The sequence below is a fragment of the Telopea speciosissima genome, chromosome 1, assembly GCF_018873765.1.
Source record: "Telopea speciosissima isolate NSW1024214 ecotype Mountain lineage chromosome 1, Tspe_v1, whole genome shotgun sequence".
Lineage (NCBI taxonomy): Eukaryota > Viridiplantae > Streptophyta > Magnoliopsida > Proteales > Proteaceae > Telopea > Telopea speciosissima.
Genome location: NC_057916.1, coordinates 75,656,467 through 75,760,684, shown reverse-complemented (window position 1 = coordinate 75,760,684; position 104,218 = coordinate 75,656,467). Strand labels below are relative to the sequence as shown.

Below are 104,218 nucleotides of genomic sequence, written 5' to 3'. Positions count from 1 at the left end.
ATTAGTGGCATCATTCCACACCTCAGAATGTTTAGAATTTGCTGCTCTAGTGGCAAGGGCATCAGCTGGCGCATTACCTTCTCTGTAGCAGTGGGTGATGCGCCACTGAATCGTAGTTAGGTAGTTTTGTACAGACCATCATTCTTGGAGGAACTGCCATGGAATATTAGAGGATAGGACGCTCGCGACAACTGCTGCCGAATCGCATTCGACCCACAGCTTTTCCACTTCAAGGGCTTTAGCCTCATGAATACCTTTGAAGAAGGCAGCCAGCTCTGCCTTAAATATCTTCCTACTCCTTGGAAGGTGGAGAAGCATCTCCTAGCAACTCCAATATGGTTCCTGAGAATTCCCCCTGAGCCTATGTAGCCTGGGTTCCCAAGAGAAGACCCATCTGCACAGTACGCCTTTACAACTAACAAATTAAAAACAAGAAAAGTATATTTTTTTCCCTAGATACTAGCATACTTTTGCATAAATCCACCACAAGAGAAAATTTTCTTCCAAGAGATTCATAACATTGTAAGAAACCATACAAATCTTGTAACTGTATCAAAACAAGCAAATACCTGGGCCCCCAAAGTAGAAAAAGTCCCACCACCCCATCACTCATTTTTCACCATTTATTATGTTATAACATTCAGCTTTACCTGAATGAGTATGAAAGCTATAAGCATCCAGATCAATATATCAGCAACTTTGGTCCTATTGAAGTAGAATGACCACTTAGCCTTGATTAGGAAAGAAACCGCTTCCCATTTGAGGACCGCTGTCCTTCTAATTGCCTGAAAACCACCGACGGATAGTATCCAACATGTCCATTTTCTCCAAATGTCAACCACCAATATCCAGTCTCTTGATCCTATCATGGAAAGAGGTGATACAAAACTGTAAAAATAGGTTACTGAAGAGAAAAAATACTAGCATTCTTACTCGTCCAACTCATTTGATTACACCCAAGAAACAGAGATTTGAAAAATAGTATAACATAACATGGAAGTTTTTTCACTTGTTCTCCCGGTAAACTGTCACTGTTTTTAATTAATCTTTTGACATTTTCCCTGCAAAGTAATGAAAAGACAAGTAGAGAAAGAAACTTAAATTCACCTGGTAAAATACTGAGTATCATTTCATATTGGGGCCCTCCAAGAGTAGAAATTGGTTGTAAAATGGTCCCAAGAGGTGCTTCAGTGCTGATTTGTATGAAACCTGGGGCACAACATATTGAAACAACCTATTGACAGAGAAAATACAGGAAGACAAATAATAGTAATCCAGTTGTGAGAAGTAGGCTCATCCACTAATAAGAAGATGAGAAATGTGAATTATGAAACTGCGGTCCATTACATAAATAATTGAGTGAAATTCTGATGTGAATATGGATTTATCTGAGAGACTGGAAGGAAAATAAATAAGAGTTACAATAACCAGTAGAAATGATTGAGGGTGAAGGTAGTGGCAGTGAATAGTAGAACTGCTGCACTCTGGAGTCCATACTTTAATATGTGCTTTTGATCCTTATTTTTACCCTCTTTGCAAGTAGTGCAAAGTACTACAAACTAGATAAGAGACATAATAAGTGGGAATAATTTCAAAGTAGAGATCCTTACACTTTGCTTGTCTTTCCTGAACCATAAGAGAACAGGAAAGGAAGGAAGAAAATTCTTAAAGCAAAATCTTTCTAACCTCTTTAGAACAGGTGAGCATGTTAAGGGCCTAAGACTTAATTCATTAAGGGGTTGTTTAGTTAGATGTAAAGTGAAGTGAAGTGATTTAAAGTTAAAAACAAAAACAAAATAGAAAGTTTGTGATTATTATGTAACTAAACAACATACAAATATGGTAATTAAATTTTACATGTCATTGAAAAAAATTTCAATGATATTATGGATGAGAAGTGAAGTACAATTTAACTATAATATTTAGATGTTACTGAGTTAATTACACCACTATTCCTCGTAATGATTTGCAAAACTTTCCATCATGATTTTGTTCTAATTTTACATCTCATGTAACCAAATGATCCCTAAACCTTTTACTATTAATTAAAAAGATCACTTTTAGCCTTATTCCAGCAACTTTGGTTCAGTTATATGAATTTGAGTATTTAACCTGATTTGTACTACAACAAATACAATCTTACTTATTGAAAAATGACATACATAGTGACCAATTGAGCTGTTTGTTGAGTTAAATGCAGGAATATTTGCAGAATATTTTCTGCCGAAAGATGATAGATTTGGCCATTATCAGATCTTCCTTTTTGAGTCCTCTAGATGGGAACAGTTCCAGGCTAGTTGATGTAGATCAAAGCATAAAGAAAATGGGGAAAATACTGTTCACAAAATTGCTGTTCAAAAGTTACTTGTTCATGTGAACAGTGATATGGGCCCCACCTGGACAGCTGACTTAGAGGAGTTGTTGTTAGGTTTTATTTTATTAAACTTTTATTTAGTTTCCTGTTTGAGTTGGAATCCTTATTGGGAATCCTAGTTGGGAATCCTAGTTAGACCCTAATTTCTATTTTTGTTGGAAATCCTAGTTGGGAATCCTAGTTAGAGTCTAGTTTTTATTTATTGTCTCAGCCATTAGGCTATATAAACATTTTAATCAGCTCTTGACAGTCCATGATTTAATGAACAAAGTTATGTTGCTGTTTGCAATGCGTTGTCCGTTGTCCTGACAGAGGATGAGAAGGGTAAGATGCCCAGGCTGAGATAGCCAAACCAAACCCCTCCTATCCCTATCTCCATTCTTATATGTTCTTCATCAATTTCTGATCCCTACTCTGATTTTATTTCCTGTGCACAACTGAGATCACCTGATCCCCAGAAGTGTTGTTGAGATCTTCTACTGAAGTTTATATTGAAGTCCCCCAAGTGCTGCTATCAAAGTTGCTGATCTGACAGTCAAATCACACCTGCAGTTGGGTTTTGTTTCTATTTTCTTGCTGCAACTTGTTGAAAGGCCTTGGTGATTTGAACCCCACGGAGCGATAATCTGCAAACAGGAAGCCATAATGATTCCAAACTTGAATTCAATAGTCTCGTATCCATGCTGCCCCAACTCCAAACTCAATGTTTGTTAACAAAGCGGGACACTCCCAAACTCTTTCTTATCAAACCTCCACTCAAGCCTCTAGAGCTTGGGATCATACCATTGGTTTCCATGAATATTTGGAGGACGAACTTCTATCAGCATCTTCTCCATTCGACCTCAATTCGAGTAAGATATGTTGGCTGGTTTGATCTATACACACTAAGCTTCTATTTTCATGTCTTAGTTTCTAATTTGGTGACCTATTGATATCTCCATATCCGACCATTAGTTTGGTCTATAATTTTTAGAGATTCATCCTCCCTATTGGACCCCTCTTTGGTGACAAAATTAGCCCATCCACTGGTTACATTCATTAATTCTGATCTGCTTGACTGTAACCTGGTTTTGGTTTCTACTATTGACTCTAAGTCTGAACTTAGAACATGTTGGGTATAATTATTGAGATCCTGCCCTTATTTTTTCTGGACAGAGGGATCTATTCTTTTTCCTTAGATTGGTTGGATTCTCTAGAGGAATATTTTGACTGGTACAACCCGATAGAGGAGTGGAAGCTTAGGTTTGTTTACTCCCAATTGACTGGTCATGCTAGATAATGGTGAAAACTCCATGAAGAGAGATTCATAGTTAGAAGACGTGAACCTAGGATTTGGAAGGAGATGAAGTACGAGTTGGAGAACAAGTACTTGCCGGAACATATGCGAACAAAGTTCTTCTTTCGACAAGATTACCCCCAAAAGGCACTTACACTTGAAGAGAACGTGGAGCAACTAACAGACCAAGTGGCCTCTTTTGAGCAAATGTTTAAAGCCACATTTGGCCTCTACCACCCTCCACCTCCCTCCACCTCCAATAGATGCTACCATGGCAGTCGTTGAAGTTTTGAAAATGAAAGAGCGACAAAAGAAGAAACCTCCAATCAATGAACTAGAACATGAAGTTGAGGTTAAAGTTTAAGACACTCTAGAAATTTCAGTCATCAAGGAAGAGTCAACCTCTAGTCATATGGCAAATTTTAGTCTTAAATTCGTGATGATGAAAACTTGAAGGGAAAGTGTGGTCCGAGAGCATGGCCTACGCTAGTGTTCCCTGTGTCTATCTCTCTCCTATCCCAGTAGAGGGCAAAGATATCATTTCATAGGAAAAAATAAAACTTTGTCCACAAAAAATAAATAAATAAATAAATAAACATGATAAGCTGTTAATCCATGATAAAGAAAAATTCTTTCTGGCTACCCACTTTCCTTCAAATGATGAGTGACATTCACATTCAAATGAATGGTAAGCATGCTAATTTTGATCCATGTCATTGATAACCTCACTTTAATATGAACTAATTAAATTATAAACATGAAAACAATGGAGGGAAGACAAGGGAAATTTCGTGATTTGGTTACTATGATTTTTGAGCAAGGGATGATCAAAACAACATTGTTTGTTGATATCAACACATTCATCAACAAATTGGCTAAAGAATTAGGAATAGCCACATAAGGACTCATGACAACAACAGTTTCAGGAGAAAATATCAAAACTTCTTTCTTGTCTCCCTCTTCCCCTTTACCCTTTTGGATGAAAAAATTACCAAATTATTTTATTTGTTTTTTTTTGAAATATTATATGTTGTATGAATTACTAATAGCAAAATTTCTCTCATATTTTGGTAGTCTGTTATTTATTTTATTATTGATATAAAATAACTGCTCTATGAGTGGATGACACGTGAACACAGATCAGTCAATGAAAGAAGTCAAAGTACGACTGAAATAAATAGTTGGGAACCGAACCCATAGATGTCATGGCCTTGGCAATACTTGGGCTCCACACAACCAACCCCCCTACACTACAAGACACATTCCCCAAGTCAAGGAAAGGCCAATCTCCACTTCGTCATGCTCACAGGGATATCCAATTGACACAAGGACTCCGTAACTACTCCTGCAATTGCCCCTCCTTATATCGTAAAGGAGGGACTCAGGTAAAATGTACAATTCACTTCACTTTTACTCAAACTTACTGCTCTCTCTATACTCCTTCTACAAACTTACTGTTGCGAGAGTCTGACTTAGGCATTGGGGAGTCCTCCTTTGGAGTCCGCTCTGGGTCTCTTCAGTGCTTTTCACTTTTTGCAGGTCATCTACGTCATTAATTCAGATTATGACGACAACAATTATTATTATTTTTTTCTTTTAGAAATTAAAAAAGAGAGTCAAATATTGGAACTGTAAAAGGCATAAAAAAATTAATGCACTCATCATAAAATAAGACTGTTCCTAACCTCTTTATCCTTGTTCTTTTAATGACAAGTTTTATAATTAGGGTTAGACATCGTCACTTCTCACTCTTTAGATAGAATGAATAAAGAAAAACAAACAAAGAAGCTAATGTACAGATGTCCTCTTTCACCTTAGCTGATTTTTCTTCATATTCAATTTGTTGGTTTTTAAAAATTTGAGTAGTGCTCATTACCAAATTACATGAAGGTGTTTATGAATATTTCTATGTAAAAAAAATGGGTTGGAAATCTAATTATTGAAATAGTGAAATACCCTTAGATACTACCTCTCATGAAATCGACTGGGTGGATCACTTGATGGTGAGGCAATCATTTTCTAATGGATTTTAGGATACAAGCTTTGATGTAATGGTTTTGTTGACTTTGGGCCTTAATCTACCCTGTAAATATAGAGAAGAATTTTTATTGACTTGAGGCATGTATTAACTTAAGAGAATGTTCTCTATGCCGCAGCGCAGCCTGCTCTCAGGCACATGAGCAGCTTGTGCAGGGGGAAGGTGGTCATTGCGCCCACCCCCATGTGTCTGGGCTTAGTCTGCACTGCGGCACAGAGAACAACACCCCTTAACTCAATTATGAACTTGAAATTTTAGTGTCTATTGTCCATATCAGCCTCTAATCATATGACAAATTTTAATCTAATGTTTACGATGTTGTAAACTAAAACTTTGGAAGAAGGTTGAAAAAATCAATAATTTTATAATAGTTGAGCCATTTGAAAATACAGAGGAAAAATTTTAATAGATGGTGAACAATATGATTGACTTAGATTACAAATATTCATAAAAATTGATACATCACTGGTCTTGACCATGATCTTTCAAACAAATAAACAAAAAAAAAAAAAAAGAGCAAAAATAGTTGTTAACATGGAAGAAAACCATGGCTTGTCCACAAACAAATTCATGGTCGTGTAAGAAAATTTCCAAATGATTTAGGATCGTTTATGTCATGTTTCCATTTGGCTCTATTTCTTCACCAAATTATGACCCTGAAACATAATCCTAGATTAAGATTGTGTTTGGTATACATTCTAGGTCGATTTCACATTCTCAGATAATAAAAATAGTAACAATGTATATTTTTCCCTGGTTTTGTCATTAATGAGGTGCACATCATGTAATGTTATACCTACCTAGCTAGTCTATATAAAATAAAAAACCTTCTACCAAAAATAAATAAATAAAATAGAAAACTTTTTTCCCTTAATTATGTTTTGTTTTGTTTTTTTTTGGGTCTATCCTACTCAAAGGCCCACAGGCCACAGGCCAACTACAAGCTAAGGGAGAAGGCTAAGACAATGCCACAATCTACACTAAGGGGGGGGGGGGGGGGTGCTTTTTTGGCACAAGATGCAATTCAGGAGAATCGATCGCTTGACCTCCCGGGGGGCATGCACTTAACTTGCAATGCCACCAACTAACCGAGCTAGCGGTTGTTTGGATAGGATTCTTTCTTGATTATTGAAGAGGATTAATTTAGTTAGAAGGCATGGTTTCCAAAAACAAATAAAAACTCTCCTAACCCTGGTTTTCATGCAGCGATAGAGAGAGGTGGATCGGCAAGAGATGGCATCGGAATCGGTCAAATCTGATCGTGATTTTCAAAACTTTGTATAACACCCTCCCTTTTTATTGATCTTGAAAATTTTATGATTAACCTTAATGCTTTTGCGTGGCCAAATGAGGGCAAGGTTTTAGGAATCGGATCGGGCAGAATTGGCCGAGGCTGATCTCTTTTCTTCTCGATTCAGCTCGGGCTGAGATGTCTCGGATATGCCGATCTAGGCTGATTCCGTGTTTTTTTAACATAAAGGGATTGTGTTTGACAAAGACTTAGGTGGGGTGGGAAAGTGCTGATATGACACTCTAAAATCCCACTCCAATCTTGTTTTGTTAACTTGGGATGGTGAACTTACAAACTCGAATTCGGCTCTCCTCCAGTCGTGGCGGGAGCTGGAGGATCTATTACCCAGCCAAAACATGGGTGTTTGGTCATTTTACAGGCGGGCCCCACCTATGAAAGGACCAACTCCCCCTATATTGGCTGGGCTAGATCCTCCAGCTCCTGGCTCCCGCCGCTACTGGAGGAAAACCAAGTCCCAAAAACTCAGGGAACAACATTAAATGTTTTGTTTGATGACGTGACACTTGAAAATCTCACCTTTATTTGTGAGACTTTGGTCACTGTTAAGGGGAAAAGTAAAAATTTACAAAAGCTGATCCAGACCGATCTAGGTTGATTCTGTGTTTTTTTTTTTTTTTTTAACATAAAGGGATTGCGTTTGATAGGGACTTAGATGGGCTAGGGAAGTGCTGACATGGCACTTCAAAATCCCACCCCAACCTTGTTTCGTTAACTTGGGATGGTGAACTTACAAAAAACTCGAATTCGACTCTCCTTCAATCGTGGCGAGAGCTGGAGGATCCAACCCAGCCAAAACAGGGGTGTTTGGGTTATTTCACAGGTGGGCTACCACGACTGGTAGAAATCTAGGTCCCAAAAACTCAGGGAACAACATTAGATGTTTTGTTTTTCTAACGTGACACTTGAAAATCGCACCTCTATTTGTGAGACTTTGCATACTGTTCGTGGGAGAAATAACACTTCCACCCCTCTTCCCCAACCTACTATACTGTGAGACCTAGTCCCACAATATTCTCACCCAATCCTCGCGGTCAAGCAACGGGAAAGCACTTTCTCTCAAGTCAAACTGAAGAACTGGAAAGCACGATTGGTTGATGACCTGTCTGAAAATTTTTATTCTATCTCAGGAAAACACAATTTAATATACATTAATCGCATAATTATATGTTTTGGAAAAGAAGGAAGGCCATTAACTACCAATCATCTGTGATAGATCTATTTTTAATACACACACACACACAAGCATGCTACTACGATCTAACATGTCTTCACTGTTTCTTAACATATCTCATGTCTTCTGTAAATTAATCTTTTGTGTCTTTGTTCTTGATTAGAACTCGCATCCTCGATTTAGTATAGAAGGACCACAACAAAAATAAACAAAATGGAAGAGAACTTGTAATGGGAATTGTTTAAAAAAAGGCTTTTCATGGTTATAATCTTCTGTTAAAATTTGTCATTCTGTGTCTCTATGAACTAGATCCATGGCCGAAGCTTGTGAGCTTGGAAATGGGTCTTTCACATTCCATCGTCAGAACTAAATCCAGTGATCAGAATATTAGCATTTGTGTTTTCTTTCAGGAATCTGTCATGAAAAGGGCTTCTGGAGAAAAGTTAGCGTAGCAGAAAAGGGAGATTTGCAGAGTAAGGGAGGGAACAGATTCAAACGATTGCCAGTACGAATTCAAATCTTAAGGAGAAAGGTAAGAGAAAGAAAGTTAGACCCTGGCTTTTCTTTTTGGAATAGTTGGTTCAAATTTTAAAGTATGTTCCCATCACCTTTTTGAGATTACTTTAGGCTGAAATTTTATCTGCAAGTTGAGTAATTTAGTTAAATTATGGAGATGAAAGGAAACCAATGAGAGCCTTTCATCTATAAGAAGAATCAATTTCAAATTGCAAGCTAAATTGTAGGTTCTTCTCAGTTTGAATTTTTCGTCGCTCGTCTTTTTCCCAAGAAAGCAAGCTTTTACAGTTTTGTCATTTTTATCAGCTTCAGATCCTTAAAATTTCCAATTTGATGTTGAATTAGTAATAGCAGGATTCATTGACATCTCTTAGAAACCTAAAATTTTAAGTCCTCCCACATTGAAAATCTGGCCTGTTAGGCTATCTTGCTGACCATTAGCTTATGAGCATTTTGCAGATCTTGATCAAACAAATAGAGGTCCAAACACTTTTAAATGGACAATTACTCGATTCGCAACGAAATTTATGATCTGTGTTACCTTCCATCTTGTTCCACGGATCAGAATGAGCAATCAACAACTGAAACACCTGAGTACTCTCTCACGAGAAGTGATTCGTTCACGTTTGGCCGGACCAACTCTGAAATCTCAACCTTCTCAGACCACTATTATGATGAGAACAACTTTTCTGAAGAAAGCTCGCCTTCACGCTGGCCCAGTTCGAAATCTCTAACCCGTAAAAGGGGTTTCCTCACCAGATCATCAATGAAGAAGAACTCTGGAGTGGAAGATGAGAATGATGATGATCAAGAAGTTACAGATGCAGGTTGGTTGGTTTGTAAGTTCTGTAATAATCCTTCTTTCTAGTCAATACATCCAATGTAACCTGAACACTTCATATAATTCCCCAGATATGGAAATGATGAAGGAAAGGTTTTCAAAGCTTTTGCTGGGGGAAGACATGTCCGGAAGTGGGAAGGGTGTCTGTACAGCAGTTGCAATCTCAAATGCCATGACAAACCTCTACGGTATGTTTCAGGTGGCCATCTCCAGGGACGAAATAGAAAGAGCAGTTCTACACATGGGTCTTTGTTTCAACCTCTTAACCATTAATTCTATGTTTAAATGCAGCTACTGTTTTTGGTCAGAACTTGAGATTAGAACCACTGCCACCTGAGAAGAAGTCCATGTGGAGAAGAGAGATGACCTGTCTTTTATCCATATGTGATTTCATACTTGAATTCCTACCTTCCACCGAAACCTATCCAGATGGGGAGGCTGAGGAGGTGAGAACTTGACAACCATAGCCCATGCTTAAGCACACTAATCAATTTCTCTTTCTTTTATTCGAAGATACTAAATTGTTATCTTTCAGTTGACGATTAATAGACCCAGATCTGATATTTCTATGAACCTTCCGGGACTACAAAAGCTCGACACAATGCTGATGGTAAGAAGATAATGTCATTCTGCCTTGATTTCCACAGTTACTATGCCACAGAAAACTTCTTTTCTTTTTGTAAATGTTAAACTCTGGTCTTTGGAGCAAAAATTATGTGAAGGGTTCTTTCCACAGGAAATCTTGGATAGTTTCACGGAACAGGAATTCAGGTATACAGAGCAGGGAAAGCTTTCTGCAAATGAACTTAATTCTGCATCATCCAGACGGATTATTCATCTGCAAGAGGATAAATGGTGGTTGCCGGTACCATGTATACCTTCAGGAGGCCTCTCTGATGAGTCCAGGAAGCAATTACAACACAAACGTGACAGCACATTTCAAATTCACAAGGCAGCCAAGGCTATCAACAATACCATTCTTGCTGACATGCAAGTCCCAGAAACATACTTGGAAACCCTTCCAAAGGTAAAGTCTCCCTGAATTCCACGGCCAGAAAAGAACAATCAGATTTTAAACCCCCAGTTCTTGTCCTTCTGAGTCTCCTAAGATTCATGTAAAATCAGTTAAATTCAGTTTTCAAATCCATCTTGGCTTACACTAATGTTGATTCTTGTTCCAGAGTGGGAAGAGCAGCGTTGGAGATGAAATTTACCGATATATGTACACCACAGATAAATTCTCCCCTGACTATCTTCTTGATTGCCTGAAAATATCTTCAGAACATGAAGCTCTTGAGATTGCAGACCGGGTGGAAGCTTCAATGTACACATGGAGACGCAAAGCATGCATGAGTCACTCAAAACCCTACTTGGATATGTTCAAAGATTTAAGGGCTGATGGGGATAAGAACTACACACTTGCTACTAGAGCAGAGAGTCTGTTGTTATGCTTAAAGCAGAGGTTCCCAGAACTATCACAGACAACCTTGGATACAAGTAAAATCCATTACAATAGGGTAAGTGTGTACAATCTAGCTCCCTGTCTCTGTGGTCTCTAATTATGTTAAACATGTCAAAGGGCTTCAATGGAGATCATTTCTTGCAGGATGTTGGGCAAGCAATCTTAGAGAGCTACTCAAGAGTATTGGAAGGTCTAGCATTCAATATAGTAACTTGGATAGAGGACGTGATCTCTGCAGACAGGTTAATGAAAAACCAAGATCAGAGGAAACAATGAAGGACTTCAATTCTGAAGTTGAAGTCTGAGTTCAATCTCCAGCTTCAATAGTGTGTATTAAGAAATTTCTCTTCCTATAGGCGCAAAATGGAAAAAGGGAAACACAATTTTGAATGTATAACACTCTCTCCAATGTTAGATTTACGCTCAAATTGTACACTTAACACCCAATAGACAGAGCTCAGAGAATATCAAATAGATTTCAGAGCAAGATCAAGTTCGCAATTACGAGTAAAGTTAAAGTATAACTAGGGTTCCCACTCATAAGGGCAACCTTTTCAGTTTTCAAAGATTGGACATGGAACCAAGTCTGAGCTTGGGTGAGGGTTGATGTGTGGAATTTGGTTTCTTGATGAAACACGATGACCTGAAAGCTTCCAACTGCGTCTGGCATTTCAGGTGATCACCCTTGTTCCCCTCCAAACACTTCTTCAGAGCTTCGACATCGCATGGAGACATGACCTTCTTCGCACCATTTTTGTCCATTTTCTCGTCCATTGCTTCCCAACGCAGAAAATTGAAGAATTTCAACTCCGATAGATAAACCCTGATAGATTTAAAACCATCCACCCCAAATTGAAAACCAAATGAATCTTCATTCTCTAAAATTCGAGCAAATATCTCGCATCTAACAATGTTAAAAAGGAGAGGGGAAAAAACAAAAAATCAGAGATCGAGAATTGGGTGGGAAGAAATTCTTGGACTCACCGATTATCGGAGAGGGAAGGTCACAGAAATTCACGAACTGGTTCTACAAACCCTAGACCATAGGGTTCATAAACGCAGCCTGGATCACCACTGTTTCGCCATTCTGCAACATACATGTCCGGGAGGAAGTTGGTAAGGAATCGATTTCCTGTGGCTCCGTTTGGATGCAATGAAAATGTTAATTTTTAGTCTGAAAAATGAAGCATACAAGAAAATTTAGTACCCACCTGATAAATGAAACTGTGCTGAGAAATAGCAGAACAGTTTTCCCCGAAACTGTAATGAGAAACCGCTTTTGACTCGCTTGGTAAACCTGTTCTGCAAATATTTTCAGAAGACAATTGAAAGGGGATGTAAATCATGAAACTGAGAAGGTTCATGAAGAAAGTAACAACTCTTAAGGGTCCATTTTCACAAGTGTCTTAAGGGTACAATCTCAATAAAAAAAGCCATTGTAGATAATTTAACATAAGTCACCAAACACAGGTTAAGATTCGATTCATATGAGTTACATTTTATTCGGCTCGATTTAGTTCACACAAATGATTTTTAGTATAACATTGAACTGAATGAAATTTATTTTCAAAACAAAGATCGAATTGGAATTTTTCAATCGTTTTAAATAACCAATTTCGGTTCAATTTTCAATTCCAATTCTAAATTGACACCCCTATTTACATTGTCTCATGAGAAACACTATCCCTTTTCTTCTTTTTAATATTTGATCATAAGAAAAATACAAATATTTCCTTGAAAAATAAAATATATTTTGCAGTAAAGATACAAATATTTCTTTTCCCTTCTCTTTTTTTTTTTTTTTTCTGATGAAAAAAAGAAGCAGAATGACTTAAATGCCCATCAAAAACCTATGTAATCGCTTCCCTTGCAAGCAAACGGAACTACATATGCAGTTGTTGGCTTTTGGTTTAGCTGTGACGGTGACGCCAACCTCAGATTTGAGACACAAAATGACTTAAATGCCCATCGAAAACCTATTTAATTGTCGTCGTTTGTCCGCTCCTGAGACCTGAGAGAGCGCCAAAAGACAAGTTTGAAAAGCGGAAAACCCAAACGGCTACTGCCTACTACTTGCCTAAAATTGAATCCACAGAAGAGAGCGGAGAGAGCGTGAATGGGCGAGCGTATTCAAATTATCCATTACTGAGGAGTGAGTGAGGAATAAATCTGGTCGTTTTCCCCTAATTTTTCATTCCTTTCTTACAATTCATTCACAGATCTGATCGGTCCATGGCCTCCTCGACACCGGATTCAGTTCGATCCAAAGTAATTTCGGCCTCCAATTCAGATCAAAGAGTTCGAATCGTAGCAAAAATCAGACCCTTTACCAATCTGGAGATTGAATCCTCTAATGGGTCTCCAAATCCTTGTATTTTTGTTCAAACCCCCGAGCCAGAGTCGTCAGAAAGAGTGACAATCTCCTTCCATGACCAATTAACCAGGTAATCTTCTTCTTCTTCTTCTTCTGCTTCTTAATTACTAAGTTCGTTAAATTCTCCTGAGAGGACTTTGTACCTAGAGATAGGGCGTTAACCCTATTAGTTTCATTTTCTTCTTCTATTAATTGTTTTCACTTTGTGAAAGTGGCGACATAGGATTTCTTATCTAAGAAAAAAAAGCTCTTATTTGGGTCTGCAGTAAGAAAGAGTCCTTCAAATTAGATTACTGCTATGATCAAGATGAGGACGTTGGACAAATTTTCTCAAGAGAGGTAAGGCAGCTCGTTTCAGGGATTTTCCGTGGTTTGAACGCCTCTGTCCTTGTGTATGGCGCTAAGGGTAGTGGAAAGACATACACAATTCAGGTTTGATGTCATTCCTTTTGGAATTTTTCTCTTTATCTGAGGATTATCTTGTTGTCTTCTTTTTCCCTTATAGTTCTGCTGATTTTTGAAGGCACGTTAATATGCAGGGTTCCAATGAAAAACCAGGATTGGCACCAATGGCTTTGGCTGAAATTCTATCTGCATGTGAGGAAACTGGAAGCTCGGTTACAATATCCTGTTACGAGGTATGTCTGGACCATGTATACGATCTCTTGGAACCAAAGGAGGTATCAGTATTCGAAGATACTGGAGGGAGAATTGTGCTGAAGGGTCTGTCTCAGGCAAGTTCGTAATCCATTTTTTAAATATTTTGTTTTTCAAGAAACAACAGTTTGCAAGGATTTTATGGAGACTTCTTTTTATTATTTTTTCACATTGCTTTTGTTTCTGTTTTAAATATTGGTATCTTTTTTATTTTTCAGGTTCCTGTAAAGTCTATTACAGATTTTTACAAATTAAATTTTCATGGATGTACCTCTCGGAAGCCAGCACAGAAGCCCACAACTGATGTTCCATATAGGAGCCACAAGGGCTTGATCATTAGTCTTTTCTCTAATGATAAAAATCCCAATGCTTGCCGTCTGGGAAAGATAAATTTTGTGGATTTGGCAGGTTTGATCTCTTCCCCACAACTTAAGTTACAGCAAGATTTAATGAGTTAGTGTGCCTATAGTATGTTTTAATCTCATTTTTCTGTCACTTCTCATGGCATTATCAGCTCATGAGAGTACCAGGATGGACAAGTCACTGTATGCCCTGCAGAATGTTGTGTATGCTCTGAATGTCAATGAACGGGTTCCATACCGGGAAAGCAAACTCACCCGCATGTTGCAAGACTCTTTTGGGGAACCAAAGCAAAACTTGATTGTTACTTGTTTGGTGAGGCTCTTATTTTTGAGTTTACAAGCATAGTTATCAAGGCTTCGCCTAGGCAAGCGCCTTGCCGCCTTGCTTTTAGACACTCTCCAATGCCATGGTCGCATTGCCCCCTTGATAACTATGTTTACAAGTTGTCTTTTGTTCATCCTTGGATCTAGTTTATAACTTCATACACCTTGGAATGTAGTTCCTACTATTGTTATAAAGTAACTTACCTTTTCTTTTCTTTTTCCCCTGAATGGAGAACCCCTCTTTTTGCCAAGACACCATCAATACAATCAGTTGGGCTTCCAGATCATGCCTTGTTCTCAACCGTATCTGCCCGGATTCTACCAAGAAGACCAAGACTGTAGGAAAATCAATGGTCTTCTGCACTCCAAAATCTGGGAAAACCCAAAACCTTACTGCTTCTACAAAGAAACAGAATAGCTCCAAATTGGAATACTTCGGGAAGAATACCAATGGGGTATCATCAGCAACAAAGGGAAGGTCTGTGAAATTGAAACCCATGGCCTGCTTTTCAGGAAAGAATCATTTCATCTACTTATCCTAATGAAGCACTTTCTTTCTTATTTGTTTTTAGGAAATTGTTTGATAGAGCCAATACTACCTTCAACTCAGAGCAGATGGTGTCCAGCACTTCAGAAGCTGGGAAAACCCAAAACTTCACCGCTTCTACAAAGAAACAGAATAGCTCCAAATTGGAATTCTTCAGGAAGAATGCCAATGGAGTATCATCAGCAACAAAGGGAAGGTCTGTGAAATAGAATCCCATGGCCTGCTTTTCAGGAAAGAATCATTCCACCTACTTATCCTAATAAAGCATTTTATTCTGTATTTGTTTTTAGGAAATTGTTTGATAGAGCCAATCCTACCATCAACTCAGAGCAGGTACTGTCCCATGATATATGCTCATGATGTCTTGCTATGTGTTACAAGAAAGAGATGCACATAGAAAGTTTAAAATACATGATTTCATTATGTTTCTTATTGAAATTATGGATGGGAAAACTTTCCTGTCACTTGAATTGCTCCCACCTTTTGGTGAATTATCTTGACTTATTTTTATGCATGATATGTTTGCTCTATTGATATACCACCCATATTCCCCAAAATGGATTGCATCTTAGCTTAAGTTCATTTTCAATATTAACCAATTGAAGCAGATTCAGATGTTTCCTGATCGGATACATTTTGTAGTTTGTTTAGATTTTTGAATATATCAATCCCATCTTATACATTCCTTCATTGTGGGTATATTCTGTTTCTAACAAAGCTTTTTCCTGGGCATTTTAAACTCTTGTTATCATCATTATACAAAAAATGTTCCATTAGTATTCATGTGGACAACAAACAGTATATGCTCTCACGCGAGGATATATTTATAGCTTACATGGAATTTGAGGCAATTAAAATCCTATGCAGGAAATTTCATTGTCAAGTGTTCCTCATGCAATAGAACCTTTTAGAGTAAATGAGGTAATTTTTCTCATTGTGTGTGTGCAATTAATTTCTCTTCTGGACTTCAAAATCCTAACAAACACATCTAAAATAAATTTGCAATAGTGGGAGCAATCAAATTTACCATTTTCTTGCTCCTAAATGATTTTTACAGAGTGTTCGTAGTTTGCCTGAGGTTAGCATTGGAACTGAATGCGATACAAACGCATTGATTGTAGCAGAAGGTAAGAAGCATGTGGGTGCTTGAAGTTCATAAAATATATGATACATGGTTTCCTAAATTTTTTTTTTTTATATATCAATTATGTTAGAATAGTAGTAAGGGTATAAGAGTATACAGGAACTCCATGTGTTTGTGTCTTTAGCTGTGAAAACCAGCATTGTTAAGGGGGCATACTTGTAATGTTCTACTAGCATATATAAATAGTGATACTGTATGGGTCACTCCAGCACAATCTTTTCTCTCTTCCTTCTCCTCCTCCTTCCTCCTTCAATTGGAATCGGTTCTCCATCTTACTAGTTCTGGTCCTTCCCCAACAGATTAAGAGTAAACTCTTAATTAATTTTAACATTATAGCATAAAACCTTAAGTTTATTATATATGTGGTTCCTAAGTTGATATTGATCTTTCTTCTCTTTTTTTTTTCAATAATTAATTATATTTTCACATGTATCACAGAGAAGGGGAATGATATTATTGATGAAGTTAGCTCCAGCATATGTGTAACAAAAGGTAAGAGGAATCTAGTTCTAGAGATTGATTTGAAGTACATACCATGTGGTTATCATAAAATTCTTATTTTATGTCAATTATGTTAGAATAGTATTAAGGGTATAAGAGTATACATGGAACTTTATATGTTTGTGTCTTTAGTTGTAATATCCAGCATTGTAAAGAGGCATACTGGTAATGTTGAACTCACATACATATATAGTGATACTGTGTGGGTCACTCCAACACAAATCTATTTTCATGTATCTTCTTTTTCTTCTCTCTTTCTTCTCCTTCTTATTCCATCAACTGGAATTGGTTCTCCATCTTACCATTTCTTGTCATTCCCCAAGGTTAAACTCTTAACTAATTATAACATTACAACATGTAAAATAGAGAAAAAAACCGTAAGTTTGTTAAGATACGGGGTTCCTAAGTTGATATTGATCTTTCTTCTCTTTCTTTTCAAAGACAAATTATATTTTCACATGTATCACAGAGAAGGGGAATGATATTATTGATGATGTTGTTAGCTCCAGCATATGTGTAACAGAAGGTAAGAGGAATCTAGTTTCAGAAATTGATTTGAAGTACATGACATGTGGGTTGCTAAGTCTGGTTCTTTTTTCCACCTTCCCTCCCTTTGTTCATCTAATAATAATATTGCAACATGTGATGTAGATAAAGAAAACATAAGTACCAATGAAGATGGATCACCACCATTAAGTGCAAGAATAAGAGAACTGTCAAACTCTTTGAAGGCTCTCTCTTCTTCAACCCCATTGAACATAAAGATGCCATTAGAAGGTTGGAATTCACGCAATAATGAGGTCGGCAAAAATGTAGTGGAACCAAAAACTCCCAAAATCGAGCAAAGTGCGAGATCAAATGATAATTTGGAGATTGCAATAATTGGAACTCCTCGTGAAAAATTTAATTTGTGCAGTTCTGGGCTGAAGGTGATCTCTGCCATTTATTAATTATTCTTTATTTTTTTATTTCACTTATTCATCTATATGAACTTAACCAAGTTTATCTTTCTAATGCAGAACTCCCTCATCCAAGAATTTCTGAAGTTTTTAAATACTGCCAACAAGTAAGTAATACTCCCTGTGAAAGCAAATAGCTCTCAAACTAATGATGAGAATAATTGTGCCTGATTCACATATGCTCTTCCCTTTTCTAAGCTCTTGCAAGTTGCAATCTAATTGGTCACACCATTCAACAGGATAATTTCTATTGTCAGTTTTAAATCTAACGCCTTTAGGTAGCTTTGAAAACTTGGGTAACTGTAAACCCTATTAACACAATATGTAACCAAATTTTCATCATATACAATAAATTCAATACATTGCTCTGCCAGACTAGTTTGAATGGATTCTATTAGCATATGATGTTACATAGTAGCCTACTGTATGGTGGCTGATGTAATCTCAGAAGCTAGTCTACCTTACAAACCTCACAGACTACTGTGATATTACCCCTAAACTGTTTTGAGGTGTAATAGAAATGTTCAAAAAGAAATCTTTAGAATGCATGGGCATAGATAAAGCTACACTGAGCTGTATGAGCATAATATCTGAAGCCCTATGAAGGAGAAATGTATCATGTTTCTATAAGCATTTTTATCACCAGGTGGACTACTTTTCAGCAGTTTCCTTCAAATTTTCATAGAGGCAGCAACGGTAGTAACTTTCACACTGATTATGTCTCCCTCTACTTGGTTATGGTTGGTACTTGGTACCAAGTCCTTGCCACCACAGTGGAAGGTTTCAGTTATGTTTAAACTGTGTTAGATTAAAAAAAAAATGTTCAACATTACTTTGAGATGTTTCATTTATGTGGCAATTCTCCTTTTTGAGGAAACCAATAAATCAACAAGATGTTGCAAGCCATTCATAGGGGTATCAGTTTTTGGGACTAGTACATTGAGTATTAAAGATATGGGCAAGAGATCTCTACTTGGTGGTGTTTCCTACGCCGTCTCACAGGGCACCGTGAGATGATGCTTCTGCCCCTGGGTAGATACCCAGGCGTGCTCACCCATTGGATAGCGTAGGAACCACCAATTAGAGATCTTTTTCTTTTTTGGAATTGGGAGCTTTTATATATATCTTACTGTTTTAAGGGGGGGGGGGGAATAGGGAGGGGGAAAGGTACCAGCCAGGAGACTCGAACTCGAGGCCTCCTGGTGAGCATTAGAGATCTTTTTCCTTAAAGATATAATGAACTTTATGCCTCCCTCTGGAGGACATAATGAGATGAGTCTTATAGTTTCTCTCTTCCATCTGGGTTTAATTTCTTTGGCTATACTCCTAATTGGAATATAAAGCCATAGACACAATCATTGTTTTTTTAAAGTTTGAGCTCCATGTTGATTTAATGTGAACTCTCATTGTTTCTTATTGTTCTTGGCACAGGGAAGAATTAAAAGGAATGAAGGTAAAGTCCACTTTTAATGTTTTAGTTTTCATTTTCTACACTTTTTGCAATTTCTGATTCTTATGTGTTTATGTGATATTGCTTAGGGAATTGGAGAGAAAAGAGCTAATTATATACTTGAACTTCGTAACGAATCTCCAGAGCCCTTTAAAGATGTAACCAATTCTTTCTTTTTTTTAAAAACATAAGACTTCGTAGAACATTTCTTTTTATTCTTTGTCCTGTTTGAGATATTAAGATGAGATTTACAATGGTTTGCAGTTGAGTGATCTGAAAGACATTGGCCTTGCAATGAAGCAGGTAGACTCTCTCTCATGGTTTGCAGTTAATCAAGGATATGTTTTATATGGGGCGCTGTTCTCTGTGCAGCAGCGCAGCCTGCGCCCAGGCACATGGGGGTGGGCGCAATGACCACCCTGCCCCCCTGCCCCCCTGCACAGGCTGCTGCCTGGGCGTAGGCTGCACTGCCGCACAGAGAACATTCTATATTTTGTGGAGCAAATTGTTTCAACTATGGTAACCTTTATACAGATAAATGAGATGATGAGAAAGATCGCTGGTGGACTCTTCAATTAGCTTGATTTTGTGCAAGGAATCCCATCTACATGCTCGGATTTCTTATTATTTGGTACTTGAAGAATATGAAACATTGGCAACTTGGAGTTGCCTTTGTTCCCTGTTTTTTCTTTCCTGTGTTGGAGGTGTGTATGACTTTACAAGCTACCTGGAGCTTAGAAACTTTGCCATCAACCATACATGTATAAATGTGTTCTACCTTGAAATGGAGAGTGGTTTTCTTATTTTTCTCTTCATTACTGTGATCATGCTTTGGCTGTCATAAACCCTGCACACTGACCCCTTCACATGAAACTGAAGAAATGACATATGCAAGTATTTTGCTATTTAAAAGTTGGAAAAAAAAATCTCTACTTGGTCAAAAAATGGTGATGTTTTCGTACTCCCCCTCTCACAAGGCACCATGAGATGACGCCCCTACCCCCTGGGTAGATAGCCAGGCGTGCTCACCCATTGGCTCAGATGCTTGTATAGAGACCATGCGACCAAGTAGAGATCTCTTGCCCTTAAAAATTATAATGCCAACGGTGCTTTCTTTTAAAGAATTTCTGGTGATTACATCCTTTCAAGAATCGAGAATTGGATTGAGGAATCGGCTGCGGTCAATCCTGATTTTGGTCGATCTTATACGATTGATTTTAGGGTTCTTGGGATTGATTCCGCCTGATTCTTTAGGAATTGCCAAAATCAGATGAAATCTGCCTTAACCCTAGATTTGAAAGGGAATAAACTGAGCCAGATCAACTGAATGTGTGATCAAACATCAATGGGTTTCTAAACTTGGCTTCATCACCAACTTGCCAAGTGACCACCCCACTTTTGAGTCTTCTTAGCTCATCTTAGCATAATTATCACCTCCAATTCCTGTAATGGGGGGAGTGGAACCCACCTTGGGCAGTGGTTTCTGGCACTGGGTAGGGTGGTTATTTCCACCCCTCAATTGGAGGAATTGAAAAGGGCAGCGAATTGGAGGGGATAACGATTCCTCATCTTACTGCCCAAGTATCAACCCAAAACAAATAGGGACCAGGGGCCACTTTCTACTTTAAATCTAAGATGCAGGATGACATTGCCCACGAAGCAATTCACTTGCAAATTACACATACCACAAACAATTCACTTGCAAACAAATAGGGACTCCTAGAAACTGTATTTCCCTGAACTGGTTTCTTTACCTTCCCCATATAACATACCACATTACCTTGTTTTCTTTGAACTACCAAAGGGTGAATTGTTCTAGTCGTCCATTCCATCCAACTCAATCTAATACCTAAGGCCCTCCTTGATATGATTTCAAATTTAATTTGAGATTGATTTTATAAAATAAATCAACAAAAAAAAATAAAAATTTCTGTCAAGAAATTGAAATTGTTAATCTCTCACTCAATTCCCTAAGAATCTCAATCGTCTCATCAAGTGTTGAATCTCTGTCATGTATAATCTTCCTTGCTCTTCTCAGCTCTTCCAGAGCAGGCATTCTCTTCAGTGCTCTTTGCCCATACAGAATTGATGCGCTTGGCCCTTCACCTCCAACCTATTATAACTTTTTCACTTGCCGGCCTCTCTCAGGGCTTTCCTCACGGCCAAGACATCCCTGCAACTCTTAGCAGAAGCATTGATAGTAGCAAGACAAGGGCAGAGTCCTGCATTGTCAGATCAAAGCATACAAGTGCAGTGCTCCAACCTAGACTTCATTTCTACTTATTCACCATCAACTCAAAGAATTTAATTCCCTTGTTATTCAATCCTCGGTGACTACAAGCACAGAGTAAACTCCGAAAGGTATCATCATTTGGCTCTAATACTACCTTCTCCATCTGCTCGAACAACCAGATCGCTTTCAGGCCCTGGCCATGGAACCCAGAAGCTGCAATCTTTGAGCTCCATAAAACAACATCCACCTCTTCCCATTCCGAGAAGCCCTTAGAGAGTCTTCAAGCCATGCTGATGACCAAAGAAAGGAGCTGCTTGGCTAAGGAAAGTGTCTGCAAGATAATGTATCCTTGTAAGAGGTGAGAAAACAGAGAAGGGTCTGATGATCTCATCTCAGGAGTTGGCACGAATTATAGTAGCAACAGTTGTACAGTGAAGCTGAGAATAGTGTCGTAGAGACTACTATTAACAAGTAATGATAAACAAAAGTACCTTCAGAGAGGCCAACCCATGAATTTTTATCTGCTCCATTTCCTGCTTGATCCATTTCCCCAAGTTCCTCTAATAGAGGGGAGTGGACCTCACCCGGACAGTGTGTTTAACCAGGGGTAGGGTGGTCATTTCCACCCCCTCTATTAGAGGAACTTAGGGAGATGGACCTGCCCAGGAAATGGAGCAGATATAGGTCCGCTAACCCATCCATTTTTTTTTCTTTATGGAAAGGAAAATTATATTGAAGCCAGGAAGATTACAACCCATCCATTTGATTCCTCATTCTGCTTCCTTGATACTTCTGTTCCTCACAATCTCTGAGGCTTGTCATTCTGTTTACTCTGCACTTCCCTGGTTCTCGTTGTCTCTCCTGTCTGAATTAGAGAACTGGCATCAGATCAGGGAATTCTGCTCCCCAGTACTCTCCCTTCCACCCTTCCGTCCTGCCCCTCTCTGAATCGGAACATTAAAGGTGAAACAGCTGCCCCACTGCCCTGTCTTCCTTTGACTTCCCACCACCATCAAAGTTGAAATAACTCCTAAACTATTTCAAAATTTCTGTTCAAATTGATTTCAATTTTTCAGCAATAAGACGCAACAATCATACCAAAAAACAAATTTCCCCAAATTAAAATCATTCCCTGAAATAATTTTAGAAATCATACCAAAGAGAGCATAAGGCTGCGTTTGGTTGTGTAAATCGACCGAACATCATTTTGTTGGACCATGATTCTGAATTCTTTAAACCGTTTGGTATCCTAATTCCAACGGACGACAAGAATTACGTAATTCTACATTTTACACTATATTAGATCATTCATCTGAGTTCACCTTTATAGGAGAACTCAGATTTGGATTACAAATTACAGCCTAGGTATAAATAGGATAATCCAAGAGGATCATACCTATGTACCCTAAATCGAAAAACTTGGCTATCGTGACTTGCGCTCTCTCGCGACTGAGAAGAGAAGGGTGAACAGGAGTGTCTCGCGAAGGGAAGAAGAGAGCAAGATCAGATCTCACTCTCAAACTCTATACCTCCCTCTCTGCTACCGTTCGAAAGAACAGGAGTGTCTCGCGATTCTCTCGCTCCCTGGGTATGTCGTTCCTAGATCTCATTCTTCTTTTCATCTCTCTTTGTCGGATTCTGTCGCTCCCTCTCTGATATTTCATACCCATTTTGCATCTGTGCTCTCTCTTTCTCTCTCGCTCTCTGTCCTAGAACATGGAGTTTGCAGTTTGTATTTTTTGTTTTTTAGGGTTTTAGTTCTAATTTGGGTGTTCTTCTTTCAGGTGTAAACCGAAGATTTGTCTAGGGTTCCTGTCCAGGTGAGTTTTTACACCTGGAATTTTTATTTAGTCTTTAATTCGTTTCTACCTTTGTACATCCAATCTTAAGTGGCAGTCTACAACAGTTTGAACCAAAATATGCTAAAAATTCAAAAAACATGTGATTTTTTCCCCTTCGGCTATCATACCTGCCATTCAATGCTTTCACAACCAACAAACAACTCCTTCATGAGATGGATGTGCTCTCCTTCATTCAAACGTACATGTTCCCATTGACGAAAAATAGATTGTAGTTTATCAATCTGAACAAGAAAAATGCAGAACAGTTAGACACATTCAAAAAAATAATTAAAAAAACAAAACAAACAGTAGGACCACCTTCCCCTAAACACACGCCAACAACACAAACAGAGAGAGGGAGAATGACCTCCATTGAGCCAAATGACCAAATGTTTGGATTCTGGGAGATGAACAGCTTCAGTGAGCCAATAGAAGAGAGCTCTGCCAGAGACTTTATTAACAGAGACATAGGCAGAGTACTCTATTTTACACATACCCATGCCCATGGCCATAGAAGTCCAAGACTCCCAAGTAGTATTAGTAGAAAAAGACCAGACGAAGAAGCAAAAGTGAGTGATGGGTATACACCACCAACCAGCCCAGATGCAAACTAGTAGTAGCCGAGTCTGTCTTAGTGTAAAATGCTCTATTTTCGATTAAATAAATAGCACATAGGGAGAGAGAGAGTTTGGGGTATTTTCAAATTTTTTTTTTAAATTATAAATAGAATTTCTCTTTATTTCTTTTAATGGTGAAAAGGGTCACATGGTCTCCCCACCCCACGCCCTTGTTTCAGTCCTTGAATCCTCCATTAATTCCTCTTATATTTATTTGCTTGTGGATTTGACTACCTTGCCCCTGGCTATCTAAGGGAACTAATCTCTCTCTCTCTCTCTCTCTCTCTCTCTCTCTCTCTCTCTCTCTTTGTACTGTTTTAGTTCACCTGAGTTGTATTCTGTAATTGCATAGATTGATGCTTCGGTACCCATGCCCTCATGCTTCTGTAACTTCCAGTCCAAGTGGTTATTGTAGGCATAAATCTGTCAAAATCAGGTCCAAATACTTGTCCATTTAGTGTTTATTCAGTATTTTTTCCTGACTTTTTTTTAGGGTACTTGGAATGCTTTTACCGGAGTTGCTAAAATTGCAAGCGAATTAGAAATTTATTAGATTTGAGTTTCGGGTCGAAAATTAGAAAGCAAGTCTTTTAGTAACTTTCTTGGATTCAGTTACTTTCTATATTCTTTTCTTCTACCTCATCTCCCCCCCCCCCCCTCCCATACACACACAAAAAAAAAGTGTCATTGGGAGGAGGTTACTAAATCCAAAAACTTTGAAAGCCAATTCGAAGGGGAGTGAGGGGACAAAGGGATGATAGTGTATTGAGATAACTGTTAAGGAGTTGAAGTGGAGTTGATCCTTCTCTTTTGCTGCTTGTGGTTGCTGGATCAATAGTTGTAACTTCTTTACACTGTGAGGCCCTGCATTGGGTTGCTGGATCAATAGTTGTAACTCATAACTTACTACTGTCATATTGCTAGTGTTTTTTGCTCTTTAAATGATTTCTATTCCATAGGTCTAAGTTGTTGGAGACCCAAACATATTTGAGGAGAAACATAATTGCAGAATCACTTAATCCCCCACATAATATTGTCTATTTATTTTATTTTTTCAATTACTTATCTTTGAATGAAATTTCTCCATGAAAATTAGAAGAAACAAGTAAACAAAGGGAAAAAAAGTGCTTGAACTTGAGTAATCCAGGAAGGAATAGGAAAATATTCTTCATGTAGATTAATGGGCATTCTCATTTTCCTCTCTTAAACTTCTGTTTCCAGTGATATTTCTTGTATGGCTGTATTGCTCTGGATTTCAGAACCTCAAATGTACATTGATTGTCTAACAAAAAAAATGTACATCGATTGGGAAACAAGTAGCCATTTCATGATTGAATCTGTGAATTGGAAATTCAGAAAGTAAATTCTAATGCAATGAAACAGTTTTCCTTGGGGATGGGCATCTGTAAAATTATTTGATTCGGACAGTTTTCCCAAACTATTTAACCATTGTCTTAGATGTACTCCAGCTTGTTTTCTTTCAGCTATTACTTTTATGATTGAGATGTAGTATCGTTATTGGAAGTTCTAGAAATATCTATATTTGGTTTTATCTGCAATCAATGTAGTTTAGGCATGGATTCTTTTTATAAAAACCTTAGTTATTGGAACATTTAGAAAGTGAGGAATGCTAGACTTTTTTCAGTTTGTGGTAGATCCATCCATAATGTGATAAAGAAGATTTTCATCAAGTTACTTTGATGGCTAGATTCCTCTAAAATTCTGAGTCCCAATTGATTCCACCTTGAGAGGCTTATAGGAAGCCATTATTATTATGTATAATAATAATGGGAGAATCTTAGGAAACTCTAGTTAATAGCATAAGGGATAGATCTCCAAGTATAGGATACCTCTTCTAAAACTCAGATTGAGAGTTCAACCAATCTAATTAGATAAATAGGGGAGAGGCCACAATCTTGACAAATTTTGTCAAAGAGGCAGGCTGGCCTGCTTTTATTAGATATAGCAATCAATTTTATGAAGATTGTTTTTTACTTATTTCTTCTTTTGTATATTTTTCTTGTTACATCAAGTATGCACATTGCTTTTTATTAACGATTTTGTTTTTTTTTTTTTTTTGTAATTCAAGAATATTTAAGAGATAGGTGAAAGAGAGTAATCATCTTAGCTTATAAATGGATTATGATCGAGATACTGATGATGACATGAAAATAGAGAGTGATAGTGACGGTGAGATTGACAAGAAAACCATCCAGACAGTAATCATCTTGGCGGCTACTGCTATTGCAATAGCAGTGGAGAAGTATTCAAAAATGTTCCTTCATAAAGAGCCTTACCGTATTCAGAGACTCCGTGGCATTACTGAGACACAACTAATTATTGATGGTTCAGAGAGGACGTGTCGAAACTTGATAAGATTGAGCAAGAGGGCTTTTTATAGCTTATGTGACATGCTGCAACAAAGGGGTTTACTGTATGACAACAAATTAGTGCAAGTAGAGGAACAAGTGGTGATATTTTTACACACAGTTGGCCATAATGTTAAAAACCGAGTAGTTTCACATATGTTTGGCCATTCTGGGGAGACTATAAGTCGATACTTTAACAAGGTATTGGATGGAATAATGAAATTGTACCCACTACAGCTCAAGCCTCCAAGTACAACAACGCATCAGCGAATCACAAGTAACGATAGTAGATTCTATCCATACTTCAAGGACTGCGTTGGAGCCATAGATGGTTCACATATCCCAGCATGGGTTCAAGTAGAACAACATCGTTCAATTCATGATAGGCATGGATGTATATCCCAAAACATCCGCGCTGCATGCGATTTTGACAAGAAGTTTACATATATACTTGCTGGCTGGGCAGGATCGGCATCAGATTCTCGAATATTGGATAATGCCATACACAGGGTAGGAGAAGGAAGGTTAGTGGTACCTGAAGGCAAATTCTATCTTGTTGATGCTGGGTTTCCTAATCAGAAAGGATTCTTGAGACCATTGCGTTTTTTTTAATCATGTGAAAGAGTGGAAAAACTCTAATTTGGGGCCGCAAGATATGAAGGAGTTGTTTAATTTACGACATGCCTCTTTGAGTAATTGCATTGAATGTGCGTTTGGTCTCTTGAAGAAAAGATTTAAGATATTGAAAAATCAGGCTGAATATCCTTTTAAGACACAAGTCAAGATTGTGAATGCCTGTGTTCTTCTTCATAATTTGTGTTTGACTATAAATAGTTATGAGGAAGATGAGTCAATTTTCGAAGCTGAGGAAGAAGAAGAATCTACTTCCAACAGTGCTAGCATAACAGAAGAAACAGATGTGGAATCTGAGGATGATGACAATGTTGTTCAAGATACTGGTAATGTGGAATGGGATAAATTTCGAGAAGGCATGGCTGACAACATGTGGGGCAGCTGGATGGGAGGCGGTGTAGATGATGATGATATGTATAATGACCTCAATGGTTTTGATGATGTGAATGATTCAGATTGAGTTATCTCAATTTCTTTGGAACTCAAATGTTTGAATATGTTTGTAATTTGCTTTTGCGTAGTCTACTTTGAACAAGTTTGAATATGGACATTTTGTATGATGTGGATGTGTTTAGATTGAGTTATCTCAATCTTTTTAGAAACAATATGTTTTGATGTACAATGCCCATTATTTTGTGCTTGTGCTACGCATATGCGTATTTTACATTAAACTAGTTTGAACAAGTTTTGTTTGGTTATTGTGATTACCATATTGTTTTGTATGTCAATATGGTATGTTGCACTTGTATGCATTATTAATTTACACTTTTTAGTATTTCTCTTATATGTACAATAGTTTTTTCATCAGTCAAGCACAACAGATTTAATGGCTACAGAGGAAGATTCCAAGAAGTCATGTGATATTGCAACATGGTCCAGTGAAGTCTCTTACTTCATGATGGAACGTCTCATAGAACAGCATAAAAGTGGAAAAACTGGAGACAATGGTTTGAGGAGGGAACAGTGGTAGGAGATAGCAAATGCCATAAAAATTAAGCATGGCATGGTATATGACTGAGAACAAACTCGGAATCATTATAGAGTTTGGAAAGCAAGGGTGAAATCTTTGTGTGACTTACAAAAAAATAGTGGGATGGGCTGGAATCCAGTGGAGCTGAGGTTCGAAGCACCACAACACGTGTGGAATGAGTTCAAAGTAATAATCTTTCTCTTTCAAGAATGTATTTACAACTATTATATGACAATACATATATTACAATATATTTTAATTGATTGTGACAGAAAAAGGAACAGAAGTATTGGCAGTCATGTAAAGTGCTTCCCATCCATATGGCCCTTGCGATTTGGTTAGGAAATGAGATAGCAACAGGAGAAGATGCTATGCACCCAGCTGACTATGTTCACAATGACCATATGGTTCAGTCTCCAAGTATGGATGACAATGTGGTTGACACTTCCTTTCCATATGAAGATGTTCATTCCACTCCCATTGCCAGTGGCAGTCGTGATCGTGGGAGTGGCAGTCGTACCTGTGGGCGGCCGCATGCAGATGTCACAACTGGTAAAGAGAAGAAAAAGAAAGGTGGTGCTGAAAAAATTGCAAGTCCTTTGAAAAGAATAGCTGCTGCCATAGAAAACCTAGTCAACAAAAACATCACACGGACCGAACTTGCACAAAGTGTAGCTGATGCAGTTGATAAGGTTGATGGCATTGATGGCTTACTGAAAGTTCAAGCAAAAATAGCTTTAATGAAAGACAAGGGCGTGGCTAGTCTTTTCTTGACTGCAAGTGACGAAGACAAGCCAAAATTCATACAACATATTTGTCAAGTGAACCAGAACAGTTGAAGATGTGGTTAGATCCTTAGTTTTAAGCATGAACTAATTGAATGGATGTTTTTATGTTTATGTTTTGTTGGATAGATATTTGGTTTAGCTTTGGAGCCATAGATGTTTGTTTGGTTTAGCTTTGTTTTGGATGGTTTACTTAGTTTTAAACAGTTGAAGATGTTTATGTTTTGTTGGATAGATCCATTTCATCTTATATTTGCTGGCCTTTGCATTTAGACTAATTTCACCTCATACTTATGGATGCAAGTTTGTTGTTTTAATTATATTTTCTGTGAATTTTGTTATAAGATATAGCTTCTATGGTTTAATGGGCATTCCATTAAATTGTGGTAATTTATAGCTCACTAAGTTTGGATGCATTGGAACTTGGTATATGTTGAGTTTTTGGTCCATGTTAGTTCGTCTACCCACACTTTTCTGTATTAAGAAGGGTCATAGACAAGCCTAACCCACATTTTTCTGTATTAAAGATGTGTTTTAGAATATTTCTCTGCAGGTATGGATTTTCGATGATCTGTCTCTAGTGACATTGCTAGAATTGTTTTTCAAATACTTTGGAGTTTCTATGCATACTATATTAATTTTTAACTTTTTGGGATGAGTTTGAAGGTTCTATTTTCATGGATCCAATCTCTTCAAAATAGAATCTAAACATTAATGGAGATTTCTTCAACAGATAGTAGGAATTAATGAGTCATTGAAACCTTGTCTCCTATTTCCCCATTTTACTTACTCTATGATTTTGAGGTGGAGCCCAACTGTATGGTCACTCTGTGTCCTTCTCTCTTTTCTCTCTTTTTTGGGTTTCTTGGGCAACTCATGCCGTGCTTTGTACATGTGGGTTGTTGTGTTTCAAAATGAATACTCATATGGAAGTAGACGACCAAATGTGAAGACTAGGGAAGACAGATACTCTTCTCTCCTTCCATGTACTTTCACTATAATTTACCAAACTTTAACGGCACATCATTTTATAGTCATCTGTAATCCATTAACTCATTACATTTCCCAAAAAATGCCCATTTTTTTAATTGTTACAATCTCATGCACTGATTCTAGCGTCGAAGGCCATCAAGATCTAGTGGGATATTGATCAACTGGCTAGATGGACATTGTGGCTAGATGTGACATTTGTGGTGAGCAATGTATAATATTAATTTCCAAAACCAAAACTAATCCGGGCAGAAGTTTCTACAAGTGCCCTATCCACCAATCATTTTTTATGTGGGCCAACCACTTTCGAATCTGTGACTGTGGCAAAGGGCAGTGTAAGGTTAGAAGATGCACTAGAGGCCCTTCTGAGGGACGAGATTTCTGGTGTTGCCCACGTTCCACCTCGGTATGGTGTCTCATCATTTATTTTCTTAATTTTCATTTGTAACACAGTTGGTCTCCGTATATTTACAAATATCATTTTTTTTTGTATATAGGGAAAAACTAATGGTTGTGGGTTGTTTAAATTCATAGATGAGGGAGAATCTTCATCTTCAAATCAGGTACTAAGGAATAATGTCATGGATGCACCAACCATCTCACCAACACCATGTCAATCCAAGGACTATCTGATGGGATACCTCACAGCAAAAATTAAAGATGCCGAACAACATACTAAGACATGGGAGGAGCTACTTGATGCTGTCAAAACACTTAATCTTAACAAGTGAAATAGTATGGGAGGGGGTTGAGAGGGGGTGTATGTCCAAAACATGTGACTCATGTAATTAAATTAAAATTTGTGAACCAATGTATCTCTATATTTGTAACCCTAGATTGAATGGGTCTAACCGAATAGAGGATGGATGGGTGGTATTTTGATGGTCTTTTATGTTAATTGTTTTGTGTAATCGTGGCAACTTAATGGGCATTTAATTGCATGCATATTTATCTAGTACGTATTTGATTCAATTGCAAACTCAGGAATTTAACTCATCAACTATGGGAAGTTAGAAGAAATTATCTCATTTTTCTTTAGGACCTTAGCATGAAAGACCAGACCATTAGGCTGTAGTTGAAGTGGTGTAGGTGGAACAATGAAGCAAAAGTGCATCTCTCCCCTGTTAATATAGGAGCTTTTTTTCCTTTTTTTTTTCTCTCCAAAGTATCAAGTGATTTTAGATTTCTCTTGGCCACTGGTTTTCCATCTATGCTCATTTCGTTTCTATTTTTCTTAGTCTAGGCATTTTAATTTTAAATTTACAAAGGTAAGAAAAGAGGGCCATGTATTAAAATCAACAAAATAAAAAATATAAAAAAAAAAACATAAGTCCAACTGACATAGTGAGGGTAACCAAACAGTATTTCAGATAGATTTAAATTGACTCTAACTCACAGACTCAGGATAACCAAACAATATTTCAGATAGATTTAGGGTGAATCCAAGTGACAGACTCAGGGTAACCAAACAGTTTATCCAAAAGAATCATGTCACAGAATCATAGTAACCAAACAGTTCATTTTCTGGAATTACGATTCATTTGATGGTAACTCAAATAGATGACAATCTCCAATCAGACAACATCCAAAGGATCTACGCAACCAAACGCAGCCTAAGACTCCACTTGCATCTATTTCCAAGGCCTTAAATAAGGAAACAGTATTGATTTTGTACAAGGCATGACACTTTGTTTTTGCTTAAAGGCATGGATATCTGATTCATGGAAAGTCACTAATTTCTGACTAGCTAGTATTTTTTTTTTCCTTGGGGGTGGGGTTAGGGAACATCAAATAAATTGAGGACCTCCAAAAACATCTACAAATCATTCTTGAGATATTTACTCCTTCCCTCCTCTCAATGGGGGAAAAAAAATCTCTATATATACAACAGCTCCCAGTCCACACCTGCTACGGCACAGCATGAAGGGGGCCATCAAAGGGTTAGTAGCCTAACAGGTGTTGGGACCAAGAGCCAGAGTGATTGTCAGGAAGACATCTCCCCTCACAATTTCCCTTGCTCTGAAGATGTCCTGACAGTTTTCACCGACATGGGAGGCAAAAGGGCCTGCAAAGCAAGGAGAAGCAATCTCCATGCCAGTGATGCAAAAGATGAACATGGCATAACCTATTTTGGGAGAAGTCCCAACCTGGCCAAACAATTATAGCAATGAAAAATCAGCTGTCATCATCCACAGCCCCAATGTAAGTAAGGTTGGTTCTTCTTACTCTCACGGCCCCTTTAAGCCAATTGCAAGCCTTCAGATTAGCTGGGTCACCACCAACACCAACATTACTGTTGCTAGAAGAGGGGCCTGAACCCATCCCATCTTCCAATAGGGTCCAAGGGTCAACTTCCATGTCTTGGTCCTGTGATGGCAATAACTTGGATTTTCCTGGCAAATTTGTGGCAGCTCGTGCCAGAGAAACTGGGGTCCTTGGCGGTGCATTTGAAGTCCCCTGTTGGAAGCTAGGAACCGAGATGCTGGATTGAAGCACAGAAAGAGATATAGTTGAGACTGCTGGTGGCAGACAAGAATTGGAGCATGGCAAGGAAGGGGGAAGCATCGGCATTGCAGTTTGGAGGCGCCACCATACAGTCTCTGGCAGTTGCATGTGATCCAAATCATTCTGCAAGAGTGGAAGACATAAGACAAATAGAACAGGGGAATAATTTCAAAGCAGATACTCCCCTAGCAACTTAGGTGAGAATTTGCCCATCACGAACAGCCAAGAATTGAAACAGAAATGTCAACCAGATCGAACCTGTAAACTCTCTGCCACCTCACGATCAAACACAGAAAAATCTCTAGGAGATTTTACGGTCGATTTAGAGGCAGAGTTGGGCTTCAGCCAACTTGGCTTGCAACTGCTCAGTAACCCATGCAATATAGACAAAAAGCGGTCGAAGAGGCTATCTCCGGAAAGATCCAATGGGGAAGCACTTGATACTTCCATTGGTGAGTCCACCTCCCTTTTGTTTGAACTTCTCTGCACAGGATAAAAGGAAAGATCCGCATCCTCATGCACCACTCGACTTCCAAGGAGACGAAGTATGACCGGGGCAAGCATGTGTCTCATGTCCCTGCCAGATGGCTCCCTAAATGTCCAGTAGATGTGACTCAGGTCAACAAGAATGGATGACATATTTCTATTTTTTGTTAGTTTCTTCTCATCATCATATACAAGCAATCTAATTATAGAAAAACATGCAAACATGAAGACAATCCTCGATTTAATCACTCAAACCTTTCCACCACAAACATGGAATACAATTTATAATCACTCCAAAACTGCAAAAGCAATAAATTCATAAGAACACTCGTAGAAGGATAAACAATACAAACTAAGAGATTGCAAAAATGACCAACAGATAAATTTCAGTTTCAGAATTCCCAATTTCAGAAACTGGGTGAAGCCTCCCAAAGTCAAAACCAGCATCAAAGAAAATTCAAGGGACTCTAAAAAATCAATTAGTCCAACACTAATACCACGATTACGTGCCATCATGGCAAGAAAGATACATTCATCACACATTTGTCTTCACTATGTTTATATAAGAGCTTCATCAATTTCACCTAGCTATCAACACAACTAAAAGCTGCCAAAATTAATCTTGTCAAATTAGGATCCTTGTTCTTCAAATGTGCTGATTTGGAAATCCTTTTTCCTTTTTTTGTTTTCTTTTTTTTTTTTTTTTTGGGAGGGGGGGGGGGGGGGTTGGGAGGAAGTGGGAAAGAAGGGTAAATAGTAACATTAATATTGCATAAGGGAAGGAATGGGGTAAGGGAGTAACAGGATCTATCAAATCAAATATTATATTCAGGGAAGGAATAAAGGAGGGGAGAGTAAGAAGGTCAAAAAAAGAGAAAAAAAAAAAAGCTGAATAAAAATATAAACACTCCACTTCCCTAATTATATTGACTAATTTTTCCAAAAACCTGAGAGAATATGTGGAACCTCCAGGCTCCATCATTAGTTTGAAATCATTAATATTTTTATATTTCATCGGGGCCTTAGGCCAAAAAGAAGCAGACATGAAGATGCAAGGATGTCAGATTTAATTAGTGAAACTACCCACATAAATGTAAATCTCTTTCAAGTTGCACTATCTTGCCTAATTTTCCTGGGCCCCATAACTTACCCAGGTAGATTTCCCACAAGCAGCAGGCTAAGGAATTTTTAGGGTCCGTTTTCTCTCTCACAATCTAAGTAACTGCTTGAAAAACTAACTACTCATCCTGCACAATGATTCCAGAAATTTTGTTTGCATTCTACAGGCTTCCAAACCACAAGTACCTTAAACCTTTGAAATCGATTAGGTTGTTCCAATATTTTTCATACTAATTAGGTTGTTACAATATTATTCTTTTTTTGGCTCAATCGGTTCAGCATATGTTAGCAAATTAGTGCATAGGCACACCCAAACACACACAGAGCAAGAGTGGACCCGGGGGTGGGGGGGAGGGGTGAAGATGAGGGTCCTGAGCTAAAACATCAAAGCATGTAATTACCTATCTCCATAAATGATTGGAAGCAACCTTAGGAGGAACTGCAAACGCAACCACATTGAAGCTCGCAGTGCCGCTGAAGAGGGTGGTGCAGAATCAACTGCTCCTGTTGTTCGTCTACCCAACCCAGGACTGCCACCCTTTGGCACCTTGCGGCTGTTGCCTTTGTTTGTAGCAGATTCTATCCCAGAGGGAGCTATTCCAGCTTGCTTACCAGCACCATGAGTAACTGTATTAATTTGTTGCTCAATACTTATCATCTGCTTGATTAAATCATTTGCAAATGCATTGCGTGAGTCATTAGAGCTCCTATCTATGCAAGGAAGAACTAGATCAACAAGAGCTCTCTCAGTTACAAACTGTTGACTGGAATTTAAGCCTTCAGCATTAAATGACAGTGAGGCCACTCTTCCCAACCTTTTAATGTCCATGCCATCTTCTACAACCTCCCCTTCTTCAAGAGAGCTTGCTTCATACTTTCTCTTTTCTCCTCTGCCTGCTGATAGATCAGCAGTAAAGTTTGACCAGCCCCAAGGCTTCCAAAATTTGACCTTAGTTGAAAGACCTCTAAGCTGAGCAACACTAAGAAGTCGCTGTCGGATGGACTTACGTCCAAAAAGAACACCATGTCCTGCTAAGAACCATTTAGCATGCATCAACAGAGACTCCTCTAAGGATCTCCCAAGTAGATGAACTACTTCTGAATAAAGAGGAGCGGCATCAGGTCTGACCAGTAATCTTGTGAGGACAATCTCGGTGAAATTGCTCTCATTGTCAGAAAGAGAAAAATTGTCAGCATTAGGAGAAAGAGACCGAATAGCCTCCACTAGGGACATATTATGGGTCTCAATTTTTTCAATGAGTGCCTGTTCATTCAGAAGAAGCCGAAGTTCAACCCACTGCCAATGAAATTTTGCTGGCTGAAGGCTATCCAAAATGTGTACAAGCTGGTCCTGAAGCTTCATCTCATGTTCTGCATGCTGCACTTTTGACTCTCTGCCCCAAGTTCCCTCATCCTGTGGAGGTGCAGACTGTGGCATTTTACAATCAAGGACTGCATTTAGGAAAAGCCTCGCACGAAGGGGAACAAATGCCTTGGTTTTCAAGTGCTTGTCAGGACCATGCATTTCAAGCATTGCAGCAAACTCAGTATCACCAACATCAGAAGCTAGGAGATCATAGAGAGCACGAGTATCTCGTAGACATACATCCCGGAAAGGCTGGTGCTTGATTGCGTCAGCAATTGCCAAAGCTAGTGATTGGTAAAATTGAACATCTTCACGAATTAAGATATTATTGTTGAGAATGTACGTCCTCCAAATCACCAATGCAAAGATTGAATAGGCAGGAGGGAAGACCAAGCTAAGAGGTAGCATTCGCTGCATCCTTGAAAGAGCTAAGATATATGGTTCACCAAGGAGCTCCACAACTAGTCCATCACAAACCGTCCTGCAATTCCCAATAAGCAACCTAAACCAGTGCACGTAGACTTCAATGGAATTGTCTACTTTATATCGAGAAATCCCATTTGAACTAGATCTTGCACTCCTTATAAACTGAAGAATATCCAAACCTTCTTTTAATCTTAACACAGATACCATTCTTTCTAGGCTAGTAATTCCACGAACAATTACCCCACCAACAAGTGCTGATACAGCAGCCACAATCTTTCCTGCCCTCCCAAGAAGCAATTTTGCAGAATTGTTCAACATTTCAATTGGCAGGTTCATATTGGACTCTTGGGCTTCAGGGGACACCTGAAACTGACTGCGAGGAGCCTTTCCAGGTGCAAAGGCTCCTGCAATAGCAGAAGAAACTTCTGTTGCGAAAGCTATCTCAAATAGACGGCTCTGACGCTCTCCAAGAGCTTCCTTAAGTAAGCAGAGGGAGGTAATGTGAATTTGTGTGAGACGTCGAGCATAATTCAGTGAGCTTATTGTCGAGGGGATGTTCTGATAATTACTGCCTGGCGTGAAATCTGGCAATTTTGCTAAAGCTGGGCCAACATTACCAACAATAGCAGAAATGGCAGAAGCCACAGCAGATGGATCCCCCTCTTCAGCCGAAACACCATTCTGCTTAATGCAGTCCATTAGTCCCAGAACAATCTGTTGAGCTACTTGATATCCATCATCCAATTTCTCCATGTTAGGACTTTTTGGAGTACCCACTGCATATAATTTCCTTTCCTTGCCATAGAAATAATGCACAGCTTCCTCAATATGTCTTTGCACTACCTCTTTCATGCTAGGGCCCAATCGGGATAACCTCACACTAATCTTTTGACGGAAGAAATCATCAAGATCTTCTACACCTGCTGGAACTCCAAGAGAAATTCTAAATTCACCATCAACTGATCGTGTAGATTCAAGTTCAGCAAGAAGCTTTTTATCACATGTTACCTTGAAATTCTTTTCCCATTTCATCACACTTCCCACATTTCCATATTTCTTCAACAAATTTCTAGCATAAATGAAGGCTGCGGAACAAGATGGTCTTCCATTGGAGGCCATGACAGCCATAGATCGATGCATTGCAGCAGAGAGTGATTCAGGAATAAGATCGGTTGATACAAGTATGTTCTCATACCTGAATCCACACAATAGCTAATTATATTGGATGAAATGCAGATGAAAAAGATTCATAAGAACTTAAGCAGCCAGTGTTCCAAGCCCGATATTATGACAAAATCAAAGATACAATAGTACTGTGCATACACAAAAATTCACTAATAATGCTGGTTCATGAAATTGCTTAAAAAATAGCATAAAATCATAGACCCCAATAAATAGGCCAGTGCCACCCAGTTGGCAGTTGGTACATCATGACACTAAGATCTCATCCACCTAAAATCAGACGTACATCAGGGGTAGGAAAAGCATAATTATTGACCCAGAGAAAAGGCAGTGCATGAAAATCTTAAAGATCACACAACAAAATTGAATCAAGCTATAAGACAGATCTGTAATGCCATTGCCACATACAAATCATTTTGTCAAATTCATATTCATTAGAAGTTCTTCAAATTATATGATTGGCATTTAAGTACCAGCATAACAAACCACCAGATCCAAACCAAACCCAACTGCAAGACCACAATTATAATAAATCTGATGACTTAAGATCATAGGAGCAAACATAACGCCACTACCATCTTCACAGACTCACAGTGCAATGCAAAGAAAATGAACACCACTAAGCATCAGCACTTTGCGAAGATAATGGTTCTAGCATAACCATATCAACTAGGAATAGATCACTGACGAGAAACTGCTATAAAAGGAAGTATCACAAATCGTAGAAACGAAACCACTTCAACCCAAGCATGTACAGTGGCAAACAAAAAAATGAATATGCACATTGAGTCCAACCATGAATTCAACTAGGAAGCCATACCTCTGGATACATGACAATAGAAATCCCTCCCCAACTTCACATCCATGACTCTCCGTGTTCTTAGGCAGCATCAGAATGCTTCTCCCACCATGAATTGTAGAATTTGGACTGGCAAGAGCTTTTTGTAACAACCACAGCAGAAACTTGATGGCTGAAACTAAATCAGAAGAAACATCCATCAAATACAGTACAGATGATAACTCATCTTCACCAAGCTTCCATCGTACAGAATTTCTGTCATCAATAGGTGGGAAAGCTCCAGAACCTTGGCCAATCTTTGCTGGAGTCTTTTCAGACCCTTCAACAAGCTGCCTGACTAAAGTAATTAACCAGACAGAGATAGCCCTCTTCTCAACCAACCTCTGCTGCTTCAAAGCCTTTCCAATTGAAAAAATATCACCTAGATGACCAGTTTTGATCCCATCCACTGATTTAGGAACTTCTCCAATTGTACCAGTTCTATGGTGAGGACAGCTTATTCTATTATCACATATGTGGCTTGTTGATGCTCCCTGACTGCCCTCAATCCTGGCAGCAGCTGCTAACTGGGAAAGACTTTGTGTTTTACGAACAATTTTTTGACGTCCTCTGGAAGCATGTTTAGTCGATTTAAGAGGTGGTTCAACCTTGAGCTCTACAGATTTAAGTCCCTTCCTCATCCACCAGGTATCTTCATCATCTGATGGGTTTAGTGAAAACCCTTGAGCATAAGGGCTCCGTTCTTCCCTTGACTTTTGTCTTTTTGCTCTCCTACATTCTTCACAGCCAGTTGTTCCTTCTGTTGCATCAAACTTGCTGCCAATTGACCCAATGGATCTCTTGAGACTCCCTTGAGATTCATCAGATCGGGTATCAGAAGGTGCAGGACAAGAGTTTGGAAAATGCAGCAATTTGGAAATGGCACTCTTTAGTTCTGTAACTTTAGCATTGGTCTTGGCATTCTGAACAGACAAAGGACTGGATGCTGACTTAAGGTTCCTCCGGTGTTCAAGTGAAATGGGGGAAGGGCTATCCTTTCCTGAAGTAGCAATATCCATTTCTTTCTGGGAGACAAGATTTGCATCGTTTCTGTTTGTAGGGGGTTTAAAATGACCACTAAGAAGTCCATGAAGTAGCAAGCGACGTTCATTTGAGTAAACATGCAGCACCTCCACTAGTAATGGAACTTCAGCAATTCGTGCTTCTTCCAAAGCATCAAGCATGTAGGGACCTGGGAAATGTTTCAATAACCGATGATGTCTCTTCCTTCTTTCCAGATCAACTGGAGTTTCATTCCTGTCCATAATTCCACTAACTATCAACTGCCTAACATAGGCCTGAGGATAAAAGATGCCAGAACGTATGAGCTCCATGATAAGTAATTGAAGGCGATTGAAACCTTCACCTTTGCCCGCATCATGTTGATCTATCCAACAAACCACAATATCATGTAAAGGGCCTGGACTTTGAAAAATACCTGATGTACCTATACTTCCATCTGAACTCTTTGATTTCTTTCTAGGTACAGAAATATTTTCCGCAACTGTACCACCTAAAGAACTTTCATGGTGACTGGCAGTTTTAAAATAGCTATTCTCTCCCAAAGGACTACCATTTTTTCTCTGTACTGAGCTCCGCATATCTTCCATCTTCAGCTTCAAAAGCATTACTGCACAATACACTTGTGAAAAATCTTTTCTACCGGTAAATTTCACATCTCGAGGCAGGGAAGTCCGACAATCTCTAAAATCGCACGTTGCCCACTCACAAAGGAAAAATACAGCACAAACAAATGATAGGCTGACAGTCCCAATCCACTTCAAGGATGACCATAGGCATGGGCTGACCTCTGAAATCCAAACTTCTTGAACACCTCCATCACAAAGATCTTCAAAGAGAAAACTGTAAGCCGCTTTCAGATCCCCCAGTAACAGAGCTTTATCTAAAGCCTGCACAGCGGTAGACAAGCAATGACCTTGAAGTCCAGGGCTCACAGCCTTTGCAAGAGTATCAGCACGTTTCTGTATGGATGAAACAACATGGTCAAAGGACAAGAGCCAGTGATAAGCCTCCTTCCTTTTGTCACTGAACATGGTAGCCATTTCATTTTGATGATATTGATTTTCCCCTGCATCCTGATGTACCTTTGTTATATTTCCTGCAACTGATAGAACGGAGGGTGGCAAAGGAAAGCAATCCAAGGCAATAAAAGTATCAGGTACAGCTACTATCAAATACCGAAGCATCTCAACCACGGCAGAAACAGTATAGGCCCTTCGAGAATGATCCACTACATCAGAACCACCAGGAGTGGATTCCTGTATGCAATGAACAGCTACTTCCACAAGATTGCGCACATACATCTGTGATAGAATAATGGTTTCTATCATACCAAATATTATAGGCAATAATAGCTCTAAAGTTTCAAGTGATCCCTTTTCCTGAAGATCAACAAAAAATGAATATTAAAAATCTACACTAAGTCCACATGAACCAATTGCTACAAAAGCACAAATGAGATATGAACTATAACCGAAAATACTATAAATATTCACAGACAAGACATAGCGAGAAATAACCTGTAGTTGACTGAGAACCCAATCAATGACATACGTAGGAAGAAGCAACCCTTCTGCATGATTCCACTGTAGGATATGCACCATATACCACCATTTAAAATGTAGTGAAGGCTCCTCATCCCCATCAGGAATGGCCGGAGCTGAATTGCCTTTCTGAACAAAACTAGCCAAAAGCATCTGTGATGATTGATCCCTTCGGTGAGGAGTAGATAGAGAACCATCCTTTGACAAAAATTCTTCCAGTAGGATCTGCAGGTAATCGATAACATCCTTTGTCCACTGCTGAGTTCGGCCTGATTGTGGTTTATCTGATGGCCCAGAAGAAATATTTGCAGAGGTAGGCCGACCCTGAAAAGTGCAAAAACGATTAGCGAATATTGCGATATTTAGAAAACCATACATTACTGCGTTAGGAAAGAGGAACTAAGTAGGTTACAAAGCTTCAAAACAATCTCTAACCTGATTGAGATAAGTTACTTTTATAAACCAAGTTGCTCTCAAAAATGGAACATTATGCTTAATGAGAACTTCAAAAAGAGCTCTTCTCCTATAACCATGAGGGACATGATCAGCCAGAGCACACAATCGTTTATGGTGCTGCGATAGACTCTGCCCAAAGGAATGTAAAAGTTCAGCTCACTATACTTATCCTATTAACTTAAAAGAAGAAATAATAAATTTAATTTAAGAGGAAACAAGTAAGGCCCAGATTTTCAACAATCAACAAATATAGGAGATATGCTACAAAGAGTTAGAATCAGAAAGTCAGGAGGGTATATTATAAACCAGGTGGGTGTAGACTCCAACTCAAACAAACAATCGGGGGGAAAAATGGGGGGTGTTGGACATAGTTCTAAAATGCGTCTCGACTCGGCGAGATCTCGGCTTTCGTCTCGGTTTCTCAGGAAACCGAGACGAGATGGCATATGGTACATAAAAGTGCAATATCTCGCCGAGATCTTGGCGAGATCTCGGGTTGACCCATGGAAATGACCCTTCTAATATGTATTTACTTACCTAACTCGACAGAACTCGACATATCTCGGCGAGATCTTGGGTTGACCCATGGAAATGACCCATCTACTATGTACTTACTTACCTAACTGGACAGAACTCTTATATGCTTGTTGTGGAGCACTATATGCAACATTACAGCAACACTATGTCATGGGAAGACTATGTGACACTAGAGGGGACTGAATACTTGATTCAAAGTCATTTTATGTGATGATAGTTGTAACACTGTTAAACAGTTTGATGTATCACTTTAACATTTCTAATTCTTATTTAAGTTGTTTAGGTATTAATTGAATGTTTTGCTTGCTTTCTATCACTAAACTATGTGTAGAGTAGGGTATTTTAGTACATCATCGTTTACCAACCTATGGGCCGAATTGAAACTCAGATTTGGACTTTGTTTTTGCAAAATCTGATAGTGTCATTGTGTTTAAATGACCTAAAATAGGCTGAATACCAAGTTTCAGACCCAAACTAGGTCTAAAACCCACTGAGTTGAGGCTTCAAGTCGGAAAAAAAATGCACCAACTCGGCGAGATCTCAACTCGACTCGGTTTTTCCAAGGGCCGAGTTGGTACCGAGACCCGAGTTTTAGTACCTTGGTGTTGGACAGGAAGCAAGAAGCGAAACTTCTGATGTCATTGTATGTCAATTAGAAGAGACACAGTCAGAAAGCAGGCAGTTCATAACATACAACAATTAATAAACTTCTGTACTATAGTAAGTTTAATTACAAAGAAAAAAGTGAAAACAATATAAGCAAAAGAAAGTCATCAGTCCATGGAGTACTGGTAACATGGATCGTAATCTCAGTATTGGGATCGGATAGGTTGTCCTGGATCAGTATTGCCAGGATCAGGCCAAATATGACGCATTTGCCCCTTTTCTTTCTTTTTTTAAAACCTTTTTACCCTTTTTCGTACAGGTGTATCAGATCAGTCTCAGCCGATACCGATCCAATCCGGCCAATTCACCCAATCCTATCCGAGATTACAAACCATGACTGGTACACTTAAGTCATCAGTCTATGGACTACTGGTACACATATAATACAAAGCTGACAGACAACATGCAGCATAGGTTGACCAATTTGACCTACAATCCAAACTGATACAAACAGAAAATAATAACTTGAAAGGAGATGAAAGCATAAATTAACCACATTTACCAGAACAGATGGTCCAGATCTTGTCATGGGTTATCCAAAATGGGCTTGATTGCTACCAGTGAAGCAAATGAAAAAGACCCAATAAGATGGAAAGACCAAGCTAATTTTCTGCTGCCCATTCAACCTTGGATATTGCTAGGGAGGAATTTCAAGAACATTGTTCATCAACCATACCATATTCTAGGGATCAGGCATGATTTTAGTGCTTCCAATTTTCTTTTTATTTCTCTGGTCTGTTCTTGTTTAATTTTGTCTATTGTACTTCAACTCATACTATCAGTAAATTTGGTTACTCATGTGCAAGTGTTTCGGGCAACAAATTGCCAGCTTAGTGATATAAGAAACACAAAGGTAATAGAAGCAAAGCTACAACAGCCACATCAGCAGAAGCTTCCATCAAGTATCAAAGATCCAAAAAACAAACTCAACTATTCACAAATATTGCAGGACACAAGGAAGCAAGAAATAACAAGTACTTGTGCCCCACCTCCACACAAACTTTGAATATTCTAAACTTCTTATTGGAAAGAAATGCATACCTCAATCCATTTCTTTCTGAAATCATCACCACAAGGTGTTTGTTCAGGAAATACACCAGGTTTGAGTAACAAATTTCCAGAAAGAGGCACTCCATAAACTTGGCCAGCCTGTCATATAGTTGAACCCACCCCACCCCCAAAAAAGATCCCACGTTCAATATTCATTTTGAAACTCCATACCTTTAGGGAACCATGTAAGAGAGAAAATTAACTTACTAAAATTCAATTGTCCACAAAATGCACAAGAATGCATACGTAAACATGCAAGAACGTGGACATCGCATAAAATGTGGAACAGTGAACCGGTAAAATATTAACTAAAAAAGAATGTTTACATATATTACCTTACGCTTTTGAGCACGAGACTCATTGATAGCTCTAAGGCGTTTTCGGATTGCCTGAGAAAACCAAAAATAAAATCAGTCACATATCATGGAAAATGACATAGGAAGCACAAGTAGATAAGTAAAATTCCCAAAATCCCAAATGAGAGTAATTGATTCCAAATGGTTTCTTTTTATACACCCACTGTGTATAACCATGTCAGAGGAAGGGCTGGATATGGTATAAGATTGGATGTACACGCTTGTTTATATATTAAGCTTTTCTTAAGATAAAAGGCTATCATGGGCATGTTTCTAGACTTGGCAAGACATGTAGCCTGATATGAACCGCATAGAAGGTTCCTTTGAATAGAGCTAATTTACACTAGGCTATTGACCATGCAACAAATATGATGGGCCATATCAATCATATGGCTAGCCAAGTATTAGACCGCTTGCCTTGTATAGTAATTTTCTTTTCTTCTTTTTTTTTTTGGAGGGGGGTGGTATGGAGGAGGGGATCCACATAATATAAAAAGATGTGCAAGTTTACGTAAAAGTCCCAACAGATCCGGAAGAATTGACAATGTGGCTATATGATATACTGATGCACTATAATCACATGTACATCCGAGTGGAAATTGAGTATGATGTTCCTTGTTAGCAGGAAATATTAATGTGTTATTAAAGATTTGAGGTTGCTGCTCTTACAGATTTTACAAAAAAAAAAAGGGGGGGGGGGGTGTCCCACCTCAAAGAGAAGCATCTTCCATGAAGTAGGATAAAAGGTTTTCTCCGACAAATATAAAATCTTTGGAAACTTGCTCCTTTTGTGTTCTTTTAATCTTTATGCAGAATTTCTGACGCATCATGCACATAAAGTGATGCATTGTTCGAACAGTGCATAGAGGGACCGTTCCATATACTAGAGGCTATAAGTAGGCATCCTAACTATTTACTGCTTCGGGAGTGTTCACACATGTATTACATGTGCATTTAGTCTGACGGTCGCCAAAGTGAAAATCCAACCCCCTCCAGTAGATGAAAACTATATAAGTTATGCTTGGAAGCATGCAACTATATTGAAAGCATAAATCCAAGATGATATATATATATATAGGATCACCCAAAAAGGTGTGTGAAATAAAAACATTAAACAAAGGTAATATAATATAGTCTGAAGCATCAAGCCATCAAAGCATGCATATTGAATCAAAATATGACATAAATATCAGAACTCGACAGACATCAATCTTTAACCAAAAAAGCATGGCAACTCTTCAGCTTAAAATAAGTACCTCTTTGCATTTTAGAACAACAGGCTTTGTAAAACTTCCAAGTTGAGATAATAATATCTCCCTAGCTTCCTGGCGCACTCAGCAAGTGATACCAAGTAAACTGTGAGAGTCACTATCAATGTAGATAACAGAAAGGTTGAAAGGAACAAGTAACATGCATGAATGCATACATAGTAACCAAAGTTTATGCAGCATGAGTAGTTCCATTGGATACATATATATCAAAAACAGTGCCTAAATAGCAACATGCATACACAAATAAACTTGAAATGGTTCAAGATGAATTCATTTTAAGAGGAATGTGCATCCATAACATGCATGTGCAACTTCACCAATCATTGAAGAGATAAATCGTATGACAAGCTAGAATTCTAAGTCTTACTAAAATATGTGAGGAGGATTAAACAAACCAAAGCAAACATATAACATAACAAATAAATAAATAAGCCTAGAAAAGAGAGCATAGAAAAACCAAGATCAGGAAAGTATGAAAAGAGCATGTAGAGAATTAACACATGGAATTATCAAGTGGAGTCAGCTACAGCACCAAATAAGGTATTACTGCAAATCTGATCTTTCTACTTATGGTAAGTTAAAAATAATATTATTACAGCAATCCAACTTTACTATCAAAATAGAAGTTTACTCAATGGGGGAATTAAGCTTCGAGTTCTAGATTAAGGTGCATAGGAGGTTTAAGTCTTCAGAAGTTGGGAGACCAACTATGAGCCCTAGTTGGGTTTTGAGTGTTCTACCTTTCTCCTCTTCTCCTTTCTCCTCCTCCTCCTTTCTTTCTCAAAAGTTACTATATCGGCGGTGTTCACAGTCCCATAACAGAATCAAATTTCGTATTCTTTCACATTTTCCTCTATTCCATAAATCCTACTACATTCTCCCTAAATCCTAAATCTTCTCTAAAGTTGTAGTTTACCTCGTACAAGTCTTCCCTTCTTACTGAACCCTTAACATATCAAAACAAGAATCTCTTACTATCTCTCTCTCCCCCCCCCCCTCTCCTAGAAAGCCTTTCCCACTACCATTCCATTGTAGTTCAGCCTTAGAATTAAAAGCCCTCGGTAGTCCTACATCACTTGATCTAGACTAGAGCTTCCTCCTAAGATTAACCAAACTATCACAAACCCTTTCACCAAAAGTTACTCAAAACTCAAAACAGAGAATCCAAGCCTCTTGACTCCTCCCAGAGAATACCACAAACTTCCACCTCTCCATCTTTGAGGTTTCTTGAGAGTTGAGAACTTAGATTAGTAAGCACCTTTCCATTGACAAACTCTAAGCAATTCTGGGGAAGACCACTTTCATTTCCTTTCTTTAAGTAGGCAGCAGCATCAACTGAATTTAATACAATTTAAGGCGGATATCACAGAGTCCAAAAACAACCAAGAAAGCCCAAAGACAATATAAGAAAGAAAGAACAGAAAGGAGAAAAAATGGTCGAAACACTAAACAGTGATGGGGCTTAAGGGCATGGTTCAAAATCTCGCTATATATCGCCGATATTTCGGTATATTTCGGATATCTTGACACTGCCAAGACGAGATAACCATACGAAATGAAAAAGTCCAAATTTCGGTATATTTCGTGAAATTTCGTCGAAATTTCGTGTAATTTCGGTATATTACTTAAACAAGGTGTATTTAACTATTTATACATCTGGGTCTGACCGCATATTGTCAATCAAGGGTGCAAACCCAAAACACCACTTTGAGTTCATTTTTTTTGCAATATGAAGGTTTAAATGTGTTTATTTAGGTTAAATAAGGGTGTACATGAAGTATCAGGCCTTAATATGGCAAAAAACCCACCGAGATGGACTGCCAAAATATGGCAGAAAAACTATCATATTTCGGCGAAATTTCGGTCAATTTCGAATATTTCGGAAATCTCGACCTGCCCGAAATGGCAAGATGAGACAAGATCTTGAACTATGCACAAAAACTCGTGAAATCTCGGTCAAGATCTCGAGAATTTCGAGTATCTCGACCACAACGAAATGAAATGATACTTCGATATGAAAAAATACTAAATCTCAATCGAGATTTCGATAATCTCGTGATATCTCGAGATATTGTTACATCTCGCGAGGTATCGAGATTCCCCTTTCAAATCACTTAATACAAAAGACAGAAACTTGTTAGCGGGACCACCGGAGTTGGGGAAGAGAGACCAGGACTTCCCTTGCTATTAACTCCAACAACGATTACCTTCAGCATGTTGATGATGCAATTTACATGGCAACTGTGGATGACTACACTCGTTTCTTCTCCCAGACTATGACATGGCAGTCATATGTCCTTAGTCCGAGAACAATGCGTCAGCTCCATCGGACTATGAGCAGGGTCGATCCTGGATGGCGGAGTAATTATTATTAGAATATTTGTAAATATTTGAGTCACTTGATAACTACTTAACTAGTATTGGGAATTTGGGATATTGATATCATCTTGTTAAGTTGTTATTGTTATTGACTTATTGTACTTAATATTATGACTTAAGTTATGACTTATGTGTATGTGTAATTAACTAAGTTATACATTAGGATTCGATCGTATACTGTCAATTAATTGTGCAAATCCAAAACAACATTTTGGGTGACTATTTTTGCAATTTGGACATTAACATGTGTTTATATAGCCTAAAATAGGGTTTCTATGAAGTTTTAGGCCTTAACTTGGCCTAAAACCTACCGAAATGACCTACCGAAACCTTGCTGAAAAAGTACAATATTTCGATCAGCCCAAAATACCGAAACCAAACAAGTTTTATAACTATGATTACAACTGATGGCCCCTTTATATAGATTGGCCAGGCTTCTCAACAATAGAAAGTTGAGATTTAAAAAGTTAAGAAAATAGGAACTTACAATCAAAAAGGAAAGAGCACAAATTTAGAAAGTACTCAAAATAGGAAACTACTTGTCCAACAAAGACTTTCTAAAACTAACTTGCTTGCTTGCTGAACAAATAACATAGGAAATAGAAACAGATCAGTCTTCTAGAAGCCTTCCCACAAAAGCAGTATGGCTGTGACACTGTTCAGTGTTCATGTGAACAGTGTTTTGGTCTTCAACTTGGGTCTTCTAGAAAGGCTGGGCTGGACCAGCCTAAACCAGGCTCGGTTGGGCTAGCTGCTGATCCTGCTGGTCCTTTTTTCTCCTGCGGTATTGTAGTCTAGTGAAGGGATCATCAGGCAGTCAGTCGCCTAGGTCCTGGAAAACCTCTGGCAACTTGGCATCGCCTTAACAACTATGCTTACTCATTCAGATTAATTATGAATGGGGTCAAAATTATCAACCTAAACACTAGAGTAAGGCAAGGAAACCCAGAGAGTAAGTTTACCAAAAAAAGAAAAAAAAACACAGAGAGTAAGGTTGAGCTTGCATATGCATTACCACCCAGTTTAGGATTCTTTTTTTTTTTTGGGAAGTTGATAAAACAATATCTCGAAAATGGAGGAGGCCTTTGGCATGAGAAATAATGTCTTTATTAGGATTCAGGCAGGAGTGAAAAATAGGTCCACAGAATGTTCCGCTCCCCTTCACTCAATATTTATAAATGACATTTGGAGTAAATCAGGTCACCCATGTTCTTGCTTCTTTTGACACTAGCCAGAAACACCAATAATAATACTTAGACTCAGAAACTTCCATTCAGCCCATTGGAACATGCATAATTATTGTAAGTGCTTCTTTGCCAGGGTGAAAAAATAAAAACTGCACGGATTTGTGAATGCAGAGTCAATTATTGCCAGTAACAACTAATGACATTAAGGAAACTACCTTACTCAGACATACAACCTCATCATATTTTCACAACCAGTAAATCAAAAACAACTGCCAGAACATATTAGAGATGAGGCTATAAAACATAGTTGATGAGTAAAATCACAACCAGAAAATGCAAAAAGGAACTCCAAAGCTTACATCATCTGTAGAACATACTGAATGAACTGTTAACATATCAGCTAGGCTGCTAAATTATTTATAGGAGAGGAACTGTGTTCCTTTCGGCCGGAAAGGAAACAATAATATCAAATCTGGTTCCATCTTACATACTAGCTCTAGAAAGCTTAATAAGTGCTTAGGCTTTTATGACAAAGTTGACCAAATTATTAAATTTGAGCAACAGAAGCAGAGAGCCTGCTAAAACTAGACGAAAATATGACCTTCTTTCCTAAAAAATGTCAATTGAATTGATTCCTTAAATCTCGACGACTGAATATGAATAGGCTATTATTATTTCAAACAAGCCGTCATGGAATATTTATAGCATCGCTTTCATATGGGCCTGTTTATTCATCTTTCCAGAAATTCAAATTAATTGATTTAATTGTGAATCAATTATAGATTGGTCATATACAATTGGTCATAAAATCGAGGGTATATAGATTTTTGTTAACTAACAACTTTCATTAGGGGTATAAAGGGATTAGCAGAATTAATTTATTTTTTTTAAAGATGAGTAATGGATGGAATTACGAATGGTGCTGGTGTTACAAGTTTCTTTCTAGGAGAAGGGGTTAAATATAGGTAATGGGCAAATTTTGTAGGATGCAGTACTAGTCTGATAGAGCATCTCGGTTTAAGTCAGAGTGACGGCATCTTCTAAAAGATTGGAAAAAAATTTAATAATTATAAGAAATTCAATTCCTGATTCATTGAAGGGTCTTTTTTAGTTTTAGGATTTTTTTTATCCTAATTTGGTGGCACAAAATATCAAATGCTTAAACAATGAGTTCAAGCTTAGTAGAAAGCTCATAAAGGAGAGGCCCATGCAACAGATAAAAATAAAAATAAAAAGTTTATAAAGGACAAAAAACCGGATTACTATTTCATTATATAAGAAAATTAGCAAATAAAATGAAAGAGACCAAAAGATACAGAATAGGTGGTACCACATACAAAACATGCAGTAACTGAAATCTTACATCACATCAGAAGTTTACCTCAAGTCCATCAATGGTCTCCTTGTATCCAGATTGTATGTTCTCCCTGGTTAATGTCTCCTCGGGACAGTTAGGAGCTGGAGGGCAAAAATCAGGTGGTCCGATTCTTGGGGAAAAAAAGGAAGTGAGTTTATGAGATATATAATTTCCAACCAAATAAACTAGGCAGATTAAACTAAAATATATATTAAAAAAAGGCAGAACAACCACAGAGGCCTTGAATGCAATCTTTTATGCAACTCTAATCAAACAGCAACAACAGGGAATAGAGAAAGAGAGACTGACATACAAAGAAAACAAAACCCCTTCTACTTTTTAGAACTCTAACCATCTTTGAAGTATCCAGGGAAAATAAACCCAAAATAACTGCTGCCACCTAAATACCTGCAGTTTAGAGGTTCTTTGTCGCACTTCAGCTTGTATGGAATTATTGGTAATGGCCGCCTGCAAGATCAAAAGTCTTAAGACTTGATGCCCAAAATAACCTGAGATGGTGAGCGCTGAGAAGACACAACAGAACAATCTAATAGGAATAAAATCATGATTTTAGAAATGGATATGATTAACAGAAAAGAAATAAGTTAAAAATGAATTAAATGGATCTCACAAGATAAAAAAATTCCTTGGAAATTGGTTCATTTGATAAGGAGGGCTAGGAATTTATGCAAACACAGGAATATCTCATTCTCTTGGAAACCAAGGACAGCCAACTCTTAAGCAGATTCATTAGCAATGTGTGGGGTGAGACAGATTTCGAACATATGGCAGGATCCAACTGTATGAAGTGAGCACAGCCTTTCGTTTTTATTTTCGATTGGTGTGTGTACATGAACCCACTTTAGGGAAAGGGTTGTAAGAATCTCTTCTATACACATACACTTCTTGTATACACTTTTAGCCTAATAAATCTGTTATTCTATTGGGAAAAAAATTAATTGATATAGTTTAATTGTCCTTACCTATAAGCCAAAGAAAATGCATGGAACCGACACTTAACATTTGAAAGAGAGTATCAGAAGGTCAGAGATATATGCCTCAAAAATAGTAAGTTATTAATTAGAAAGAATTATCTTGGAGCATTACTTCTCCAAAACAAAATGTTTTGGAATACGGTACGGTTCACATAAATGTAGACTAAATTGGGAGGAGATGAACGAATGGATCATTGGATGTACAATTACTCAGAAAATAGTCAACAAAAAGATCGGGAAGAAGCTTAATCAGAAGAAGGAAAATCATCAGAAAATGTAAAACAAAGCAAACTGCAAGGGAATGACTTATGATACAAGAGGGAAAAAATTAATGTGCATACACTAGACGAATCAGACCCAATAAATCTAAAATAAGCATGAGAAAGCAGAGAAAAGTCACAGATTTATGAGTAGCATAGTTGTCACGGCGTCACGGCGATCCAAGTCGTGGAAGGGTGTCACGTCGATATATCGACATGTCGCCCGCCATGGCGTTGCCATGGCGAGCATGTCGACCATGTTTAATTTTTTATTTTCTGTATTTTTAATGTCATTTAGTATGCTATAATATATGTCCTATAACATCAAAAATCAACATGAAAGTGTACTACACTACTACTAATATACTATGCCACTATGGTTTAATTCATGAAAGTGTAACTAATATCCATTAGTGTATATGAAAGTATGAAAATTGAAAATATAGATTAACCTATCAAATAATTGAAAGCAATAGTAAAAATCAAATGATAGGCTAACCTATTTATCAAGCTTGATAGCAATAGTCTTTCTTTAGTGTATGTGATTTGGAGCAAAGCATCTAAGCTATTAAATGGTTTAAAAAAAAAATTTTAATCTAACTTTTATATGTACAAATATCGACCGATATGCCAACATATCGTGGTATGGCGTCCATGGCGACGCCATGGCGTCGCCATGGAAGCCATATCGAACGATATATTGACATCCACCATGGCGTAGCTCGATATGCCCCTCTCCCAACGCCAGACGCCATGGCGGCGCCATGGCGACGCCATGACAACTATGATGAGTAGAACATATTCTTTTACTCTTCCTCACTCTTTTGACGTTCTTAGGAAAATAAAAATATTAGATAAAGCATATACAACTCCTGAGCTTAAAAAACCTTTGGATGCAATTAGTTTATAAAGTCGCTTACTCGACGATGCATGATACATATGGGATGGTATATAGAGTGAGAATGAGCTAGTCTGTTATGTGAAAGTCTCATAATAAAATCACTGCTTGATAACTTGTTGATGCAACCACAGGTTCCAAAACCCCAGTTCAGGGGCACTACGGGCCCACCCCGAGTAACATAAACTCAATTAATAGGGGATAGTGGCATTATCGTAATTTTTTAGTAAGCTCAAGACCCGTTTGCATGAAGCACACGAAGGCTAGGACTGAATAGGTATTAAATTTGAGAGAGGACGTGTCTGGACTTTAGGCACAGGTAGGGATAAGACAAGAAAATAAGGATAATAGGACTTTGTGTAACAACTGAAGGGCGTATTGGTACAGAAACCAGCCCCCTTTCTTCAACCTTTCGACAGGAGGAGGAGGGAAACGGAGAACCAGTTGGACCTCGAGTGGAAGAACTCAATTGAATCAGTCTCTTTCAAGTTGAGATTCCAGGCATAAGCTATTAACTCTTGGATTTACTAAACGCAAATAATAATCAAGCCAGAAGATCCAGCATAAATAAGAAATAAACCACTGAAATTACAACTGGCAGACGAGGGAAAACCTGGTATCTTGCTGTACCCAGAATTACCGCCAGAACAGAGTATCGATAGCAAGCGGAAAATAGCACGAAGGAAAAAGAAGAAAGGAAGGAAAAGAATAGGAAAGAAGAAACAACAGTGGAGAGAGATGAAGTGTAGTATCTGATAAAGGAGGAGGATGGGATCGAGGGGAAGGGAAGAGAAAGGCAACATGGCCAGCGATGGCACCACAGCCACAGTAACACAAACCCAAATTCTTGTTCAACTGTCTTCATCATAGGTTACATGCAACTATATAAAATATTTTTATTTAAAATAAGAAGAAGACTCCAAATAGAAACTACTAAAACAATTCTTCTCGAGATAGGAAACTAACAACTCAATCTAATCTCCTATGTAATCTACCAATCCTATCTAAAGCTCCCCAATATAAAAGATTACAAGATAATTCCATATAATTAAATAAATCTATATCCTACTGAACCACAACCAAACTTGGACCAGGTTCTCGGTTTGTGCCTCCAATCGGATTCAAGCCGGCGCACCAAGCGTTACTGCATCACTTCTCTTCATTTAAAACTTTCCTTCATATGTCGTTGCAATTCAAATGGTACCAAATTAAATGAGCACATAGGGAGCCAATATTAGATTAAATGAGCATACGGTAAGCCAGAAATACTAAACTTTATTTTTTATTTCCAATTTTCCTCAGTAGTATTCAAAAATACGGAAACATCTTATTTATAGACCTGACACCAAAATGGAGTACCGTTTCACATAATCATTCATATCACAGTACCAGGGGCACAAAAATTAGGTATTATACTTCTTAAGGGGGAAAAAGAGAATCATGGTAAACGTTATGTATCAGAAAGACCATGATAAAAGAACGAGATAACACTCGTACCATGTATTCAGGGGGAAAAAGGGGATCATAGTAAAAATTATGTATCAGAAAGATCATAATAAAAGAACAAGATAACACTCGTACCTTGTATTCAGAGAGAGGTTAGATGATGGGAATGGTGAATCAGCTCTGGCCGTATCCCTCGCAGATGTCCCACCAACTGCACTGTTACTAACTCCACCACCACAGCTGGTAGCAGAATACCTTTGCATTTCTCCTCACAATCACCGGCATACTGCCTCAAGCATCCCAACCACTATTAGAAGCTATTCAAGCTGCGCTCGATTGCAAAATGCTCCAAAAATATATCCGACTTTTAAAGTTCTGAGCCAACCCCCCCCCCCCCCCCAACAGAAGCAACAAAAGAAAATAAGCTCCAGGGATTGAAATGAAATGAAGTCCCTTGTTTAAATGTCACTGGGGTAGATGCAGATCTTCCGTGATTGATACCAAGCATGAGGAAAGGAAAAGTTCCCTGGCCTTCCCCCTTACAAAATTTTAAGTGCAGTAGAAAGCACAGCTTCCCAAGTCCCAACTGAAATTGTGCCAAGTAAACTCGAGCATAAGAAGAAGAAAAAATCTAGTACTACCAAGCACACTGTATAACAAAAATACAATGGCCAAACAGAATCCAGGGAGTAAAAGTGAGCCTTTTGCAGTAAGAGCCCTTCAATCCAAAATGCAAATTAACATGGAATTAAGGTGTAACGGTTATTGACATCTGTGCAGATGTAATCCTTTGAACACGGATGAAATGATTCCGTGATAGTTTTTAAATGTTACTGCTCGAATTTCATATATAAACAGTAACAATATCATTCGCCAGACAAAGCACGAAGAAATATAACAAACAGTAACAACTTGTTGTGATCTGCCAACAAAGTTAAACTGCTAAGGGACTGAATGGTTAAGACAATAAAATCAAAATCCTATTAATATACCCCAAATATGAAAATTTATCAGTTCAAATCACCAATTTAAACAAATAGCTCAAATCTTTACGTTTTTCTTTCCATTTTTCCAATATCAATTCAAATCCCAGGCCAAGCTCAAACACACCAGGAGCGGCATGGAAAATCAATCTCTCTAAAAATAATTAAGAAAACAACTAAACGAGTCACAATTTAACTGGAAGCGAAGCAAGCTCACTTTCTCACCAAAAGAGAATAAGCAGAGAGAAAATGTCCAAATCAACAATGAAAACGACCTATTTCGCGGCATAAATTAGATTCAAAAATCAAATCTTGAAACACTTAAGTACCTGAAGTTTTAGCATATCAAATTCTGGAAAATAGAGAAAACATAAGATTCTGATCACTGTATAGATAAACTATGGTTTTTAAGGGGTTCAAAACATGGTCCGTGAAGACACAGTGAAGCTAGGGTTTGTAGAATAGACGAATTCGTTAAACCCTGCAGCTAAAGAGATCATGGAAATGAGAAGAGGAATGTCGTACCTTCGAGAGATGCAGCTAATGAATCGCAGAGAAGATAAAAACAAAGACAAAGAAGAATATAGAGGAGGGAGAAATAGAAATAGAGACAGAAACGCAAAGCTTCGGTTCTAGTCTTTGACTCTTGCTTTGCTGACGACGACGACGACGCCGACGACGACGCTCTTATGTTGCTTCCGGTGCTACAAAATGAAGAAGCGAATGGGAGGTTTGTTATAAATATTTTTTTATTTTTATGTATCCTTTTCTCAGTTTACCTTGCACTTCTTCTTTTAGCTTTCTAATATTATTTTACTTTTACCTTCCGTCCCAAAGGGAACGGGACACGACTTTAAAACCCGTTTGGTGACACTTTTGTTTTTCTACCCAAAAAAAAACCCACTTCTGTTTCTTGATTTTGGTATTTTTCTATCATTTTTGTTTTTTTGTTTCTTTGTTTTTTTTTTTTTTTTTTTAAGTGTATGAAAAAATTAAAAAATAAAAAACTTAATTAACAATTAGCATTAGCCATTAGGTATAGATTCACGCTTACTATTAGAATCTTCAATATTATACATAATCAGAAATAACTCTCATGGCTTAAGAAAGATATTTTTGTTGTTGAGCCAAAAGACTGTTTTTTGAGAATCTATCTAAATTTCTATGTTGCTTTCTCTCATATCTAAGGTTAGCTTCATTTCTTGTTTGGTCCCTCTTGTCTCAGATTTTTCTGCACTCATTGTAAAGCCGCATTTAAATCAAGTGTTTATAATAGTATTGTGATAGATGATTATAGATGTTCATCATGTGTCTTTAGTATCCTTACAGAGGTTATTGTCAGGGGTAAGGATTAGATGATTAACAAACAGTATTACAATTGTTTGAGTGATGGATCCACCTGAGTATAATGTTTGTAAGGTTGATATTGATAATGTAAGCATAATTCTTGTGATAGATGATTATAGATGTTCATCATGTGTCTTTAGTATCCTTACAGAAGCTATCATCAAGGAAAAGGATTAGATGATTAGCAAACAGTATTGCAATTGTTTGAATGATGGATCCACCTGAGTATAATGCTCGTAAGGTTGATATTGATAATGTAAGCATAATTATTGTGATAGATGATTATAGATGTTCATCATGTGTCTTTAGTATCCTTACAGAAGCTATCGTCTAGGGTAAGGATTAGATGATTAGCAAACAGTATTGCAATTGTTTGAGTGATGGATCCACCTGAATATAATGCTCGTAAGGTTGATATGATAATGTAAACATAATTCTTGTTTACATTTATAGATATTCTTAATGGTTGTTGATTTGTTGTGAGAAGGGGCATCAATATAAAGATTGTCTTGTTGGACTGACTCAAGTTACTATTTGCTCAGATTGTCACGTGTTAGTAAGTGTCTTTCTCCTTCCAATTTACAGCCTCCAATTATTATATTCACTATAGTTAAGGATAGCAAGAGGCTTCAAATTGAACTGGGGCTCCAACAACCTATTTTTTGCATGTCAATAGGTTTGCCAATGTATTGGCTCAATCTATATCAAAATGGGCTATTACCTACCCTCGTCAAGGGCCTTGGGGAGTCCTCCCTTTCAAAGAAGCTTCTCAAGATTGTAAAGCACATGTGTTGGTGACAAAATTTTTATTTTTTTATTTTTTAATCTTTTGGACTTTGGAGTAAGGGATCGATGAGAACCATAATTTATTTATTTATTTATTTATTTTGGTAGAAACCATAATTTAATGGAATGGTAAAATGATGGAATCTGCTCTAACATTCTTGTTCTAAGTCCCCAAGTACCTGATATCCAAATCCTCTCAGTAAATATGCAAGAGAATAATAGATGTCATGTAGTTTTAGGTTCTTGATGACAAAAAGGGGATGTTGTATTTATCCAGAAGAAAATAGCAGCTCAGCATTACTTTTGTTGGAATAATTCCTTTTAAAATTTTATAGGTTATTAGAGTGACTTTAGAGGGGGGGATTGGATTTTCCCAAAAAAAAAAATGTCATTGTGCTTTCGGAGGAAGTGCAATGTAGTTATTATAATGGCCACTTCAGAGGTTTAGTATTTTGCTTTTGTGTTACATAATGCATTGGGAAAAAGAGTTTGTCCAAGATGTGGCTCTTGTGCTTAGACGCAGCCCCCTACAAAATGATCGTCATGCCCATATGAAAAGTTGAAATCCCACCCCTATTACTAGGGGTGTAAATGAATAGCCGAAATCCGTTTTCGTATCTGTGTTCGTATCAGTTTAGCACTATCCGAATCCGTCTGAAAGCTAAACGGATGCGGATACGGATAGGCTATAGCTATCCGAAAAGCTATATTTACATGTAAACGGATAAAATATCCGATCCGTATCCGTTTAGCACTATCCGAATCCGTCCGATAGCTAATCGGATGCGGATGCGGATATAGCACTATCCGAGCCGAATCCAATCCGTTTACAGCCCTACCTATTACTGCTTTCATGTGGGCTCCCATTGGTCCCCGTGCTGGTGTAGAAGCTGCACTTCCGGACAGAAGACTATCCCCTGATGTTTTTATCGACTCTTGTTTTCCATAATTATACTACTAAAATGTTTAAGGGGCTCTTGCATTCATTTGTTGAATTAATTAATAGGGCAAAAGATTGCTGCCAAGTTGTGTAGCCCCTACGCAACGCGAGGCAAATGAGAGTGCGTATAGGCAACAATGGGGGTGGGATTTTTTTTTTTTTAATGTTAGGGGGTGGGGTGGTTATTTCGTGTGGTCCTATGTCTGAGTGCAAGCTACATGCAGACTGACATGGATCTTTTTTCATAATTAATAATAATTTGTAAAATTTTATGTCACACAAAGGTCTATAAATTGCAATCAACTTTTAATGCATGTTAACAACTTTTTTTTTTCTTTAAACATGAATATGCTTGTAACCTGTGTGTATATTTTTGAGGATCGAGTTTTCTTTTACCTATAATAGAAAGATAATCTTTTCAGCCACAAGACTTAACCCACTGATTCGATCGAGGAATAGTACTTCAAACCTTCATCAACGCGGATCGGGAATTAATGATGTGACTCACTATTTGAGAAGTCTAATCCTAGTATCAAATCACTATGATTGACAAGATTTTCTATTCACCCTGAGTAATGAAAAAAAATTGCATCCTTTTTACTACTCTTTTAAGGCAATTAGGATGATACCATCATAAAGACCCTAGGAGAACCTAAACAGGTGAAGGAGGAAAAAGAAAATGAGAAGAGTGGAATGAAATAAGGGTTTCAATTGGTATCACCACATTTGTAACATTTAACCATGTATCGTTTCCACTATACAACAATCCAGAAGGAGCTGAAATTTTGTAGATGAGAAGACCTATGGTCCCCAATTCACATGTAAATTCTCAACCCAACTATTTGTCCATATTGCATAATAGACCATTAAACATTTTAAGACTATAAAAGAGGGTGCACAGACATACATGAAAGGTATGTCATTACATGGAAAGGGGAATGGTTGAATTTGAAGCTAAAACTTAACATGTGGCTAATTCATAACATTTCCTAGGGATCAAATGGTTAGATTTGGCACATCACTCTTCCACATCGTAGAATGATAGCCACGGTTACAATGCATTTGTCACAGCGTGTATGGTAACAATAAGATTTTCCCTACGATTTATATAGCTTGCTTGATCTTGATTGGCATATAAAACACTAAGATAAAGATCCATTTCGGGCGCCCAGACATAGGGCCACTCGGATGACTGCCCCACCCCCCTTAAATGAAAAAGTCCCACCCCATTGATGCCCCTGCGCACACTCTCATTGCCTCCCACGCTTGTGTAGGGGCCATGTAGCCTAGTAGTGATCTTCTGCCCAACTTATTACTTGAACGATAATAGTTTTAAGTGTCATCTTCCTTTTGTGCCTTCTCCCCCTCTTTGAGTTATAGAGCTTGATTTGTCTTGAATGACATATAAAACACTAGGATACAAACTTATTATTTGGGTGCCCTTGAACAAAACTGTTTAGGCATCTTCTCCTTTTGTGCTTTCTCTTCCTCTTTCATAGTTCATCTCACCAAGCACATGCCCCAAATACAAACTTGCTTGTATATAAAACTACATTTACATCATATTCATGCCCCCATTGACTTTTTCCTGTAATAAATTTGATTAAAAGGATGCAAAATCAAGGAAGTTCTTAGTTTGTTTTTTTTTTTTGTTCCTCAACTTGTATTTTGGAAGTTATTATTTAGCTAAGTTGCTCATTTTGTTTTGGTAATTTTTTTTCACCACTTGTATGGACTATTGACCATTTGACCTTTTCATAAGTAACTAGCAATATTTTATTTTACTTAAATAGCTTTTTCAAGAGGCTTGAGTTTTTTATTTTAGTAGATATCAAATTAAAGTAAAGGAAAAGGTTCTCTAAGCAAGTGGCATAGAAGAGCACACTAATTATTTGGTGTGATGGAATGGTTTTGTACATAAAAGGACAACAATGTCATTTAATGGGAGGAAGAGAGAGATACAGAAAGACAGAGAGTGCTCGTGTACTCTCTCATGATGGCTCATAGAATATTTTTTCTTAAATAATTAGCAATCTATCTTCAAATATAAAATGACATAAAAAACGTATGTCATGTCGAGGTACTGTAGAGGAAAAAACTGCAAAATCTAATCCAATTTACCATATAATGCAATTAAGTCAACAAGTACGATATCTCCTTTAAACTCCTTATAAGTTCATAGTTATTTGTATCACCAATCTGGTGAACTTAGATAGTGTAACCCTTCAATTGTCCTTTGTTTCATTCCCAAAAGTTCTTTAAGTCGATGATAAAAAAAATATGGATTTAATCATTATGTCAAGTCCGTTGTCTTGCATAATTTTTCAAACATATGAAATAATAAGATTTTACCTTCATTAAAAAAAATAAATTGGGACGCTGTTCTCTGTGCCGTAGCGCAGCCTATGACTAGGCACATGGGTGTGGGTGCAATGACCACCCTACTCCCTGCACAGGCTGCCCATGTGCCTGGGCGCAGATTGTGCTGCGGCAGAGAGAACATTCTCCCAAAAAATTTATACTAAAAGAGCCAAAAGATAAGATTCACTTTCTTTGTTCTCAACTAAAGAAAATGACACGAGAGAGAGAGAGAGAGAGAGAGAGAGAGAGAGAGAGAGAGAGATATTTATTTTCGATAGGGTATGTGAAAATTGGCTTTTATGGTTTCCATGCTGATCTCTTGCCCCTTTGCACAATACAAACCATTTATGAGCGTGGGACTGGAATTGCAGTGCTCAATAAAAGGTTTGAAGTAGTAAATTCCTTGGTTGGTTAGAAGTTGGCCCCACACGAGAGGCACTTTCTAGTTTATAGTTTAAAACTGTGCTTATATTTCCATTTTCTTATATTTGAAGAGACAAAAAGCTCCATTGCTCGTGCTAGGCCTTGTGATTATTTTGGGAAGTTCCATGGTCTCACTCACTCAGGTTACTTGAATTTTGAACTTTCGTTCTTAGACTTTTTATAAAGAGTTCGGACCTTGAATTGACATCTTTTATTTCCATCTGCCCCTACTTTCGTGTGCACCTTACACACAATGAGACCCACAAAGACCGCCTAACCCCCGTTCGGACAAGGCACTCAGGCAGGGATAAGACGGTCTTTGCGCACCCCATTGTGTGTAGGGTGTATACGGAAGTAAGGGCAAGCGGAAGTAGAGGATCCGGACTCTTCAAATCTTCTTCACTATTTCTAGTATTCTTTCAATGGTACTACTACTCCTTTAAATATAGGAGTGGACCCACAACATGGTGATCAAGGATCTCAGTTGCAAGCCACATGTACAAATGAGGTAGGTCTTCCACACAAGTTTCATCAGATTGGAACATTTAATTTGGTTAATTAGTGACAAGGTATATGGATTTATTTATCTTAAACCAATCCCCCAAAAGTGTAGTAAAATTAATAATATGATGGGCAGTGTATAAGACTTATTTGGTAGTACACTTGTGAAAAAAGGCATCTTGGGCCCAACCTGGACTTCCTAAATGGGGTACTTTCATTTTGAACCCACAAGTCTATATATAAGTAGGGATGTAAACGGATCGGATTTGGCTCGGATAGTGCTATATCCGCATCCGCATCCTATTAGCTTTCGGACTGATTCGAATAGTGCTAAATGAATACGGATACGGACACGGATACAGATTGGATATTTTATCCGTTTACATATAAATATAGCTTTTCGGATAGGTATAGTCTATCCGTATCCGCATCCGTTTAACTTTCGAACGGATTCGAATAGTGCCAAATGGAAATGGACACGAATACGGAAATAGATTTCGGCTATTCATTTACATCCCTCCCTATATATAAGTAAGGATTTCTTTAGCTTAAAACATCTTTACATGCACAAACAAAAAGTAAAAAGAAAACAAGAAATTTTGAAATTAAAAAAAAAACCAATCAAGATAAGCTTCCCATAATGACTCATAAATTATTATTATTATTATTATAATTTTAAACCCTAATTTTTTATTATTTTTTTGGTTAATTGGGAGCTTTTACATATATAGTTGATAGAAGGGGGGGGGGATCGAACCGGGGAGGGGGGATAAGATACCAGCCAAGAGACTTGAACTCGAGACCTCTTGGTGAACATGGGCATGAAGCGCACCATGGCTCACCAACTGAGCTAAGCAGTTGTTGGTGACTCATAAAATTTTGCCATGTGATAAATGAAGTGGCAACTTTAACCTTAATCAACCTAGTCCGAACCGTTAAGATTGACCGAAAGTGACCAAAAAAACCTGAGATCGAATCGAACCGATCCTTATTGGATTGGTTTTGGATTGGGGTATGACGGGACCGGCTGAAAATCAGACCGCACTAGACCGATCGATAACAAACCAAAAACTGAACCGAATGAAACCAATACAAAAAAATGAGTACAAGGTTATGAATAATTGAATTGATTTCATTATTAGTGAGCAAATTTATGGTTGTAAAGGAAATTGTTATAAATCAATGAGTATTGGGTTATGAAAATAGGGAAATTAATTTGTAATAATGCTTCTTCCATTGATCTCCCTTTTAAATGTGGGGCTAATGGAATATTTTATGTAGTTGAAAAGAGAAAGAGAAGAAAATAGGCACAAACCGAACCCAACTTGTTTTAAAAAATCCGGTACCGAACCGAATCCAAACCATTATCATAAATCGAAACCGACACAAAATCGAAACTGAAAAGTCCTTATTGGTTCGGTTTCGATATCCCTAAAAACCACACCGAAATAAAAAAAAAACTCAGACCAAACCGACCGATTGACACCCCTACATTAGATAGTGGCCGGTCTAGATAGACCCATGTTTTATACTAAATTTTATTCATATACCATATGTGTATTAATATGCATCCCTAAGTATTCTTGGTTTGGATCCTATATGGAAACTAGGGTTTAGGGGTTTTTTAGCCGATTCCCACTCATGGTTTCAAAATATCAGTCGGTCAATCCGTATCAGCCTTTATCAAAACCGATACTTGGCCGATCCAGTACCAATGTGCGATTCGTAGGAAGAGTAAATTTGTCCAAAAAATCGAATTTTAATTAAAGTGAAGGCAAAACTGCCGATACATACCGATATCGGCCAAAATAGAAACCATTATTTAAAACCTCGTTCCTACTAATTCTGGACCAATTCTGATTCGAATCGGTTGGAACCGTTCTAGATCCGGATTCGAAGCCTGACACCTAATCATGCAATTGTACATCCTGTCCTTGTTAAAAAACAACGCCTAGAATGGCGATTTGTAGAAGAAAAACGAAAGTAGATAGAGCACACACAACGCACAACACAAAGATTTACGTGGTTCACATCCAAGATGGAAGTTGCATCCACAACCGAGCAGTAGAACAGATTTCACTATTCTCTGAAAGTGTTACAAACCCTCATAACCCTATCTCAAAGAGATAATAACATTATATAGAGAAGCCATAACCTCAAAAGTACACAAATGCCCCTAACCCAAAAAATTGCCGAAAAACCAGAGCCAGACCAAAACATAACACATGGCTCAAAAGTACTCATTCTAAAGATCTCGATGAGCCCAACATAACTCCACGCTTTTGGCGTAGAGCCCCGCCTCCGGCACGGAGCCCTGCCATTTTTCGGCATTTCGAGGTTGTTTCGAGGCCGAAATGGCCCTCCAAAGGTCTCAACCGCACTTTCTAGACCAAATCAGGCTTCACCAAGAACACTCCTTTCTTCTTTCAGTTCTGTATGGGCCTTTGAACGATTGTTCGATTCAGTTTGATGGTAATAAGCAGCCATCAAACTGTAATTTCCATGGAAAATTGGTAATTAGTTTTGTGAATCGATAGTTCTGTATATTGTTCTTAAGACAAACATTTCGACTTTCTTTCAAGTTTCCGATTCGGTGCGAGTGGAAGGTGGAATGAGCACAGAGGCCTCATCTACAGTTCGTCCACTTCAATTAGTAAGATTTTCTCTTCATTCAAGTTCTTTTAAGTTCTAACCTCCCTTTCTCCCTCTGAGTCCTTTGGGTGAGATACATAGATTCTCTGTTTGTTTGTTTGTTTATTAAAATGCATTAATAATTATTGATATTCTTTTCAATCAACGAGATGCTGGTAGCCCAAATTTTCCATATCTTAAAATTTAAGAATGGAAGAAAAAGAAAAGGAGGAGAAAATTTATGGAGGAAGATACTGGCAACAAAAATTTTCCATATCTTCAATTTTTTAGAATGGAAGAAAAAGGAAAGAAGGAGAGAATTCATGAAGGAATAACTGAAGCTTATAAAAAGGAACAAAGAGGCTTCACTTCTGATACAAAACCTTGAAGAAGAAATCATATGTTAATCCCCCAAAAAGAGTGCATTAGCTTCACAACCATTGCTAGGAGAGGGTAGGGCTGGGGGGAGAGAATAGGCTTCACTATTGTTGCATCAGTGAGGGGAAAAATAGGCTTCCTTTCGATACAAAACTCTTTAGATTTCAAGGAACTCAAATGTGCGTTGGAAGAATGAGGAAATACCCATATTGAGACTTAAATTACCTGTCAACAGTGCAACAGAAGCTTTCAACTAGGAGTCAAATGTGACGAAATTTGGTTCTACTTCTGATAAAAAAATTCCACAAGTAGAGAAGGATGGGGTGGGGGACCTCTCTCTTTATTTTATCACAATTCATTAAGATCTTCAAAATAGCGTGAGCAAAATTTTGCTAACGAAATACAAGTTCAAAGCTGAGAAAAACCTGTGAAACCATGTGAAGACATGCTAAACAGAAGAAGTGGTATTCTTGGCAAAATCTATCACTTTTTGCAATTGGTGTTAACACTGGAGCCACCAAAGCTTTCCCCTTTATTCTCTTTCACAGAGTCAGTAGCATTGCTGATGCCTCTCATGGAGAATATAAATTTAGTACATACGAGAGGATCCACAATGCCTTGTAATTGTGAAAAGGTCCTCGCTCCACTTAGCAAGCCAAAAAGAAGAAGAAAAAAAAAAACACATGTGGTGGCTTCTTTGTAGATTTCTAAGTTGATTTACCATTTTCATCCAGAAAAGTCCAAGAAATTAAAGGCAAAGGCCAAAAAAAGGGGGAAAATTGAAATGTTATAACTTCAAAAAGCAACCCTTTCCCCTCCCCCACCCCCCCCCACACACACCAAAAAAAAAAGAAAAAGAAATAGAAAATCCCTATAGCAAACAACTTTTAGGCATTTATTCTGATATTATTATTATATTATTATTATAGGAAAAGGAACCACACAACGCCAGCATGCAGATTCCTTTATATCGTGACTCACATTCCATCATGGGATCCACATTCTCTCTCTTCATTAAATATCCTCTCCCTAGTATTATTTTTTTTAAGACTGGCTTTTGTTATCAAGTGTTTCTTATGTAAAGAGAGTGAGATATTGGGAGAAGGGGGTGTTTATGGAAGAACATGCTCTCAGTGGCAGGGAAAGCAAATTTTAGTATGGTAGATAGAATAAAACATCATTTGTAAGGGGAAGTGAAAAAGAAAGAGTTGTTAGATGGTGGAATATCAAAATTTCAGTGATAAGCAATTAGTTCTTATGAATATATAGTTTTTTACAAGGAATGTATTGTTATTCTAGAAAGGAGGTTTATACTGATATAACTAATATAGATGGAAAAACCTTTACATTAGGTTGTGATCCTCCCAATTCTAGTTATTTAGACCACTACACAGGCTGTTTCCTAATAGTTCAAGGCTCTACTTGGTTCCCTTAGATTATACTGAGATATGAATTAAATGGTTACTTGAAGTTCAGGTCTTTACATGGGCTTGGAGTTGGACAAGATCCTTATTGTCATTCACTTGATTCCAGGATGGATTATTCTTAATGCTTGCATTTTATGCCTTAAAGATGCACTTTGTCTTCATATTCACTGTGATTATGTGATACAGATGGAATACAACAAGAGGAACAGAATGCACACATCAGCAGCAAAGCTACACAAGTGGAAGATGACATCAGTCCAAAAAGGAAGAGGAATAGACCTAGTTGGCTGAAAGGGTTCGAATTGTAATTGTGAATTAGTTAAGCTTGTTAGTATTGATTAGTAGTTGGGGGTTGTTGAAGTCTTGTAACTAATTGACAGCTAGGAGTACAAGTGGCTGCAAGTGTTGTTTCTAGTGTATAAGTAGGAAGTGTAAAACAGAGAGGAGGGATCGAAGATTAAAGAAGTTCCAATTAGTTTTTTTCCCTTCTGATTCTTTAGACTTTTCTTCTGTTTTCTTTAATTCTTAGAACCTGCTGCATCATTTGGTGCTTTTGTTGTTACTTCATGGCTGACGGGACTCGAGCTCGAGTTCAAGATACTGCGTTGGAGAAGATGGCATCTCAGATAGAGAAATTGGCGGAGCAAATGCAGAAGCTCGCTGCCGATGTGGACGCTCAAAGGCAGACTTCGTTTCATGATCGCAGTTCTCCTGGGTCGGATCCTACCCAGAGCTTGGTTCAATCTTCAATGTTTCGTGCACCTCGCTTGGATTTTCCACGATTCAGTGGCGGTGATCCTACCGAGTGGTTATTCAAGGTCGATCAATTTTTTTTGTTCCATCAAATCCCAGAGCATCAAAGATTATCCATGGTTTCTTTTCATTTGGATGGCGATGCATCGAGCTGGTTTCAGTGGCTATTTCATAATCGGTTGCTGCGCACTTGGGTGGAGTTTGAAGTTTCTATTAAATTGCGTTTTGGCCCTTCTGCATATGAAGATCCTTAGGGTACCTTAAGCAAACTTGTTCAAACCAGTACCGTTCTTGATTATCAAGCACAGTTTGAATCACTGTCTAGCAAGGTATTTGGCTTATCAGAACAATTTCTGCGTAGTTGCTTCATTGCTGGTTTAAAATCTGAGATCAAAAGAGAGGTGCTGGCACATCAGCCCATTTCTCTTCACCATGCGATTGGTTTGGCGAGGCTCCAAGAAGACAGATTAAATGACCTTAAACATTTTTCCAAACCATGGCAACAACGATCTGTTCCTACAGTGCCACAATCTATTTCTAAACCTTCTTTTCCTCAGCAAGATTCTCAATCCCGTTCCCAATTGCCTGTGCGGAAGCTTTCTTCTGCCCAGATTCAAGAAAGACGGGACAAAGGCTTATGTTTCACTTGTGATGAGAAATATCAATTTGGGCATAAATGCAAGAATAAGGCTTCGATGTTGTGGATGGAATTTCAGGACAATCTGGACGAAGTGACCCCTGTCACAGATGAATCTATGGCTGAAGGGGATGATCCTGCAATCACCTTACATGCCTTAATGGGGCAATGTAACCCTCAGACCTTGGGCTTACGAGGAGTAATTCAGAAAAAGGACATGCAGGTGTTAGTTGATGGGGGGAGCACTCATAATTTCATCCAAGGACGAGTGGCAAGAAATCTGGGTTTGGACATTATTCCTTCTCCACATTTCAAAATCTTGGTGGGAAATGGAGAGTATATCTCTTGTAGTGGCTTATGTGCCCAATTACAGATTGGATTGCAGCTTCAAACCTTTGTGACTGATTTCTTTGTTATTCCCTTACAAGGAGCAGATGTGATATTGGGGGTGCAGTGGTTACACTGTATGCCAAGCTGAGTAAATGCCAATTTGCTGTCTCTACTATCGCCTACCTTGGTCATATTATTTCAGGAAAGGGAGTAGAGGCTGATCAGTCAAAGATCAATGCTATGTTGACATGGCCAGTGCCTAAGAACCAAAAGCAGTTACGAGGATTTTTGGGTCTTACAGGCTATTACAGGAGATTTATTAGAGGTTATGCAACGATTGCCTCCCCTTTAACTGATTTGTTAAAGAACGAAGATGATTTTTTTATGGACCGATGCAGCTCAAGTTGCGTTTGACAGTCTTAAAACAACCATGACACAAGCACCTGTGCTGGCCCTTCCCGATTTTACTCAACCCTTCATATTGGAAACGGATGCTTCGGGTACTTCTATAGGTGCTGTTTTGCTTTAGTGTAGACACCCTATTGCTTTTTTTAGCAAGAAGATGTGTCCTCGAATGCAGGTGGCTTCCGCTTATATTAGAGAACTGTATGCAATTATTGCTGCAGTGGCCAAATGGAGATAGTATCTGTTGGGGACTACATTCACTATTTTTACAGATCACAAGAGTCTCAAGGAGTTGATGACGCAGGTAATTCAAACCCCAGAGCAACAACATTATTTGACTAAATTGTTGGGGTACAAATATGAGATCAAGTACAAACCTGACAAGGAAAATGGACCTGCTGATGGGTTATCTAGAATTCCCATATCTGACTTGCATCCATCTAGTTTTATGGCATTATCCCTTCCACAGTTTGATATATTAGAGCAGTTACGAGCGGAGCATCAGGCTGATCCTTTTATTATCAGTAAGGCTGCAGAAGTAACTTCCAAACCTCAGGATCATTTGTTATGGCAGTACAGGAATGGGCTGTTATTTTATAAGGAAAGTTGTTTGTTAGTCCGACTTCCTCTCTTAAACAAATTCTTCTCAAGGAGTTTCATGCTTCACCAGTGGGGGGTCATGCTGGAATTCTGCGAACCTTTCTCAGGCTCAGTGCAAATTTCAGTTGGAAGAACATGAAATCGGATTTGCAACAATTTATTCAACAATGTGTTATTTGCCAACGAGTCAAACCCAGAAATGCAGCTCCCTTGGGTCTTTTACAGCCCCTTCCAATACCTGAGCTGGTTTGGGAGGATTTAAGCATGGATTTTATTACACATTTACCCCCTTCTCATGGGTATACTGTAATATTAGTCGTGGTGGACACACTTTCTAAGTCAGCTCATTTTGGAGCTTTACCTACTCACTATAATGCAGCCAAGGTGGCTACTCTTTTTATGGATTTGATTTGTAAACATCATGGTTTCCCTCGATCTATTGTAAGTGATCGAGATGCTGTATTTTTGAGCAGATTTTGGAAGGAACTCTTTCGATTGCACAACACTGCATTAAAGATGAGTTCTTCTTATCATCCCCAGACTGATGGCCAAACTGAGGTGGTTAACAGGGGCCTTGAACAATATCTGCGTGCTTTTACCTTAGATTCTCCTCAGTCTTGGTTCAAATTCTTAGGTTTGGCGGAGTTTCATTATAATACGGCTGTACACTCTTCTCTTGGCATGTCCCCATATCAAGCTGTGTTTGGCAGAGTTCCCCCTTTCATTCCTGTGTATAGTAGGGGCGAAACCAGTTTGGAAGTGTTGGATCACGACCTCAGTGAAAGGAGGGCGGTGATGGAACAGTTACAGCAACATTTATCTCACAGCCAAAACCAGATGAAGAGGAAGGCAGATAAACATAGGGTGGATATGGAATTTGCAGTGGGGGACTACGTGTTAGTTAGATTGCGGCCTTATAGGCAGACTACTGTGGAAAGTCGAATTTCTCATAAACTAAGTCCAAAGTACTTTGGCCCCTACAAGGTCTTGCAGCGGATTGGCAAGGTTGCTTACAGATTGGATCTTCCTCAGACTTCCAAGATTCATCCTGTTTTCCATATTTCAGTGCTTAAGCCCTACCATGGACCTGTGACTTCTCAAATTGCTCCTCTACCTTGTGACAGCCTCGGAAATGGACCTGTGTTGCAGCCTTTGGCTATTATTGGGAAGCGACGACTTGCAAAGGATGATCCAGCTTCTGAGCAATGGCTCATTCAGTGGCACTCCTTACCATTGGAGGAAGCTTCGTGGGAATATGCTACTGACTTTTCTGCTCTTTATCCTCACTTGCACCTTGAGGACAAGGTGTTTTCTGAAGAGGAAGGTATTGATACAGATGGAATACAACAAGAGGAACAGAATGCACACATCAGCAAAGCTACACAAGTGGAAGAGGACATCAGTCCAAAAAGGAAGAGGAATAGACCCAGTTGGCTGAAAGGGTTCGAATTGTAATTGTGAATTAGTTAAGCTTGTTAGTATTGATTAGTAGTTGGGGGTTGTTGAAGTCTTGTAACTAATTGACAGCTAGGAGTACAAGTGGCTGCAAGTGTTGTTTCTAGTGTATAAGTAGGAAGTGTAAAACAGAGAGGAGGGATCGAAGATTAAAGAAGTTCCAATTAGTTTTTTTCCCTTCTGATTCTTTAGACTTTTCTTCTGTTTTCTTTAATTCTTAGAACCTGCTGCATCATTATGCCTTGGAGGACCAGACTGACTTTGAGGGATATGTCTTGGCTAATACTAGAGGGGATTAAATAACCAACCGGCACAGAAATGCCTTTAATGCCAAGTGGAGTAGAACATGGAGACTTACTCCAGCTGCTGTATGGTCTATGGAGAGTGAAAGAAATCAAGAAACAATTGAAGGCTTAATAAACTATATAGTGGTGTACAAAGTAATGTAATACTGATTTGAACGTTAAAACCAGTACCAAAACAGAATCGAAAACAGAGAGACAAATTTCCAGTTTTAGGAGAAGAGTCATACATCAAAATCTAACCAATAGATTGGTCAGATATCCGGGTCAAGTTTTCTATATAGGTAGGGCAATCTTTGCTGAAACTTTCAATAAAATCCAGTGGCTAGATCAGAAGATAACAAGGAGTCTTATTGGGATAGAAGGGCAAATCTGTCAATTCATAGCTCAGAGTAAAGAACAGGTTGCACACTTTAATAACCCCAACAGAATATCATTAATTACTATTAGTTTCAGAACCAACAGAATAGATGTTAACAGATATTGATTTCAGTAATTAAGACTTTGGGTATTCAAATTTGGAAGTAGAAAGGCAGAACTGGGAGATCTTAATATCTCCAGATCAGCAACATGTCTTGGTTGAAGGTCTCCCCTAGGATGATGAAGAGCATCTCAAAAGATGAGAGTGATTTGATGGTTGGATCCTCTTATCAGTCAATATCATAGTTAACGAGACAAAAAACACTTGCATGTAAAAAAATTACAGAACAAGGTTTACCTACTTGATCAATGGAGGGGAAGAAGAAGGAAGAAGAACAAGAGTAAGGGTAAGAGTAGGGCACCCGGGCTTCCCGCCGCAAGTTGTTTGTATGGATTGAACACCAGCCAACCTTGATCGGACACAAGGGAAGAGCATACCATGATACAAAGCTTAAAATTAATTAAAATTCGTGTACAATGCTGCACCCCCTCACAAACTTATATAGAAGACTCAAAAAACAGACTTAAACACTACAAAGGGAAGGCCTAACCCAATCCTTAACTAATTAGGTATCCTAGATTGATTAGGATATGAAAATAATGAAGGAAATTGACTCGAAACAAGACTGCATTTATAGAACCACAAAAATCGCACTTCATTAGAACGCGATCAGGAGTGGAACGATCACCAATACCAAGAGAAAGGCCCTCTCGAGATGAACTTTGTGGACTAGAGAAAAGGGCTGATCGGTCTTGGGTAACTGGGTGAACCATAGCATTGCAACGGCTGTCCTCTGATTGCACCATGGCATAAGCCTGCTCAAGTGTAGGAAAGGGATCACGATTCAGGACATGAGCCCTAATCTGATCAAACTCAATAATGAGGCCAGCAAGGAAATCGAAGACACAGAGACCATCTTCCCATTTTTTAAAGGTAGTAGCATCAACATCACAGGTAGTGGTAAAGGGCCCATAAACATCCAACTATTGCCACATGCTACGTAGCTTGGAATAATACTGGGAAAGAGATAACTCTTGTTGCTTGGTAGCATGTATTTTTGGGCGGAGTTTATAATATTGGGCAACATTACTGACCTGTGAATAAGTGTCCTTGGCAGTCTTCCAAATTTTAGCAGCAGTATCGAGAAGAAGATAACCCCCGACAATTTTAGGATCCATGGAGTTAATGAGATATGACATCACAAGAAAGTTGGATGTCACCCATTTATCTTGAGGGGGATTAGCATCAATAGGCTTAATAGATGTCCCTGTAATGTAGCCGGAGAGACCACGAGAACCAATGGCAAGGAAACAAGGCCACGACCACATCAAATAATTGCTCCCATTCAATTTAATGGAGCTAGCAGGGAACAGAAGGAAGTCACGTTGATTAGCTCCTTCGTGTCCAGTAGATGCATTGGAGATCTCAGAGTCAGTCATAGTTGCTGGTTAGGGAATATCTCAAGAACTCAACAGAACATTACTACAGTGCAATGGATCCAACAAAGAACATAAAAAAAATCCCAATAGAAGAGGGATTTAAAACATGGTAGGGATACAGACCCTTGGTGGGAGATCACTCACCACTAAGGGTGAAGAAGAGGAGGCGGAGGCGATGGCGACGGTGGTGTCTGAGAGAGAGAGAGAGAGAGAGAGAGAGAGGCTAACGGTGCAAAAAATGAGAAAGGGAGGAGGGAGAGGAAGGTGATATAGGGTTTCGTGATGGTGGGCATTAGGGTTAGGATCCCAATGTAGATCCTAGCTCTGATACCATGTTGAGAATAGGAATAATGGCTTGTGTCTTTATAATCACAGCCTCTCTTTATTTATAATAGTATGGGGAGTATTATAGAATAGATACAAAGACTGAAATACCCCTATGAAAAAATATACCCTTGCACCCATATTACAATATTTTGAGATCCCGTTCTGAAATTCCAGGTAAATCTAAGTAATTAGAAAATTATATGAATTTCTAGGTGTAAATAGTACTTAGGGGGGCCATTACTATTTATAGACTTTCTAAAAATAAAAGTCCAAGGTTTGGTCAATGGGGGACTAAAATTTTCATTTGCCGTGGCGGCCCCATAATGGCACTCTCTGCGGCTCTGCAAGTGACTATCACGTGGCAATCATCTTGGTCCAAACTTAGGAAGACCATAACTTATATCCAGTGGTCTGGTTTTTGCAAACCAGGTGTCGTTGAAAGCTTATTCTGAGTACCATCTGACGGTATGAGAATCAGGCGCCTATTTGGTCGAGAACATGTTTGAAAGAGTGCCCTAGGGTGGGCTGCACCCAATAACTTTTTACATAAAATAATGGTCAAATCACACCTTTTTCGTGCCATATTCTAGTACAAGGGTTTTGATGACAAAACACGCCTATTTGCAAAGTTTGGGCTAGTTTTGAAATGGTCTGACAGGCCAACCCTAACTAGAGGCAATTCGGTCATTTTTCCAAAGTGGCATTTTTTGGAAAAAAATGGGAGATACGAAGGAGGTTCCACAAGATTCATCTCATCACTGTCGAGAAAGTCCCCACGATGGTGTCTACATTGAGCAATCAAAAACATGTGTTACTTAACTGTGATGTGTAAGCTACAAACAATGGATATAAAGTGGATATATAACACATGGGGTATATTAGAGATGTATATGGTGTGCATATCTGTAGCAAGTATTCTCTGGACAATTCTGTTACATAGGGAATGGAATTATGTGCCTTTTGTATTGATCTGCTTGGGAACTTAGTTAATTTTGCTTTTGTTGTAGATACAATTTAGTGGGGGAATGATTTCTGTCACACCTGTTCTTTGGAAGCTTTTCCATTACTTTGTACTTTACCACAGGGTATGATGATTTGACAATCTCAACCGTTTCCCACCCTGTATGGGGGCTTTCCTTTTGGTTATGCAATGAATCCTGTTTTCAATTCCCTTGGTTTTTCAACCATTTTTGTATTCTTTATAATGATCTGTGGAGATTTTAGATTGAACTGTAATTCTAGACATAGTCAGATGATTATCCGGACAATGTGATCACAGAATTTGAATGCTAACCCAAGTAACCAACTGCCACATAGCAGCTATTAAGGGTGGGATGGAAGGGGTTCTGTGCACAGGATGTTATAGGACTAAATCCAGTTTTCTGCTAACTATGGTTTTTAGTGTTTACTATTGCTGTTGTTGTTTTTGCCACCTCCCTCCCTCCCACCCCTCCCCCTGGAAAAAAAAAAGAAGTGAGCATTGCCGCCCCCAACTTCCCAGCCCCTTGCTGTTATAATGTTAAAATGTTTTCTTCTTTGCTTACACTGACTATGCAGGCTGACTCATGGGTTAATATTAATGATAATATGAGTGGATCAACCGTGGATGATTCAACTGAAGTAGCATTTGAGAGCCTTCCCTCCAGGTTGATCTGTTTTTCTTCTCTCTCTCTCTCTCTCTCCACCCCTACCTCTCTTCTCTCAAATTTTAGGTATCACGGTTGTCATGGTGTGACCAAAGGCCTTAGAGGGGCCCTAGATGCAAGGTGTCCTAGGCACCTGGACGCCTAAGCGACACCTTGACAACTATGCTGTATGTATTTTTTTTCCTCTGTGGGTGGTTGGGTGCATGTGCATGTTTGTATATGCTCGTCTTTGTCAGATTACTTGTTTTGTGTCTCAAGTCACTCCCAATCTTTGTGTAGGATAGGACTTGGAGAAAAAGTAACACATCGATCAAAATCTAGAGCTTCAACCAATCCTGTTGAAAGAAAATTACGTGCAAAGTTGGATGCTGAGCAAAGAAAAGCTGCAAAAAAATATAGAAGAATCCAATCCGCCTGATCAAAATGATAAACTTGGTGAGGATGATGGAAACAATGAAGATTCTGAGAGCAGAACCATTGTTTTTGCAAAGAAGAGATCAATCCTCCCAGCCCCTTTGCAGTCTAAAAAGAGACAAAAATAACATACATTACTTCCTCAGGTGCTTTACTTACATCTCCATTATGTTTTCTGGATTCTTAGTCTTCTTGGAACGAGTATAATCTTGCACAATAGGGTGTTTCTTCTAGGTGTCTGAGCTATCTTGCTTAGATTCTCTGAATTTGTGACATAGTACAATTTTGTAAGGATACAGTTTCCTTAACAGGACTTTTGTAACAAAGGAGTTCACATAAGTTGGGAATCTTACACGTAGAAGCATCGGTATTTACCTGAAAGAACCCCATGTTTTTGTGCCTAACCCCAACTTATGTCAATTCGCGATGAGTAGTGTCTCTGTGGTTGGAATGCTGTGTTTCTCTTGCTCCTGATTTGGAGAACTCTAAAAGTTCCAAGGCTGCTATTAGAGGGAGGCATGCAATACACAGTAGGTTATAGTAGTGCTGACTTCGATGAAGTCAGCACTATACACAATGGCCAATCCAAAAGATTTCATAATAGATCAGTGGTCTTGGTTAGCAATGCCATCCTCCATGAGGCTACATAGGATTTTGTGTACAGAGGAAACGTGAATATGTGATTAAACATGTATTTATATAGCCTCCATCTGGTTATTTATATAGTGTTAAAAAGTAATGGAAAATTGAGACCAACAAATGGAACTAATACCAACAATAATTGTGTGACTAACTCAAAATTTTCAAATAATTACCTAGATTGTGAAAAATTTTAAAGTATAGGAAAGGAAATATTTTACTTTACAACTGTTATCCAAATTTTATTATTCTCTTTGATGCTATTGGTCTTTTCTTGTTAAATGTTTACATTTTATTTATTGAAATTTGCATCCAACCAGATGGAACCATAGGAGAAATTTGTTCTGTTTTGAAATTGAAAAATATTCCCTTCAAATTGATATCTTCTGGCATTTGTGAGGATCTTACAACTTTCTGGTACTGCAATGATTGCAAATTGATGACTTTTTCGTGAGGCATCTTCCTGATAAGAGGCTTATTGTGCGTTCAAATTGATTTTGGAATATTCGATCTGCACTGAATCAACACTTAATTCGGGTGCTCTGCTTCTTTGTTCCTGACTTCATTTAAAAGTATTGGCTTTGCTACGTTTTAATGGTAAAGCCACCCCCCCTCCCCCAAAGATTTATTTTTTCTCAAATCATGTATTCAAAATCTGAGTTTGAATCTGCTGATTAAGCATGAGTGACTGAGTGTACAGATCCAATATCTAGTCCTCAATTGTGGCACAAAGATGGAGGTAACTGTTTATGTGTTTTGATCTTTGAACTTGTTGATTGTGAAATAAAGGTTGCAGTCTAAAGGGCTCTATCCACTTTCACCCTCCATTCTTCAAGGTAGAAACAGGGGAGGAACCCTTAGCCATCTCCAGTGGCGGGGGCTCCCACCACTCCTCTCTCTCTCTCTCTCAAATGTTTGGGACTAAAGAGGTGTTCCTGCCAACCACAGCTCCTATTTTGTTTGAGAGAGAGAGAGAGAGAGAGAGAGAGAGAATAATACATATGTGCCCGCACCCCTCACCCTCCCTGCTCTGCGGATATTTCAATTCTGTGGTAATATTCAACACTAGTATTATCCCGTTGAGATGGGGTTGGCTAATACAAGCTAAAGAAGCTCTAGTTACATGAGAGACGACAAGCTTTGGATACAAAATCTTCACTACAAAAAACTTTCTAATTACAATACAATATTCCCAAACTTGGGAGCTGAACAACAACCACCACCCAAAATATAAAATCAAACTGAATGAGAAGGAAACAATAACACTAAACAATCAGTAAAAACAAGTGATTAAAACCAATACTCCCAAACAGAAAAGTATACGCCACCTTGTCCTTACAATGATGAGGTTCAAAGTCAACAAGAATATTCCTTAGTAGTATAAGGGTTGATCAGGTCTGGACAACTGAGGAGGAAAAAAAACATGGAGAACTCTCCAGATGGAACCTCAGCTGTTTGATTTCTGTGATCATCCGATTACTTTCATTTCGACCAAGTCAGAGCCTTGTATGACCTAGTACAACCCATCTTGAGACAAGATGTAATATCCTCTTGTCTTGATGGGGTTCTGTGCATCCTAGCTCACCCGCATGCTATAGGTGCTATTTGACAGAACCCGAAACCAGTGTTTTTCAGAAGCTGAGCCACCATTTTTTTCCCAACCTGCTTGAAATGTGGAAAAACTAGAGGAAATATTACAACTTCACATACACAGCTCATATATTGTTTCTTCTGTTAGTTCTTCAAGAATGATATCCCTCATTTCATTACCAACAATATCAATGTCAAATCTTAGGTCCATCCATTTTCCTGCTTTAGCCATGTCCTTTTGTAGAATCCGGTCCAGTGTAAGTGGCTGATTTTGGGGAAGAAGATGGAAATCAATGCCTTCCCATACCTCACGGATGAGATTTTCCCCTACTGGAATTGGCCTGATGTTTGGTTTGGCAAATGATACCCAAGGGGAGCAACCAAAATAATGCTCATACATCTCCACAAGAACTTCATTGATGCAATCAAAGAGCAGCTTCTGATCCTTACGAAGTTGACCAGACAAGACCTCCACTTCATCAAACAAAGGAGCGTCAAGTAGCTGGTCTGAATATTTCCATATCTCCAAGAATTCATCCCAGTTTCTTAAGCCAGAGATTCTCAGTACTGCCTTTACATAGTCAAAGGTGGACTTTTTGTCTTCCATAACCATACAACTTACATAGGTTTCTGGATCTGAACTTGCTGACACCACAGCTGAAGAGTCATGTTCTCCAAGATGAAATTTTAGTGGTTGAATTGGTGGCTCAACTGCACACGTTTTGGTTGGATTAACGATGGATCAGGTTCAATGTAAAATATAAAGTGCAACTGCAGATGTGAGTGCCAGATTTCCTAGCACATAGCCTACCTGGCTGGGATACAGTGCTTCCAGGGCTGATAGAATCTTCCCGAATGAATGGATCAAGAACAGACACCGGACTTGGCTGTTCCAGTTTGTCATTGATGCCCTCTTGATCTTCAATTTTATGGTTAAGTACAGAGCTTGGTGAGGAGGGACCTGAAGCAGAAGATGATGACGGATTCTTTTGATACGAGTGATACGAGTCCTGGAGAAGAACAAAGTGTGGTTTTGACATGAAAGTTAATATGATACAACCACTGGGAACAACATTCATAAAAATACCAGTCAAATTTCAGGTGATCAAATAAAATCCTCATAAGAAACAGGTGTTTACCAGCTTCAAGCATTCATAAGTTTCTTCTTCCTCAAAAATATTGATTGTATCTGTACTTTGGTTTGTTGTGTCAATGGCTGTAACACAATTTGGCTCAGAGAGCATTTCCAAGGGGATATTCTCTTCTGGGAGCTTGATGTTAGTCACTTCAACAGCATTTACATCAACTGCAGAAATTTAAAGAAATGTTAAATCAAGTTGGAATTATAAATCTGGGATTTTTTTTTTCTAAATTTTTTTTAATGCATATTGGAGGGTGAATAGAGCTTTACCTTCTGGACTCAAATCCTTGTTAGCAGAACTAGTGCTTTCCTGTATTTTGCTATCAGGAGGAAGCTTCCGTGAGATATCTGAATCTGAGTCGGGGACTTGCAGCTTTCTGTCAGCTGTATCATCTTTATCACACAGTGGAGTCTCTATATTCTGCCTCAGTGAGCTTAGATTTCCAGGACCGTTGTCTTCTTTAAGCTGCCATACATTCTCACTGATCATTTGGGTATTGTCATGAAGCTGAACTTTCATCTGTGCAGTTACAGAGCCATGTTCCTTGTCCCTTCCAGGATGTAATCTAGGTGACACATTGTATTCAGGCAGTGAAAGGATCCTACCCAAGGTCTTTGGGATCTGTTCGCTTGACAAATCCACATCTTTTCCAATGCTTACCATATCGGCTAGATGTTTTATAGCCTCAATGTAGATATTAGTTTCTCTTTGTTTAGATTCTTCAACATTTTTCATGTTGGTGTTTTGGCCATCAACACTGGTTGGAGCATCTTCATGTCCGGTGATTGGTTCATAGTCTTTTGACTGACCCGGTAAGTGGTATTTTGGCTGTCTTACCTTGCCTCTTCCCTTGACATTCATAGGACTGGAGATTCTTTCAATATGGAGATTCCTTTCTGTAGGTGAACTCCTTTCCGTGACCTCTTCATTAATCCCTTTACTACCTTCTGATTCTGCACGTATGTAAGATATTCTGTGCAAAACCCCTTCCATAGGAGGCCAATGATGCTCCGTTCTTCTTTCTCCCATGACATGTTTCAGCTTCCTTCGAATATCTGTAAGAGAAAAATGGGAGGTGACTTTCACACTTTGTTCTTCATTTCTCAAGCTAGGACTGGTTTCAGTTCCAGAATTTCGCTCGCCTTCTGGTCTGGGTTTCAATAAGACTATTCTGTCCAAGGCCTGAGAATTGTCACTTCCCTTTGATGGGTTTATATTCTGAGATTTATTTTTTCTCCTGAAAAAAGTATGCACATTTTGCCTTTGTAACTTTTTATCACCGACATGCTTTTCACACTCCTTTGAATTGCTCTTCTCTTCTGGCAATGGTTTAGTTCGTCCAGCCACTGCTTGAGCATCACGTAGGTCTTGTATAGTTTTCACCAACAGAGAGTTTGGATCCTGTAGGAGTTTCAAAAACAGTTCTTTGTTTGAGTTCAACATCTCTAAAGCATCCATTAATAGTTTGGACTGGTGGCCTTTATTCTGCTGTTCGGCTTCAATGAACTTCTGATTTAGAAATGCCTCAGTTGCTTCACTCAGTTTTTCTGAAATGTTAGGACTCTGAATCAGCTGCATAATAAGCTTATCAAGATGGTTATGCTTCTCCAAACTATTACTTTCTTGTACATTACAAAACTTTCCTCCATTTTTATTGTGCGAATGTGCTTCTTGGGTATGATGGAACTGATTGCAGAACTGTTCCATTACTGAAGATAGGTTGATTTTATTTGAAGATGGCCCCTCTGAATTTGGATCACAAGGTGGTTGATATTCTAAGCTTGCAGAAGCTTTAGAATCATGGACGTGCATATCACAAGCTCTACTGCAGGACTTGGTTGACTGTTTATGGTTCTTCCCCAAGTGGTTTCTGTTTTTTGAATCAGATTGTGTCTCTTGCAGGGCAGCATTTCCAACCTTCTGCTTTGGGTGCTGCTCATTTGACATCTCTTCTTCAATGAGTTTCTTCACACTTGTCTTAGCCTTGTCAACTTTCTGTATTTTTCTGTCACCATCCTGAAACATTTTAAGTTCAAATTAGTGACTAACATGTAAGGATACTGAAAAGGCATATATTTTAGGAAATGATTCTAAGTAAGCTACATTCCAAGATGCAGAGAAAACATGCCTTAATATCTAGAACTTCAATTACCAGTGTTATGCAAACTTGCTTATAATAAAGAGAAAAAAAAGGAAGCAAACTTAGAAGACTACGTACATATTGTGGTAACTGTTCTAACTCGATTAAGAGATAGGCTACATCAGAGTTTTTTGCAGAGGGAGAGGTCATTAGGTAGGCTTTCTTGCAAACAAAAAGCCCATCAATTGAGTACCATGTTAGTATTTTTATTTCTCCCCCATCCCACCCCATCCTGGGGGGTTACTCAGACTCAGGAGGATCAATAAGAAAGGCAAAGGGAATCTTCGGAGCTGCTTAAAGAGAGGACCAACTTCTCTTCCGGTTAGAAAGGAAGCCAACAAGAAAAGAGGAGGAAGCCAAGCGTAAAGGGCTCCTCAAGAGGGTGATGTGAGTAGAAAAGTATTCCCAGAAAAGTTGGAATTATTTGGTTCTCCAAACAAGTCTACTTAGGAACAGAGAATAGTCTACAGCATAAAGAAGCACGTAACAGTTGGTGGCGGCTTAAAACTTAAAAGTCCCATGGGTTTTTTCACTACTTAGCTAGGTGACCCACACAGAAAATCATATTATGCAGGTTTTCCCATTTTCTTGAGCTGGCAATCTGATTACTTATGGAATTGCTTTTATGTTTCTCTTAGCGTAACTTTAACTGTTAAATTAAAAAACGAAAATGGCATATCTGAGAACCCGATTGCCTTCGCTTTTTTAAAATAAAGCTTTTAGAATTGAATGAGTTCCTTTTAAGTTAGGATCTGCCTTGTAGGATGGCAAATGGAAAGTTTTCTGATTTACCAACAATAATTGTAAGTAACACAAAAACTTACCTGACTAAGGCTGTGTTTGGTATGCATTCTTGGGATGTATTCTAGGTCGATTTCACATTCTAGGGCGATAAAAACAACTATTTTATCATCCAAGAATGCAAAATCGCCTTAGAATGCATTCCAAGAATGCATACCAAACACTGCCTAAATTTTACTTCATTTTTCAACCAAATTACTTAGATTTTAGTAGAAAAGTATGACAACAGAGAAATTTCAGATCCCTTTTTCTATTACTATCTAAAATGTAGCTATTTTCTGTTACGCTATTGCTCTTTTCTTCCTAAAAATATTGTACACTTCTTTTCAGCAGTTTATGTTCAACCAAATGGAGCTGTAATGACCAGTTTCAAGTGAATAGTGACTGATATTTTGCATTAACTAAGATCCTTAGTAGGGCTAATTTACTTACTAGTTCATTCAAGGGGAAGAAAGTAGAAGAGTAATTCTTTTGGCACTGAGAATGGTATTGAATCTATTACCTAGTTATGTCCTTGATAAAACAATGTTACTTGTCAAAGAGGAGGCACATTGCATGATATTCCTTCGGTGGATATAAAAAAAGAGTCAAAGTAAGCATGAAATTTATCAGGAGACTTACATCACCGCTAGAATATGTTTCATCCGAACTAGTAAGCAAATTACGTCTACTCTTTAAATATCCACCACCTGCAGAAGAAAAATCAACAGCTTCAACATTAGCGCTACAAGTTTTAAATGACACTAATAAATAAACCATTGGGGTGAGATAATAAAATGATACTGTTAGGAGTGCATTAGTTGTTAGTTATCTTTGATCTTTTACATTTTCAAGCTGTAATTCAATAACAACAACAAAATGTAATCAAATTTAGGTATTTAATATTTATTCTGCAATTCTTTCTTCTTCTTTTTTCCTATGCTGTACTGCTTACAGAGATTGGAAGAAACTATTTGCAGAAACAAAATCTGTATGTTACATGTTCAAATTCACCAGAAGACCAAAATTCCATCTGAAGGCATTTAGTCCATTTCAGCGGGTGGGAAAAGAATCTAGAAAATCATGCCAACAATATAATATATAAGCAAGAGTGAACACAATTTATTAATCTAAGATATACACAATTGAAAGGGGGTAAAAAAAAAGAATCTTACCGGCAGCGTGTCTGGTCCGACATTTTCTCTCTGAAAGTAGTTTCTGAGTGGTACGACCCTGGCGGAAGTCAAATAAACTAATGAAACCAGACATACAGCTTGACTGGTCCTTCTCACTGCGTAGGGGATGTCTCTTCGATTTCTTTGTCATAATGAATGATTATTCAACTCCAGAGTGTGGTATACTGATTAATCTTACTTTGCTCTGTCAGACCTACAAATGTGGGAATTGGAAAAAGGAAACAAAGATTGAACACAGTTTTTTTGAAAAGAAAAACTCATGATAATTTGTTTGTGAAGTAAAAACATTTAATAGAGAATCAGGTTTAGATAGTGGAATAAAGGAAACAGAGCCGGCTAGAGATATTGTCCCTGACCATAACACTCAAAAACAGCTACGAGAGATGCATACATAATTCATCATTTTTTTGGGCCATAGAAATTTAAAAATAAACATTAAATATTTAGAGACCAACCTCAGAATTATCATATATAAAAAAACAAAAAACAGAACAGGAATGCACCTTTACTCATCAATCGGTCATTTGATAACCTCTCAAGGAATAATTGAATCAGATAAAAAAGAATCTCATTATGATCTTTTGATTTGAATAAACCAACATCATTATCTTTTCTAAGAACACAAGGAAAGCCTACTCCCTAATATATAAGAGATTGAAACTTTATAGCATATGGGCACTATTTTCCAACAATGCAGCTGCTAATGAACTCATAAAATTGCAAATCCATAGGAGGGCTCTTGCATCTGAGCCAGGGTAGCGAAGCTAGCTCTTTGTTTTCGTTGTTGTATCATTCCAGTTTAGCCTAATTACGAATAAGAACAACTAGTTCCATACATAGCTCACTCGAACAACAGTTCCCCGTTCACTACTGGTGAAGAAACCTCTACATTTCTTGGATAAATCTTTTAAAACCTAAGATATGATAAGGGTATGGAACAATTGGACAGTGAAGTATGCAGGAAATACTGAATATGACAAAGATCACTTAACAATGAATGCATTATTGCAGTCACATACCAAGACACTATCTCTACCTTTCTCCTAACTATTTCTCTCCAATAAAGCAATTCTTCTTAATAGCTTAAAGGGGAAGGATGGGGGGAGGGAGAACAATAAAAAAGACATAACAAATCAGGATACATTTTGTTAATCTTTTGAAACAAGAAACTAGTCTTTTGCCTCAAGTTGAAGCAGATCCAGTTTGCCAGATTTAACAGTTCATTTAGAACGTACCTGAATCGAGTTGAGTACCCTGGGAGTTACAGAGTTGCAAAAAATTTGGCAGAGAGAAAGAATCATGGAATATAAATTTCCCTCTTCTGACATTTTTTTTCGTCTTCAGAGTGGTGGCTTCTAAGTATGGAAAACCACCGAAACTGGGAAAGATGAAGAAGAAGAGTAAAGAAGAAAACCTGACAATTATTAATATTGATGTCAAGAGAGGGAGGTTATCTTCGAAAGAAGCAGAGAACCAAATTCCAATTTCAAACTCCAAGCTTTCCAATGGGTAAAGCTAAGGATCCCTGCTACTTTAGCTGGAAAGGAATCAAAGCTTTTGCCAATCCACGTTTTCCGCCTTTAATTAAGCATCTTCCAGTTAAGAACTCGTGAAGCTTTTGCCAAACCGCAATCCCCCTCAGCTGAAACCCCAATTTAGCTAATTAAAGCTTCTATCAACTTCCAGGATCATTGATGAGGGAATTACTTTCTTCCAGCATCCAGGATCATTGACGGAAATTACTGAAGAGCTCGTCTCTGAAGATAATTGGATTATAAGCCTTCGACTTCAAGCTTGCTTTTTCACTACTGCTTCCTAATTTCAGCCATTATCAGAAAGATTCCACCAGAAAAACGCTTTTACTTTTAACCCAAATCCCCCCTCCTTCCTCTCATCTTCAAGATTCCAGTACAAGCAAACTGATAAAAGTGCTGATTGACAAGACTCAGTACTCCAAAAGCTTTCCCTTTGCTGGATCTACGATAAACAATCTTCTGAAGGCGCGGAATTCCAAGCTTTTCGTCCCACAATCGAAGAACCCAATTCAATCTTCAGAAAGCTAAGAAACCTCCAAAACAAAGTTTCCCCTCTCCTCCATCAATTTCCTCAAAAAGTCAGAGCATCTGCAAATCCACACTGGAAGAATCTCTCAAGATATCAAAAACACATTTCATCTTCTTTTTTTTTAATCTATATTTTTTTGTTAAATTGCTTCACCGACCAAAAAGGAGAAGCGTAATCATAAAACAAAGAATTTTTTTCCTCAGAGTGGGGGGTGGGGGTGGAAGTTCATGTGGCCGCCATTAAAGACAGACGAAAGTAGATGGACCAAGAAGAAGGAGGAAGAAGACGATTAAAAGCAGAAAATACAATGAGAAGAACAGAAAAAGGAGAGAAGGGAAAGTGAACTAAGAATGGTCTACGCATTATGACATGGCGTAGTGGAAGAACACGCAAAAACAGTTAAAAGGGGAAGGGCAGTATCGACATGGACGGGCCGAAGGCCCCCACCCTCCACCCTAACAAAGCTTCCATGTCAAGAAAAGTTGGGGTTTTTTTCTTCTGCAATTCCATGTTCAGCCATTATCATTGATTTCAAGAATAGAGAAACAGTGACAATGTGGCTGCGACTGAGGATGGAAAGGGCAAATCTGTAAATATGTGTTTTTTTTTTAATTATCGGGAAATTAACGAAAGAGCCGTTAATGTCTGTTTCCGGGTTCATCTTGTCGTGATCCGTACGAGAATGTTAGTGTGTTAACTATTGCAGTCGGGGGAAACTTCTACCTATATTGGACATATGTAAAGAATTTGTCTTGGGGTCCACATCATATGATCTGTAACCATCCAAACGGGATCCAATGAAAAGAATTCAAAAATAAAAGAGAAAATTACATGATTAGCTACTTTTGGGTTTTCATTTACAAAACTGTCCACCTTATGTTTGAGTTAACAAAAATAGACAAAAACAAGTTTAGTTTTACAAAACTAGACAAAACAGTGACTCGCCTTCCTTCCTCGGCAGTTCCCCTATGAAAAAATCTCTTTTTTTTTTCTCTGTTATTTGGGATAGCAGAGAATGGCGAGGGCTGGGACAAAGGTAGGGTTGCAGGGAATGGAGGATGCCTAGGTGAGAAGGCAATGACAGGGGTAAAAATGTCTAAAAAAGTAAGTGTAGGAGGGAGAGACTATTTTGTCCAGTTTTGTAAACCTTAACTTGTTTTTGTCTATTTTTGTTAACTCAAACATAGGATGGACAGTTTTGTAAATGAAAACCCAAAAGTAGCTAATCATGTAATTTTCTCAAAAATAAAACGGCAAAAGTTTTCATGCACGGCCGTGTATGTGCACGACCTGTGTTAAATGCAGTCAGATTGGCATAAATGCTAATCCGAAAAAACGTAAAAACCCTTGTCCCCTTTATTTGATGGAGTTGATAGGAGAATCTCCAATGCACAAATACCTTCCCCCCGCCCCAAAAAAAATATTAGATTAGGTTAGATACTGAGCGGATGGTCCTATGTAGTTGCACTAAGGTGGGCCGTGAGATTGTAGGATGGGATGCATGGACTTGGAGTATCAATCCGTCGGCTCGGTTCAGTTATGGGTGGAGTATCAAGCTGTTGTTATTTTTTTTTCTTTCTGTTCAAGCTCACACCTTTGGATGAAGCATCTTCCACATGTCAAGTTTGCAAATTCAAACTGCAAAGGCACCGCAAGATTGAGTGCAAAGGCTCCACTATGAAGCATTATTGAAGCTGGCCTCCTCTCGAGGTCGAGGATGCCATTTACTGTTGGCGATGGGTAAGGCTTGAGAGTGAGAGCCCTATTTTGGTTGGGCCCCTAAGACAAAGAAAAAGCAAGAGGGTAGTAGGCCCACAACCATTACCGACTCTGATGGTGATTCATTGTCTGATCAGATGACAAGGATTGGCCCATGGATCATACCACAGTATCTTTATGTCATCCAACTTTCTTTATTATAGGGATTGGGACTCTATGGTCCTTTTCAAACCTGAATTTTTTTTTGGGGGGTTGGGGGGGGGGGGGGGGGGTGTAAATTAGAGGTTTATTCATTTGAAGACCGGATATATACAAGCCAAGGCTTGGTTTTTGACAAAGTTGAAGGAGTCAAGGAGTGGAATGAGGCCAAATTTTCCTACACTGGATGGACAGGCCTTTCTTAGCTAAGGTGTCGACAATGCCGTTCATAGGAATGTGTATGAAGTGGCATGGAATGGGGCAGCATAGAGATATCTAATATCACCAACAATCGGAGAGATTTCCAAGGGTGGATTGCTTGCTAGATTAAAGAAGTTGTTCAACAAAAATTTTGGGTAAAAAGGTTTTATGCATGGTCATGTATGTATACGATCTTATTTTACCACATTGGCAGATTATGCGGTTGTTTTGATGGTTAGGTAGAGGGGTTGGTCTCGATGAATAATGCTTTAAAAAAAGATAAGGCTTGTCCCCTGCGGTGGGGCTTTAGTATGTCCCACATTGTGTGCATGGGGTGTGTGAATTTGTGTTTATTTGCACTTCGTGGCTTGAAAGGTTGGTTAACCCTTTTGAGCTGGCGTGTGTGTTTGACAAAAAAAATAGGGCTCATGTTCTTTGTGCCGCAGCGTAGGCTGCACCCAGACACATGGGCCTACCACCCAGAGGGACAGGGTGGTTATTGCACCTACCCCCATGTGTCTGGGTGCAGCCTGCGCCCCCGGCACAGAGAACATTCCCCCATAGATACTCTACCAGAGATGCCTGGAAACTAAATGCACATCAGGGTTTAAAAACACGGAAATCTAGATCCAAATTACATTGGATCAGATCGGATCAATCTGGATTGGTTTGAATTGGCCCTAGAATTGGTGTTTTAATGCCCTAACTCTAGTTTCCATATAAGGATTGGACAAGTCAAATCGGCCGATCCAACTTTATCGGAACACGATTCTTGAAACCCTACTAGAGATGATATTCATTCTCGTGGTTGCATGAACATTGAATAAAATTTTGGAAAAAAAGTTGTCTAGGCCATCCGTGGAGGATACATAAACACCCTCTCTATCTCTCTCCTTCTCACATGAAATGATGACCTCTTTATCCCCTATGTGTGAACCCTGTTTGTCGTTCCTTTTTGGTTCGCTCCCTATGCCACTTGCTCAAAGAACCCTTTCCCTAAAATTATTTTCAATTAAATATGCCGAGTGTACAACTTAAGTTAATGAAGATGGGGATAAGTTAGGCTGCTAATTGTTGTCTTTTCTCGAATTCGAATAGATGGGTTAAGCAGTAGGTGCTTGTATGCATCAGCTCACGTTAACCTGTGTTTGAAAAGACTAGTGAGAATGATTAGAAGATGATTAGTCTCCAACTAATCCAACTATGTACAACAGATGACAAAAGCATATAATTACCAACTACTCCTCAATCCCTTTACTTTTCTCCTTGGATTCTTATACATTCTACAAAGCTCAAAGGATTAAAATTTTGGAATTGAGATCTGGATCGGTCCTGTTGATTTTGATTACGATTCGGATCAGATAAGAATCAGTTTGGATCAGCGAAGAATCAGTTGGAATTAATCCCAATAAGCCATAATTCAACTTTTTGTATAAGGATCGGCCGGTTAGGATCAATCAAAATTGGGATTGGCCTCCAATTCTGATTCAATCCCAATTTTTAGAACATTGATAAAGCTGCTCGATCTTGAATCCGAATCGGTATAGAATCTGTTGGATAGGCTGATTTGTATATCGTACTGGTCAATCTGTATCAATGGATCGATATGGAACAAGAGTAAAAATGTCAAAAAAAAAACCCCAAAATTTTGGAACAATACAAGGGTAAATCGATCTGTTCGATCTAGACCGATACAGACCAATCCAAATCGATATCGATTGAAACCGATACCTTTACCGATTACTAAAACCTTGCTTTTGAGAGAGAGAGAGATTGCATGCCTTGCCTATCCTTTAAAGTATTCAAAAAACTAAACAAAACAAAAGGTGGTGGTGGGAAGCATAAGCTGGACCACAGGAGGCACTCATTCGAACATAATAATCTAATTCCCACTTTCCATCCAATATGGAGGAACGGTAGCCTCGTGGTCTATTCATCTCACCCTTCCTTTATCAAATACTTGTCTCTAAAGGAATAGCATTTCAGACAACTACAACCACCTCATAGAAAGCCTACCAAACCATCACTAAATGGAAATTTTACGTAAAATCAAAATCAATGAGGATAGACTATCAGCCCTGTTTGGTTATATATATTCATTGTGATTTGGTACAAGGTTAGATTCATAAATAAGCTTAATAAAAATAATTACTGATGCATTAGGGTTATGATTATTGAAACTGGGGTTGTTGGCCCTGATCACTGTTAGCAAAAAATGCGTTTAAAACTCCGTTTTATATGTTTTCAAGTTTTTTATCGCTTTAAACACATTTTGTCGTATGTTTCTCAAATATACGGAAAAAAAAGGAAAACAACGAGCATTCTTGTTTTAAACGTATTTAAAACACGTTTTCACTTTTTTTTGGGGGACGTGTTTTAAGACCTTAGACTTGTTAAACAATGATTTACTTAATTGGCCATTTCTCTCTCTCTCTCTCTCACTTTGGTCGACCTGATTCTTTCACCGACATAAAGATGACTCGATGTACTACTTTCCTCATTATATCATCTTCAAGGTCAATGCACGGACCCCGGAATTGAGTTACAAACTGATGCATCTACTGAAAAGGGTTTTCTAAAGTGATGACTCCCAACTCCAGGTAAATATGCATCACTCCATGTGTGTGTTGGCTGTGTTGACAACAATGAGCAACACCATAGCCAAACCACATTGCTTTAACCTTCGACATTATAGTGTATGAATTGGGAATTGATATTGGATGACATGTCTTGGAACATACAATGGGTTGTGAAACGTATAGGGATTAATTTTGGATGTTAAAGTAGTTTAATATTAGAAGCATGTATTTCAAATAAAAATTTCTCAATTTATATAAGAATAGTGCTATTTTATTTGGTTCCGTTTTAAAAAAAATTATAAACGTTTAAAACTTGTGCCATTCATTTTCCGTTTTTTTACCATTCTCTGTCTTTTTTACCGTTGGTTTGCAGTTTTTTACTGTTTAAAATTCGTACTGTCTGTTTCCATTTTTTTTTTTTTTGTTTATGTTTTTGCTAACTATACTCCTAATAAGACGAGATTAGGTAATTAGACAATGATGTTATCTTTAATCACTAAACTTTGGTGGTTAAGATGTGAGAGCCACAAAAGAAAACAAATTTGGTGTTTGTTTTCTTTTGTATTAGGCAATGTTTGATTGGCAAGAAAAGGTAAGGAAAAAAAATTAAAATTAAAAAAAAAAAAAAAATCACATAACTGGTTTCATCATTATTTTTATCTTATTATATATTTTTTTATTCTATCAATTTCTTTTCAACCAAACACACCTTTATAGATTTTAGTTTTAAAGGAAAGAGATGACGTGTATTGAAGATTCACATAACTCAAAGATTATATGTTTAGATCAAACATAACTTATCACGGCGTGGCCCTGAAGCTTTATTATCTCATCAACTGATGGTCGGTCGATGGTCAGTGGACCATTATATCCAAGTTGGCAAAGACAAGGCTTTCTCAATTTTCTTTTCCTTATTCCATCTTCTTCTTTTGCTTTTTTTGCAGCATTGGATGCTCCCTCTTTTGTTTATCCTAAAAGTTACTTGACTTGAAACCCATACTTGAGAAAGAAATGAAAATCTCTTTAAACCCAATTAAGTGCATTAAAGTTAATGAAGATTATGTGGGAAATCTACCTTCATGTAGTAGTGAAATCATGAGTTATTTCATAATTAGATCATGGGTTTTGCATTATGAAACCATTAAGTGAAGTCAAAGATTCAGGCAATATAGTATGGAAACATATAATTGAAAATCAAGATAGATTAGTGATTGGATGTTTTATTAATCTCTTTAGTAAGACAAGAAAGCTATCACTAAAGAAGATTCAAATAAGTCATTGGACAATTCTAATTGTCTGCTTAATAGGTTGGTCATCATAAGAAAGATACAGTAATTATATGATAAGACTTTAAGAACTCCATAGCAGTCTTACTAAAGGGCTGAATGGGCCCAATTTCTTGAACTTGTTTTGAGGTGACAAACTCTAACACACACTTGTTCTAGAGGAAAAGCAAGGAAAGTATATCAGAAAGTAGCCGAGTTCGGTTCCTCTGCACGTTCATGTGAGAGGCAACCACTTGTCTTATTTTTGTCATTTAAAAAGGGAAGAGGGGTATTTATGAAAACAAAAATAAACATGTGATTGGCTTTGAGGTGTACGTTCACCTGCATGTACATGTAGATGATCCATGTTAAAAGTTAAACACAAACACTCAAAGCTAACACGAGGGTTAGTGACTGGAAAAAAAGAGGGGAAAGAAACATAGGGAGTGGAAATAAATAGCCCATTTGATTGTTAAATAAAGTTGCATCGAGTTTCCCTCCACCCATTCACCGTGGGGCAAGGGAGGGCGGGGATGGGTATCGAGAGGATATTTTGTAACATACCAAAATCTTAGGAGGGGTTTGTGAACCCTAGGATGGTGGGTGAACCGTCCTCTTTGAGTGGAAGAAAACTTTGTCTTGTAAAGTTTACTGAACTCTTTCAACCAATTTATTGTTAGGACCCAATTTCTCTTTACCCACAGTGAAGAGAGAATCTCTTCTCCACTCTATTTGACCCTCTTGTTCGACAAGAGAAGGATTTTTCAGACCATGAACAATAAGAAGTGAGTGAGACTTCATGAAAAATCTAGAGTCCAATCATGGTGTCACATGTCACTTCATCGTTGGTAAAAAGATTCTCCCTTCACCTCGGCAAAGGAAAACTTAATCCTTTATTATTGATATATTGATGCATCCAGTGTCTGTTTTGATATTTAAGGCTTGCCTTTTAGACCACATGGAAATAAATCCTTCCATTTTCGTTTTGCAACCAATTTTCTGAATGTGTACATGTATGTAGGGATGTAAACGGATCGGATTCGGCTCGGATAGTGCTATATCCGCATTCATCCGCATCCAATTAGCTTTCGGACGGATTCAGATAGTGCTAAAAGGATACTGACATGGATTGGATATTTTATCTGTTTACATGCAAATATAGCTTTTCGGATAGCTATAGCCTATCCGTATCCGCATTTGTTTAGTTTTCGGAGGGATTCGGATAGTGCTAAACGGATATGGACACAGATTCAGAAACGGATTTCGGCTATTCATTTACACCCCTACATGTATGGTCTGATACAAGGATTCAGTAATCAGTATCAAATATGGTATCTGTCTCGGTCAATATAATGCCGATCCGGATCAGCCTGTATCAGTCTAGATCGGACAGATTTGACCCTGATATTTAATAAAAAAAGTATTTTTATTTACCTTTTTACCCTTGGTTCATATCGATGGATGGTATGAACCGATCTGATACCGATTCCTAGAACCATGGTCTGGTATGGAGCCACAACATCCGCAATTACAATTAAAGTGTTCATTGTAGAAGGTAGAAACCAATGAAGCTCTTGAAACCCTAGATTCCTAGAATGACCTCAACCTCATTTCTTTTGAACAAAAGAAAGAAGGGAAAGGGGGTGGTTGCAGGTTTTGAGGAATTGGGAACTAATCGTCAGAATCGGCCAGCCGAACGGTATGGATGCCATTCTGACTTGTGCCTGATTTTAGAGTTTATGTAACTGGTTCAACCAGATTCTAACCGATCAAGAACAGAATCAAATCAAAATCAACCGCGAACGAATCAAATCATGAATCTGAACTCTTGGTGGTTGGGGGAGGAAGACCCTAATTTCTATTAATGGATTATCGCAATGCATAAGCACATACAAACATTGAAACTAGGGATGTAAATGGATAACCGAAATCCGAATCCGAATTCGCATCCGTATTCGCTTAGGGGCATCCGTATTCGCTTAGAGATATCCGGAAAATAATCCGAATACTCGATTAAAATCCGTCCGAAAAAATCCGAATACTTAATAATAAAAAATTAAGTAAATAATGATTTCAAGGGTTTTTGAAGATTAAATAAGTTCTAGAATATGATGAAAAGAGAATCATGATCTAAGAGATATGGATTGAGAGTGAATTGTATCCGCTAGGGGAGGAAGGTCCGGTTACACAAGGCGAGATGTAAACGGATGGTCCGAAAATCCGAATCCGATCCGCATCCGAATCCGTTTAGAGGTATCCGTATTCGACCAGGGAATATCCGGCTCCGATCACATCTGATCCGTATCCGATCCGAATCCGATCCGTTTACATCCCTAATTGAAACACACCCACGACCCACCCACCCACCCACCCATGCATGCATGGATGCAAGCACACATATTCATTTCTGGGGTACATAGAGCAGGGGATGAGAGAGAGAGAGAGAGAGGGTGACGGCAGGACTCGATCCCACGTCTTGACAATGACAACTAAGGCTACAATAGAGTCAGGTTGGGCCGAGTTTTTTAAAATCCCAATCCAACCCTAAGTTCTTTTAGCTAGCCTAGACCCAGCCCAACCTTGACTCATAGTCAAAAAAATCCAACCTGACGGGAAGGGTAGGGGAAGACAGGGTCGGGCTTAGCTCGAGGCCTCAACCTTGACTCGGCCTGACCCTGACTCAAGGCCAAAAATTCCCAACCCTGACCCGCCCTCAAGGCTAGGGTATCTCAGTCCAAGCCCTGTTTGGGTTCGGGCCATCAGGGCCAAACATGCACCCCTAATGACAACTCTAAGACCTTATCAACTGAGCTACTTGGTTCTACCAAAAAAAAAAAAAAAAAAACACTGTGCTAGTTGCCCATTCAACTGTTCTCATGAACTTGAAACCTTCAATACATTTAGACAAAAATGACAAATTAAAAAGGAAAAATGCAAATCAAAAGTTGGGAAACTTTGGTGTATCTCTAATAATGATCCTACAACCATATTAGGAAGGGAAAAGTTTCTCCAGTATGGACTCTGGACAGTCTAGAACTGAATAAATTTATTGCTAAATTACTTATAAGAATTCAAATAGCTAAGTAACTAACAAGAATAGTGTACATCACTTGTTTCCCTGCTATACTTGGGTACAAAGAATGAGAACTATATATGGTATAGATAAAAGCACTTGAGATGTCTGTAAACCATGATGGATATAACCTACAATGACTGAGAAATACTGAATGCATAGAAGGAAAAAACAGAGTTAAATGCTGAAATTGACCTTTGGCATTAATCCCATATAGAGGCCTATGAGCAAGCTTAGGAATTGAAGCTCATAAGGTGCTTATGGAATTTCAATGAGCTGAAATTGACCTTTGGGTAGTTATTTTATAGGTTGGATCTTCTATTCTTTCGAGTTTCATTGCAATGGGCCTAATTTATAAGTCCATAAATGGATAAAGTTAGTTACATTAGTAGTTAAGTTGAGTATTTGAATTAGATTAGAATACATAATAGCTAGATAGAGTTTTGTTTGAGTTCATTTACACTTTATTGAGTATGTGAGTGGTGATTAGGAGTTCTTTTATGAAACAAACTAGGAATTTTAGAAGATCTATATATATGTAATACACCAACAACATCAATCAGAGATATTTTGAGTAAAAATAATGAGTTCAAAGCAAACCTGCCTATGGATTCCTTTGTGTTCAAGGTTAGAGTTTGTTTACCCAATAGAAAATTAAGCTTCCTATTTTATTCATTGATGACTAATAAAGTGACAAATTCGTCTCATGGTTTGTGGTGGATATGTTATCAAAGACCAACGAAATTATCATTGAATATGAAGATGATGTTTTTGTTGAATTTTATTTTCTTCGTATTTTCATGGTGCTCAAAGCGAGGTGTTTGATCCTTCGAAACATATCATTAGAGTTAGTCGCCAATGGTTGGAAGATAGACAGGGTGTTTTCAATCCTGAAGCAAATGCATGTATGTCAAAGCTCTCTCATCTAAAATGTCATTTTGTTTTGAAAGGGTTTCAATGTGATAACTCCTTACAACTGGTCGAAGTGGCAACAACAATGCAACCATAGGAAGAGCCCAAAAGGGTCCATAAAAGAGGAAGAACGTTGGGACAACAAGTAATAGTCAAGGTAGACAAGACGGTTATTGTAAGTGAGACAACAACTGACTTTGCTGCAACAACGGGTGTTCATATTAAGTTTGTTTTTTTCCTATATCTTTTAGGCACAGATGCACCATTGAAGCTTCATATTTTGGTAGGTAAACATCCCTTCCCTTCACTTATTTTCCCTCGCTAGATGTTGATCATACATACTCGTGTTGTCTTCTAATTTTCATGTTTTTTTGTTGTTCTTTGTTGTTCATTCCTTGTCCCCTGTAGACTAAGATTTCCCTTATTTTCCCTTGTTTTATGTATTTACTGTACTTTTCATGTGATTGTATGTCTCATATCTTTTGGCATCATGCACACTTTTATCTTAGGATTTTCATGTCTCTCCTACCATGATGTTTTGGGGATGGCTAATGCATTTCTAACGCGTTTACTTGTTAATGTTTTATCTTCTCCATGTCTTCACTTTTGCATGCATGCAGGTAGACTAGGTCTTTGTCCCTCTCTCTCTCTTACACCCCTACCGTTCTTTGTATTTCTACCTTATTCATTATTGTCCCTTCGCATCTGATTTTGTCCTATTATCTATATCCTCCATGTTCATTATCCATATCACATGATTATCATATGTTCAACTTTCTTTTTTATTTTTTTCTAATTTCATGTATACTGATCCATACCATGCAGCCAAGCTTCCAGGTATGTTTCCTTACCTTTCCTTGTATTTTAGACTTCACCTTCCTTTAATTTCTACCTAAAAGCATGTTATATCATTACCCAACCAAGTAATAGAAAGACCGGTTTGACTAGGTAGACTGGGGTGTCTAATACCTTCTCCGGACCGTAACTTGACCCGTACCCAAACCAATGACCAATGGACCGATTACTCCCCAAATGGGCATTGCATGAGAGACATTTACATTTCGGGTCCTAACCCCACCCTCCTCTCGGTGCGACTCCTACAATACAATCTCACCTCTCTCTTCTCCCTAAAGAGGGATGAGGTAGAGGTCACGTGGCGATCCCCCGCCTTGTCATTTGTCCTGAATATAACACAGCCAAGTAATCCCAGAGCTCCTTAACGGTATTAATATATGTCACAAGATCAACAATATTGCCGCTATCCAAGAAGTTCAGCATCTGACCTAAAATATGGGCATCAACAATCTCCCATGTAGTCTCATCTGTTCCTTCAGGTTTCATCCGTGTCAAGTGATGTTTATCACCTCTTCCTGTGAGAACCTATGACACACTCTTCTGTCATTGCTGAAAATCTTGATTGCATTCCAACTTCTTCGAAGTAAGAAAACTGGATGAAGAGGATACCACCTTAGTCTCCAATTTCACATCCTTCTGTGTCTCACCCATCAAAACCAGCAAGAAAGTAGAACCAAACAACATAAGATATAGACCAGAAAAACTCCCGAATAGCACTCAAAAATCAGCAGCAGACAAACTCGAATGGAAGCAACATCAAACAGCAATAGGTCAAATAAACACCAATCTGCCCTCCAAAATCGATTAAAATCAATTTGAAAAATGAACTCCCCTAGTACCGAGTTCAAACCAGCAAGCCAAAAAAAGAATCGATTTCCACATTAATCTTCACAAATTCCAGCAGTATCGACAATAAGTGTCAATCTAATCACAACCAATGTGTAACAAAAACAACCAAAAAGACATTGAACCTGATTAGTATGAAATCTCGATGTCTTCAAGCCATCAAAAGCACCTTCACGACTTCAAAAGAGGGATGAGAACACCCCCTGCTGTAGAAAAGAAGCCGAGAGTCGTCAAGAATTGGTCAGTCTGTCCCCTTGCTTTCGTTAGTTGTAGAGACAATGTAGGACCGAGAGAAAAAGAGTGAAGTGTGTATCTATTGATCAGATTGCTCTGATACCATGCAAATAAAGAGAAATATGCAGAGAAGAGAGAAAGGAGGAGAAGAGAGAGGGCCAGAGTAGAGATATAATTATATAGATGTAGGGTAAAGTACAGGGGCAGAAAAGAAAAGAGGGGAGCCCATCTCGGGATTAGTGCTATTCCCTGATGCTAATCTCGAGAGGGATATTCTCCCACTCTAACACTTTTATTACTTCATTTTGAATATCTAAAGTATTGACTTCACATAATTTGATGATTTAAAGATTGTTTGTTTCCAATCTCAGGAGAAACCATATTTCTTTTGGTCAAGATTAGTGATGAATTGGGCAGATGGCGTAGAAATTTTTTATTTTTTTTTCCTTCTCTAATATGTTACTGCAAAAAAAGAGTGCAAGAGTTGGTAGATACCCTAGATATTCCATTACTGTAGTAGTGACCTTGTCTCCAAATTTTGCAGAGCCAAGGTACATTCGAGAAGCGGAGAAAAATCTGCAACTAAGTAAAAGCTGACGCACCCTTGCTGAAGCAGTGGCTGAACCCTATAACTTGAATGCAAGCATCAGTGTGAAATTGGGGAAAGAAACATGAAAAGGTTACTATTTGCACATAATAATATTTGCACTATTGTTGTGTACACACTACATCTTGTTTCATTGACATTGGTTTTTTAGTTCAGTTTGCGCTCTCATTAGATGTGTCTCAAGGTGATTTGGGGGTTGTACAGTTGGTTTGTTGTTGCTGGGGATTCTCTGGCCTTTTATTTGTGTAAACGAAAGTACCTCGATCTGAAAAATAAAATAAAATTGTCAGATCTGAATAGATATCCAACTAATAATAAAAAAATTAAATAACTAATTATCTCGAGGACTTTTAAAGATTCAACAAGTTCTAAGGAATTAGGAAATGAGAATCATGAGACGACAACTGAGAGACATGGATTGAGAGTGAAATTGTATTTGCCGGGGTGAGGAAAGTTTAGGTTACATAAGTTTTGGATGTAAATGGATAGTCGAAAATCCGTATTCGCATCTTATGAAATTTTTGGATTTGATCCGATTCGTATCTGATCCGTATTCAATCTGTCTACATCTTTGCCCGCTGGACTGTCATGTTTATGATCGTTCCTTTTGGCTAAGAATAATTTCTGAACAGAACCATATCTTATAAAGATTTGCCATAGAATACAAATGGCAAAAACTAGTATTGCACCCCGTTGATGAAGATATCATCTCCCCTCGTGAGAATTTAACCTTGAATTACTTGCTCGGGCATGTTTTACCCTTTTGAATGGTTATTACTGTAGTGATAGAGTCTCAACTTGTCATATCTCGATGATCATGCTTTGAGCTTTTCACATATGTATCCATAATGAAATTAAAAAAAAAAATCCAGTTGTATACCACAATTTAGTTTATTAAAACTCTTAAGGCTATGTTTGGTATGCATTCTTGGAATGCATTTTATGTCTATTTCGTATTATCGGAACAATAAAAACAACTATTTTTATCATCCGAGAATGCAAAATCAAATAGAATGCATACCAACTACTGCTTTAATTTACACTATTTGTTCCTTCCATTGGCTAAATATCCTTCTCCACTAGTGTTGTCACCATGTGATTGGACTCTTCTATCATCAGTAACTCCCACTTCCTATTGTATAGGGTCAAGAATACCCTCACCCATACGATCATATCAATCTAGGGGGTTCAAATGACAGACTGAGTATACATCATCGCAAACAAAACAGAATTTACGATAGTTTTTTTTGTTATGAATATTAGTCATTCCCCTATAAAGACATCCTTAGTAATTTGAGGGGAGTCTCTTTTGTTAGTCTAGGTAAATCTAGAACCTTTTGAAGGAACATCAACAAAACCATTAGGGTCCAACAAATTAAACAGCTTTAGAGTAGGATGACCATCCCCCATTTCTCGATAGGGTTTAAGAGTCGTATATCACCCATTAGGATAATAGGAGCATAATTAGAAGAGAGGAAACCAAAAATCTCATGTGTCTCTCTCTCTCTCCTCAAAACTAGGGGGCATAGGTGTCTTTTTATATAGGGAGGAGAGAGATAGACTCATGAGAATATTCGCGTAGACTACACTCCCGGACAAAGTTCTTTTTCCCCATATTATATTTAAACTCCACCGTGGTGAGCAAAAGAATCAATCCCATGACCTTTAAAACCCTGCTACTACTGGGAGTGCTAACCCAATATGTAGGTTAGATGATGCACAACAAGAATATCGACGGGGTAGTTGCATAATAGAGAGACGTGTGTCATCCAGCATAACATCATATTGGTATTTATTTTTTTGCTTATTTTATATAAAGATTCCATCTAAGAAAACTCTTATGTAATGACAGGTAATTTATAGTCGAAAATAGTAATAGCTATTTCTTTAATTGAAAAAAAAAAATAAAAAATGAAGTGAAATAAAAATAAGTAAAAAAAAAAAAGTTTTTTTTAACTGAGAGTTTGGAGCTTTGATATGTGACATGGCATAAAGGAAGTGTAGTGGGAAAATTATCCTCTCCAATTCCCTATAGCTCGACAGTGCTAGTGTGGATGTTTGACATGTGACAGCTCGGACATCCAATGGTCCAAGCTCATTGACTATTTTGAGCTCAGGCTGTTGGATGTCTGAGCTGCCACATGTCAGACATCCATACTAGCACTGCTGCACTGTCGAACTACAGGGAATTGGAGAGGATAATAATCCAGTGTAATGTGTCTTTTTCGCCATTGACAGGATAAGACATGTGGATCTACCAAAATAAATTGAGATCCAACATTCCTACCCATAGTTAGCAAAAATGCATTTACAATGATGTTCTCATTTTTAACCTTTTAAAAGCGTTTTGTTGTTTGATTCCTAACCTACCAACATTTCCATTTTAAAACACATTCCCTTTTTTTGGCACCTTTTAAGACCTTGGACTTATTGAACACAATGACTTACTTAACTGGCCATAACTTTTTCTCCCGAACTCCAATCGACATGATTTTTTTGTTGCCGTAAAGCCTACTTGAAGGATTACATTTTTCATGAATCACCTTCAGGCTTCAACTAAAGTTCAACGCGCGGACCCCAAAATTGAACTACAAACTGATGATTCTGCTAAAAAAGTTTCTAAAGTGATGACACCCAACTCCAACTAAACATGAATCACTCCAGGAATGTGATGGTTATATTGACAACAATGAACAACACCATTGCCCAGCCACATTCCTCAATAGGACTTTGGAGAATGCGATGACATATATTGTTTGGATATTATTGGTGGAAGGGAGGGCAAGAGCGACAATATTGACGATGTTCATGTTCACATGTAGAGGGATAATGGAGTACTCGATGCAACTCACTGTTGAAGGGGTGAATGTTCACGTACGTGAGTGTATGTGAACGACTCACAACCGTTTAGATGGAACATTCCCACAAAATAAATTCCATCTGAATGACTGAGTTGTTCACGTACGTGAGCCATTGTGATGCAATGCCTCATATTGCTTCCCACCGGGAATCACTCAATTTGACTGGAGGAGACCAGCTGCCCATATGTAGCCATGCCCCACATCTCCGAACTCTGCCCTACCTGCCCGCAACCTCTACATTTCTCCCATCCCTCCCCCATCCCCTGCAACCTCTCGAGTCTTGCCCTCTTTGGCTCTCCCGTGGCACCCACAGTCCTCCTGCAGCTTCCACAGTCTCTGCCATCCCGCAACTGTATAGAGATGCCACACCCCCTACAATTCCCCTCCCTCTCTAGTGTTCCCTTCCTCTCTCTTGGTTCTTCTCAAAGATTCACTTTCGCATATTTTTTGTGTGAAAATCATCACATGGTGACATGTGTTTGTCATGGATGTAGGAGATGACACGTGTTCACATGCAATGTTATAAGAGAATCGAGGAATGATGGTGGAGCGGCTGATTCTGGTCCAATGCAATGCCCTATTCAATCCATTATCTAAAGTAGGGGTGTCAACCAGTTGCAACTGGTCAGTTTCAGTTGGGTCTAATTGATCCCCACGAATTTAAGGCCCTGTATCGTTTCCACCCATTTAGGTAATCGGGCCTCGTAGGCGAGGTCATAGACACATTTCTATTCGATTGCTCAGTTAAACTGATTGGTAATTGTGCTAAAGTAATCAAGCTATAATCAGTTTTTTAATGGGATAACTGACTAATCAGGCCATAAATGACCCATAGACGGGCTAAACTGACCTAAATGAATTAATCGGGTTATAAATGATCGGTTATCAGTCTTTCATAATATACAGTCAGACCCAATGGGGAGACCATCAGGCCATTGTCTTGCACTGAAAAACCGATTACCAATCGGTTGGTGCTCGAGTCTGACACATTTAACAATTAATCAGGCCAGTCTCAGGCTTCAAGTGGTCGATTCAAGTCGGGCCTACTGATGCAGGCCAACTTTGACACACCTATTGTGAAGCATGAATCAGTATGAACTCTGAACTGCGAATCAAATCCAACCAATTCTGATCCCATTCAACCATAATACATGACCCGACTCCAGTCATTATAAGTATTTGGGAAAAAGAAGTCTGCTTTGCAACATGGCACTTACGCCCACCGGCACAAGGGCCACGCTGCCAGACAGAATCCACTCTCTTATACTAATAAGTATTTGGGAAAAAAGAACTCTACCCATAGTAAGTTTGGGAACGACAATAAAACAAGTACGACTACGTACGACAATTAAACGGATTAGACGATAACAATACTTTTCAAAAATCAAACTCAATTAATCACATACATCAATGATACAATACGTGTTCAGTATGGCTCCTCTAAAACAAAAAAATTGGACATATATTTAGCATAAAGTATTTGAAATTTGACCTTAATGATCATGCATACACAGAAATATTACATGGGTGATGTTTTAGGATGGCATCTTGACAATCAATCATCTCTTGGTTTAAGTTTGTATTTAGTTACAATCATCCATAGGATACCCCAAAATGTCAATTCAAATAGGTGCCTCGTTATTTTATACTAGGGCAAATTACACAAACCTTCCCTGAGTTTTGCCTTAAATACAAATCCTTCCATTGTGTGAAGAAAAAATACACGAATCTCCTCTGAAAAGTCGGTTGAGGAAGTAGGGTAAACCTTCCAAGACGTGGCTACCCTTCGCACTAGCAGTACCCTTGCACGCGCCCTTGTTTTCTCTGCTTCCAAGAATCCCAACAGATTCTTCTTTGCAGCAGCAAGCTTTTGGGAAATTGTAGTATGCGCAATTGAGAAGAAAGAGAGAAGCAGAATTTGATGAATATAAAAAGCGTAAATGAAGTGTAACCTTTCAATTCTGGCCCAGCGTAGAGAGAAGCAGATAGTAACCTTTCATGTTTCTTCCCCAATTTCAAACGGTTGTAAGGTTCAGCCACTGCTTTGGCAGGGGTTTGTCAGCTTTCACCTAGTTGCAAATTTTTCCTCTTCTTCTCAAATGTATCATGGCTCTGCAAAATTTTGAGAAAAGGTCACTACTATGGTAATGGAATATCTAGGGTATTTACAAACTCTTGCACACTTTGTTGCAATCCCATATTAAAGAAGGAATAAAATAATATTCCATTCCATCTGCCCAATTCATCACTAATCAACAAAAATAGTGAACCCAAATAAGATTGCATCATATGCAGACTGAGGAATTCTCTAAATCAATAAATAAAAACCCACCATTTATCCCACTAAGAATGGTGCTAGCAGTACAGAAAAAAGATACCCCATGTAAACCCCTATTAAGACTGGACAGAAAAAGGCAACAAATAAAATGTCAGACGAAACAAGGACCACGCAGATGACCATTGAGATCTGTACACTCACCTCATCGGGAGTTTGCAAACCTTCCAATTTAGAACACCATTCATTTGGAATCTATCGAAAAATAATTCCAAAACAAATAAAATGTCAGACGAAACATGGACCAAGCAGATGACCATTGAGATTTGTACACTGACTTGCGAAAATGGGAATTCTGTTAGACGGTAAATCGATTCGTCAGAATACCAGTTATTTGGAATCTGTCGAAAAATAATTCCAAAACAAATAAAATGTCAGACGAAACAAGGACCATGCAGATGACCATTGAGATCCGTACACTCACCTCATACTTTACTGGAGTTTGCAAACCTTCCAATTCTGGCTGAGAGACATCCAATTCTTTATAAAACCAGGTATCTGGAATCTGTCGAAAATAATTCCAATTGAGAATTGAGCCATTCAAAGGATACCAAAAATGAAAGGACATTAAAACAGGAAAGGAGTCGGGTTCCACATTAATGGCCTACATGATCGCCGTTCACAACACATGGCTGTTGATTTCTTTCATAACTTGGGAACCTAATTTTGGATGGATCACCCAAACCAAGTTTGTCGGCAATTTTCTTGACAATAACATCATGTGTGTCATGTCTTGATCTAGGAATTTCACAATGAGAAAAGGGAATGAATGAGAGAATTTTATACTGAAACAAGTTCTCTAACAGTTAAAAATAAAAGTAAAAGCAAAAGCAATATTCAGAAAAAAAGCATGCTCCTCTGATTTCGCAACAGATTGGAAACAAACAGTTACTTCATCATCAACCTTTAAATCATCAAATTATTTGAAGTCAAGACTAAAGATATTCAGAATGAAGTAATAAAAGATAACAAATAATATGTAATTAGACAGAAAAAATCGTTAAAGAGTGAACTTTTGACTATTAAACAAGCTTCATGACATACCAATGCCATAAATTGTTCCTAACAAGCTAACAAAAGAAGCCAGACCAGAATAACCTATCAAGCAGTACTAGTAAAACAATTTGAAGAAGGCCAAGATTGCCACTTATAATATTCCTAGGGATTTCAAAGTCCTTTACACTTCAGTAAATAGTTAAAAGATTTTGATACTCTAAAGACCAGTGCACTTTCAGACCACGTTTTCCTTTTCTTCCAATGAATAACAGATTTTAAAGAACTGAAAGTGGAAAGCTGCACAACCATAAAGTAAAACAACAAGAGAAAGGACAAAGGCAACCCAATCCTCAAGAAGAGATTACATTAATGAACTCTCCATAACACCGAACAGTTTTCCTATGTTGGTTTGCACAACCACCAAAAGACAAAACATTCCATCCATATTAGTGAGACTTAACTTTCAAATGAGATCCATGCATGCATCTCCAAGGACCACCGAAAATGCACTTTAGCCATTTATGCATTGGACGAACCGCCATCAGGCGTCAAGAATAGTATCCACACAGAAGTCTCTGAACCATCATTGGCACGTCCAGCTCTGCAGTGATAGTAAAATATTCCCAACCTGGTTCCTAAAGACCATCCTATTCCTATCGGCACAGTGTTGCCAAAGACCCGCCATCAAAGTTTATGTTGAAAGTATTGGGAGGGCAAGGAACCCAACATCTGGATCAAAGCAAGAGCACCCATAGAGGTTGAAACAGACACTTAGTAGCACCAGAAGTAATTGATGGGAATCCCATGAAACTATGAAAGTCCTCCAGGGGAGACAAAATCTGGTTGTTATCAAGACAGTAATAAGTTACATCCAAACCATTGTACAAAAAGTCATGAAATTTCGAGTATCTCGACCTGTCCGAAACGAAATGCCACTTCGATATGAAAAAATACACTATTTCAAATCGAAATTTCGATCATCTCGCAATATCTCGAAACATTGTACCATCTCGCAAGATATTAAGCCTTGGTTACAATTAGGACATTATAAATAGACACTATCCCATGAGTGGTATTTTTCGAGTTTTTGGTGCAATTTGCTCATTTTTCACTCATTGTAGGTGATTTTTGGTTTATTCTTCGAATCTTCTCGCCGCATCTACGCCGGAAGCACCGCCCAGCACATCTGTGAAGCCTTTCCACAATTTCAGGTAAAACCATTCTTTAAAAATGTTTTTTTTTAAAAAATGCATGATAAATACATGTTTGTTTGTGTTGAAATTGATATGTCAGATACCAGAGGCCGATCTACAACCTTGTGGTATCGATTTTTTTTTCTTTTGTATATATTATTTTTTAATTTTTTTGCTTCAAAATTTTGATTTTCCTACAATAAAATTCTAAAAAAAAATAGGGGTTTTGTACATTGTATGGTGATCAATTAAATATATGTTAGACACCATTGGCCGATCTACGACCTCACGGTGTCAAAAATATTTTTCTGCCAATAATTAATTATTTTAATTTTCAAAAATTATGAAAATTATTTAAAATTTCAAAAAATAGAGAACAATATGAGGTGTTTGTTTGAAAATTAATGAAAAATATGAAAGTAACTTGTACATGTTTTTGAAGTGTTGCCCATTGCATATCATTTCGGTTTTATTGTGCTAGGCCAATATTTATTTGAAAAATATTTAAAAAATTATTTTTAAATATGAGAAAATATTAGGGTTAGGGGGAAAAAAATACTAAATAGCTATATACTCGTTTTAGTGCTCTCAAACTAAAAGAATTGATGTGCTTCAGTGATTAATGAATTGTCTTTTATTCATGCAACGGTAAACAAGTCAGATTATGGTAGACCGTGATAGACGACAAAGCCAGAGGCAGGGGGAGTAGAGTCAGGCCCAGGAGGAGCAGAGACCACCTAGGCGTACTAGGGGTGACATTGGTTGCATGGAGTGCCAATTGATGGAGATAATTTACTGTCACCAGAAGTTTTTGGGAGGACGTGCCACTAGACTCGAACAACATCTAGCTGGGAATTCTCCTGAAGTGGTCTCATGTCATATAGCCCCTGTTGAGGTATCTAGGGCTATGATTAAGTACATGGGAGGGAGTAAGAAGAAGGCTCAGAGGGAAAAGGCAAGGGTAGACCTTGAGGATGCAGTGAGGAGTACAGCGGGAGGCTATGATAATGTTGATTATGGTGACGATGATGATAGTGATGATCATGTCTATGTTCCAGATGATACAGAGACTGAGTGAGAGGCTAGGGATTGGAGATGAGCACAGATGATGAGCAGAGCCACTTATCATGAGGATCAAGAAAGACAAAGAGTAGGTAGTAGTGGAGGAGTTGGTACCTCTAGAGTAGGTGCTAGTGG

The 104,218-nt window shown here is 38.2% G+C and overlaps 4 protein-coding genes and 3 long non-coding RNA genes across 10 annotated transcripts; 2 read left to right on the top strand and 5 right to left on the bottom strand.

Moving 5' to 3' along the window:
• Positions 1 to 8,180: 8,180 nt before the first annotated feature.
• On the bottom strand, positions 8,181 to 24,436 carry LOC122646248. The gene is made up of 3 exons (XR_006330576.1): positions 24,326 to 24,436; positions 10,689 to 10,699; positions 8,181 to 8,193 (listed from the first exon to the last, which is right to left on the bottom strand). It is a non-coding gene; the product is annotated as an uncharacterized LOC122646248 (long non-coding RNA).
• LOC122646227 (rop guanine nucleotide exchange factor 3-like) lies at positions 9,136 to 11,508 on the top strand. Its single transcript, XM_043839733.1, has 7 exons — positions 9,136 to 9,514; positions 9,600 to 9,716; positions 9,820 to 9,974; positions 10,064 to 10,138; positions 10,265 to 10,555; positions 10,710 to 11,045; positions 11,135 to 11,508. Exons 1-7 carry the CDS (start codon positions 9,184 to 9,186, stop codon positions 11,264 to 11,266), a joined length of 1,437 nt encoding a protein of 478 aa, XP_043695668.1. The 5' UTR covers positions 9,136 to 9,183; the 3' UTR covers positions 11,267 to 11,508.
• LOC122646235 lies at positions 11,757 to 12,107 on the bottom strand. The gene is made up of 2 exons (XR_006330574.1): positions 11,975 to 12,107; positions 11,757 to 11,813 (listed from the first exon to the last, which is right to left on the bottom strand). It is a non-coding gene; the product is annotated as an uncharacterized LOC122646235 (long non-coding RNA).
• On the top strand, positions 13,187 to 20,007 carry LOC122646215 (kinesin-like protein KIN-10C). Of its 2 annotated transcripts, none has more exons than XM_043839726.1 (17): positions 13,187 to 13,434; positions 13,631 to 13,796; positions 13,904 to 14,098; positions 14,240 to 14,429; positions 14,536 to 14,696; positions 14,941 to 15,185; positions 15,280 to 15,450; positions 15,545 to 15,587; positions 16,122 to 16,175; positions 16,312 to 16,381; positions 16,837 to 16,890; positions 17,551 to 17,828; positions 17,919 to 17,965; positions 19,290 to 19,311; positions 19,398 to 19,466; positions 19,573 to 19,611; positions 19,843 to 20,007. In XM_043839726.1, exons 1-17 carry the CDS (start codon positions 13,223 to 13,225, stop codon positions 19,885 to 19,887), a joined length of 2,061 nt encoding a protein of 686 aa, XP_043695661.1. In that variant the 5' UTR covers positions 13,187 to 13,222; the 3' UTR covers positions 19,888 to 20,007. The 2 variants fall into 2 exon arrangements, with proteins under 2 accessions (XP_043695661.1, XP_043695653.1); XM_043839718.1 differs by having other exon boundaries at positions 17,542 to 17,828.
• Positions 20,741 to 23,619, bottom strand: LOC122646243. The gene is made up of 3 exons (XR_006330575.1): positions 23,511 to 23,619; positions 21,783 to 21,788; positions 20,741 to 20,751 (listed from the first exon to the last, which is right to left on the bottom strand). It is a non-coding gene; the product is annotated as an uncharacterized LOC122646243 (long non-coding RNA).
• Positions 24,437 to 31,511: 7,075 nt separating the features above from the next.
• Positions 31,512 to 54,759, bottom strand: LOC122661084 (mediator of RNA polymerase II transcription subunit 12-like). Its single transcript, XM_043856403.1, has 13 exons — positions 54,599 to 54,759; positions 53,226 to 53,621; positions 49,900 to 49,959; positions 49,516 to 49,621; positions 44,554 to 44,622; positions 43,277 to 43,330; positions 42,933 to 43,040; positions 40,668 to 40,817; positions 40,209 to 40,556; positions 37,651 to 40,070; positions 34,258 to 36,843; positions 32,510 to 32,843; positions 31,512 to 32,374 (listed from the first exon to the last, which is right to left on the bottom strand). The coding sequence occupies exons 2-13, from the start codon at positions 53,351 to 53,353 to the stop codon at positions 31,922 to 31,924; spliced, it is 6,816 nt and encodes a 2,271-aa protein (XP_043712338.1). The 5' UTR covers positions 53,354 to 53,621; positions 54,599 to 54,759; the 3' UTR covers positions 31,512 to 31,921.
• Positions 54,760 to 75,770: 21,011 nt separating this feature from the next.
• Positions 75,771 to 83,007, bottom strand: LOC122666927. Of its 3 annotated transcripts, none has more exons than XM_043863059.1 (7): positions 82,497 to 83,007; positions 81,063 to 81,230; positions 80,530 to 80,597; positions 77,237 to 78,983; positions 76,964 to 77,131; positions 76,637 to 76,825; positions 75,771 to 76,536 (listed from the first exon to the last, which is right to left on the bottom strand). In XM_043863059.1, the coding sequence occupies exons 2-7, from the start codon at positions 81,211 to 81,213 to the stop codon at positions 75,938 to 75,940; spliced, it is 2,922 nt and encodes a 973-aa protein (XP_043718994.1). In that variant the 5' UTR covers positions 81,214 to 81,230; positions 82,497 to 83,007; the 3' UTR covers positions 75,771 to 75,937. The 3 variants fall into 3 exon arrangements, with proteins under 3 accessions (XP_043718994.1, XP_043718979.1, XP_043718987.1); XM_043863044.1 differs by having other exon boundaries at positions 76,637 to 76,835; positions 76,965 to 77,131; XM_043863052.1 differs by lacking the exon at positions 82,497 to 83,007 and adding an exon at positions 82,319 to 82,465 and having other exon boundaries at positions 76,637 to 76,835; positions 76,965 to 77,131; positions 81,063 to 81,231.
• Positions 83,008 to 104,218: the final 21,211 nt, after the last annotated feature.

Coding starts and splice junctions, on each gene's coding strand:
- LOC122646227 (XM_043839733.1), top strand. CDS start 9,184: ATGGACAATTACTCGATTCGCAACGAAATTTATGATCTGTGTTACCTT. Junction 10,139..10,264: donor AGCTCGACACAATGCTGATG/GTAAGAAGATAA, acceptor TTCTTTCCACAG/GAAATCTTGGATAGTTTCAC. Junction 11,046..11,134: donor GTAAAATCCATTACAATAGG/GTAAGTGTGTAC, acceptor CATTTCTTGCAG/GATGTTGGGCAAGCAATCTT.
- LOC122646215 (XM_043839718.1), top strand. CDS start 13,223: ATGGCCTCCTCGACACCGGATTCAGTTCGATCCAAAGTAATTTCGGCC. Junction 16,176..16,311: donor AACCTTTTAGAGTAAATGAG/GTAATTTTTCTC, acceptor TGATTTTTACAG/AGTGTTCGTAGTTTGCCTGA. Junction 19,467..19,572: donor CTCCAGAGCCCTTTAAAGAT/GTAACCAATTCT, acceptor AATGGTTTGCAG/TTGAGTGATCTGAAAGACAT.
- LOC122661084 (XM_043856403.1), bottom strand. CDS start 53,353: ATGCAAAGGTATTCTGCTACCAGCTGTGGTGGTGGAGTTAGTAACAGT. Junction 49,960..53,225: donor AACCTCTCTCTGAATACAAG/GTACGAGTGTTA, acceptor TTGATCTTGCAG/GCGGCCATTACCAATAATTC. Junction 40,557..40,667: donor AAGTAACTTATCTCAATCAG/GTTAGAGATTGT, acceptor TGCACTTTTCAG/GGTCGGCCTACCTCTGCAAA.
- LOC122666927 (XM_043863044.1), bottom strand. CDS start 81,213: ATGACAAAGAAATCGAAGAGACATCCCCTACGCAGTGAGAAGGACCAG. Junction 80,598..81,062: donor TCGGACCAGACACGCTGCCG/GTAAGATTCTTT, acceptor TTTCTTCTGCAG/GTGGTGGATATTTAAAGAGT. Junction 78,984..80,529: donor AAACATATTCTAGCGGTGAT/GTAAGTCTCCTG, acceptor AAAATGTTTCAG/GATGGTGACAGAAAAATACA.